This window comes from Neoarius graeffei, chromosome 14, assembly GCF_027579695.1.
Source record: "Neoarius graeffei isolate fNeoGra1 chromosome 14, fNeoGra1.pri, whole genome shotgun sequence".
NCBI classification, from domain to species: Eukaryota; Metazoa; Chordata; class Actinopteri; order Siluriformes; family Ariidae; genus Neoarius; species Neoarius graeffei.
The window spans coordinates 63,717,602-63,861,780 of NC_083582.1; the positions used below are offsets into that span (position 1 = coordinate 63,717,602).

The window sequence follows — 144,179 nt, forward strand, 5'->3', positions numbered from 1 at the left end:
TATACTACAAAGTATAATTTAGTAAACTAAAAAGTGGACTAGAAGTATAAAACAAGTAAGTAAACTCATAGTATATTTCCAGTATACTATGAAGTATGCTTTTGTAAACTAAAGAGTGGACTACAAGTATAGAACTAGTAAACTATTCGTATGTAAGTTTACTTGTGGTATACTTGCAGTACAAAATATAAAATACTAGTTGTATACTCAAAGTTTACTTCTCTTAGACTTAAAGTATACTTTTTATAAACTAAAAGTGGGCCAATTTAGTTCCAAGAAGTATTAGATTAGTTTACTTACAATTATACTGTAAGTCCATTGATATCAGTATGCTTGGTACACAAAAGTATACTTAAGGAAATATACTTTAACTTTACGTCATAAAATGAACTTCAAGTATACTTCTTTTTGATAAGGGTAAGCGCTTAAATCACATGTAGACAACATTACCCAAACATTTTACACTACACAACTTTTACACATTACTGTATATCAGTCTGCAGGTTTCTAAGAAGTTGGCGAATGCTATTGTACGTTCAAGTGTTGGTTACTGCAACTCACTGTTAACTGTATGTAACAACTCTGACTCTGGGAAACAGAGGAACTGGGAGCAGGCTTCAGAGCAGGTGTGTTCTCTATTGTTCACATTTTTCAGTGACTAATAACGAAACATAAACACACTACGCGCATGACAGGGTGTCACTGCTTTCTCTCTCTCTCACACACACACACACACACACACACACACACACACACATTCCTGGCTGTCTGAAAGATACACCGAGACACAGGTTAATAAACAGCCAGTAATTAGACACAAGTGCACCTCATCACATGTTACCTACTGGTTCAACCTGACTCCTCGCCATTCACAGTCGACTCTCGACCACACCCCACTGCCACATTGTATTTCCAAAGAAGCTAAGTAACAACCACAGCTTGGTTTCTAACAGGGACCTTAGAACATTATATGATCTGTACTGTGCTATATTACATTTTAGTTGTACATAGAGATATTATTTGCTAATTACTGTATCTCTAGGTACAATTACTACTTGTGTACATACTGTACAATTACTACTTGTATACGTTTACTAGTACTTACTTAAGCGAAGTTTAATCACGGGGTGGCACGTTGGTGTAAGGGTTAGCACTGTTGCCTCACAGCAAGAAGGTCCTGGGTTCGAGCCCAGCAGCCAGCGAGGGCCTTTCTGTATGGAGTTTGCATGTTCTCCCCATGTCTGTGTGGGTTTCCCCCAAAGACATGCAGGTTAGGCTAATTGGTGGCTCTGAATTGACCGTAGGTGTGAATGTGAGTGTGTATGGTTGTTTGTCTATGTGTCAGCCCTGCAATAACCTGCCGACTTGTCCAGGGTGTACCCCGCCTCTTGCCTATAGTCAGCTGGGATAGGCTCCAGCTTGCCTGCGACCCTGTAGAACAGGATAAAGCGGCTAGAGATAATGGACGGATGGAAGTTTAATCACCATAACTCAATTATTACAGATTTTTAAAATGTTTTAGTATCTAACCAGTAGGCACATATACTAAGAAGAAGAAGCCTTTATTTGTCACATGAACATAAACACAGTGAAATTCCTCCTCTGCATTTAACCCATCTGAAGCAATGAACACACGCGCACACACAGAGCGGTGGGCAGCTACCTTGCTCAAGGACACTTCAGCTACGATACAGAGGGAGGGGAAAGTGTTGATCATTTGCTGAGCTCCCCTCACATTTCTTCCTGCTGATCGCAGGAATCAAACCAGCAACACTTTGGGCCCAAGGTTGCTTTTCTAACCTTCATCGCCCTAACCCTAGCCAGAAGTAAGTCAGATGTTGCTACCTCTTCATGTCTGTGTAGACAAGTCAGGCATTTGGAATGGGACTTATGGGAAAAACCCATGAAAAGATAACATTTGCGTTTTCAAACATTGTAAAAGGCTAGATTTTCACAGGGTACAGAAACCACTGAATACACAGATATCCCTTGTATGGTGTTTGGCCCCTTTTTCATTTTTTAATCAAATGAACAATGATACGATTATTTTTTTCAAACTCAGACTCATTGGCGGCGGCACGGTGGTGTAGTGGTTAGCGCTGTCGCCTCACAGCAAGAAGGTCCAGGTTCGAGCCCCGTGGCCAGCGAGGGCCTTTCTGTGTGGAGTTTGCATGTTCTCCCCGTGTCCGCGTGGGTTTCCTCCGGGTGCTCCGGTTTCCCCCACAGTCCAAAGACATGCAGGTTAGGTTAACTGGTGACTCTAAATTGACCGTAGGTGTGAATGTGAGTGTGAATGGTTGTCTGTGTCTATGTGTCAGCCCTGTGATGACCTGGCGACTTGTCCAGGGTGTACCCCGCCTTTCGCCCGTAGTCAGCTGGGATAGGCTCCAGCTTGCCTGCGACCCTGTAGAACAGGATAAAGCGGCTAGAGATAATGAGATGAGATGAGATGAGATGAGACTCATTGGCCTTGGTTCATTTTCTGTGAAGAACATACCGGTATATCGGAACACATTTTTGATGACCACACACTGTACCCCCCCCCCCCCCCCCCCCCCCCCCACACACACACACACACACACACACATTTATATTACATACAGGATGTTGGGGTCCACTGGACCCGGGGCTAATAAAAGTGTGGACCTTCACTCTGTCCTCCTCCTGTCTGGGCCTGCTGTTAGTGTGTGTGTGTGTGTGTGTGTGTGTGTGTGTGAGAGAGAGTGAGTTTTGTGTTTCTGCGCCTGCTTTTCAAGCACCGACACCTGTCTGCTCTCACATTCCTACACATTTTACCCTCTGTCTTGCGGGAACCACGACAGACGTTCCCATAAATTGGGGGCGGGACACAATAAATATAGCTTTTCCAATGTGGCTCCTTATCACAACTGATCAAGATGGCCAAAAGATTCTCTGCTCAGATGGACTTGCAAGTGATTTTGGGAGAGAGAGAAGCTTTTGATAATGATGTAGAGGAAGACGTTTCAGAACGCGAGGATCACATTTCTGAAAATTCAGAGTCTGACAGTGACTTTGAAGAAGAGGATGAGATGGAGCATCAGCCAGTCCCAAAACGAAGACGAGCATGGGGATGATGTGTTGTACAGACTGACATGGTTACTGTATGTGTTCAGCTTACGTTGTGTAAACTGACCTGAATGGGTTAAATTTCTAATGAAATTCAAAGAAATAAAAATCAGTTGTTATGAAAAACCTTGCGTCATTTGTAAATTTGAAGATAAACATCTTTTTTTCCACTCATATCTTGACTGTAATTGATTTTCTTTTTGTAAAATTACATTTTATTAAAAAACAAACAAAAAACGAGTAGCACTTTTTTAAAATAAATGTAATCTAACAAAGGTAAAGGGCAAATATTAACCATACATGCTGTTTATGTTGCTTGTAATTGGGGTGAAGTAAACATCTGTTAAGTATTTAATGTAAAATTGTTTGATTGTGTCGAATTTAAAGCACCAAAATGCAGCGGCTCCACCAGACCCACCAACACTGGCTGAGTAACAAAAATACGAACACCACACAAGGGATATACAGCCCATCCTTAATTTAGGATCCAAGACATCAGACACCACCTATCATCGAGTTACTGCAAGGAGCCACTGACACATCTGATCTGTCCTCAATAGTTTCTTGTTCACTGATCCCCCTTGTTAGGAAGTGATTATTATAATTAATGTCATTCATGTTTCAAGAACGATACGAGATGTTCATCTGTGAAGTATTCTGTTCATATTCACCAATTTGGACATGTGTCATGTGTTCCAAAGATGTCCAATTCAAAAGAATAGTGCTCTGCTACTGGCACAGGACTAAAAAAAGAAAAGAAAATAGTCCAAGCTAGTCAAATCTTTCTATTCCAATCCTCTTATGTCACATCTGACCCTGAAATCTAAACCACTTAGAGCACATTTATAATGTAGAGCAATGTGGCACAAATCTTAAGAATCTCAAATGGCTCCTGTTCAGAAAGGCACACTGTGATGACTGGAAATGAGCTGAAATATAAAGAAAAAAGACACAGCAGTGATTTTATTGGTAGCTTATTTGAGAATAAAATTTAATGACTTGCTATATTCAGTCCAGAACTTAAATTTACGAGCTATTCTCTCTCTCTCTCTCTCTCTCTCTCTCTCCCCCCCCAGACATGAAATGAAGCATTTAATTCCCATTAGCCTGGCTGCCTACATTGTGTTGTACATGTGTGATCGGCGTTTCACAGGGATGTTAGTGCATTCTGACTGGTGGAAAGTTAACGGTGTACATCTATCTCCTTTTACAAGTAACATTTTTGAATCTGTGTTGGATTCAATAAGCTTCTGCTTGCTCCAGATGAATCTATGGGAAGCTGTCACATGCCTGATTGCCCCAGGACCTTTGAATGCCCTACTTTACTATATAATGACCCTTCTGGGAGAACTAAACCATGCCTTGATTTAAACAAAGAAAAGTTCTTGAAAAAGCCAGAATGGCCCAGTTTATACCCCCCTCTGTGCCCTCTGTCATTGTTCTATACTTTGTATTTGTAATGGCAAGAAAGAGTGCTGCCCAATGAAGCTACAAACATTGCTTTTTTTATCTTGAGAAAAATCAAATGCTCATTTGCAGATCAGTTTTGGTTCATAGAAACCTTTCACTTTCATAAACAAAAAGTAATATATTCACACAGAACTGCAAAACATTTATGCAGGGCCGGCTCTAGGTCTTTGGCTGCCCTAGGCGAGATTGAGTTTTGCCCCCCCCCCCAGCAAAAAAAACCCTCTAATAACATCTAAATAACACTTTTAATCTAATCACTCTTTTCTATTACTATTAAACAATGTACGGTGCATGGACAATAAACAAGAAGTCATTTTTATCTTTTTCATTATTGTTATTATTGTTATCATTATTCACATAAAGTGTCACAAAGTTAAATGACCACACAAATTCAATACATATCTCCATATAATGGGCAAAAACTCTTCCGCACCCTGTTCAAAGTGTAGTGCATGGACAATAAACAAGAAATTATTTTTAGTTTCTTTTTTGCTATTAAAAGTTAAGTCATCTCTGAAGAATTAACAAATTAAATGAATAAAAAATTCTACAATTCTAAATTGGGCAAACTTAAGCACCCTGTTAGGACATCAATGGGCTGTATTTTCAAACAAAAGTGCTATTATGGGTACTTTGTTATTGAAGTAACATTACAATGGGATTCGTCTGGTCTTCTTAATGGCAAATTCCTTGATAATATCATCAAATGATATTTCTCTTGAGATCTCTTGGTTGATGCTCATCAGAGCAAGCCCATTCAGATGTTCTTGACTCATTGTTGACCTTAAGTATGTCTTCAGCAGTTTTAATTTTGAAAAGCTTCTTTCAGCAGAAGCTACTGTCACAGGTAGTGTAACAGCAGAGGTAAGGAGCGCGTATTTCTACATCCCCAGCCGCATCAGAGGTGTTGTAAAAAAGGTTTTCAACCTTTCATGAGCCAGGGCGCACTTTTTTCAATGAAAAAATCTCAAGGCACATCACCAATAGAAAATGTTGACTGAAACTAAAATGCTGTTGCCAATATTTACAATATACAGTCATTCTATAATTTTCCACGGTACACTTGGTGATCTCTCACGGCACACTAGTGTTCCACAGTACTAGAGTTTGGCAGCACAGTGGTTGAAAACACTGTACACCACTGATGCACTTGGTAACATCTCCATTCAATAACTCCATCCCTCCTTTTTGGTGGGGTTTTGGTTGCCCTTGGCACCCCTGGGCACACTTTGCGCTTTAGGCAATTGCCTAGGTCGCCTATAGCAATTGCCGGCGCTGGTAAAGAGAACACATCTGAGTGCTTGTTTCGTTTCCCTGCAGTCTTGACGCACTGAGATTGTTTCTTGTTGTCAACGCATTTATTATATTTTCCTCCAGGAAGCTCTTCGCAACATGGTTGCTTGAATGAGCTGCTAAACTGTCATTTTAATGAGAACACAGATCAACAAAGTAACTTTGTTTTATTGAAAAAAAAAAACGTGCCAGGCACCATTGGAATATCTCGCTGCGAAACGTGTTCGGTGCATAAAAGACCTTTACTTCAGCCCAGACTGCTCAACGACACTGACAGACTGCTCCAAGTGCAGCCATATTCAAAACAAGCAACAGATCTATGTCAGTTATCTACGTTATGCAAAAACACTCTTTAGCCAACAACACTTAGGCTATTACATGGCCAAAACAGAGAATAGCCGCGGATGCGCACTTCCGACACTATAGACAGGGCGAACCACTGTTGAGCGCTTATTGTTTCATGATTAACAACCACCACCCCACCCCGCTTTTTTTGACAAATTGCACCCTGACTACATGCTTTGCTGTACAATTAAATTAGGCTAAGACATTATAATGCTGACTCGTTTTCAGAATAGTGGAAGTCATAATTTTTCTCCCCCCGTTTCTGTGCCCCTGGATGGACACAGCGCCCTTAGCATTTGCCTATATTGCCTATGCCACGGGCCGGCTCTGCATTTATGTATGTGAGGTTGGCATGGCGGTGTAGCAGTTAGCACTGTCCCCACACAGAAAGAAGGTTCTGGGTTCAAACCTTGTGGCCACCTGAGACCTTTCTGTGTGTAGTCTGCATGTTTTTCCTGCCTGTATGGGTTTCCTCCAGGTGCTCTGTTTTCCTCTGACACTCCAAAGACATGTGGATTAGGAGGCTGTCCACACGGCAACGGATTCAGGTGAATCTGATAAAATTGTTTATCATTTCGGCCTGGCGTCCACACGGCACCGGCGTTTTGGGTGCCCCAAAACGAGAACGGGTTCCAGAGTGGAAAAATCTGGCAACGGCGCCGTTGCGAAGTCATCTGGATGAGTAGAACGGATTTGTTTACGATGACGTCACAACCACATGACTAGAACAAGCAGCACTCTCACTGTTTTGTATGAACCACTGCATTGCATTCACTTTTGTATACAGCTTTTCTTTTAAATAAACAAGTAACTGAACCATTTCTTGAATTTCTTTTTTTATTGGATAAGACTGCTTTTCAAAATGTTCACACACAATATAAAAAGTTATATAAATTATATAAAAATGCTTTTCAAAATGTTCACACACAATAAGAAAATTAAGTTATATAAAACTATGCACACTAATAAAACTAATTTGTACACACAGAAGGCACGATTTTCTCGCGTAGTTGCAGCCATTTTCTTCTTGTTGTTGTGTGCTTGTTCCTGTGAGTGCTTCACGCCGGGTAGAAGAAGGGGTTTATGCACATGCGTCCTACTTCTTCTATTGTTCTGGTGTCTCCGATGGGACCGTCTTACAGCGCACGTAGAGGTGTGGCATGTGTATTGCATCGTTTTCAGCAAGCGTTGCGTTGCCATATGTACCTGATATTTTTCCCTCCCTCCCTCCCTTCCTCCCTTCCTTCCTTCCTTGGCCAAAAGGATGGAGGCTTGCGGGGTGTCCAGCACACCTGTAGACTTTTCAACAGCTTGGACAAATTTCTGTGTCTCCATCATTGCAGTTTCTATGGGCATACTTTCCATTAAGAAATATCAACATTTATTGCCCAGCCCACTTAAGGGGTCCTTCTCCACCAAGGCATAGTACCATAATTCCCCCTGTAGTGATGCCCCAGTCTCAAATCATGATTGGGAAAGGGGTAAGGAAGACGTCCTATGTTTTTGGGCAGCCCCTGTAGCACTACTTCTGTGGAAGACCAAACAAGGTAACTTAATGTACAACACATTGCTTGACTCTGACTCATCCTGGTTATAGGAGACACAGCAAAAGCCTGGTTCAGGATACCAGCAGACTACAAGGGATGATGTGACTGATTTGCTGTTTGTGCCAAACTAAATCCAATAGGGGCTTGAATCTATGTAGAAAACACAGGGTACCACTATGCCAACACCTTCAGTGACAGGATAACCAGGTTCTGTGCAGAGTTATGGCTTTGGGAACTATACTGTTTGGGACACCAGAGCCTCTGGAATTTTACTTCTCGTCCTTTGATCCAGTCTTTGTTACTGTCCTAAGCACTCAACCTGAGTGACAGTGATCTTAATGGTAGAGGTCAAGGTCTTTTTATTTGTCATTTCAACCATATCCAGTTGGTACAGTACACAGTTAAAATGAAAGAATGTTTCTCCAGGACTGTGGTGCTACATTAAACATCACAGGACTACAATCTACAATACAACAAAGTGCAAGAATGCAAGAGTGTACCACTGCAGGCAATAAACGACATAATAGACAGACAATAAATGGACAATAAACAACACAAACAACATGAAGTGCAGAGTTGAGTGTGCATATTGAGGTAGTATATGAAAACGGAATAAATAAATGCAAATCTTGTGTGTGCTTCGGTACCTTTTTCCAGACAGCAGGAGGGTGACAAGATTGTGTGAGGGGTGTGTAGGGTCGGCCGTGATGCTGGTGGCTTTCTGGATGCAGCGTGTTATGTAAATGTACGTGATGGAGGGAAGAGAGACTCCGATGATGATCTCAGCTGTCCTCACTATCCGCTATAGGGTCTTGCGATCCAAGATGGTGAGATTCCCAAACCAGACCATGATGCAGCTGCTCAGAATGCTCTTAATAATCCCTCTGTAGAATATTGGGAGGATTGGTGATGGGAGATGGGTTTTCTTCAGCCTCTGTAGGAAGTAGAGATGCTGCTGGGCTTTCTTGACTATGGAGCTGGTGTTGAGGGACCAGGTGAAGTTCTCCGCCAGATGAACACCGAGGAATTCAGTGCTCTTGACGTTCTCCACGGGTGAGCTGTCGGTATACAGTGGAGAGTATGGTCACTCTGTGTTCTTCTGAAGTCAACAACCATCTCTTTTGTTTTGTCTACGTTCAGAGACAGGTTGTTGACTCTGCACCAGTCCGATAGCCGTTGTACCTCCTCTCTGTATACTGGCTCGTCATTTTTACTGATGAGGCCCACCACAGTCATGATCTTGATCGTGATCGAGAGAGCGCGATCTTAGACAGAAGTGAAGAATTGTCAGCATGTCACTCACAGTCAAGTTACTCTCCATGGCTGGACAGCCAAATGTAAAGCCTGTGTATCTTTATAGGTCCCATGAGTCATTCAAACCCCTTTCCCACTTGACACCATCCCCTTACAGCACAGTTCTAAGCTATAGCCTTGGCGTAAAGGAATATAGGACTTTCAGTTCCACTGTATCAGTTAATTATCTCCAACTGAAGCACATTGTGAACCACCATTTGATTCCCCATTCACAGTAGAGGGCTATCGCGTGACGTCACCGTACCGCGAGATTTTGTTAGGGCGCCATATTGGAAGACCTCAAGTACATACATACATACATACATACTCACAATATAAAACAAACTATGAGCGAGAGTGAAGTGACACGATGGCTGATAAGTCTGGTTATGTGAGTACATTACCAGCTGCAGAAAGGGCACGGTATGTGGAGAAACTGGCTGTGATTGATGGGTTTGACCCATATGATAAGACCCGGGGCAAGGGAGAATGGAAACATAAGGAGGACCTGACACCAATTCTGCCATCTGTTTGCTACCCAGACATTGTAAACTATTTGTTGTTTACACCCAGTGCCTACACTGCTGATGACTTGAAGGCCTACAAAGGGCTACAGGCTTACAATTATGTTGTTAGTGGCTTGGTTCATGATATTACAGCTGTTGTTAAGAATAACCTACACATAGTTATGGCCAAGGTAATCTTGTTGATATTTATCTTTTAATAATATATCTTTTCAGTTGAAAAATTAATACTTTTTGTTCCTATTAAGGTATCCATAATTTAGGTTAATTTATCCAAATTATACATATGTATTTATGATATATGCCTACACAACAACTATGCTTTATTTATATAATAGGAGGGAGAGCAAGCCCCAAACCATCCTAAATTATTATTATTATTATTATTATTATTATTATTATTATTATTATTATTAAATTGTAGAAGTCTGGGAGGCTTGCTCCTCATACAGTTATCAACTTGGGGCCAATTTAGCATGTTTTAAATCTGAATTTCTTGCGTTTGCTTACCTCAAAGTGTTTTCAAGTACATGTATTAAATTTGTATTTCACAATATTGCAATATTTACAGTTATTGACATATGAAAGTTTCTCAACATATCGCTTCCTTTCAGCAGGCTTCAGGGTTTTGAAATAATCTGCCATGTCCACAGATCATGCACAGACTTATCCATTATATCCACAGTTTTTTGCCAAGTCTCACACAGGTTTCTTTCAAGTCTACTGTTGGGCCAATAAATCATAAATAAAACAGCTCAGATTTGTTTGTTAAGTCGTTTGCCACTCCACTTTATTCTCGTGGGTTCACATACCGCTGCCGTTATTTCCCCCTAATCACGAGTTTGTTGGTCTTCCAATATGGCGCAGGGTCTGCTTACTTCCGGTTTCGGGTGACGTCAGCAGGGGCGCCGCCAGAAATTTTGGGCCCCATGAAAGATTAGAATTTTGGGCCCCCCAACTTTCAACAAAAGCAGCAATCCTAAAGCATTTATGGGTTGTATTGCTGCTTACCTCCTTCTCCAAAGGGGGGTTCAGTGGTTTGGTAGGGTGGAGGTCCCCCTGAGGCTGAATCTGTGCATATTTAGGGCACCCCATTAGTTATGAAACTGGTTATTAGCACTAGTTATTAGCACCAGCATAACGTAATATTTCATCTTGTTTATTATCACACAAGTCAGTTCAGTTATTAAAATGGAAAAAATGTCACTGTACAAACTGTAAAAGTGTTCTCTTGATAGGCTAATCCAACCACGTTCATACTGTTCATTTACCATTCGCTAATATTTTGAACACACATGTGAGCAATAGCTACCTTTGTTTGGGAAAAACTGAGTGACCAGTTGCCTGCCTCTCCGGTCCCTCTCAGCTTTCAGCTGCCTTTCTTTACGTTTTTGACAGCCACTCTTCATATTTAGCAATCATAGACTGTACGCACTCCACTGCTGGCTGGCTGCTGCTGCACCGCGACACAGCAGCAAGTAGCGTTGCACTGATCAGCACACAGATTTAATGCATCGTGCTTCTACCAGAACTGGACTGTACCATTTCGCAAAAGGGGGAGGGTTAAATGACAATATGTTGAAGAACTCAAGAAATAGACAACCTTGTTCAATTAGCTCATTTTACCAGATGGAATATTGCATTGTTGTTATTTTAAAAGTCTTATTAAAATCATTAAAAGCATATTATTAGCCCCTTAAAGGGCCCCATGGCAGTGCTGGGCCCCTAGAATTGTTCTAACCTTTCCCCCCCTGGCGGCGCCCATGGACGTCAGTAATATCCCTCTGTAGCATGGTCCCCTGATGTTCACTAACATCAGAAGGTAACATTCAACATTGCACTTTTGTGGATGTACAACACTATGCAAGTAACAGTCAAGATTGTATTTTTGTCAGCCAGCCTGATGCCCTTCTCCATTGTGAGTGAATCCAAACCAGAGATCAGTGCAGCTTTAATCATGTACCGAGCTCTGTCCATACAGAAGGACACAAAGACAAACATCTCATCCTTTACTAGTGGAATTATGGAGCAGTAAAATCTTCGCCATACATTTAACAGTTATTCCATGAAATCGAGTCGTACATGAGCTGATGGCCAATGAGGCACATAGGGCCGAGTCAGCTATAAGCCATGTACGATGAGTTTGAGTTGAATAACTGTTTGATTCTATCCACATTCACTGGATTTTGAGAAACAGAGTCTTTTTATTTTTATTTTTTGCAAATTCGATAAATAAAAACTTTATACAAAATGTCCGACAAAATCATTTCCACTTAGAATGTAAATAAACCAGTGAAGTGACAGTAGCAATTTGTGAAAAATGCTATAATAATAATTCTTTAAAAAAAAGATACACTCTTACCATCAAATACTTTCATTCCATATTTTGTTGCATTTTTTGGGGTTTTGTTTTAGAGTAAAGTTTTTATTTCATCCTCGGTTGGTTCAGCAACACACTCCGCCATTTTGTTTTTCTCTACTCATGGCATATGAGCTGATATCCTAGCAGTAGATCAGCCAATCAGAGCATGCGATTGCTCATATCCAGTGAATGTGGATAGAATAATAGTCACTATCAGTTGTTTGGTGGTGGTGGTGGTGGGGGGGGGGGGGGGTGTTGTGTGTAAATTGTGTATAGACTTTCATACATGAGACTTTATGTACTTTGTGTACATAAAGTGTGTGAGTGTGTGATCTCACAGAGAATCCTCATGAGAGGATGGGATCTGCCTCATATCAGGATTACTGTACATATTTTTTATTGAAATATGATTACTATTGTCATTTATGTGTTCCTGTTTACTGTCTGATTAAGTCCAGACTTATGAAAAACTCATCAGACAGCAGTTCAAGCTCTCATAGGATAAGAGATGTTTATGAGACTGACGGCAAAGGGGGAAAGGTTTGCTATATTTAAATATTTGCAGTCCCATAATTATGTTTTCTGCATGGATCAGATATTCTAGTTACAAGATAAGCTATTACAGCTGTCTCAGGACCGTTTGACACACACTTAAACAAACGTCTCCATCACACACTTTTCACAGTTTGGTTCTTTCGGGTTAAACAGTAAACCAACCATGCAGGATGAAGAACATCATTCAGCTTTGTGTGTGATTTTTTAAAGTACATTGTAATGTAAGATGAAATGAATAAAATGTTCATTCCTTGCTGATCTGAGGATTTGTTTTGAACACCAGACATACACAGAGCTGCATAAGCTTTCATAATGTCCATCGGTTTCATTTTGTAAAGTGCCTGGGCTTTTTCTGATCCTTATATCTTATGATTCTCCTTTCTCTGATTGCTTAAAACCTGATTTACTTGCCGCTCATAAAAATATCAGAGTTCCCGATATAAAAAAAAAGACAGTGGTGGTATTATCATCTTAAAACATGGATTCAGAAACAAATTAAAATTTGTCATGTCTAATCTTCTTTAACCAAAATTACCAAGTACAAGTGGTGCATGTTCTTAAATCTGCTTCCTGATCGCAGATGTTTACGGTACTAAGCCGCAAGAGGGATCTGGATGCTCATAAATCCATGTCTCTGATTGTGTCCTAGGATATGATTATAGATATACATACAGTGCCTTGAAAAAGTATTCATGCCCTTTGAACTTTTTCACATTTTTCCACCTTACAACCACGAACTTAGAAGTTTTTTATTGAGATTTTATGTGATAGACCAACACAGAGTAGCACATAATTGTGAAGTGAAATGAAAATGATGAATGGTCTTCAAAATTTTAAACAAATAAAAATCTGAAAAATGTGGTGTGCATTAGTATTCAGCCCCCCTGCGTCAATACTTTGTAGAGCCACCTTTTGCTGCAATTACAGCTGCAAGTCTTTTGTGGTATGTCTCTACCAGCTTTGCACATCTAGACACTGACATTTTTGCCCATTCTTCTTTGCAAAATAGCTCAAGCTCAGCCAGATTGGATGGAGAGCATCTGTGAACAGCAATTTTCAAGTCTTGCCACAGATGCTCAATGGGATTTAGGTCTGGACTTTGACTGGGCCATTCTAACACATGAATATTCTTTGATCTAAACCATTCCATTGTAGCTCTGGCTGTATGATTAGGGTCATTGTCTTGCTGGAAGGTGAATCGCCTTCTCAGTCTCAAGTCTTTTGCAGCCTCCAACAGGTTTTCTTCCAGGATTGCCCTGTATTTAGCTCCATCCATCTTCCCATCAACTCTACTCTGACCAGCTTCCCTGTCCCTGCTGAAGAAAAGCATCCCCATAGCATGATGCAGCCACCACCATGTTTCACAGTGGGGATGGTGTGTGCAGGGTGATGAGCAGTGTTAGTTTTCCGCCACACATAGCGCTTTGCATTTAGGCCAAAAAGTTCAACTTTGGTCTCATCTGACCAAAGCACCTTCTTCCACATGTTTGCTGTGTCCCCTACATGGCTTCTGGCAAACTGCAAACGGGACTTCTTATGCCTGTCTTTCAACAATGGCTTTCTTCTTGCCACTCTTCCAAAAAGGCCAGAGTTGTGGAGTGTATGACTTATAGTTGTCCTGTGCACAGATTCTCCCACCTGAGCTGTGGATTTCTGCAGCTCCTCCAGAGTGATCATGGGCCTCTTGGCTGCTTCTCTGGCCAGCGCTCTCCTTGCTCGCTCTGTCAGTTTAGGTGGACGGCCATGTCTTGGTAGGTTTGCAGTTGTGCCATACTTTTTCCATTTTTGAATGATGGATTGAACAGTGCTTCTTGAGATGTTCAGAGCTTGGGATATTTTTTTATAACCTAACCCTGCTTTAAACTTCTCCAGAACTTTATCCCTGACCTGTCTGGTGAGTTCTTTGGTCTTCATGATGCTGTTTGTTCGTCAGTGTTCTCTAACAAACCACTGAGGCCTTCACAGAACAAGTGTATTTATGCTGAGAGTAAATTACACACAGTAGGACTCTATTAACTAATTAGATGACTTCTGAAGGCAGTTGATTGCACTGGATTGTATTTAGAGGTATCAGAGTACAGGGGGCTGAATACTAATGCACACCACATTTTTCAGATTTTTATTTGTTTAAAATTTTGAAGACCATTTATCGTTTTCATTTCACTTCACAATTATGTGCTACTCTGTGTTGGTCTATCACATAAAATCGCAATAAAAAACTTTTAAGTTCGTGGTTGTAAGGTGGAAAAATGTGAAAAAGTTCAAGGGGTATGAATACTTTTTCAAGGCACTGTATACAGAATACACACATACCTAAATCATTTCAGGGACAATGAATAGATTGATCTGCAAGTAAGAGAAGCCTGAGAGAAAAGAACATTTTCACAGCAGACACTCCAGTTGTTAGGGCTCAGAACGCTCTAGTGATCACATCCTCTTATCTTAGGAATCAAGGCCAACATGGAATTAAGCATGAGAAGAACAGAAATATCTTGCACCAAACTGTAATGGCAAGAAAAAGCAGAGCAGCACAATGGAGCTCAATTATATCCATTCATCAAACTGGCAAGGATGAGGATGAATAAAGAAATAAAAAGGGAGGCAGATTATAACTGGCAACATTTATGTTTTCCTGTTCGTCCTTAAGCAAGCATTCAGCAATGAACACACAGAATAGTATCGTGAGCTTGATGCATAAATACTGATGTATGTATTATTTTATTGCATTTTGGAATGAAAATAATTTTTCATTTTTTAATACAACCCCGATTCCAGAAAAGTTGGGACAAAGTACAAATTGTAAATAAAAACGGAATGCAATAATTTACAAATCTCAAAAACTGATATTGTATTCACAATAGAACATAGACAACATATCAAATGTCGAAAGTGAGACATTTTGAAATTTCATGCCAAATATTGGCTCATTTGAAATTTCATGACAGCAACACATCTCAAAAAAGTTGGGACGGGGCAATAAGAGGCTGGAAAAGTTAAAGGTACAAAAAAGGAACAGCTGGAGGACCAAATTGCAACTCATTAGGTCAATTGGCAATAGGTCATTAACATGACTGGGTATAAAAAGAGCATCTTGGAGTGGCAGCGGCTCTCAGAAGTAAAGATGGAAAGAGGATCACCAATCCCCCTAATTCTGCGCCGACAAATAGTGGAGCAATATCAGAAAGGAGTTCGACAGTGTAAAATTGCAAAGAGTCTGAACATATCATCATCTACAGTGCATAATATCATCAAAAGATTCAGAGAATCTGGAAGAATCTCTGTGCGTAAGGGTCAAGGCTGGAAAACCATACTGGGTGCCCGTGATCTTCGGGCCCTTAGACGGCACTGCATCACATACAGGCATGCTTCTGTATTGGAAATCACAAAATGGGCTCAGGAATATTTCCAGAGAACATTATCTGTGAACACAATTCACCGTGCCATCCGCCGTCGCCAGCTAAAACTCTATAGTTCAAAGAAGAAGCCATATCTAAACACGATCCAGAAGCGCAGACGTCTTCTTTGGGCCAAGGCTCATTTAAAATGGACTGTGGCAAAGTGGAAAACTGTTCTGTGTTCAGACGAATCAAAATGTGAAGTTCTTTATGGAAATCAGGGACGCCGTGTCATTCGGACTAAAGAGGAGAAGGATGACCCAAGTTGTTATCAGCGCTCAGTTCAGAAGCCTGCATCTCTGATGGTATGGGGTTGCATTAGTGCATGTGGCATGGGCAGCTTACACATCTGGAAAGACACCATCAATGCTGAAAGGTATATCCAGGTTCTAGAGGAACATATGCTCCCATCCAGATGACATCTCTTTCAGGGAAGACCTTGCATTTTCCAACATGACAATGCCAAACCACATACTGCATCAATTACAGCATCATGGCTGCGTAGAAGAAGGGTCCGGGTACTGAACTGGCCAGCCTGCAGTCCAGATCTTTCACCCATAGAAAACATTTGGTGCATCATAAAACGGAAGATACGACAAAAAAGACCTAAGACAGTTGAGCAACTAGAATCCTACATTAGACAAGAATGGGTTAACATTCCTATCCCTAAACTTGAGCAACTTGTCTCCTCAGTCCCCAGACGTTTACAGACTGTTGTAAAGAGAAAAGGGGATGTCTCACAGTGGTAAACATGGTCTTGTCCCAACTTTTTTGAGATGTGTTGTTGTCATGAAATTTAAAATCACCTAATTTTTCTCTTTAAATGATACATTTCCTCAGTTTAAACATTTGATATGTCATCTCTGTTCTATTCTGATTAAAATATGGAATTTTGAAACTTCCACATCATTGCATTCTGTTTTTATTTACAATTTGTACTTTGTCCCAACTTTTTTGGAATCGGGGTTGTACTTTTTTGCACCAAATCTTTTGATATGATATGATCATATAAACCAATATCAAAGGTTTTGATTGTTCACACTGTTTGATATATCTATTTATTTAACAGTTATTCCATGAAATCGAGTCGTACACGAGCTGATAGTTGACGAGGCGTGTAATGCTGAGTTGGCTATAAGCCTTGTACAACGAGATTGAGTGGAATCCTGTCCATGAAATATTTACCATCTTATCATCAAATACTTTTATTCCATTTTTACCTCCGCAAAGGAGGTTATGTTTTCAGTAGCGTTGGTTTTTTGTTTGTTTGTTTGTTGGTTGGTTTGTCTGTTAGCAACATTACGGAAAAAGTAATGAACGGATTGCTCTGAGATTTTTCCAGAGGTGTGACTGGGCACAAGTAACAATCCATTAAATTTTGGCGGTGATCCAGATCACCTTCTGGAACCTGGATTTTTTTAAAAAGATTCTTGGTGGAGATCTGCGCTGTCCGAGTGCTTTTCCAGTTTTTGTATGTTTTTGGGGTTTTGTTTTCGAGTAGTTTTTATTTCATCCTCGGTTGGTTCAGCAGCACGGGCCACCATTTTGTGTTTCTCTACTCATGGCATATGACCTGATATCCTAGTAGTAGAGTAGACAATCAGAGTGTATGATTGCTCATATCCAGTGAATGTGGATAGAATAAAACCTCATATCCACATGAAAGAAACTATAAAATGCTGTATAACACTACAGATGCACCATCTCATCTCATTTCATTATCTGTAGCCGCTTTATCCTTCTACAGGGTCGCAGGCAAGCTGGAGCCTATCCCAGCTGACTACGGGCGAAAGGCGGGGTACACCCTGGACAAGTCGCCAGGTCATCACAGGGCTGACACATAGACACAGACAACCATTCACACTCACATTCACACCTACGGTCAATTTAGAGTCACCAGTTAACCTAACCTGCATGTCTTTGGACTGTGGGGGAAACCGGAGCACCCGGAGGAAACCCACGCGGACACGGGGAGAACATGCAAACTCCACACAGAAAGGCCCTCGCCGGCCCCGGGGCTCGAACCCAGGACCTTCTTGCTGTGAGGCGACAGCGCTAACCACTACACCACCGTGCCGCCCGGCGATGCACCATATGTATTTTAATCTATCAGTTATTACATTTAAATATGGAAGCTAGTAGGGTATATTACAACAAATTAAAACAGATAAAACCATGTAAAAAGACAGGTTTGCCTGGCATGTTTGTTCCTTAAATGTAGATGTTCTTTACATGTACTCTGTTTTAAAGATTTGAAAAACAATTTCTGGTCCTTACACTTTATTAAATAAGTAATAAAACACGACGACAATTTTTTTCCCTTTAAACAAGCAGTCCTGTATTTGAATATATTACAGGTTTGGGACTTACAGTAATTACCTCGCCCACGACAGAGTAAGCGGGGAGAGGTATTGTAATCAGTGTAGTTCGTTACTTGCGAAAATCCATGATTTTTGCAAGTATGTTGATCTGTCCGTTTGTCCGTTGATGCTCTAGCATCGTCATTTCTTGACCAATCTTCACCAAAATGCACAGGACAACTCACTAGGGTCACACAAAGACATCTTTAGTTTTTGGTGGATCACGGTCAAAGGTCAAGGTCATCAAGGTCAAATCTTGTAAAAACACCTAATCAGCCATAACTCCAGTTTCTTTGTGATTTTCGCAAGTATCGTGCTCTGCATGACTTTTCATTTGTTTGTTTGTTTGTGTGTCTGTCTGTCTGTTAACAATCTAGCGTCTAGACGGTTGCACCGTCTAGATTGACTTCAAATTTTCAGGTTAGGTGAGCAACAGTCCATAAATTACCTGATTAAATTTTGGGGGTAATCAGGTCAAGGTGAAGGTCAAGGTCACTGGAAAGGTCAACCTTTTGGTCAAAATAACATATTTTCCATTATAACTCAAAAACGGTTGCCGATAGACAAATGTTTATTATTATGAACATACAGGGACTCTCATATGGCCTTTCATTTGGCACCATGTTCTTTGACCTTGAGTGACCTTGAAAGGTCAAACTCAAGGTCATGGATTTTCAGAGGGTTGTAACTTGAAAACGGTTGATGGTAGACAGATATTTATCGTCATCAACTTGTAGGAAGTGCCATATGGGCTTTCATTTGGCACCATGACCTTTGACCTTGAATGACTGAAATGTCAAATTCAAGGTCATGGATTTTCATAGGTCTATAACCTGACAGCTGATGATTGAGAAATGTTACCATTATCAACATATAGGTATAAAATACGTAAGTGCTGCCAAGCGAGGTTTGTTTTGCCTGGCAACACTTGTTTACCAATACCTTTGGCTGAAGAATTAATGAAAGTGTTCTACAACAATGTGTTTCAAGTAAACATTTATTGACTGTTCTCGATGATTATGATTACATTTTCATCATGAGTGAATTTCAAATAAACATGTTTTTTGTTCCGGGGAAAACATCAGAATTCTTATCACTGGTAATTGCTTATACATTATAGACACAATGGCTGGAGATGAGCTGGAAAATTGCTGGAGTATTCCTTTAGCACGTGCCATGGTCCTACTTTATCCAGCCTTCAATGACAGTTGAAGTAATGTGCAAAAATGTTCACTGATTACAACAACAGTTAAAAACACTAATAACAAATATATGCTTTGATTATACATGCATTTTTTTGTCATAATGATTAGTTATTAATATATAATTTGCATATGTTTTGAGTGTTTGTTGTATTTTAATGCCACATTACCACTAGATAAAATACTGTGCTGCATATAAAGGCAAGGTGACAGAAGATGGCCATATAACTTTCTGTAAGGATAATCATCTCATCTCATTATCTCTAGCCGCTTTATCCTGTTCTACAGGGTCACAGGCAAGCTGGAGCCTATCCCAGCTGACTACGGGCGAAAGGCGGGGTACACCCTGGACAAGTCGCCAGGTCATCACAGGGCTGACACATAGACACAGACAACCATTCACACTCACATTCACACCTACGGTCAATTTAGAGTCACCAGTTAACCTAACCTGCATGTCTTTGGACTGTGGGGGAAACCGGAGCACCTGGAGGAAACCCACGCGGACACGGGCAGAACATGCAAACTCCGCACAGAAAGGCCCTCGCCGGCTATGGGGCTCGAACCCGGACCTTCTTGCTGTGAGGCGACAGCGCTAACCACTACACCACCGTGCCGCCCCTAAGGATAATCAAGTGAATGAAAGTACGATGTTTTATCTGGATGAAGTCATTGAATATCATTTATGACAAAAAGTAGCTAAGCAAGACTACATCATCATTATCATCATCATCAAGAAGAACATCTAATCCCAGTGAGCAGAAAGACATATAAAGTTGTCAGAATTATGTCTTTGTCAATATTAACTGGACATTTATATTTCAGCCAGAGGAAAAGTTTTAATATGACTTCTTGAAGACAAGGCTAATAATATGGCTGTACTATATACAAACTGTCAAATATGAATACAAATCATATAAATACCGGACAAAGCAAGGCCAACAGTAGACCAAAGACATGGGTCAAGTTAGGTTTGTCCAATTTGCCTAGCAACAGATGTCTCTGGTCGGTCAGTGCTAATTGGGATTAATCTTTCTGGTATCTGTCTGGTATCTATCTTTCATGTCAGCTAATGAAGGCGTTCTGCTCCGAACTAGATCGGACGGGAAGCTCCTCAACCCAGCACGCCTCCAAGCAAAAACCAAGGTTCGCCAAGTACAACTGCGCGACATGCTCTATGCCGATGATGTTGCCCTCATTGCTCACAGTGAGAAAGATCTTCAGAACCTCCTTGACCGCTTCTCCAAGGCCTGTGATGACTTCAGTCTCACCATCAGTCTGAAGAAGACGAAAACCATGCGACAAGGAGTCGAAGCTTCCCCAGCTGTGACCATCAAAGACTACACATTGGAAGTCGTCTCGCAGTTCACTTACCTAGGCTCCACCACTTCAGATAACATCTCTTTTGATGCTGAGCTTGGTAAAAGAATCGGAAAGGCTGCAACCAATATGGCCAAACTTGCCCCTTGTGTGTGGGAGAACAAGAAGCTCACCACTACCACCAAAGTCACGGTTTATCATGCTTGCATCATGAATACCGTGTTATACAGCAGCGAGTCCTGGGCCACCTATGCTAGTCAGGAGAAACGCTTGCACTCCTTCCACATGAGGTGTCTACGTCACATTCTATCTATCTCGTGAACAGACAAGGTCACCAACAGCAAAGTACTTGAAAGAGTGGGCATCCCCTCAATGTACACCCTCCTTCGACAACGTAGGATGAGATGGCTGGGTCATGTACAGCGAATGGAGGATGGTCGCATCCCCAAGGACCTCCTGTATGGAGAGCTGGCATCTGGCTCAAGACCTGTCGGTAGACCAAAACTACGTTTCCGAGACGTCTGCAAGAGAGACATGCTTGCAATCGGTCTCTCAGTGGACGACTGGGAACGTCTCACAGCAGAATGTAGCATTCAGAAGACAGCTTGCAGAGAGGCACTCATAGCAGGAGAAAGAAAGCGCAGTGATGATGCTGACGCAAAAAGAGCCAGGAGAAAGGCCACTGAAAGACCTCAATTGACAACAGCCCACGTCTGCCCTACATGCCATCGTGTCTGTCTCTCTAGGATCGGGCTAGTAAGCCATCGTAGGAAATGCACGAAAAGTATTTGAACTGTTGCGACCCATGCGCTCATCATGAATTTCGTCTGATGGCTGCTGAGAAATCTCATCTCATCTCATTATCTCTAGCCGCTTTATCCTGTTCTACAGGGTCGCAGGCAAGCTGGAGCCTATCCCAGCTGACTACGGGCGAAAGGCGGGGTACACCCTGGACAAGTCGCCAGGTCATCACAGGGCTCGCTGAGAAATCTGTCATAGACAAAAGAATTCATTACTGTTTTGCATCAAATTATTTCTGATTAATTGTAACCTACTGAATTGTAACTAAAACAGAAAATGAAAAATAATACAACTGAATCAGTAAAAGTGATCTGAATGTTTTGCAGACACTGAATACTGTTCAATCAATTCAGTGTACAGCTTGGGGTAAGAGAGCAAACTGCTCTAAACTACTGGTGACCACTTGATGGTGCTGTCAAGCAGTCAATAACTGTCTACTCAGGGCTCTGACTTTTGCTTAGCAAAGGAGATTTATGTTTAAGCTGTAATTATTCAGGTTCATATCCTCCTAGGTTCACAATAAGACAACGAATCTGAACATTTATACTGCTTCATCAACTGCTAGATTTATAACTATAAATAAATGAGATGCAGATGGCATGGTGCTTGAAGCAAATGTAAATGCCATCGCGTTTACAGACGTAAAGACTAAATTAATCTGTAATTCAAAAGTTTACTATGTGAGTACATGTTTTTGTGTCACTAGATTCCATTATCTATTATAGTGTGCAGTTTATTATTCATTCTTTCATTCATTTTCACTAAACACATTGTCACGCTCAGGGTTGCACTGGATCATGGAGCCTATCCCAGGAGCCTATCCCAGTCACTAGGTGGGAACACATACTGGAATCCACCTATGCTAATTTTAGAAGATGGAAGAAAAAGAAAAACCAGGAAGAAATTTACAAAACCCTGTGAATCTGAACAACAGAACAAATTAACATCTTCTGTAGGCACAGACTGTTGAGGAATAGAGAAAGGTTACCAGTTGGACCGACCCAAGAATCTCGATCAGGGTTTGGTGCAAGCAGCAGGATTCCCAGGAGCCATCCTGACTGTTGTGACATCATGGAGAATTCCTTCAGCATTAGTTTACAGTAGTTTCACATTCACAAGGCACACAGCATCACTGTATACCCTAACCTCTAGTCACCTACCCAGCCTCAAGCCTAGGTAGAAACGACTGTTTACAACAGAGTTGTTATAGCTCTTCTTCTGGCTGCTCCTGTTAGGTGCCGCCACAGCAGATCATCATTTCATCTCATCTCATTATCTCTAGCCGCTTTATCCTGTTCTACAGGGTCACAGGCAAGCTGGAACCTATCCCAGCTGACTATGGGCGAGAGGTGGGGTACACCCTGGACAAGTCGCCAGATCATCGCAGGGCTGACACATAGACACAGACAACCATTCACACTCACATTCATACCTACGGTCAATTTAGAGCCACCAGTTAGCCTAACCTGCATGCCTTTGGACTGTGGAGGAAACCGGAGCACCCGGAGGAAACCCACACAGACACGGGGAGAACATGCAAACTCCACACAGAAAGGTCCCTTGTCTGTCACTGGGCTCGAACCCAGAACCTTCTTGCTGTGAGGCAACAGTGTTAACCACTGCATCACTGTGCTGCCTCTAAAGTTCTTCCATCCATCCATCCATCCATCCATCCATCCATCCATTATCTATAGCCGCTTATCCTGTCCTACAGGGTCACAGGCAAGCTGGACCCTATCCCAGCTGACTATGGGTGAGAGGTGGGGTACACCCTGGACAAGTCGCCAGATCATCGCAGGGCTGACACATAGACACAGAAAACCATTCACACTCGCATTCACACCTACGGTCAATTTAGAGCCACCAATGGAGCACTTGCATGTGACGTCACAGCCGATCCAGATTGTGACAGAACGCCATCGTGTCGGTCAAACGCCATATTCCGCCTTCTACTTCTACTTCTGGTTCTACTTCTGCTTTTACTTCTACCTTTTCTTCTGGAAAACCCTACTATATACAATTCTACTACAATGGCTGCGGCTACAAGATCTCCCTACCTGTGCACGTTTTTTATGTTTTTTGTGTGTATTTTTGCGTGTTGTTCGTCTGTACCGGACTTCAATATCCACTACAACCGTATGGACTTACTGGACATTGGTTTCCAGCAGAAAATGACGGTTTGTGGCGATTTCCATCGCATGCACAACATTCCGGACGAGAAGAAAAAAAAAAAACATTCCGGACGAGATAGCAAGACCAGCGGGGTCTCCGTGGATTGTTATCGGAAGCAAAGCGAAGGAGGCAGTGCCGGGAGCCGAAGCAAAAGCGAGGCTGCAGGCAGAGCCGGCCTGTTGACTAAGCTCAGAAAACAGCCACTCAAATCTCCACTGCCAAGCCTCTACCTCTCCAACGCCAGGTAAACAAGACGGACGATTTGGAATTACCTTATTCTATTCTATAATCGGCTGGTCAGTGCTATACTCAATACTTAAGTGACTTACCCATCCAATGAGTATTCTTGTTTACAAGATGCCACATCTGAGTCGCTGACAAATCCTGAATTTCTGTAAAGATAACTGTCCAGAGATTTATAAGCACGCAGTGCTTCACCACTGAACAGCAAGGGAAAGTTAATGAGGTAATTATACGTCCGGGTATTCCTGGCAGTTCAAAATCCGGTCGTGAAAACTCTGTCCGGTAAGCCATAAGGGTCACAAATCTGTAGATCGTTTATTTTAGACATATATCTAGTTATCTGTTCATTAGAAAAATGAGCCGTGTAGTCCGTCGGTTGAAATTGATCCATTCTGTACACGAGTGCAGCAGTATTCAGCGGTGTTTTTGACCGACAAGATGGCGGTTGTGTACTTTCCGGTCACGTGACTGCAAGATCTCTATTAGCCTAACCTGCATGCCTTTGGACTGTGGAGGAAACCGGAGCACCCAGAGGAAACCCACACAGACATGGGGAGAACATGCAAACTCCACACAGAAAGGTCCCTTGTCTGCCACTGGGCTCGAACCCAGGACCTTCTTGCTGTGAGGCGACAGTGTTAATCACTGTGCTGCCTCTAAAGTTCTTATATAACCTTTATTCACTACTCACTTGAATTAAATATTCTCATCTCTAGCCGCTTTATCCTTCTACAGGGTCGCAGGCGAGCTGGAGCCCATCCCAGCTGACTACGGGCAAAAGGCGGGGTACACCCTGGACAAGTCGCCAGGTCATCACAGGGCTGACACATAGACACAGACAACCATTCACACTCACAGTCAATTTAGAGTCACCAGTTAACCTAACCTGCATGTCTTTGGACTGTGGGGGAAACCGGAGCACCCGGAGGAAACCCACGCGGACAACATGCAAACTCCACACAGAAAGGCCCTCGCCAGCCCCGGGGTTCGAACCCAGGACCTTCTTGCTGTGAGGCGACAGCGCTAACCACTACACCACCGTGCCGCCCTGAATTAAATATTAATACATAAAAAACTTTTAAAACTAGTATGAACCATGTAAACATTAATCAAACTGCAATTTTAATTAAACTAAGAAACTGTGCTATCAAACCTACACTTACCTAAATTTTAGCAGTGTAACTGGTTTTGGTCTTGTGGTTGTAAAGTTCAGTAATAAAAAGCTCACATGGTTTCAATATGATGGTACAGAGCCTAATATTTGAATAATTTGTGTTTATAAATTAAATCTGGCCTATTAAATTTTTTAACACTGATATAAACATGAGTTGTGTGAAGCAGATGAATGACAAGATGTTAGCCAATAACATCACAAGATTTCCCATCATGCGTGCTGTTTGTCAGTAACAACACCCAATCAGAGGGCTCAGTTTGAAGACGTTCAGCCAATCAGAAAGCTCAATCACAAGCTCCCGCCCCTTCACAAGACTCTGACCCGATGAAGAGCTTGGCCCTGTTTATGGAAGAACGATCATTTTTAGTGTCCGTACAGTTCTTTATTTCACATTGGGAATCTTTATTCATGTAAGACTTTCAATAATTTCATGTTTAGGGCGGTGAGTTGTTCAGGGGCTCAAAAAAAGCTGGCCCTAAAATGCCAAAGAATTCACGCTGTGAAATACCGAAAACGGAATTATCGGCTCTCATGTAAAGTCAAATCGGTTTGATTGGGGCTTTAAAAAAAAGAAGAAAAAAAAAGACGCGAATTGGGAAAAAAAATTGGGGATAAAATATCCGGAGGTTCTAAACAGAAGAAGTCGTAACGGAGTCCGTGTGTCGGTGGTATTTTATAAGGTAAGTAACGTCAGCTAGCTGTGTATGACTCATTAGCTCGGTTGTTAGCTTGAATGCTAGCTGGCTCTGTCAGCTTATTTAGCACTGATGCTAAACACGGCCTGGTTTTCAGCATTACCTAAACAGGTTAGCCAGTTAGCTCTGGCGCTAGCTAACACACACTCACTCACTCACTGGTAGTGTATGTGGTCTGTAACAACGTTAGCAAGAGGAGGTGTTGTGTAACAGCGGATATTGATGGGGCAGCTTGTTTATTGGCGTTTCTTTGCGTCTAAAATAATTAACAACTTGTTTCTCTGGCTATCTATAAGTATCTAACCGCATGTGAAATAAGATACATTGCTTAAGGTTTTAAAAATTGCTCTGGTTGTCAAAAGCGCCTGTCAGAAAATAGCCCAACTGATCAAATTCAGTGTTGAGGAATGAATATCTATCTATCTGTCTATCTAGGGCTGTTTACTCAAATTGTGCTTGTTTTCTAAATCTGTTTGATTTGTCTGTTTTTGTTATTTCTATTTAAAAAACAAACAAAACAGTGCCATGGTGCTTGGTTACTAGTTAATACACATTACAGTATTCTCCTGTACAAGATATTTGACTACTTCTGGTGGTGGTTTGCTCAATCAAGTGCATTGTACTGGCAGTTTGTTGTTTTTAGTAACAAGTGTTGAAGTAATAACCCTCTGTGCCGGTGATGGGTCGAGGCCCATGCGGCCTTCACTGTTTTTACATCCAGTACTAGTCTAGTTTTAGTGCACTAGTGTGGAGACCAAGCTTTATTTGTTTGTTTGCCTTTTGGTCTGATTAGATAAGACAAGACACTTGTTCTTCAAGTGCACTGTTTTTTTTCCTTCCACACTCACACCAAGTGTAGTATCGCAGCCCTCCATATCCAAACTGTACAGTTTTCCCCAACCAAAAAAAAAAAGCCCTTATCAGACATTCAGCACACTGTTTTTGTACGTTTTGAGAAGCATGAATACGTTTTCTTCACCTGTATGATTCAGCCCTGAAAACAGAAACACAAGATGAGGATTTTTCTCTTTTTCAAATATTTTAGGACTGTGAAAAGTCATTTATATTTACCGATAGTAACGCCTTTTTTGAAAAGTCAACAGTTAGAGATAACGAGAACACCTACTTATCACGTACACTTCAGCACAGTGAAATTTCCTCCTCGGGTGGTGTAGTGGTTAGCGCTGTCGCCTCACAGCAAGAAGGTCCTGGGTTCAAGCCCAGCGGCCGATAAGGGTCTTTTTCTGTGTGGAGTTTGCATGCTCTCTCCGGGTGCTCTGGTTTCCTCTACAGTCCAAAGACATGCAGGTTAGGTTAATTGGTGGCTCTAAATTGACCGTGAGTGTGTGTGAATGGTTGTTTGTCCCTGTGTCAGCCCTGTGATGACCTGGCGACTTGTCCAGGGTGTACCCTGCCTCTCACCCGTAGTCAGCTGAGATAGGCTCCAGCTTGCCTGCGACTCTGTACAGGATAAGTGGCTACAGATAATGGATGGATGGATGGAAATTTCCTCCTCTGGATTTAACTCATCTGAAATAGTGAACACACACACATATATATGTTAGGACTATTAATGCTATAGTCATGTTGTCTGTTGTTGCCCAAATGAGGATGGGTTCCCTTTTGAGTCTGGTTCCTCTTGAGGTTTCTGACTCATGTCGTCTGAGGGAGTTTTTCCTTGCCACCGTCGCCACAGGTGTGCTTATTGGGGATAGATTAGGGATAAAATTAGCTCATGTTTTAAGTCGTTCAAATTCTGTAAAGCTGCTTTGTGACAATGTTTATTGTTAAAAGCGCAATACAAATAAACTTGACTTGACACACACATACCCAGAGCAGTGGGCAGCTATACTGGAGAGCAGCTGGGGCTTTGCTCAAGGGCACTTCAGCCCAAGGATAAAGAGGAGCTGAAGTCGTTTTTAAACTTGCTTTATTTCTTAATTAACGTGTTATTCAATTACGTTTTCGGTTTTATTAACCTTATATTGTGACTCGTATTGGCATATTATATTACACTTATCAGCCTTTTTGGTTTTTAGCCATGTTGAACGTAGTTCGTTTGGTCAACGAGCAGGCATCGCTTATCTGCGCAATCTTCATGAGACTTGTGCGAGACTTAAAACATGAAGTGTCAGCGCCGCCATTTTGAGAACGGTTTATACAGCAGCCAGATCACTCCAATTATTTAGATTAATTTTGAGGTTTGCCAGCTTCATCAGTGATGGAGATTTATTCCATACGACTTAGAACCAACGTAGAGTAGAGAGGAGTTGAAAAGACGACAGGATAAGGACTCGTCCGTCACACTGGTATTTACGTCATTACTGTCGCACAATTAAAACGTGCCAGATCAGGCGGCTGGTGGGTTTTCAAAATAATAAATACATGCATGTATTTTTGTGATAAATGCATATTATACTGAGCGCATTTCCCACATAATCCTCAAAGGTTTTGGACAGCACTACAAAATGGCGTCCACGCTATATAGTGCCCTATATAGTGAGTAGGGAGCTATTTCGGACACAGGGAAAACTTCCGGCTTGATTACATCAGCATTCGAAAGAGGGCGCGCACGTCTTTTGACAACGTTGGCAGATGTTGGTCACTTTGATTTCCGCTGTATGTTTTACTTCCGTCCTACGATGTCTCGCGCAGGTCTCAACGAATCTCGTTTACGGCCATTGCTTTGACATATGGACTGATCTATTACAGAGCATATTTCAAACACTCATAACTTGCTATAGCAGCGACAAAATAGTTATCAAAAATGCATTCCTGGGGTGTCGTGGCTCAGGTGGCTAAGGCGCCATACCATAAATCCGGGGACCCGGGTTCGATTCCGACCCGAGGTCATTTCCCGATCCCTCCCCGTCTCTCTCTCCCACTCATTTCCTGTCCTGTCTCTACACTGTCCTATCCAATAAAGGTGAAAAAAGCCCCAAAAAAATCTTTTAAAAAAAATGCATTCCTATATTTAATACAATGAGAAATAGAATTTTAATTAAAAAAAATTGCCTTCAGTTCCCCTTTAACCTAACCATGTCTTTGGACTGTGAGGGGGAACCCACGCAGACACAGGGAGAACACGCAGACTCCACACAAAAAGGCCCCCATCGGTCATGGGGCTCGAGCCCAAAACCTTCTTGCTGTGAAGCGACAGTGCTAACCACTAACACCACCGTGAATTTCCTGTACTTGTACAGATAAATACAGGTCGAATGCACCATTTCTTTCTCAGGTGTGGCCCTGTTTTTAGCAGACACCTGTCAATTTAATGAATATAAATATTTCATAATTGTAGATAAATGAGCAATGTTTTACTGTGTTATAGTTCAAGCAGTTGTCTGAATATATGCCTGTTTGTTGAAGTGGATTAAATGAACGAGTTGACTGTGGATTTCGCACAAAATCAAGACTTCTAATGTGTTGCAATTTTTTTTTTGTAGATAGAGTAATGCTCGCCATAATACAGATTTAATTTTGAGCTTTTTCTATAGTATTTGGTATGGTAGTGTGCAGTTTCTTGGACATAATGGTTGCATTTAAATCTTGACTTGACAAGGTCGATCAGTCCAATCCTGACAAGCAAGTCCTTATCTTTTGTGAGTCTTTGTGTATGATGATCTTGCAGAGTCCACATCATGACCAGTGTCTTCAGATGTTTAGCCTGCTGATTTATTGTACAAAATGCACATTGGGTCAATACCTTCCATTATGGGGCAGACTCACCCTTCCCAGAATCTTCCGCACCGAGTAGCAAGTCGGCGTTTTCGATGTTAATGATATTCCAAACACAATCTGCAACAATTCGGCGACATCCTCAGCTATAGATAGTTTGTTAGTATCTATATTTTGAATTTGTTCAACTGGTCCATTCTGTTTTCGTATGGTTATTCTGTTGTAATGAGCCAGGACTGGCCTTGACTGTCTCTTGGGCGGTTGGGAAGGTAAGAAAAGATGAGACTTTTTTTTTTTATTTATTTTTAAAAAAAATTTCCCCCATAGCTTCATGTTTTGATATGTAGATGAAGTTCAAGATGGGTTTTGAATGGGGCAGTAACAGAGTTTGCTAAGGTTTTGGTGCACAAAGAGTGAACAGGATAGCAGTCACATGCTTTCAAAATGCAGTGGCCTGTATGTAAACAAAAGGCCGATTTATACTTCTGTGTAGAATCTACCCTGTAGGTACGCCGTCAACACTTGAAGCCGTTTATACTTGCATGTAAGAGGCTGTCCACACGGCAACGGATTCAGGTGAATCTGATAAAACTGTTTATCGTTTCGGCCTGGCGTCCACACGGCACCGGCGTTTTGGGTGCCCCAAAACGATATTTTTTGAGAACGGGTTCCAGAGTGGAAAAATCTGGCAACGGCGCCGTTGCGAAGTCGTCTGGATGAGTAGAACGGATTTGTTTACGATGACGTCACAACCACATGACTAGAACAAGCAGCACTCTCGCTGTTTTGTATGAACCACTGCATTGCATTCACTTTTGTATACAGCTTTTCTTTTAAATAAACAAGTAACTGAACCATTTCTTGAATTTCTTTTTTTTTTATTGGATAAGACTGCTTTTCAAAATGTTCACACACAATAAGAAAATTAAGTTATATAAAACTATGCACACTAATAAAACTAATTTGTACACACAGAAGGCACGATTTCCTCGCGTAGTCGCAGCCATCTTCTTGTTGTTGTGTGTTTGTTCCTGTGAGTGCTTCACGCCGGGTAGAGGAAGGGGTTTATGCGCATGCGTCGTACTTCTATTGTTCTGGTGTCTCCGATGGGACCGTCTTACAGCGCACGTAGTGGTGTGGCATGTGTATTGCATCGTTTTCAGCAAGCATTGCGTTGCCATATGTACCTGATATTTTACTAATCCGTTGCCCATGTGGACGCGATATTTTTTTAATAAAATCTCGTTGCCGTTGTCGTGTGGATGTAGCCTAAGATGCACGTCTCCTTTAGGTGGTGCTGTCGCATGAAACACCAGAATTTACTGCTTTTACAGATAATGCAAACTTTGCGTTTCACTGTAGGAATGATGGGGTTTTTTTTCATTATTTTCCGTTTAAAACGAATTTACTGGGTGGGTGGGAAGAAACCACGTGTGATTTATTTTTAAACCAAGTGGATTCCGAAATGCTTCGTCAGTGTTTTAACTCGTTTGTATTCATTAGCATGAGCAGCTTGAATCGAAAGTCCTGCTGCGCTCTCAGGAATGAGGCACAAAAATAATGCCATAGTGTTAAATCCACAGGATTACATGCAGTATTCAACTGGCTGTCATAATGATCTCCAGCAGCTATAGAGCCTCACACTTTATATAGTCACAGTATCATTATGAAAGATTTCTATGGAGAAGAAGGAGCATTCAAAAATGTGATGCTACCAACAGCATTCTTCCGGGTTCTGAAAAGTATTCTCCACTTTTTTCCTTGAAAAATAACGTCAAAAGTATTCACTTTTTTTTTTTTTCCACTGAGTCTGTATTTTTTTAGTTACCTACTAAGAAAACTACTAACCTTTTGTTTAAAGGAGAACTGAAGCCATTTTTAAACTTGCTTTATTTCTTAATTAACGTGTTATTCAGTTACGTTTTCTGTTTTAGTAACCTTATATCGTGACTCGTATTGGCAACTAATTGCAATTAAATATTATACTTCTCGGCCTATTCGGTTTTTAGCCATGTTGAATTTAGTTCGTTTGGTCCACGGCAGGCGTCGCTTATCCACGGGATCTTCACGAGACTTGCGTGAGACTTTGAAACATGAAGTGTCAGCCAGGTGTCAGTGCTGCCATTTTGAAAACTGTTTTCCAAACAAAATATTGCACAAAAATGAGTTTAAATGATGATTACTGCCTACTTTTTTTTCCAAACTTTCCTGATTGCTATCAAAACAAAAAAAACTTCCAGCTTGATTACGTCAGCATTCGAAAGAGGGCGCGCACGTCTTTTGACAACATTGGCAGATGTTGGTCACTTTGATTTCCGCTGTACGTTTTACTTCCGTCCTACAATGTCTCACACAGGTCTCAACGAATCTCGTTTACGGCCATTGCTCTGACATATGGACTGATATATTACGGAGCATATTTCAAACACTCATAACTTGCTATAGCAGTGACAAAACAGCGATCAAAAATCTCATCTCATTATCTCTAGCCGCTTTATCCTGTTCTACAGGGTCGCAGGCAAGCTGGAGCCTATCCCAGCTGACTACTGGCGAAAGGCGGGGTACACCCTGGACCTATGTTTAATAAAATGAGAAATAGAATTTTGATAACAAAAAAATGTGCCTTCAGTTCTCTTTTAATTACCTACTAACTAAACTGGCACAACTCAAATATTTGTACAGATGCAGGCCGCTCCATTACATATAAAATTTGGGCTCCACTCCGGCCTCGAAAAAGAAATACTTGATTTTGGGCACCGTGCGCACCATCAAGCTAAAATAAACCGCTTTAGTTTGAGCTTACTTAAGGTTATTTCAGCATGGAATCATTCAAAAGTGGTATTTGGACACTTCTTACCTTTAACTTCAACACAAAACTTGATTTACAATTGAACAGAATTGAGATGAGTCTTGGAACAACCAACATTGAAGGAATTCGATTTCCCTGTCGATTTACAAACCGAACACAGAATGACAGTGGTTTTCATCATACGTTCACCATGGGAACTCAACACGCCATGCTGCCTGAAATGTAGCTCCCTTCAGTCGCTTGCTGGCTGACAGCACTTTCACTTTGGCGCTTTTTCTTTGTTTTTTTTTTTTCTTCTTCCTTCCTAAAACCGATCCCCTGTAATACTGACACTATCCGATGTGCTGGGGACAGTCGGAGCTCTTGAGTGCGCCTCCCCCGTGGCTGTTTTGGCCTTTAAATCCTCTTCAGTGCTTGAAGAAGCCCGCCCAAAAAACCTTCATCAGTTTAGACTGCGCCATTGTTTGGTTCACGCAGAGATAATTACATCACCAGACCAGGCCGATTGAGATGCACTGTGACTGGTCAAAGCTTGGTGCTCATTTGGTCATTATGTGTAGTCAGTTTTTATTGCTTACAAGCACGTGCTCAATTTTTTTTTAACACACTGGCTTTTCTAGAAAGGGACTTCTTGAAAAGATGACTTATGATAAATACATTTGTCACTCTGACAGCTGCTAGTAATTTTCTCTTCGTCACTGATTGATTATGTTCATCAATGACGAGTGCCATCGGGAATCCTGCTACCAAGCAGACTAATTGGTTGTTGCCACATCATTGCGATGTGTAGTTACGTTTCTGGAGAAGTGCATATCCGGCTATGGCGTCGGGTACGCAGCTGCGTCCTACCCTGCCATGTAGATTTAATGCAGAAGAATAAATTGGCCAAAAGAAAAAGAATTGGATTCTGGGAAGGGTGAGCTGGCCCCTTTAACACCTCAAACAGAACATCTTTACTTTGACTCATTGCCTGAGCTCTTCAAAACATTTGATTACATGTTTGCAAGCCTGATGAGCACAAACAGTGGAAGGAGGGAGAAAGACTATACTCTGTCCAGTTTGAAGAAGGGAAGTAGTCTATGCAAATTGCAACCATAACAACTCCTAAACAAATAACCAATAAATCAGCTTGTGAGCTGGCGTGTTTTGTTAGCAGCTAGTAACCTTTATCCAGTTTTCCTTCCAATCAACTGATAAGAAATACAAAATATGGATTTAAAAAAAAAAAAGTGAGTTGGAGTGACTAGCCAATCATAGGCATCTGTGTACACCATAGGTCGCGTTAACCGACAATTGTCCGTCATTGACGGATTTTTTTTTAGCTATGACGGAAAAATCTGAAGGCCGTCGGTCATTTTGACGGATGTTTACCATTACCAATAACAATAATAGCCTAATAATAACAATAATAAAACATAATGAAACACACAATTGAAATGATTGGCAAGTTGCGGCAGAGTTTTCTTACATACAGTATACATAGTCTTCACTGCCGTCACTTTCAATCTGAGCCAACGTTGCGGCAGTCTTGATGTTCAGTGCATAGGCTGCTCATGTATACATTATAGCCACTGCGCAAGGCTGTTCCGCCCCCCCATCGCGCTCCTGACCGCGCTCTGACTTTTCTAACCACTAGCACAGTGAGATGTATTAATGTTTCCCTTCTCTGCAGAAGACATGTCATTTTTGCTATTAAAAAAAGAGATGCATTGGGTTGTTTGTGTCGTTTCCCTGCCTGTACGTCTTAATGCAATAGCGCTCATTTAGGCTAGTTGTTTTCTTGTTTTTAAAATGAAACAAATGTCGATTTATTGTATTCTTCCCCAGCAAGCTTAGGAAGCTTAGGAACATCACTGCTCGAATATCTGCTAAACTATCATTTTAATGAGAGCACGGGTAGACAAACTAACATTTAAACATAACTTCGTTTTATTTAAGACCTTCCGTGTCAGCCCACTACGGGTCACCGCGGGGTGCAGCTGCACCACTGGTGCAGAAAGACCGCATGCTGCAGGATTTCCTCCCTATGAAGAGAGTACTAGCAGGGTCGGGAAATACAACTTTTAGAGGCTCTTACCGGCTTCTGATCACTTCCCTGGGAGAAATGTTTCCCGACTTCAGAACTTTGGCTGAAGTGGCGCTGGTTATTCCAGTCTCCAGTGTCGCAGCAGAGCGCGGGTTCAGCCTTCAGAATAAAATTAAAACGTCAATGAGAAGTCGTCTGTCCGAGGCAAAGACGCAAAATTTAATGACAATTGCCTCGGCAGCAGTCTCCATTGACGACTTTGATTATGCACAAGCGAGCTCCCAATTTAAATCCATGCGGGCCAGAAGGGAGGTTTGAGCTCACGCAAACAGGTCAGATTAGATTGTCACTTAAATCGTTGTAGTGGACTGTTCATATTTTAACTGCAATTGTCTTGCTACGTTGTAAAATAACATTGTTCATATGCCCGTTAAGGCACAACAGCCGCAATGTTTTTACCGGAGGGAAAATGGGTTCACAAGTGACCGAACGTCAGAATCTCTGTTCATCTTTTTGCATCATAAATACATAAATAAATGATTAAATAATACAAGCTTGTTCTGTGAATTAATTTTTAAATGAAAATGAGTCCATGAAAACACAAGTTATTAAATATATAGCATTTATAGCCTATAGGCTTGGCACGGTTATGGGAAAAAAACCGAACCGTACGATACGCCTGTTGCGGTGCAATACGTGTATAAACCGCGGTACCCCTATTTAAGACGTTCGCCAAAAAAAAAAAGCCGAATGCCCGTATGAAACCACGTGGTTCTCTTTCGCGCTAACAGGGGTGATAGCGTTCCGGCGCGGCGCCGGAAAAAAAAAAATCTAGTTCGCCCATTATCCTGTGTCATTCTGAGATGCGCAGATAGACAGTAAAGGGAATTCGGAATTCCCTTTACTGTCTATCTGCGCATCTCAGAATGACACAGGATAATGGGCGAACTAGATTTATTTTATTTTTTTTCCGGCGCCGTGGTATGCCGGAAATCCGGCGCGGCGCCGGAACGCTATCACCCCTGCGCGAAAGAATTGAAGTGACAGCGGAGTGTGGATGGCAAGTGCAAAAATGGCAAGTGGGAGTGGAGAAGGCAGGTTGTCGTACATAGAGGATGCCCCCGCGGCATTCAAATCAGGTGTGTGGGAACATTTTGGTTTTCCCATTACATGCGATGACGCCAGCAAAAAATCAATTGACAAAGACGTCACAATATGCAAGCTTTGTAAAGTACGAATGCCGTACACTCGTGGGAATACTTTAACACACACATCTGTTCAAAAGTAAGCTTTAAGAACTCATTTTTATTTCTTCCAATTATGAAAACTCTGTATGTGACAAAAGACACCTGGTTCCTCTAGATGCCACAGCATGGCAGCAAACACTCCTGACACTTTGTATAAATACTGTAGTAAATAAAAAAGCTGTTGAAATCATCCATGTCTTCCCTCTTGCTGTTTCAAAATACTACCTGGCTTTTCATCAGAGATTGTTCATAAAATGTGCTTATGTCAACTCAAACTCAGTTTGTGCATGATTATTTCATTATAACTATAATTTTAACCTCTCTTAAATGCTGTATCCTAAACTATGTTTACTTAAGGTAAATAGTAGGCTATATGCCCAAATACAGAGTACTTAAGATTTTAAAAAAAAACACCCGCAATACGTACCGAACCACAGACCTCAAACCGCAATACGTACCGAACCGCGACTTTTGTGAACCGTGCCACCCCTATAGCCTATATACATTGTCATTTAAAAGTTAAAATAAAATGACAGATAATAATGGACAATGACGGAATTTTTACGACCCTGTCAAAATGACGGACAATGAAAAAGTCTAAGGTAACCACTGGTGTACACTCTCCAGCTACTTCAATAGGAGCTTGTTGTTGATTCTAAGATCCCTGTTCTTGACTTACAGGAGTGGAACCCAATGTAGTGTTCTGCTGTTGCATGCTGAGATGCTTTTCTGCTCACCATAGCTGTAAAGGGTGATTATATGAGTTACTGTATCCTTCCTGGCAGCTCGAGCCAATCTAGCCATTTTCCTCTGACCTCTCTTATCAACAAGGCGTTTCCATCCACAGAACTGTCGCTCACTCAGTGTTTTTTGCACCATTCTGTGTAAACTCTCGAGACTGTTGTGTGTGAAAACCCCAAGAGATCAGCAGTTTCTGAAATACTCAAACCAGTCCATCTGGCTCAAACCAACACCCATGCCACAGTGAAAGAAAGTCATGATTTGAGATCACATTTTCCCAAGTGAACATTTAACTGCTTTAACTGGCGGCACGGTGGTGTAGTGGTTGGCGCTATCGCCTCACAGCAAGAAGGTCCGGGTTCAAGCCCCGTGGCTGGCGAGGGCCTTTCTGTGCGGAGTTTGCATGTTCTCCCCGTGTCCGCGTGGGTTTCCTCCGGGTGCTCCGGTTTCCCCCACAGTCCAAAGACATGCAGGTTAGGTTAACTGGTGACTCTAAATTGACCGTAGGTGTGAATGGTTGTCTGTGTCTATGTGTCAGCCCTGTGATGACCTGGCGACTTGTCCAGGGTGTACCCCGCCTTTCGCCCGTAGTCAGCTGGGATAGGCTCCAGCTTGCCTGCGACCCTGTAGAACAGGATAAAGCGGCTAGAGATAATGAGATGAGATGAACGTTTAACTGAAGCTCTTGATTTGTATCTGCATGATTTGATGTATTGTGCTGCTGTCAAAGGATCGGCTGATTAGAGACCTGCATCAAACAGCAGGTGTATGGGTGTTCCTAATAAAGTGACAAGTGGGTGTATGTGGAAGAGGGTAAATAGTGGTTTCTTCTGAAGATATTGCGCCGCTCTGTGTCTGGGTTGGCCATGTTGGGGGGGTTTTCCCCCCTCTTGTCTCTCCTTTACTCCAGGAGCATGATCACTGAGATGTGTTTAAAAAAAAATTAGTACGTGAGTGGTATAGTTTAAAGTGCATATCACGGGTAAATTCAGGAGCAAGATCAATGTAATTCTCCTATTTAATATTAAACTTTGGTCAAATATCTGTCACATTTTGCATTTTGTGCAATTTTTTTACCTTGCGCAATACCAGAAAAATTCAGTTGAAATCTAGCCATTTGATGCGAATTGGTCCGCCTCTGAAAAAACTTGGCATTTGAATTTCCTGGCAAACGTTGATTTTCGTGACGTCGCGTGCGGGACGCCTCCTTCTGAATCCTACGTCAGCGCTGGTTTGTTTATGAGAAAACGACCTGGTGGTTTTCTGCAAATTTCTTCAACGTTATCGCGTAATTTATTAAAATGGTTAACAGATGTATCGTAGGAGGGTGTAGCAACACCAATCTTGATGGGAATAGTACTCATCGTTTTCCAAAAGACCGGACAATGAGAGAGAAATGAGAGCGCTTGGTCTACACAGGCTGTGCACTGAAACCGTGCAAAGCTCACACAGCCTGCTGGCGCTTCCGCAGGTGACGTCACAAATCTGGCTCCAGACTCCCTTGGGATTTTTCCAGACGCGTTTTGTTGTTTTTATTTTTTTCTGCTGTAGACAGATGGCCTTGTGCAAAATTACCCTTCTGGGTGAGTGTGTAAAGGGACATACTTTCATATAAAAAAAACTACAAAATTGGTCCAGAATATGCACTTTTAAGTTTAGTTACTGAGCTCTTGATTTTAAAATGTAGCAATGCGAGCACCTTGGTGAAAGAAAATGTGATTAAACATAAATACAATTTTCAGAATGTTTTTATTTTACTTTGGATTTTTTTTCACTTTCGATGTAAACAAAATCCATTTTAGACTAGAATTTTGTATAAAATGTGATTCTCCTTCAGCTTTTAAATTATTTGCACGTGTAGGAGTGGTTATAGTGGACATTAGCATAGTTTTCCCCAAAGCATTTTAACGTATCGGGCCTGATACGCTTGCTCTGCCTGCTGATATGCTTAGTCGCTTTAGTTAAAATCTGATACGCTTAGATTTATATCAGTACGTTACATTTCCTACCCACAAGTAACTAAATACATAGGAGAGCAAATAACAGATCCATTTACATATTGATTGGTATTTGTGTTAAACAAGCGGTCTTTTTTTCCAATGTTTGTGCTGATTCTGTCAAAGTAATATGTCCGCGTGGTATGATGTAAACAAACTGTAATCTGTTAGCTATGTCAAGATCACGTGTTCAAACCATCCAATAAAAATATCGAAAGAAAACGTCAGACATCCCGGAGTTTTCCGATTCGTTATAAGTAATCTCATTGGCTGCCGATGTTGTCCCCCCCCCCACCAGACGGACAAAGCCGACTGATTTTAATCACAAAAGTTTGACCTGGTCTATTATCATTATGGCTTTGATCAAAGATCGGTTGACTAAACGTCAACAAACCCACGTGAGTGATGGTGCACAAAACTAGACAACGAAAGCGTCGTCAATTTTGATCACAGCGACTGGCTCAAAAAGCACTCGCTGGACAATTTGATCCACGTTAGCATGGATGGCAGCAAGATGGACTATGAGAGGGTTGCCCAACATTGGGCCAAGCAAAAGCCAAGGAAAATTAATCTGCTTTAAAGGAGTAGAAAACTTAATCTTTCTGCAAACCCAAACTAATGAATTATGTGCTTATAAACACTCTCACGAAGTGAAGTTGTCCAAATGTGTCAAATATAGCATGATTTCAAATAATAATCCTAAGCATTTTTGGCAGTGTGACGTCCCTGGGATCCATTTAACAAAAGAAGGCTCCGGATTATTCTTTCGTTAAAGGGTCACAGTGACCTCACACTTCCAAATATGCTTATCATTATTATTTGAAATTATACTACATTTGACACTTATTAACACATTCATGAAGAGAATTGGTTAATAAGTACATAATCTTTCTGCAAACTTAAGTGTATGAATTAAGTTTTCTTTTCCTTTAAATATGTTTTAATCTTAATCTAGTCCATTGAATAAGGTGCCAAAATTTAAACTTTATAATATACAGTTGTTTTACTTTTCTTTTCAGTGTACCTTAGTTATACATATATTATGGTAATTGCATCAGAAACATTCTCAATCATTACAGTTATAGTAATACATATTTACCAGCTGGGAGGTCTGTATTGTGAAATACTGTGACCGAGATCTTGAAAGGACTGACCGAGGCCGAGGTCACGGTATTTCACCATACGGACCGACCTTAAGCTGGTAAATAATGATATTAATTTTTTTCTTTACCAAATTCTAACAGAAAACGAGTGCGCCCGAAAGGGAAAACCGAGCTGAGACGCCATTTTGAATCCTCATTCACGGCTGTAATGCAAATGGCTTCCTCCTCGGTATACAAGTGCACTTCCATGGCAGGAAAAAAAAACTACATTTTGCCGCCTATGTAGTCCCCTATTTATACAAATGGGAGTCATTCAGGATTCAGCCATGTTTTTGCTCGGCGTTAGCAAGTTACAGGTTTTTGGCTTTCTCCTGAAATGTTTTCTTTTATTTCTTCTTCCTCAGGGTAGTAAAACTCGTTTTCGCTGTGAACACTCTCGTTATCGCTATCCATGCTGTAAAATTAATGCTATTCTCCTGAGGAATGCTGGCAAAAAATTTGAGATTTTTGATCGTCTTATAAATAAATCTTATAAAAAAGATAAATGTTGACAAAAAATGCTATGTTTGTTGTTGTGAACAAGTGAGTCGCCAGAGGTCTGTAACCGGGCGCTCGCCAGCCAATCAGAGTGCAGGATTTGATGGAAACTGCACCGCGAAAAAAATAAAGCAACTTATTTTAAGGTGGCAGTTCTTAGGTTCAGATCCCTTTGTGATCAACAGGAGGTCATGATCGATTCTCTTCATTGGATTGCATAAGATGGAGCAAACCACTGTTCATATTTTCATGCACATTTTTGTTACAACACTACTTGATCAGAGATAATTAAGGGATCCCCGTAGATTTTCAATCTATCATATACCTAATGGTCCTTTTCCACTACCCTTTTTCAGCTCGCTTCAGCTCACTTCAGCCCGACATGGCTCGCGTTTCGACTACCTCAGAGCGGCGCGACTCAGTTCGCTTCAGCCCTACTCAGCACCCAAAACTCGCACGGTTTTGGAGTGGGGCTGAAGCGAGCCAAACCGAGCCGAGTGGGGCTAGGGGCGTGAGCAGACACTCCCCTGTGCACTGATTGGTGAGGAGGAGTGTCCCCACATGCCCACACACGCCCCGCGAGCACGCTGGGATCTGTAAACACTGTAAACCTGGAAGAAGAAGAATTACGAATTACGAGAATTTCTGAAGCCTTATGCGCCTCGCCTCATCTCTACGCTCTTGCCAGTATCTGTTGGTGTTGTCGGTGACAACAAGCCACAGCACCAAGACCAGCAACACTAACGACTCCATGTCCTCCATGTTTATTGTTTACTATCCGGGTCGTGAGACTACCGCTTAAAAGGTCACTGATGTCACTGTTTGCGCCGCCTAACGACATCATGTGACGTCCACCCAATGTGTCCACCCATTTCCAGCCAGCACGGTTCAGCGCGGTTGTAGTCGAAATGCAACTCCAACAGCCCCGCTCAGCCCGACTCAGCACCGCACGGCTCAGCCCAACTCAGCCGCGTTGGTAGCGGAAAAGCGGCATTTGTAATCTATAACAAAACAGTTTAACTTGCATGTTGAACTTTAAGGTGAAATTTCAAATGTGTATACATTAATACTATTTAGGTCAGAAATCACTGAAACACTGGTAAAATCTATCCTATAATCATGTATCTAAAACTTCTCAGAGACCCTGAAAATGCACCTCAGAGCATCTATTTTCAAAAATTTTTCCGGGGGGCATGCCCCCGGACCTCCCTAGTTTCACTTCATGCCTTCGGCGCTCGCTTTCGTGACGTCGGTGCTCAATTGTCTGTGTATTATCATGCCAGAATTTAGGGCTTTAATTTTTTTCTGGGGAAAACACTGATTAGCTTTTAATCATACTCAATTTAAAGTGTAAAGACAGGGATGTGCTTTTACTGCCACATTCAGCGTTGTTTTCGTTGCGCGTTTCTTTCTGGGGCTAAATTTCACACTTTTGAGATTCATGCACTAAACACTGCACTGTTTAGGCCATAAAATATTAGTGTTATACACTAGTTGGAATGCGCAAGTAGTGAACAGGAAGACTAAGGCTAGCCCCACGCTGGAGGATATTTGGGCTTGTGTTGGTCTGATTTGCTCATTCCGATTCAAGGCTGGTCAGAACCGATTATGGGCCCAAATAATCCTGTAGTGTGAGGAGTTTAGACATCATCTTAAGGTCATTGACTCGATCAGATCCTCCTTGATTTCAAATCATAACTATTAAACGTTTGATATTTACGATTTGATATCCTGTATTGTGAAAAGAACAGTGATGGAATATTGATCAGAAACCCGTAATAACCAGTGAGGGCGAGCTGATCAGGAAGCGGATGCTGCGTACTTGTGTAGAACGGCTTCTCTGTGACAGTGAAAGGTTGGAGAATGTAGATAAATGACTATGATCACAGGTGGAGGGAAGAGTAAAACCTCCCCAACAAATCGCAGTGCTTGGAGCAGGAGCCTGCACAAGCTCACTTGCAGCTCACACTGCAAACTGTATAAGCCATGCTGATTCTTCTCTACGGATCCCTGGAAGGGACATGGTTAGAAAATACAAATCTGTTTTGCAGAATCTTGTGGGATTTCACAAAGTTTCTGCAAAACTATTTATTTAATTTTTTTTTTTTCCCTGCACTTTTTTTAAACTCCTATTTTGTTTTTTGGTGCAAAACCGTGCAAAATATAGTGCGCACGAGTGCACCCAGCCCAGTTCCAAGTTTGTTTTGCTCCGAGGTCCCGTATGATCACATGAGTTTCTGAGAGATCACCACTCATAAACCGTTTTGGTAGAATCACCAAGTGTGTGGTCCTGTGTCTTGACTGAATCATCTGGTGTGTACGTTCTTGCAGTTCTTCTTTTGGCTGCTCCTATTAGGGGTCGCCACAGTGGATCATCATGATCCGTATATTTGATTTGGCATAGCTTTTTATGCCGGATGCCCTTCCTGACTATCCGGGCTTATAAATAAGTAAGATTGGCAGTAAGAACTGTGGGGGAAACCAGAGTACCCGGAGGAAACCCACACAGACACGTGGAGAACATGCAGTCTCCACAGAGAGAGGCCCCTGTTGGTTGTGAGGCTTGAACCCAGAACCTTCTAACCACTGCATCACCGTGCTGCCCTTGTACTGTCACTGTTGTGCTGCATTGTGGTTCTGGAAAAACATTTCCTTCCAATGGATACAAGCGATTGTATGGGCTGTTTCACAATCTTGGTTGTCTTTTTGAGTAACACCAGCTAGGTCCAGTGTAGAGCCCTGCACTCCCGTGGGAGTCCCGCAGGACCCGATGCAAAGCAGTGCGGCGCGGGACAAATTTTGAAAGCTCATTGCGGGTGGGAGGGGGAGTGCACAATGCGGGAGTGGGCGGGAGAGGTGATAAGCTGCAGTCCCGCTAACTAAAAACATGTTTAAAATAAAATTTATAAATTATTAATTTATGTCTATCATATATAATTTGTTCTGGATATTTTATTTGGCATTAATAAAAACATTTTAAGATGCCTAAATTTGCAGATGTGGTCTAATCTCGCGTACATTTCCGATTCCTTTCCGCTCTTCTGTGTTTGAGATCTCCAATTATGGCAGAAGAGCAGAGCTCCTCTAGTGAAGCTCACTCAGCTGCGCATGCCGCCTGGCAACGCGCACCCTCGCTACGTGCGCTAGGTGAAGGATCGGTCAGTGGAGAGCTCAGCTAAGCTCAGCATGTTTAATTCCCCAAGCCAATGACAAGAACTTTCGTGAGAAATAACGCGAACGTCTGCATCATGCGGGATTTGCGGGCGGGAGCGGGACAAAATATGGCAGGCGGGAGCGGGATTGAAAATCATAATTCTTTGCGGGAGCGGGACTGCACAATGCGGGAGCGGGCGGGAGCGGGACTGAAAATTCTGTCCCGCGCAGACCTCTAGTCCAGTGTCCAGTATACTTTATTTTACAGGGACGCACCAGCCCTACCTACAACAGTAATGTCTCTTATAAATGTTTGTAAGAGTCAAATGTGGGCTCAGTTTTGACCTTGTGATCATGTCATTTAATTCTACTTTAATAATTACACTTGGATTTTACTGGTTAAATTCAGAATTGCATTTTTTTTGCACTAACGTTTTATTTTGGGATGGATACTTTCATTCACAATAGAAAGATATTTAAGTGGAAGTTACATTTTTATGCCTCCGCCACCTTAAGCAGGGATGAGAGTTTTCCGCTTTTCGGCGGATTTCCGCTTTTTCTGAGCAAAAGTCGATATTATGCCAAATCCGTTGAGATTTTTTTTCATTGGGGGGGGTTGGGGTATGTTCCTTCGTGATACTCAAGCGTACGACGATGTTACATGTTTACATTTTCGCCATCTTTAGTCTCGCTAAGTCTCGCGGTAGAATACGTGTTATCTACAATGTAATTGGCCAAAACATCGCTGGCGAGAGCATGATAGCCAATCATAACAGTTCTTACAAGAGTGTGAGAGAGAACAAAAGCCAATCATAACAGTTCTTACAAAAGTACCCGCATCTGTTCTATTTTATCGAAACTTGCACATGTTCATCGTCGCTGCACTTCAAAAATACGTTTCTCTTTCGTATCGGCTTTTTTACTCAAAATGCCGAATACAATTGACAAGCGAGACGAAGCAAAGGTACGTGAAATCGATGCTGGTATAAAAAACAGAGAGAGGACTGACAAGCTCTTGTCTTTGGCCAAAAAGCTGAAGAAGTCGAAATGATTAAATGAAAATGAGAAGTGACTGTGAACTATAAATAATTGTATAAAGTGTACATAGACATTATCCCATAAACTTAGCATTCGTTTGATTTAATACATTGAACATGTATATGATGGTCAGTAAATCCGAATTAATGCTGACAGTTTTGAAAACTTAAATATTTCAAAAGACTTTGAAATCATATGCAACTAATGAGGACATAGGGTGACTGACCTTTTCTCCCTAAGAAATTTTATTTAATATATAAACATTTGGATAATTAATAAAACTTACGTTTAATGTGAATTTAGTTTGTCATTTTTGTTGATCATAAATTATAACCATAGCCTTGAATGTAGAATGTGATTTTATTTTGAATTCAGACAATACTCCTATTGATTGGAAACATATTTTCATGTAAATATATAAAAAAGACAAGATTTTTTATCTACTACAGCTCAGATTGCAGGAAAAGTGGTTTGTAAGGCCTTATTTTTCAAAATTTTCCTGGGGGGGTATCCCTCCCAGACCCCCGGCTTCAGGCGCCATCTTGTTTTCTGCTTTTTTGGTGACCACCCACTCTCATCCCTGCTTAAGGTGCAGGAGGCATTATGTTTTCGGGTTGTCCGTGCGTCCTTCCCGTCCGTGCGTGCGTCCCGAAACCTTGTGAACACGATATCTCAAAGGCTTATGAAAGGAATTTCACCAAACTTTTCACCATTTGTGCACTTTGGACAAACATGAAATGATTAGATTTTGAGATCAAAAGGTCTAAGGTCAAGGTCACTGTGAGGTCAAATGTCTGTCCGAAAACCTTGTGAACACAGTATCTCCAAGGCTAATACAAGTCATTTCACCAGGTCAAGATTACTGTGAGGTCAAATGTCCATCCCCAAATCACAACTTAAGGCATGTAGTCTACCGGGCAGAGGCATCCCCATCGACGCCGTTGGCGTTGAGTTCTGTCTAGTGGTTTTTTTTTTTTTTTTTGGTAAACTAATGCCATGTACACACGTAGCCGGGTATTTTTAAAACCGAACATTTTCCCCCCCTCCGTTTATAAAAATGTTTTATCCACACCACCTCGTCTTCGAAAAAAATCCCTTCCACACATAACCGAACATCTGCGTTTTCAATCACATTCATAAGCATTCCAAACCTGTAGATGGTTATTTCCCCAAATCCTACCCCCTAATCACATCGCCTGTGCTCTTGGAGCAGTAGTTGGGCTTCTAAAATTAAACATGTAAATAGCACCTGCACAATAATTAACACTTTCAAGGCACTACTCCGATCCATTACTCTTTAGCTAGCCGCACACTACGCCGATTTTCAGCGTACCGAGCCAACTGAAGTCGCGAGTCAGGCGTAAAGACTAGTTTTCGATTGGTACCGACTCATCTCACAGCCGATTTGAAAAACTAATCGGGAGCCAGACTGATCGGCGAGAGTCGCTAGCAATAGCCAATCATATCTTTCGCATATAATACGTGACATCATTAAACACAATTTCTAGCGTGAGGAATACGTGTTGGTAGCACCTAATGCAGGTATATACTGTAATTCCATAGACTGAAGCTTTATCCATAGACACAGTGGGCTGGAAAGCCACTCTGCTCAAGTTGTGTGGCTGAATTCCAAATCGCTTTAACTCCCCTATATAAGTGCACTATTTAAGGTTGGAAATAATAGCTCATGCAGCCTAGATAGTGCGCTACATATTCCATGTTGTGTCATTTGTAATTCAGCCTGTAGCATCTTCAAGTGTTGGATTTAACAGTAACTACATCCAATAGCCAATCACAAAGCTATTAAGTTGTCACGTGTCGCTTCAATCGCGACTGCACTCGTCAACAGTCGGGGGATATGTGCGTGCCCTGTCGGGAGTCGGCTCTGAAATGGGTCGGTTCGGTACCGCGTGGATCGCCGTGGTGTGCGGCTAGCTTAAGTCCATGCTTAATCTGGCTTCTGCAGTAAACAAAGGTTGCACGTTTGACGTCAGGGCAGATTTGTTGTCATTTTTTTGGCGCAGATTGTGACGTTCTAAAACGCAAACCTCCGGTTATCTCTGTCTACACGAAAAGGCATACACGGAGTTTTCAAAAATCTTCACTTTGCCCGGAGTTTTTTTTAAATATTCGTTTTTGATGAGTTTTCATGTGGATGACAGGCCAAAACGTAGAAAAATATCTTCGATTTAGCAGATACCCGGCTACGTGTGGACGGGGTCTAAGTGCCTCTGACAGTATTCTTTATCTGTCAGAAAGGTCCTCTCTGGAAAACACTCACCATATGATGAGGCTGTATGTGGTGGTTTTTTTTTTTTTTTTTTTTTTTTTTTTTAATGCCTCCGCCACCGTAAGGTGCAGGAGGCATTATGTTTTCGGGTTGTCCGTCTGTGCGTGCGTGCATGCGTCCGTCCCGAAACCTTGTGAACGCGATATCTCAAAAGCTAATGAAAGGAATTTCACCAAACTTTTCACCATTTGTGTGCTTTGGGACAAACATGAGCTGATGAGATTTTGAGATCAAAAGGTCTAAGGCCAAGGTCACTGTGAGGTCAAATGTCTGTCTGGAAACCTTGTGAATACAATATCTCCAAGGCAGATGAAAGGAATTTCACCAGACTTTCACCATTCGTGTGCTTTGGGACAAACGTGAACTGATTTAGATTTTGAGATCAAAAGGTCTAAGGTCACTGTGAGGTCAAATGTCTGTTCGAAAAACTTGTGAACACAATATCTCCAAGGCAAATACAAGTAATTTCACCAGGTCAAGATTACTGTGAGGTCAAATGTCCATCCACAAATCACAACTTAATAAGGCGTGTAGTCTACCGGGCGGAGGCATCCCCATCGACGCCGTTGGCGCCGAGTTCTATCTAGTTTTTTAAGAAAATGTCTCTTTTGAAGCAGAACACTGTTGTTGCGCAGTAAAAAACGACTTCAAACAAATTAGACACATCTGCAGCAGAGCTTCACATGTGGTTGAAATGTGACTCCGTCAAAGTGTCCATACAGAAAATCACAAGGGTCATCACCACCTCAGTTGTTATTACAGTTACCACTACTGCACAGTACTTGAAAATTTGTACTTAACCACATGCATTTCAACAATTTTTCACTTTGTATACCTTATTCTTGTGGACTATAAGGAAGTGGATCAATTTAAAAACGCGCATCTCCCATAACCCGGTACGGTACGGAACAGAACGGGATGGAACAGTACCGCCACGTATTTTAATGTGGTGCCACATATTTTCTTATATTTGCCTTCCGGGTTTTTATATGCTGTTTTGTCCCATGTATAGCAAGTGTTCCATCCGGCAATACCATTTTTGTGACCTTTATTTCCATAATGTATAATCTTACCTTTTTGTTCCAGTTTTGCAGAGACATCCGTCACGGCCACAATTTTATTAATCGGTACTTACATTAGTCATCCCGCCTTTATAGACGAACCTGTCCCGTCACATATGATAAAGTTAGAAGAAAAGCAAAATGTATTTAGTTTTATTGTCAAAACGTATAACTTAACTACTATGTATTCATCTATTTTACAATTTCTTGCCTCTACCTCTACCTTTTTGTTTCTTCAGCTGACATTGTATACATTTCAAGTTCTTTTTTTTTTTTTTTTAATCTGTGCTTCTGTTTTATGACCGTTTTCACAATCAGTGTGAAAACACATTTTACTTGAGATGGCGCTTGTTCCGCCACACGGGATTTCTTTGTGACATCACACTGAGGTACAGTGCCTTGAAAAAGTATTCATACCCCTTGAACTTTTTCATATTTTTCCACCTTACAACCACGAACTTAGAAGTTTTTTATTGAGATTTTATGTGATAGACCAACACAGAGTAGCACATAATTGTGAAGTGAAACGAAAATGATAAATGGTCTTCAAAATTTTAAACAAATAAAAATCTGAAAAATGTGGTGTGCATTAGTATTCAGCCCCCCTGCGTCAATACTTTGTAGAGCCACCTTTTGCTGCAATTACAGCTGCAAGTCTTTTGTGGTATGTCTCTACCAGCTTTGCACATCTAGACACTGAAATTTTTGCCCATTCTTCTTTGCAAAATAGCTCAAGCTCAGCCAGATTGGATGGAGAGCGTCTGTGAACAGCAATTTTCAAGTCTTGCCACAGATGCTCAATGGGATTTAGGTCTGGACTTTGACTGGGCCATTCTAACACATGAATATTCTTTGATCTAAACCATTCCATTGTAGCTCTGGCTGTATGTTTAGGGTCATTGTCTTGCTGGAAGGTGAATCTTCTTCCCAGTCTCAAGTCTTTTGCAGCCTCCAACAGGTTTTCTTCCAGGATTGCCCTGTATTTAGCTCCATCCATCTTCCCATCAACTCTGACCAGCTTCCCTGTCCCTGCTGAAGAAAAACATCCCCATAGCATGATGCTGCCACCACCATGTTTCACAGTGGGGATGGTGTGTGCAGGGTGATGAGCAGTGTTAGTTTTCCGCCACACATAGCGCTTTGCATTTAGGCCAAAAAGTTCAACTTTGGTCTCATCTGACCAAAGCACCTTCTTCCACATGTTTGCTGTGTCCCCTACATGACTTCTTATGCCTGTCTTTCAACAATGGCTTTCTTCTTGCCACTCTTCCAAAAAGGCCAGATTTGTGGAGTGTACGACTTATAGTTGTCCTGTGCACAGATTCTCCCACCTGAGCTGTGGATTTCTGCAGCTCCACCAGAGTGATCATGGGCCTCTTGGCTGCTTCTCTGACCAGTGCTCTCCTTGCTCGCTCTGTCAGTTTAGGTGGACGGCCATGTCTTGGTAGGTTTGCAGTTGTGCCATACTTTTTCCATTTTTGAATGATGGATTGAACAGTGCTTCTTGAGATGTTCAGAGCTTGGGATATTTTTTTTATAACCTAACCCTGCTTTAAACTTCTCCAGAACTTTATCCCTGACCTGTCTGGTGAGTTCTTTGGTCTTCATGATGCTGTTTGTTCTTCAGTGTTCTCTAACAAACCACTGAGGCCTTCACAGAACAAGTGTATTTATGCTGAGAGTAAATTACACACAGTAGGACTCTATTAACTAATTAGATGACTTCTGAAGGCAATTGATTGCACTGGATTGTATTTAGAGGTATCAGAGTACAGGGAGGTGAATACTAATGCACATCACATTTTTCAGATTATTTGTTTAAAATTTTGAAGACCATTTTTATCAATTTCACTTCACAATTATGTGCTACTCTGTGTTGGTCTATCACATAAAATCTCAATAAAAAACTTTTAAGTTCGTGGTTGTAAGGTGGAAAAATATGACAAAGTTCAAGGGGTATGAATACTTTTTCAAGGCACTGTATATTCTGTAATTGGAGTTCCGGGCTTTTAGATCAATTTTGAGTGAATATAATGTTAATACAATGTGATGGGATATCATGATACTGGATAATCAAAGAATGCATGACAGTGATGCATGTGAGTACAAGATGTTAAGTATGAAACCCCTGAATATTTAGAAAACATAATGTTATTGTAATGTACCGTCCCGTTCCGGTTCGTACTTTCCAGACCGGGTGATGGGAGACACCTTAAAAACGCACTATATGCTGCTTCTCACCACAAGTAACACGCCCAGTATCTGACCTGTAGCTCTGAAATTCTGTGCAGTTAATTTCCATCTCAAAAGGTCATTTTTGGCAGCAGAGAAACGCACAAATCTGAGGTTTGATTTTTGGACTATTGTGGACCTGAAAAGTATACCCTGATTGTGAAACAGCCCATATAGGAATGGCAATAAAAGCCCACTTGCCTTTTATATTATTATATAAACGTTTATTTTTTTCGCGGTCCGCTTTCCATCAAATCCTGCGCTCTGATTGGCTGGTGAGTGGGTCTGTATCCTATGGTACAGACCCTGGTTATGGACCTCTAGCGACTCGCTCGTTCACAACAAATGTAGCAATTTTTGTCAACATTTATTTTCGCATTTCTCAGGAGAATAGCATTAATTTTACAGCATGGATAGCGATAACGACAGTGTTCACAGCGAAAGCGAGTTTTACTACCCTGAGGAAGAAGAAATAAAATAAAACATTTCAGAAGAAAGCTAAAAACCTGTAACTGTTGCTAACGCTGAGCAAAAACATGGCTGAATCCTGAATGACTCAATTTTGTATAAATAGGGGACTACTAGGTGGCAAAATGTAGGTGGTTTTTTTTTTTTTTTTTCTGCCATGGAAGTGCACTTGTATACCGAGGAGGAAGCCATTTGCATTACAGCCGTGAATGAGGATTCAAAATGGCGGCTCGCCTCGGCTCGGTTTTCCCTTTCGGGCGCTCTCGTTTTCTGTTAGAATTTGGTAAAGAAAAAATAAATATATTATTTACCAGCTTAAGGTCGGTCCGTATGGTGAAATACCGTGACCTCGGCCTTGAATACTGACCTCGACCCAGAGGGCCTCAGTCAGTACTTTCAAGACCTCAGTCACCGTGTTTCATAATACAGACCTCCCAGCTGGTAACTAACACATTTAATTTATTGCATCTCATCATTGCAATGTCCAACCTTTTCGAATATCTTATTTTAGTTAATATCTTAAAGCACTAGTGGATGTCTAAAGTTGTTTAAGTTGACTCCATTTTAGACGTGTGTATGGGAAAGTTCTTCACGCGTTCCATTTACTACAAGAACAAATGGATGCATTTGTTGAAACCCCTTTCTCTTATTTGATTGATTTTGTTTGTGTTCATCATTTTGAAGAAATTAAATTCCCATTTCTTTTGTAGGCTATGCAAACAAATTGCCCAGGGCAGTGTAGGTGCAATTGGTAATTAAGTGATCAATCTCATTAAATCAGTCTCATTGAATCAGTCTCATTAATTAATACCATTAATTTTGGTGCTTAATAATAAATTACCAAACAGCCAAATTATGGTATATTCCAAATTATTATGATCACTTACCATATTACACAACTCATGCACCTTGGAATTCTTTTGAGATTGGATGGCTTCAAAAATATCGGTACAACAAATAAACACACAGTTTCAATAATAATTGAATTTATTATAACAATGATGTACATTCAATAAAGTCAGCAGATACATATAAGCAAGAATAAACGGGGTGTGTGTGTGTGAGAGAGTGATGTGTGAGAGTGATTGGAATCTTAGGCCAAAAAAAAAAAAAAAAGTGTGTTTCCGGTAACATGAAATACTAAAATAAGGTCGGTAGGTAGGAAAGGTTTTTGTTTTTTTTCTTAATTTTTTTTAATTTTGTTCGAAAAAATTAACACAAGTAAACATCTTACAAAATAGTATTTTGGCACAGAATCCTTTATACCACACATCATAATAAAATAAGTGTTTTAAATCTTTAAACGAATAAAAAAAATATCGCGAGAGTTCGAGTTATGATCTACGGAAGCGATATTTCATCATATTTTCATGTAATAACGTGAAAACACCTTATCAAGAAATAATGTGAAAATAACGTCCTAGGCTAGGCTACTTCCATTAAAAGCAGACGGCCTAGCCTACTGTAGAACTTGGGTTGAGCAAAAACATAGCTGAATCCTGAATGACTCCTATTTGTATAAATAGGGGACTACATAGGCGGCAAAATGTAGTGTTGGGCAATTCCAGCGTTATGGACGTGACACTTGAACTCAAAATGGCAACAAATGACCCAGTGCATGTTTTATTGTCTCCCAGTATTTAAATAGGTGTTGCATATTTTAAGGCTGTACCATACTGGAGAAGTGATAGAACAAGAACAATTCCCATAGTACATCTAGGGCATGCCAGAAAATGCCAATAAAAGATGCGTTATGGATGTGACAGAAAAAGTATCACTTTTCTTGGGTGACTGTACATTTTTATCAAACTCTGTGAAATCGTAAACCTAATGTCGAAATGGAGATATCCATTTGATAGAGGGGTCCAAGGTGAATATTAAAAAATCTTTGTTTAAAATATTTTGTATTTCATGCAGAGTTTCGGAAGGAAAAGTCAGCGTTATGGATGTGACGAAATTCCGTTATGGATGTGACGCGTCTGAAATAGACATGGCATATGTTTAGAAAATCAGCAATTTAACCACCATAACCCTTTGAAAAACTCTCTAAATATCAGCTAAAACTATCAAAGTTCTTAAATAATATTTAGGATGGCTATTGTTTTGCTGTTTTGTGGATTTTAGCATACATTTCTGTGGCTTGTGGCAATAATATAGAATTGTACATGATCAAAGTTGGTTTTAGCTTGGGTTTTACATTATAAGAAAGAAAGACTGACTGTGACATATTAGGTTGGTTACAAATTGGTTCAACTTATTCACATCTGTAAAATACAGGCCTAGGTGATATCTCTGGGAGTGGTTTTGATGTATTACATGTTGCTTTATTTTTGCATGGTGAGGTTGACATTTACATGGAATTGCCCTGTTTTCCCTGCCATGGAAGTGCACTTGTATACTGAAAAGGAGGCAATTTGCATTACAGCCTTGAATGAGGATTCAAAATGGCAGCTCGGCTCAGTCTATGCAGGAGGGCTGATGGAAGTGGCGAAACATTTTACTTTTTATCGTTTCTTTCACAACTTGAATGCGTTGAAACAAAAAATTATGACAAACTAACGCCGCTTACACTAAAATATCGAGGGAAATTTGTAATAAAAACTTTACGGTCGGCAATTTCGATGCAGAAATTCTCGATCGGTCGGGTTACCGGAAACACACTATTTTTTTTTTTTTATTTGGCCTTATCTGAGGTATTTGTGTGTGTGTGTGTGTGTTATCTGAGATGTGGGGGTCGTGACCACGTGTTTAAGTAGAACAAAAGAGTTAGCTTTGGTTGCTAGCTAAGATGTGTTTGTGTCCACGTGGCGGAGACAAAGATTAGCCTTGTGTTGCTAGCTAAGGCCAAAGAGTTCTACCTCGTGGGGTTAAGAACAAAAGGGGTGTGTGGCCTAAACAAAGACTAGCCTGGATAGCTAACCCCACTAGCTTATGTACTACTAAATCCACTGAAATCTTGATGAGGTCAGAGTATGTGTAATGATGGAATTAAAGTGTTAGAAAGGAAAAGAGAGCATGCAAAACCTATTTTAATAAACAATTGAGAGATCAAAACAAAATAGAACAATCATCAATTCAACACCCTAAGTGTTTACAGTGTACACAATTAAACCATTCCGGAGTTTAAATTCACACTGCTTCATAAAGCTGATTCCTAAGACTAGTTTTATGCCCAAAAATGCCAGTCTTACTTCAGTATCTCGCTTATAGTGCAAGATTATGGAGATATGTTCCGAGACTTTTGGAGTTTCACAGTTGTGGAGGCCTCCGTGAAGCGCAGAGAATTTCTTGGTCTGATGCGTGGTCGTTCGTGATGAAAAGTCTCTGATCAAACAATGTGCACAGCGCTTTAATTAGAAGGAATCCGGTTGCTCCTAACTTTTAATTAAACTGCTTGGGCAGCAGTCTTGTAACGTTACTGATAATAGACAAACAAACTGGCTGTAGCTCAACCGAGAGAGAGCACGATTTAAGTAGTTCTACCGTGGCCTGGGGTAAACAAAAACCGTGCTGAATCGTTTTTCTTGGGAGAAAAGACGTCTTTATCTTGGGTGCTCGGGGCGAGCAGTCCTCCTTGTGTCCGTGTACTGAGTTCATGCAGAGCCAAAAGAGGAAGTATGGCGGATTTCCGGGTCACTTATGGGCTCAGGGAGGAAGTGACGTAGGTGATCCCGTCCAGCCGTGACGTAGGTCACCGCGGAAGTTAGTTGATGGGAGTTGTAGTTCTTAGACGGACTGTGTTACCTGCAGCAGATATTACCAGGATATACACGGTCTATAACATAAAATGTATTCATTCATCTTCAGTGATTTTCTCCTGATCGTTGTTGAGGTGGATCTCAAGAACGGTGAGGGGTGAGGTGGGGATAGACACTGGATGGGACATCAGTCCATTGCAGTGCGCCACGCGTTCAAACACTTTTATAAAGTCTTTGGAGCGATTTAGCATAGCCAGTTCATCTTCTGGCATGTTTTTGGGAGATTAGAACAAACCTCAGAACACACATGAAACTCCAGACAGACAATAACTCAAGTTCAGGATCAAACTGGGATGTGGCACTGGTACCTGTGATACTGAAAATAACAGGTCTGGTAGTATTTGTTAAATTCTAGCAAACACTTGATAGATTAGGGCATGAAACATACCTTGTTCTTAAACTGAGGTGATGTACTTCCAGTGATGAAATCCAAAACCATGTTGGAGCATTTTAATTAGAGTTAGAAAACTGGATGGAAATGACAGAGCTCACCAAAGCGGCCTTTATTTATTTATTTATTTTTTCAATAAAATGCTGGGTTTTTTGTTGGGGAGTTTTTATTTAAATAAAGGAAGCTGTAACTCGTGGTCCAAATGCCATCAGTAGAACACCGGTTTTAAACTGAATTTAAACATACTAAAATTGTGCAGTATAAGTAATCCCTGCCCACTTTCTACTGAAGCTGCTGAATTATGGGAAATGCAGTTAAACACACAGATTCACGATGACCAAACAGTGCACGATGATAAACATGATGCTGTTTGTTCAAGTCATACTGTGAGGCTTAAGTAATACTGTGCGACATTGACCAGTCTGTGAAACTTTTGACCTCTAAAGCAGGAGGTGGTGCTTTGCCAACTGCTGACTGGTGCTGCATGCTAATGCATGGGGGTTGCTGAAGTGTCAGTATTCTGAACCAGCGACTTATCTTCGATCAGTACTGAAGAAGAGCACGTACAAGGCTTGAGCATTAGGAAGATCAGTGGTTGCCAGATAGGTTAAAGATAAAGCTTCTGGTGTAGGAAAATCACTAATGGTTCTCACTCTTGATGTTGGTGAGCCTCTGAACACCAAGATTATTAAAGAAATTCGCAGGACACCTGCAACAGAGGCTCGTTTTGGCACACATGAATGTCAGAAGGAGAATGAATCAATGGCTGAAAGGTTTCCAGCTTGCTGAATGAATAGCAGACAGAGCTCAGAGTTTGTGGGTAGGAACCTAACTGTCTCAAAGCATGCTGATTTAATAGTCCAAAAAGTTAAGCTGATCAGAAGGAAGTGTTATGACAGTAGGGATGAAATGGTTACCGGTTTCACAGTAAAATTCCTGATGGTTAGGCCTAGAAAAAAAAATGTTTCCTGTCAACCCTTCAAAAAAACTTAGGGTAGGACGGTCGGATTTTTTTTTTTTTTTTTAATTTTCTATGTTGACTATGCGGCTTCACACTAGTGATAAAATACTTACCGATGGAGCAGATCTAGGGATGTTAACCGATGACCGTTTGACCGGTGGTTGACCGAATCAACGTCAACCGGTTAATTTTTTTTTGGTTGTCGGTTAAAAAAAAAAATCAATCGTTTTGAAGCTGCTGATTTTGGAGCGGAGGACTTGGAATTCCATGTTGTAAACGCTTGGGGCATGCCATGCGGTGTAAGGACGACAGCTGACAAATCAGAAACACCCATTCAGTCATGTCCCGCCCCAGTTAAAGACAGCTGACAAATCAGAAACACCTGTTCAGTCATGTCCCGCCCTCCCACTGCCACTCTGCGAAAGTGTAGACAGAGGCTTTTTAGCTTACAAATTACTATTCTGTTTTTTTTTTTTTTTTTTTTAAATAATATTAGAAGGCACATCGAGTTTAGTCCTGCCTTGGCCAGTGCATTCTGAAAGTATGTTTCGGTCTGTAGCCAACAATTCATGTTATTGCAGATCATATCTCTCCACACAAACTAAAGGCGCAGATGCCGACTTTTTTTTTTTTGGAAACGCGCAGATCCGTTTTTTTTTTTTTTGGGAGGGGGCCGTTGGAGTGTCTGAATGTAATTTCAAGGTGGATTCTGTATTAAAATTACTAAATAGGCGGATGCCGTTGCAGTCCATGAGGCGTGGGGGGTGTGGGAGGAAGGCAGTGGATCGGGGGGCTGCGCACATTAAATTTTGCGCGGCTTCGGCGCGGGCATGCGCGGCTTTCTGATTTGCTGTTTTCTTCTCGTGCTTGTACTTCCTGTGTTTCGTGGACTGTGGCGGCATTTGCTTATATGCAGAATTTGCTTTGATGAAGTTGTGGTCGGACGCTCCAACGCCCCCCCTTGGGAAAGGAAGGTCGGATCTGCGCGATTCAGCCGTGGAGAGGGCGGCATCCGCCAAAAGGCGCGCCGTTTACATCCCTGTAATAATTCCAATTCTAGAATTTTAAACTCGTAGGTTAACCGACTTTAACCGGCTAATGAGGCTCGGTGGTCGGTCAAGATTTTTTTTTAGTTTTCGCCATCCCTAAGCAGATCGCCCAGATTTATATCCTCGGCTATTTCTATTCCATGTGGGGCCGTTGTTGACAGTCGTGTGTGACCTATGTCTTCTGATACAGTGGATGTTTTAAGGTTGTGTGCTATATCTTGTGTTGGGCGGTGTAAATTATAAATTTGAATTAAATTGAGATTTGATTTAAAGGATGAAATTATTGAAAAATTACAACATAAGTTAATTTTAAAAATCATGGTGCCACTGGTGGTCGCCATGTTCTCGTTCTTGTCTCAACAAACTCCCGTAAGTGATAATGTGATCACGATAACACGTGGTCATGTGACCGATCAACATGGCAGTGCCCGGAACGGATTTTTTTGTGTATCGTCTTAAGTAAATGAGTCCACACAGACTGCATGTCGCGTTGTTGATCATTTTCTCTATATATTTTGTTTAGAAAGTGAGTTCTTTATTGAATGAACTAGTTAAAATATGTACAGGGTTGGCGAGGTTTTAGCAGGGTCAGGCGGACGACCGGAGAGAAACAATTTTTTTTTTTTTTCTAAGCCTTATCATTAAAATTGTTGTTTGTTTTACTTTGGTTTGAAAAGCTCACATTAAAGTCAGAGTAAAGCAAATTCGGAGAACATGCATGTTAGAAAATAGTTGCTGAAAATGCGTGTCGTGTCCATTTGTTCTATAATTCCAAAAGCCGTGAAAAATGTTAAAGCCTGGATGGATTAGAACACACACTCCTTGATTACAGTTGCAAAAATGATTTATCTGGTCAATTTGCAGCAACAAAAGACGAATTAAAGGTTGTTGTAATTGGCAAAAGAATTTTATGTTTAATGAAAAGCTAGAAACAGAAGCTTGTTAAAGGCCTAGAGAAATGCATTTTTTTTTTCTTTTTGTGGTAAAACAGAACAGCAGTTAAATTTGGCGAGCTTTCTTAAGTCCCTGGACAGAGGCGATTATTCTCTAAACCACACGGTTGCAGATCTATTCGCAGATAAAAGCTGAGTAAATTCAGCCCTTTTAGAACCGAGGTGCTCGCTGATGCCGATATTTATTAGTTTGGTCCTGTGTTTCCTTTCCTTCGCAACAGAACGTCTTTTCTTCTTGCTGTCCATTACTGCCAGTTTTTACAGTTTAATTCGCACACTCGCGTTCTCCATTGTTCTCTCCTGTTTCAAATTTGTATCCCACAATGCCTTGCGCGAACGGATAAAAGCCCACCACATGATGCATGACGTAGTATCTTGAACTGGGTCATGGTGAAGCGCAAAAAAAAAAAAGCAGAGAATTTACGGCCACGTGACCCTAAATTATTGTCTCTTTTTTAATTTAAATAATAAAATTGGAAGTCTGTGATTTTGAATTCAATAGCTTTCGGTCTACTGAACAAAAATAATTGGGTGTCAGGAAAATTTCTTTTTATGACCTAAACTTGAAAAATCTGAAAGGCGGTCTACCTTTAACAGTCCCATGATAATACTAATCACCGTGATCATTTTGGTCACAATAACTGGTATTAAGTTTACGTACCATTTCATCTCTACCTGACTCACGTGTCGAGCACGAATCCGGGACAAACCCAGCCTGCAGCGTTACTTCCTTTTGGCCTGTGTGCACTCAGAAAAATAATATTAAAATGACTAATACACTATTGCTCAACATTTTCATTCTGTCCAGTGTAGCCATCTTGGTTACATTCCATAAAACACTGCGTATGCGTACATATGTTTCTATCACAGCTGGTGTGACAGCGGTCTGAAATTACATTACAGGCATTTTAGCAGACACTCCTTATCCAGAGCGATGTACAACAAGGGGGTACACGACACGGTGATCCTGGAGCAGAGAGGGTTAAGGATCTTGCCCAAAGGCCCAGTAGTGGCAGCTTGTCAGTGCTGGGGCTTGAACCCATAATCTTTTTAGATAAGTAACCCAGAGCCTAGATTGCAGAAATGCAGATTAAAATCGATGCCTGTGGACTACAGTTGATGCGCATCTAAAAGTGATTGAGAAACACAGAGTTGTGTTGTAGAGGGTCACAGTGACCTGAGGCATAACCAGAACTTAATTTCAGAGGGATGAGGGAATATACATAATAAAATCATGATGGCTTTTCTCATTTGTACAGTTAAATTGGGAAGTGTGATGTGCTCGTGTGCATGTGCATTTCAGGAGGATGTCAGACAGCAGTAGGAATGGTAATGGCACACATTGTGGGGTGTTTTTATATATATTTAACTTGATTGCTGAAGGCACAGTTGACCATCAGATGATCTTTCCATATGAATAACATTGCCATGAAATACATATTCAACACTGAAAAAGATTAAAAATAACATTTTAATAATTGGGGAAAATTACACCTTATGACGCCTCATGATCTATTTTTCTAACAATGCAGTATATTGATATTGCAGTGGTTTGATTTTGTCGTCGTTGCAATAAACATATATTTACCAGCTGGGAGGTCCGCATCGTGAAATACCGTGACCGAGGTCTTGAAAAGGGGCCTCGGTCAGTATTTTCAAGGCCGAGGTCACGGTATTTCACGATACAGACCGACCTTAAAGGGCATATTCTGGACCAATATCGTTTTGTTTTTTTTTTATATGAAAGTATGTCCCTTTACACACTCATCCAGAAGGGTAATTTTGCACAAGGCCATCTGTCTACAGCAGAAAAAAATAAAATAACAAAACACGTCTGGAAAAATCCCAACAGGGTCTGGAGCCAGAATTGTGACGTTATCTGCAGAAGCGCCAGCAGGCTGCGCGAGCTTTGCACGGTTTCAGTGCACAGCCTGTGTAGACCAAGCGCTCCCATTTCTCTCTCATTGTCCGGTCTTTTGGAAAACGATGAGTACTAATCCCATCAAGATTGGTGTTGCTAAACCCTCCTACGATACATCTGTTAACCGTTTTAATAATTGCACGATAACGTTGAAGAAATTTGCAGAAAACCACCAGGTCGTTTTCTCATAAACAGACCAGCGCTGACGTAGGATTCAGAGGGAGGCGTCCCGCACGCGACGTCACGAAAATCACTGTTTGCCGGGAAATCCAAATGCCAAGTTTTTTCAGAGGCGGACCAATTCGCATCAAATGGCTTGATTTCAACTGAATTTTTCTGGTATTGTGCAAGGTAAAAAAAATTGCACAAAATGCAAAATGTGACAGATACCGTATTGGCTCGAATATAAGATGGTGTTTTTGTTGTAAAAAATGGCTCTTAAAAAGGGGGGTCGTCTTAAATTCGCGGACTAGACAAAATGCTGCCAAAAACGAAAGTGAAAGTGAGGACAGTGAGAGTGAGCAAAGTGAGGCTGAGGATCTCTGTGCTGAGTAGCTGTAATTTAGCAAACTACCCTTTCCATTGTTTCAGTTGTTTATTATTGTAAACCTTAATGTATTGTTTAATGCATTGTTTAAAGCATTTGCACTGTTCTGCAAATTTATTCCATATACCCGTAGGCTATGGGAAGTTAATGCATTGGCATTCTGAAGTTTATGAACTTTCAATCTAAACCTGACAAATTTGTTGAATTAATGCAATTTAAATGTTTTAATTTGGCTTGTCTAGTAGCCTGCAGCTTAGCCTCTTTTTTTACTTCTATGAAAAGTGTTCACGGAAATGAGACTGAAATGACCTCTATTTAAATGTGAAAAACAAAAGCCTCTAATTTTAAACAGAATTTTGAAATAAATACGCTTTATATGAATGAACATTTGGTCTTCAAAAAACTTTTTCCCCAAAGATAAACTTGGAAAAGGGGGGGTCGTCTTGCATTCAGGGTCGTCTTATATTCGGGCCAATACGGTATTTGACCAAAGTTTAATATAAAATAGAATTACATTGATCTTGCTCTTGAATTTACCCGTGATATGCACTTTAAGCTGGTAAATAGTATCTTTTACCAAATTCTAACAGAAAACGAGAGCTCCCGAAAGGGAAACCATATTTAGAACAAACCTGCTACAAGCTTGTTTTCAGCTTTCTCCTGAAATGTTTTCTTTTATTTCGTCTTCCTCAGGGTAGTAAAACTCGCTTTCGCTGTGAACACTGTCGTTCTCACTATCCATGCTGTAAAATTAATGCTATTATACTGAGAAATGCGAAAATAAATGTTGACAAAAAATTGCTACTATGTTGTGAACGAGCGAGTCGCCAACGGTCTGTAACCGGGGTCCGGATCGTAGGTTTCCAGATCGCTCGCGAGCCAATCAGAGTGCACGATTTGATGGAAACTGGACAGTGAAAAAAATAAAATTGAATATTTTGAATACATTTCTGTGGTCTCATTTCCATATCATCTTGTGAAGCTTGTATTGGGATGCATCTCGTCATGGGTTTCGTGTATTTTCTCATGCCGAGTAGTTACAGTATTTAATATGTTTTGGCACCCCGTTACCCTCTACCTGAAAACAACCTGGGTCTCTTTGTTTCTTGGATCACTCAAGTTTACTTCAGCAACAGGAAACGCGCTCCCAACTGTTTGTAATAAAGCTATAATGGACTATTACTAATGGACAGCTTAAGCTTTTATTGAAATGTCATTATTAATTTAGCAGAAATGAAAAATTCAGTGTCGTCTGAAAAGGTTTGCTGGCTAATGGACAGAAGTTCTTCATTTTGCAGAATTATCTTCAGTCTAAATGAGTTGAAGGTATGGAGCTGGTAGACACTGGGGATGGGCATGTATTCTCTCATTTATTTATTTATTTATTTACTCTGAAACTTAATTTTGTATTTTACAACATCCTAACCAACACAAAGCACCGAGTTAACTTGTGACATGTTGAACTGGCTTCCTTTTGCTGATGAGTAACAATCCCTTTGTACTGCATAAACCACCATTTTTACTATCGAGAGACTTGGAATGGTCTGGTTTGGGTTTTCACGCCTCACGTGCAATTAAAGTTTAATCAAATGCAAATGTGTCTTCATTTACTGGTTAGCTTTCATAGCTGAGCTGCTGAGAGAGATCGGTGAAAGTCCATTTATAAATACAGACATGGGGGGGGGGGGAGTAGCTCTTTATTTCACAGTACTGAGTCATTTGCAGATTTACTGTGACACTGAGCTAAAAATATTGCGCAGTGACTTGTTGGTGATGAGACACACAGCCATGATATGCTGATAAAGGCTTGGGACGATTGACGATGGTTTCGCAAATCACCAGTAGATTCCAAACATTGGCAGGTAAATGTTGTATCTGCAGCTTTAAGATCAACAGAAATGAAGCGTTTTGTATCTCATATTTACTTTTAGTCTATTTTACACCCTGTACGAACCTTAATAACCTGCTTTCGGGCTTCAAAGCAGAGCAACAAAACCTCATTCTTTAATGCGTCGTCTTCCTTTATTCGTGCTGCCGAACAGATAAAGCCGTGAATGTGTGCCACTCTCAAAACAAAAGCAGAGATTAAAATTAAGAAAATGAAACCATGTGTGGTTTACCAGGGAGGCTTCATATATACAAGAGTTCAGCTAGTATCTGTCCTGCTGTTTCCCACAGAGCACATGCAGTTTTTAATAATTTTATTTAATTTTTATAATGATTAGTTAAAGCTAGGTATGTAATCATTCACTCAATTAATAATTTGATTCTATTCATGATGTTGGGTTCACGATTCGATTTTCCCACAATGTTTTTGAAAAAAAAATTATTACCAAAAAAGTGACATTTTCCTAATCTTTATTGACTTAAATATTCCTTTTGTTAAATTTAAAAAAGCAACTTTTTAAAAAATTTTCTTAATAACCAACAGTAATTTACCCGTATTTGTAAAGGTTGGAGTAAAATAGCCTATTAACTAATATTTAAAAATGAAAAGTTCATAACAGCCTTTTCATAATAAAATTTACGAGCATTACCTCCATTTTCTTTTTATTTAGATTTCAGTAGTGTTTTTAAAAAAAAAAAAAAAGCACTCCAGTTTCTTGTACAGTCAAGAATGCAGCAGCTTTTTCCCATTTTAATATTGTGTGTTTTCGCAGCATTAGAGCTGTGTGACTTCTGTCTACAGTGAACTCACTTGCATTCTCCTGGTTTTATGTTGTCTTCTGCTGTCTAAACACAGTTACAGCTAGGGAAAACTAAGATTACACAAGCTGATATTAATCACCTTTTTTTTAAATTATTTTTTTAATGATGCAAATACTCCTAAATTTGTATCTCGAGTTATCGTTGCACAATACGTTATTACGTGCCAAGTTACAGCTAATTACTTGCTTATTTACAGTCCTGGCTTCAGTTTTGCAACATTCTTGATCTTGTTAACAGGTAATTGATTCAACGTAAGTTCACAATCTTTCCCCTGTCTCTTTGCCTTAAATTGAGCTACGTTTTACAGGTGCGTCTCAAAAAATTAGAAGATTAATTTCTTTTGGTAATTTAATTCTAAAAGGTAAACATTCATATATCCTATATTAATTACATGTAAAGTGAAATATTTCAAGCCTTTTTTGTTTTCATTTTGATGATTATGGCTTATAGCGCTTGAAAATCATAAATCCAGTATCTTAAATTATTAGAATATTTCCTAAGATCAATCAAAAAAGGATTTACAATACAGAAATGTCCAACTTCTGAAAAGTATGTTCATTTATACAGTCAGTACTTGGTTGGGGATCCTTTACCATGAATTACTGCATCAATGCAGCGTGGCATGGAGGCGATCAGCCTGTGACACTGTTGACGTGTTTATTGAAGTCCAGGTTGCTTTGATAGCAGCCTTCAGCTCATCTGTATTTTTGGGTCGGGTGTTTCTCATCTTCCTCTTGACAATATCTCATAGTTTCTCTTTGGGGTTCAGGTCAGGTGGGTTGGCTGGCCAATCAAGAACAGTAATATCATGGTCAGCAAACCATGTGGTCATAGTTTTGGCACTGTGGGCAGGTGCTAAGTCCTGCTGGAAAAGGAAATCAGCATCTCCATAAAGCTGGTCAGCAGATGGAAGCATCAAATGCTAAAATCTCCTGGTAGATGGCTGTGTTGACTTTGGACTTGATAAAACACAGTGGACCAACACCGGCAGATGACATGGCACTCCAAATCATCACAGACTGTGGAAACTTCACACTGGACTTCAAACACCTTGGATTCTGTGTCTCTCCACTCTTCCTCCAGACTCTCGGACCTTGATTTCCAATTGAAATGCAAAATTTACTTTCATCTGAAAAGAGGACTTTAGACCACTGAGCAACAGTCCAGTTCTTTCTCTCCTTAGCCCAGATAAGACGCTTCTGATGATGTCTCTGGTTCAGGAGTGGCTTGATATTAGGAATGCGACAGTTGTAGCCCCTTTCCTGAAGACGTGTGTGGTGGGGGGGCTCTTGATGCACTGATACCAGCCTCAGTCCACTCCTTGTGAAGCTCTCCCAAGTTCTTGACTTTTTTTCTTGACAATCCTCTCAAGGCTGCGTTCATCCCTGTTGTTTTGTGTACCTTTTCCAGCCAGTCTTTTCAGCAGTGACCTTCTGTGACTTAACCTCCTTGCGGAGGGTGTCGATGATCGTCTTCTTGACAACTGTCAAGTCAGCAGTCTTCCGCATGATTGTACAGTAGTTGTGTGTACTGAACTAGACCGAAAGATACACAGTACTTATACTGTTTGAATGGTAATTTACTCAAGCTCGAAATTAAATATTCTAATATTTTGAGATCTTTAAGTGTTTTTTTTGAGCTGTCGCCCATAATTATCAAAATTTAAAAGAGAATGTTTGAAACATTTTAGTTTGCATGTAATGAGTCTCTAGAATATATTAAATTTTCACTTATTGGAAATTTTTGAATTTTTTTTTCACGATATAATTATTTGAGATGCACCTGTGTTTTTTTTTTTTTATGAATGTTGAAGCATTTAAACTTGTAGCAAATTAGTTTTTCTCACACTATCTTGTGAACACCCCAACCATACAGCTCTTGCGAATTTAAATAATACTCAGAAATGTGTAATTTATTATTTAATATTTGAATAAAGTATATTAAATAGTATGACCTTATCCCTAATTTGGAGTGCTGAACTGTTACAGAACACTGCTGATTAGCTCGCTCTTGTATTTCAGGCTTTTGTCTAAACGGGGGAACAGGGGCGCTGCGCCCTCTTACTCTCGGCGTGCGCCCTCTTACCGACTCCGTGAAAACATCCCAGCAACACTACGTGACAATGTGTCTGATCATCAAATACGTTATAATTGCTCCAAAAATATTCCAATCATAGTAGATACACCGCCAGACGGTGCAAAAACAATCCGAATTGGCGTTTTCCAGACTGAGGTGCCATGTTGTTTAGCTGTTTACTTGTCGCGGCTGCTCTCGCGAGATTTGACATGGGTTACATACAAGGTCAGCTGACTTGTAGAGCGAGATTTCTCGAGACCGAATGACCTTTCACCCACCGGTGCGGGAGCTTTTGACAGAAGTAGTTCGCGAGTTGTTTTTGTTGACACTTGAGCATTTAAAGATGTCATCCCGCGGCACGAAGCGGAAGAAAGCCAAAGACTGTCCGGGGCAGAAGAAGATTACTACTTTCTTTTTCAATGTTGACAGACAATTTGTTACAATTTCCCTATCAGATAGCCTCAGAATGTCCCATTGGAGCATTTTTCAAAGGCTTTGCACGGCGCGGGGGGGGGGACAACCGGCACCCCACCCCGGCTTCGCTCCCTCGCCATGGTGAGCACCCTCATACTAAATTTTTCTAGAAAAAACCCTGTATTTTATTTTATTTTTCACTGTCCAAATGAGCATTTCCATTTTAAGTGTTGCAACATATGGCTAATCTTAGCTGCTAGCAGAGGGCTAGAGGTTAGCATCAGAAAGTAATTAGCGGCTGTTTCTAGAAGAGAGCACGGGGCCTTGTGTGGTGAGGTGGTTCTTCCACCGCCCGAAATAAAGAAAGCAAAAGAAAGGTGTACCTGCTGAGTCCTGCTAGCTGATGTGTTTCTCTGGTTGCAGCCTGTGCTTGGACTTGTATAAGCTTGAGACGATTTACAGAAGCTAATAATTAAGTCTGGCTCTTTTGGACACACGTTCTGTCTTAGAGCAAGGCTTTGCTTATTCTCATGTAATTTGAATGACCTGAATTAGAATACTGATCTTAATAAGCTTTATATATAAATGACAACAGTTGTAAGTGATGTGAACGTCTTCATCTGAAGTCTGTCGAAACTCATAGCCACAGTGTTTTGTAAGTAAAACTTCCAGTTCCCCTTTTCACTGATACTGTGTTTCTTGGCAGCATGTTTGCACATGAGACCTACATTTCTGGTTTCGCTCTGCGGTTTGTGCTGAATGACTGGTCAGTGACAACAGTTTCAGGGGCAGAAGGTCAAGGATTTCATGGTTTCGGGCATGATGGATGGCTGGGCTGTGTGTGTAGTAGCCTTGTGCGTTCATGAGGATGGACTTGAAATTCTCAGGCAAGGTGTAGTAAAAGGGATTGAGTGTAAAATCTGAGCTGTGTCTAAAAGCTGTGTTTACTCAGCTGATTGGTGCTGTACATGTATAGCTTTGCCTTAAAGGGCTGTGGGTTTTTTTCTTTTCTTTTTTCTGTTGTTCTCTTTGGATGCCTCAGTATTCAACACCACATGTGCTACTTGGAGGTGTCACCTGGAGTGAGAACCTCAGTAACAGTTGTCTCTCACTGCATTCAACATGTGTGAGGATGTGTATCCAGTCGAGCTGCTGAAATCCGTTTCTTTAAAAAAAAAAAAAATTACCTTTCAAAACCGACCTGTAACCTTATGAGAGAATTGAAGTATTAGAATGATGTAATGCTCTTTGCATGTTGTATCTCGTTTAGTGTACTGTGTATGGTGCTCCCTTTTTTTTTGTGTGTGTATATATATATATATATATATATATATATATATATATATATATATATATATATATATATATATTTTTTTTTTTTTTTTTTTTAAACTGCAAGTTGTTTCACTCCCAGGCAGTTATTTTCGCTCATACAAGACCATACTCTTGTCTATTTGCATGGAACGAGACCCAAAAATTCAAAATTGATTGGAAAAGCATCAGGTAAGCAAATTGGCGTATGAATCTAAAATGATTGACAGTCACACAGTTGTTTTAAACCCTCTCCACCCCTTCCCCGTGTCTCTAGTGCTCTTGGCTGTACCTTTTGGGAGTCCTTGGTTTATGTTGTTCATTCATAAAACTTTAAGTTCATTTAATAAATCTGTGTTCAACTTTATTTGACATTTTAGATAAGTATCTAGTTAACCTTATTTAAATGTATTTGTTCGGGATGTCACCGAAGTGGTTAGCACTGTCGCCTCACAGCAAGAAGGTTCTGGGTTTGGGTCCAACGGCCAACGAAGGGGGCCTTTCTGTGTGGAGTTTGCATGTTCTCCCCGTGTCTGTGTGGGTTTCCTCTGGGTGCTCCAGTTTCCCCCGCAGTTCAAAGACATGCAGTTAAGGCCTCTGCATGCTCTTGCGACAAGGCTTTCGCAGATAGCTTTTCGCAGACAGTTGTAATTTATCGTTGAGCGGGGAGTAATAGGCGTGCGCAATGTTATTCACCGCCAGAACGCAAGGGGGCGTGAAGTCGCAAAATCGCTAGGAGTAATTGGTGGGTGTGGTTAGTGGAGTGTTTATCCTCCGGTTACTTATTATGACTAGAACTTCTTTTTTTTTTTTTTTTTATAATGACTAGAACTGGAGTCGTATAGATGTACGTACTTCCTCACTTCCTCAATCAACCGTTCTTCATGCTGCTCCATCTCCGTGCGTGTTTTTTAAAATGGCGGTCGTGAAAACAAACCAAACCGGGAAAGTAGGGAAGCGGAAGTGCGTGTACAGCGGATGTAGAGTGGACCAATCAGAGCCCTCTTGTCTGCGACGCTGTCTGCGAGGCTTCTGCGGTGGTCACAATTTTTGGGAGGTGCGCGCAGAGCGTCTGCGAAGGTGGGGGGGCTACGCAGACACTATCTGCGGCGCCGTCTGCGAGGACTGGGTTGTCAGCATAAATTGGCCTTTAGGTTAACATGGGGGTGGCCTTGAGCAAGGCACTTAAAGTGCATATCCTGGACCAATTTGGTTTTTTTTTTGTTTCTTTTTTAAATATATTTGAAAGTTTGTCCCTTTGCACACTCATCCAGAAGGGTAATTTTGCACAATTTTTTTCCATCTGTCTACAGCAGAAAAAAATAAAATAAAAAGCATCTGGAAAAATCCCAAGGGAGTCTGGAGCCAGATTCGTGACGTCGCCTGCGGAAGCGCCAGCAGGCTGCAAGAGCTTTGCACGGTTTCAGTGCACAGCCTGTGTAGACCAAGTTTAGCAGCTAGCGATTTTGCATTGAAATATGGAATTGTCACCTGAGCGCAATGTTACTTCACCTTTGGATGAAGAATATAATGAGATGTCAGAATTATTTCTTACCCTGGCAACAGTCAACTTGTGAATTGCTGATTTTTCTTGGCGTTTTTCTCGGCTCTGCTTGGTCCTCGGCTTTGAGGGACTCCGTGGATGCAGCACTTCGCCTTCTGTTGGGAGATGAACACGGCTGGCTCCTTCGGTGACACTGACACAGATGGAGACGGTGTTGCTTTGGGCATTCTGACAGATGGAACTGCGTCTTTTTTCAGATCAAGTTGCCTCGTGAAGCCCATTTCCCGCTGCAAATAGTTCTCAAAGTCGTCGGGCCTTGTGAAGTGAGCACCGCAAATAATGCTGTAGTCTGTAGCATGTAGCCAATTTTTCCGCGTGCCTCGCACGAAGCGCTCCCATTTCTCTCTCATTGTCTGGTCTTTTGGAAAATGGAGTACTAATCCCATCAAGATTGGTGTTGCTACACCCTCCTACGATACATCTGTTAACCATTTTAATAATTACGCGATAACGTTGAAGAAATGTGCAGAAAACCACCAGGTCGTTTTCTCATAAACCAGCGCTGACGTAGGATTCAGAAGGAGGCGTCCTGCACGCGACGTCACGAAAATCAATGTTTGCCGGGAAATCCAAATGCCAAGTTTTTTCAGAGGCGGACCAATTCGCCTCAAATGGCTTAATTTCAACTGAATTTTTCTGGTATTGCGCAAGGCAGGGCTCTACAGTGCGCACATTTCACTCGTATTTGCAAGCGAATTTTTCGGCATGCGATCGACGAAAAAAAAACGCGCATTTGTGCGAGGGCTTCTTGCGGCCGACAATTTAGGAAAGCACTGAGCACAGACGCGACGAGTTTAACATTCTAAAATGTATCAGACGTTAAACTGCAAAGTATGTAAATCCAGCACTGGATAGCCTACCTAATATAGTGTAACGAGTAACGGCCTGTATTGTTGCAAGTGTGTGTGTGTGTTCTGCCTGCGCCTTGCTCCCTGTCTGTAGTTGCGTGCATTGCCTCTGTCTTGCACTGCAGTGGTTCCCATGGTAGCCGGGGGGAGTGAAAAAGTTACTTTTTTTTGCCGTTCTACCACATCTTTCTGTGATTGCCCCTCTTTCCCACGGTTGTATGTTGTGGGTGTGGCATTAGGTGGGAAAAGTGCTTTTTAGGGATTCATCAGATCATTCAACTGAGAGCTGGTTCGGACCGAGCTGAGAAATATACTCGCTATGCAGAGAATAACGGCCTTTTTTAAAAGCAATGATGGTGGAAACGAGTAAAAGAACGGATGAGGAAGAAAGTGTAGTGAAGAAAGCTAGAACGACGGGAGAAGGTGTGGGAAAATTATATAATGAGATGGAAAGCACACACCCCAGTGCAAACATTTAGATGGGAACATACAACACAGCAGAAAAACAAATAATATACAGTATATACAAATGGTGCATGTCACAACACAGCAGAAAAACAAAGAATATATATATACACACAACTGGGCGTGTTGAGTTGCAGATGTTAATTGCACATTAGTTATAGGAACTCAGTTCAGCTACAAAACTCAGGATATTGCACTGTATTTGGTATTGCATTGTATTGGGTATGGATGTAAAAGTGTAGAAATATAAAATATACAAAAGCTATAAAAGTAAAAAGTTGCACTGTAATAAGTATTGCACTGTATCAGGTAAGTGTGAGAGTATTGTCCTTTTAGGTCCTTGTTGGTGCATTGTTGCACCTGCCAGAAGTGCATGTAATTAGCCTTTTTCACATTACGTCACTTGCAGAAGAACCTCAGATCCGTTTTCAGCCTTTTGAATGGAAGAAGAGGCGGCATGCTAATCTGCTGGCTAACAAGTAGCAATCATAGAAAGTCAGTAAACTTCCTTTCCAAAACAAGGCAGACAGGTGACTGGAATGGTCGCTAACAATACGTAATGATAAACAACAATGCGCAATATTATTATCAATCTTATCTGTGAATGATACAGTTTTGTTAACATGTGTTGCTGCCGTATACCTCATCTTCCATTCAAAAGGCTGAAAACGGGTATGAGTTCCCCTGCAAGTGATGTAATGTGAAAAAGGCTAATTATTCGAGGTGGTTATGGCCTGTGGGGAAAAAACTGTTTTTGAGTCTGTTGGTCCTTGCTTTGATGCAGCTGTAACGCCTGCCTGAGGGCAGCAAGTCAAAGAACTCAGAGCCAGGGTGGGAGCTGTCCTTGATGATGTTGTTGGCTCTGCTGAGCTCTGCTCTCTGTTTAGCTACTATTTGTTCATTCATTCAGTTGTTCATTATTCATTTGTTTGTTTGTTCATTCATTCATTCTCAATTGAATTTTGCATTTTATGTGTTGGTGTGTCTAAGGTTTGCGCTGCAATAAACCTTTAAAATGAAAACCTACTTGTGCTTGTGCCCCCATTTTTTTCCCTGTGCTCCTAAAATTTTTAACTTAGGAGCACGTGTGCTCCTGAAAAAAAAAAGTTAGTGTAGAGCCCTGGTGCAAGGTAAAAAAAAATTGCGCAAAATGTGACAGATATTTGACCTAGAGGTCTGCGCGGGTTGGATTTTTCAGTCCCGCTCCCGCCCGCGCCCACATTGTGCAGTCGCGCCCGCAAAGAATTATGATTTTCAGTCCCGCCCGCGCCTGCCATGTTTTGTCCTGCTCCCGCCCGCAAATCCCGCATGATGCAGACGTTCGCGTTATTTCTCAGGAAAGTTCTTGTCTTGACACAGCGTGATGGTGCCCCGCTCCCTACTTTGAGTGGATTTGAGCATAAATATCTACAGCTCACGTTTGTTATTGTTTACCTTATTTCTGAATTCAGCATGTAATATCTCTAATAATAATAATTAGTGCTGTCAAACGATTAAAATATTTAATCGCAAATCACACATTTTTATCACATGAGAAACCATTGTAATTCTCTGATCAGCATAAAAAAGTGAATGGGCTTGCTTTGTACCAATGTTTTTTTGTTTGTTTGTTTGTTTGTTTGTTTTTTAATAGCAAAGCTAGTAAAAGAAATGAATTGATTTCCTGCTTGCGTTAGTCTACAACTTTAACCAGAGAGACAGGTTACACAGTGACGGTAGGCTTGACTCAATGCTATCCCAGAAATCCTTCCTGTAATATGCAAATTTGGCCGCCTCTGATTGGACAGCCAAATTTGCATATTACAGGAAGGATTTCTGGGATAGCATTTGAGTCAAGCCTACCGTCACTGTGTAACCTGTCTCTCTGGTTAAAGTTGTAGACTAACGCAACAAGTAAATCAATTCATTCATGGTTCTCTTGCTAACTGGGTGTGAACTGCGAGTCATTAGAGTGATCAATGGCAAGTTTAAGATGCTGTTTCTCACTCAATCTGACTCTCTCTGCAAATTTAGGCATCTTAAAATGTTTTTATTAATGCCAAATAAAATATCCAGCACAAATTATATATGATAGACATAAATTAATAATTTATAAATTTTATTTCAAGCACGTTTTTAGTTAGCGGGACTGCAGCTTATCACCGCTCCCACCCGCGCCACATATGTGCACTCCCGCTCCCGCCCGCGCGCGCATATGTGCACTTCCGGTCCCGCCCGCACCCGCAATGAGCTTTCAAAATTTGTCCCGCGCCGCACTGCTTTGCGGCAGGTCCCGCGGGACTCCCGCGGGAGTGCAGGGCTCTAATTTGACCAAAGTTTAATATAAAATAGGAGAATTACATTGATCTTGTGCCTGAATTTACCCGTGATATGTACTTTAACCCCCAACTGCTCTCTGGGTGCTGTAGCATAGCTGCCCACTGCTCGGGGGGGGTGCATGCATATGTGTGTTCACTGTTTCAGATGGGTTAAATGCAGAGACATTTCGCTGTGTGCTTAAGTCTGTGCTTGAGCGTACGTGTGACAAATAACATGCTGCTTCTTATGCTGTGTTCACACTTATACCGGTACGAAAGTGGTGTAACTGTATCGATACAAAGTATACCGGTACAGTTTAGTGCATCTGTCCACACTCGCGAGAAATGTGTGCGGTTTTCTTTCGCGGAAGTTGAACTGCGCGTGCGCGAAATGTTTCCGTGGTTACCGAGTAACTTCCTTCCGAGAATATGGCGGATGAAACAACGTGTGCGCGCTTTTTGTTGTCAATGTACAGTCTGTATTTCTGGTGGTCATTTATTCAGTCGAATCGTATAAAATGCGCGAGGCAGTTGAGAAAGAAACAAAGAAAACGAGTCTCACTTTCTCCCTCTTCCCTTCTCTTCCCCTCCCTTTTCCCCTCTTCCTCCTTTCTTCCTCCCTCTTTCCCCCTCCCTTTCTCCCCCTCTCCCTTTCTCCCCCCTTTCTTTGCTCCATGTAGCTCCACAGTCGTTTTGAGCCATTTTGACGTTTTATTTACAGCTGGAAAGCACGGGTGTATTGTATGAATAACCCGGAAGAAGTAGGAATGGTTCATTGCGCATTATATTTGTATCGATACAGAGCCGCTTCATCTGTCCACATTACAGCGAAGCGCTACAGTACCGATACTGTACCGGTACGAAACCCATACATTTGTGGGTTTCGTACCGATACAGTTATACTGCTACAGTACCGGTATAGTTGCTAGTGTGGACAGGTGTTGCGGTATGAAAGTAGTTTCGTATCGGTACAAAATCCCTAGTGTGGACAGGGTATTAGAAGATGGTCAAACTCAGACATAAAATGGTGGAAATGCTCATTTTGTCTTGTTTGTTTTCTGTGTTTTGGCCAATTTTTAGTTCATGAAATGGAAACATTCACAATGTACTGTGGCAGAAAGTCGGGGTGTCCACACACATTCAAAGGGGAACTGAAGTCATCTTTAAACTTGCTTTATTTCATAATTAACATGTTATTCAATTACGTTTTTGGTTTTACTAATCTTATCATGACTCATCAACTAATTGCAATTAAATGTTATCGGCCTATTCGGTTTTTAGCCGTGTTAAATTTAGTTTGTTTGGTCCACAGCAGGCGTCGCTTATCCACATGATCATGAGACTTGTGCGAGACTTTGAAACGTGACGTGTCATCCAGGTGTCAGTGCCGCCGTTTTGAAAATTTTCCCAAACGAAATATTGCACAAAAACGAGTTTAAATGACGATTACTGCCTACTTTTTTTTCCAAACTTTCCTGATTGCCATCAAAAAAAAAAACTTCCAGCTTGATTACGTCAGCATTCGAAAGAGGGCGCGCGCGTCTTTTGCCGACATTGGTAGATGTCGGTCACTTTGATTTCCGCTGTACGTTTTACTTCCGTCCTACGATGTCTCGCACAGGTTTCAACGAATCTGATTTACGCCCATTGCTTTGACATATGGACTGATGTATTACATAGCATATTTCAAACACTCATAACTTGCTATAGCAGTGACAAAATAGCGATCAAAAATGCATTCCTATATTTAATAAAATGAGAGAAATAGAATTTTGATGATAAATTTGCCTTTGGTTCTCCTTTAATATCCAGTGTCTGGGTGGTGTCTGTTAATATCTGAGAGTACTGCATAAATTATTCTACATGTGGATAAATTATTCCTATGTCATGTGGATCGTCTCCCATTTTAATGGGGGTGAAGCAGCTTTGGGACCAAAAGATTGCTGGTTCGATTCCCTGGACCAGCAAGAATGGCTGAAGTGCCCTTGAGGAAGGCACCTAACCCCCAACTGCTCCCCAGGCTGCTCTGGGTATGTTGTATGTCGCTCTGGATAAGAACGTCTGCTAACGTTATGGGTAGAAAAGGTTGGTCTGTGAGAGTACTTAAATTGTGTGGCTCCCTATGCAAAATGTATTTATTTAATTAATACATAACTAACATACATTACATACATACATAACATACATAATTCTAGATATGGGGACATTCCAAATTGGGCTTCTAAACCCTGGAATACATACGTGCAAAAATTGGCCCAACATGAAAACAAGGCTAAACGAATTTTCTTTTGTTTTCAAGGTATTTTTATAAAGATAGCTTACAAAAAACAAAACAAACATTGAATGTCTACCTTAGAAATAGAGAATTTCTTGTTTTCAAAGATATCACGATTAGTCACATGACGAGTCACATGACACAGGGATACAGTATTAAGTAAATAAAAAGGTTGCCAGAACATCTTCAGTTCAAAGATTTAGCTGTTAATATAGATTCATATGATTATGTAATATCAAGATATTGAAAAAATACTTCTGATTACAATCCCACCACAGAAGCATAACACGCTGTACACCGAAGATTAGCCTTCATGCATTTACATCGACCTGAACACCCTTTCTTGCAACCACAATGAATCAAATGCCCCCATATCTAGAATTATTATATACATCAACTTGAGCTCGTGTGCCAAATTTCATGCTTCCATCACAAAACGAACAATTCCTTTTTTTTTTTGTTTGTTTTTTTTGCTTAACATCCGGACCAAAATAGACTGAAATACAATTTTAAATTGAAACTTCGCTTTCTGATGTTTAGATAATGATCTTGCCTTTTTACAGCAAGGTCCTTCATATATGAATTGATTACACAAGTTAAACGTTCAATTCAAACATTGGTGCTTTGAGAATAAGGGCACTTGCTTATGTATTACTCGTTAGTAACAAATTAACATGAAATTAAAAACCCGGATTAAGCCCGATGTATTTAGAAACCTCCGTGGCAAAAGCGCTTAATGCTCCATTTCACTGGCACATAAAAATAAATATCAGCATTACTAAACAAAAACACACGATACTCAAGAACCCCAATCCAAAGCTGCAATTAATTCATTAAATCAGTGATTTTTTTTTTTTTTTTTTTTTGCTCATGAGTTTGATCCACCACCTCAATTTAGCATTAAAGATTAGAGCAGCTTTAAGCTCCTTTGAGCAAACATAACCCCTAAGTCCATTACATGCTTCCACAAATAGCTACTGAAATGTATTACGAAGCCATTACACAAATGGGCCTGAGACGTGATCATGAGATATGCAATCACTGCTCTAGGTAATGACACGGCAGCCAAAAAAAGTTTTATCATGCCTTTTCTATGGCGTTCATGGAATAGGTCTTTTTGGCACCGAGCCACCCACAATCCGGCTCTCTGGATGCTTTACTGCACAAGCCAGTGGTGCGGATTGTTCCAGCAAGAAAATGAAAGTTGTCAGCAGGATCGAGCTTCAGTGTAAACTCCAGTATACAGGAGATCCAAGTTATTAGTCAACATCTACAATCGGTGCCTGTCGTCCCCAAGGGCAAGCCCAGAACGGGACAGGAGGAGGAGGAGGGGTAGGGGTGTCTGGCCAGCTGCTGTTAACACCTTGGCTCTCTACGAAAGAAACACCAGCCATGGTATTCATGCACCCAAAAAAGGTTAAGTGCAGCAGTACATGATCGAGGCCGGTTCTCTAGAGGACGTACTGATTGTTGTGCATCGTCATGGCTCGGACTGCTAAGGCTGTCTGCTTGGCCACACCACCTGTTCAGAGGACCGGACTATTTATAACCCCTACAAATGCAGCTTGGGTTACAAACTGCAGCAGTCAGATGGGGGAAAGATGATGCACTTGGGATGGGCAATACCTAAAAATAATTATATTTTATAAATAAACAAAATACAGCAAGTAGAACTCCATGCCAAGAATGTCAATGGGGATGCCTCTGCCACAAACGAGTCGAGCCCTTCTTGTAACGAATTTGTATGCCTGAAATATGGTTAAAAAGTACTTTAAAAACAGAAAAAGAGGCTACTAAAGGCAGACATTTGACCTTGCTGTGACCTCATTTTGATCAGTTCCAAAATCTAATCAGTTCATCTACTGGTTACACTGATGACGCTGTATAAAATCCAACAAGCATGCAACCACTCCTTCTTGAGATACCGTTCCGACAAGAATCTCAGACTGACACACGGATGCATGCTCAACCAGGAAACATAATGCCACCACATAGCTGTAAAGGCATAATAAATAAATAATTACATCACCTGTAAACTGCTCCACACCCATCCCTGTGTGCAAGCATGTTTACAGCTGGGTTTTCCTGGTAACTCGTCTCTCGTTGATCATTCGGCTTGGCCATTTTACCCCCTTATTCTTGTCCCCTACATATTTTAAAATCCACACCCGTATAAATCACCTATGGTTCATCTCATCCACACCACAGCCTCTTAAAGCGAGTAATATTATCTTCAGTCAAGGCATCAATTACACGTTAGCGTACATCTCAGAAATGCACAATATGGCCGAATGTTTGTGGACACCTAGTCATCACGCCCATGTGTGCCTGTTGAAAATCTCACTCCAGATTTAGTCCCCCTTTGCTGTTATAAGAACCTCACCCTTCTGAGAAGGTTTTCCACTTGATCTTGGAGCATGACTGTGAGGATTTGTATTCCTTCAGTTGCAAGAGCATTCGTGAGGTCAGACACTGAGGTCTGGTGAAGAGGCCTTGTATGTAGTCAGCATTCCAATTTAATCCCAAAGATGTTCAGTAGGGTCAAGGTCAGGGCTCTGTGCAGGACACTAGAGTCCTTCCACTCCAACCTTGGCAAACCTGGTCTTCATGGACCTCGTTTTGTGCACAGGGGAAGGGTCATGCTGGGAAATGATTGGGCCTCTGAGAAATTGCAGTGTTATCACATACAAAAACAGTTGGTTGTGCGTTTCCAAAGTTGTGGCAACAGTTTGGGGAAGAACCATATATGGGTGTGATGGTCAGGGCCATATGGGCTGTTTCGAATAACACCAACTAGGTCCAGTCTATATGATAGAGATTTTTATACATTATTTTACAGGGGCACACCAGCCCAACCTACAGTCGTAATGTCTCTTATAAATCTTTGTAAGAGTCAAATGCGAGCTCAGTTTTGACCTTGTGGTCATTTCATTTAATCCTACCATAAAAGTGCATATCATGGGTAAATTCAGGAGCAAGATCAATGTAATTCTCCTATTTAATATTAAACTTGTCAAATATCTGTCACATTTTGCATTTTGTGCAAGTTTTTTACCTTGCGCAATACCAGAAAAATTCAGTTGAAATCAAGCCATTTGAGGCGAATTGGTCCGCCTCTGAAAAAACTTGGCATTTGGATTTCCTGGCAAACATTGATTTTTGTGACGTCGCGTGCGGGACGCCTCCTTCTGAATCCTACGTCAGCGCTGGTTTGTTTATGAGAAAATGACCTGGTGGCTTTCTGCAAATTTCTCAACGTTATCGCGTAATTATTAAAATGGTTAACAGATGTATCGTAGGAAGGTGTAGCAACACCTTGCTTGATGGGATTAGTACTCATCGTTTCCCAAAAGACCGGACAATGAGAGAGAAATGGGAGCGCTTGGTCTACACAGGCTGTGCACTGAAACCGTGCAAAGCTCTCGCAGCCTGCTGGCACTTCTGCAGAGACCGTCACGATTCTGGCTCCAGGCTCCCTTGGGATTTTTCCAGACGCGCTTTATTTTATTTTTTTCTGCTGTAGACAGATGGCCTTGTGCAAAATTACCCTTCTGGATGAGTGTGTAAAGGGACATACTTTATTTATTTATTTATAAATAAAAAAAAAAAAGAAAGAAATTGGTCCAGGATATGCACTTTAATTATTACACTTAGATTTTACTGGTTAAATTCAGAATTGCATTTTTTGTGTGTTTTTACACTAACTAGGTTTTACTTTGGGATGTATACTTTCATTCACGACAGAAAGATATTTAAGTGAAAGCTAGATTTTTTTTTTCTTTTCGTAAACTGAGTGCCTCTGACAATATCCTTTGTCTGTGGAAAAAAAAAGCCCTCTCTGGAAAACGCTCACCGTGTGACGAGGTTGTAAAATGAAGAAAACGCGTCTCTTTTGAAACAGAATACTCTGTTGTTGCTCAGTAAAAACAGGACTTGAAACAGATGTGAGACACATTTGCAGCAGAGCTTCACATGTGGTTGAAATGCAAGTGTCCAAAAGCACCCTCTCTGGAAAACCACAACCACTTCAGTTATTACAGTTACCACCATGAACAAACAAACAAACCATACATCACTGCACAGTACTTGAAAATTTGTACTTAAAAAAAAAAACCACATTAACAGTTTTTCCATTTTGTATACCTTACTCTTGTGGACTATAAAAAACTGGGTCAATTTTGGAAAAGCGCTATAAGCCGTCTTCTCACCACAAGTAACACACCCAGTATATGACCTCTGAATTTTATATTTACTAAAAGATTTGTAATGGTGCTCTCATACCCTGGAAACCTACAACAAATTTAAAAATGTATTCAAGAAAACTTGCCAAACTATTATGTTCGTATTTCATCTGCAAGCAATACAATTAGCATTCATCTCTATAAAAAGGCAACACAGATTAAAAAAAAAAGTCTTCATCTGATCTTTTTTTCGTGCTTTATGGGGGACTGGGATACATCGAATAATCAACTGTGCCTGGAAACAGTCAAAGTAACATTATCACGTCTATCAGCTCCACAGCTGACCTTTAGAACCCTGGTCACTGGGTTTTATCGTATTAACCCGAGTGTTGATATGATGCTGGCACAATGAACCTGGTGCCACTGTGCCAACACACTGATTTAATAGCACGGGTCAAGTGGACAGAAAGACTGAATATAAGGTTACCGTCAAAGAATTTGAAAGGCAAGATAAATGATCACCTCCTGAAAGAACAGTTAGCAGATTGTGACCTAGGCTTGTGGAATATAACCATTTTATCTTTCCCATACGATATCATACAGTCATGATATCCAGTGACATTTACTCAGATTATAGTATATTCCCAGAACTGCAAACCTATGCATTTTGCATAGGGAGCCCCACAATTTAACATGGAAGTACTCTCACAGACCAACCTTTTCTACCCATAACGTTAGCAGACGTTCTTATCCAGAGCGACATACAACATACCCAGAGCAGCCTGGGGAGCAGTTGGGGGTTAGGTACCTTCCTCAAGGGCACTTCAGCCATTCTTGCTGGTCCAGGGAATCGATCCAGCAATCTTTTGGTCCCAAAGCTGCTTCACCCCCCATTAAAATGGGAGACGATCCACTGTGTATCCCTGTGTCATGTGACTAATCGTGATATCTTTGAGAACAAGAAATTCTCTATTTGTACGGTAGACATTCAATGTTTTTTTTGTAAGCTATCTTTATAAAAATACCTTGAAAATAAAAGAAAATTCGTTTAGCCTTGTTTTCATGTTGGGCCAATTTTTGCACGTATGTATTCCAGGGTTTAGAAGCCCAATTTGGAATGTCCCCATATCTAGAATTATGTATGTTATGTATGTATATTAGTTATCTCATCTCATCTCATTATTTCTAGCCGCTTTATCCTTCTACAGGGTCACAGGCAAGCTGGAGCCTATCCCAGCTGACTACGGGCGAAAGGCGGGGTACACCCTGGACAAGTCTCCAGGTCATCACAGGGCTGACACATAGACACAGACAACCATTCACACTCACATTAACACCTACGGTCAATTTAGAGTCACCAGTTAACCTAACCTGCATGTCTTTGGACTGTGGGGGAAACCGGAGCACCCGGAGGAAACCCACGCAGACACGGGGAGAACATGCAAACTCCACACAGAGAGGCCCTCGCCGGCCCCGGGGCTCGAACCCAGGATCTTCTTGCTGTGAGGCGACAGCGCTAACCACTACACCACCGTGCCGCCCTATATTAGTTATGTATTAATTAATTAATTAAATATATCTCAACTTGAGCTAGTGTGCCAAATTTAATGCTTCGATCACAAAATAAACAATTTCTCACATTAACAGCCCGACTATTTTAGCATGGTTCATTCATGTCATGGGCATTCTTGTGCATTTCTTTTACAGAGCAGAGTGTTTTTTGGAGTCATGTTGAGCAACAAGTGGCCTAAATAACTTATTACGGGGTCCACCAGGGGGCGAGGTATTGTTTTCGGTCAGGTTTCTTTGTTTTTTTTTGCAAATTATATAACGGGAAAACGGCTTGATCAATCTTGATGAAACTTTCAGGATAGATGGGCGTTGGTCTCAAATAGAACCTCTAACACAGGGGTCACCAAACTTTTTTCTCTGGGGGCCACATTGTCGTTCCTGACTGTGATGGGGGGCCGGGGTCAGGTCAGCTATATAACATAGAATTGTATGACCCAGACAAATATTACCACCAGCAGGCCTCATTGTGTAGTAGAGATTACTAGCCTGCCACAGCCATCCCCACTACTATATCCCCACTACTATATCCCCACTACTATATCCCCACTACTATATCCCCACTACTATATCCCCCACTACTATATCCACACTACTATATCCCCCACTACTATATCCCCACTACTATATCAACACTACTATATCCCCCACTACTATATCCCCCACTACTATATCCCCCACTACTATATCCCCCACTACTATATCCCCACTACTATATCCCCACTACTATATCCCCACTACTATATCCCCACTACTATATCCCCCACTACTATATCCACACTACTATATCCCCACTACTATATCCCCACTACTATATCCCCACTACTATATCCCCACTACTATATCAACACTACTATATCCCCCACTACTATATCCCCACTACTATATCAACACTACTATATCCCCCACTACTATATCCACACTACTATATCCCCACTACTATATCCCCCACTACTATATCCCCCACTACTATATCCCCACTACTATATCCCCACTACTATATCCCCACTACTATATCAACACTACTATATCCCCCACTACTATATCCCCCACTACTATATCCCCACTACTATATCCCCACTACTATATCCCCCACTACTATATCCCCACTACTATATCCCCACTACTATATCCCCACTACTATATCCCCCACTACTATATCCCCACTACTATATCAACACTACTATATCCCCCACTACTATATCCACACTACTATATCCCCACTACTATATCCCCACTACTATATCCCCCACTACTATATCCCCCACTACTATATCCCCACTACTATATCAACACTACTATATCCCCCACTACTATATCCCCCACTACTATATCCCCCACTACTATATCCCCCACTACTATATCCCCACTACTATATCCCCACTACTATATCCCCCACTACTATATCCCCCACTACTATATCCCCACTACTATATCAACACTACTATATCCCCCACTACTATATCCCCACTACTATATCCCCACTACTATATCCCCCACTACTATATCCCCCACTACTATATCCCCCACTACTATATCCACACTACTATATCCACACTACTATATCCCCCACTACTATATCCCCCACTACTATATCCCCCACTACTATATCCCCACTACTATATCCCCCACTACTATATCCCCCACTACTATATCCACACTACTATATCCCCCACTACTATATCCACACTACTATATCCACACTTGATTCCTGGCACATATTTGTTTATCTTTACTAGTGGTTTGCAAAAGTAGTAATCGAGTCTTCACACTTTGTTTTAATTTGAAATACCACAGATATTCCATTTATTTATTTTCTAATAAAAATAACATCAAAGCTGTCAAGGTAAGAAACATCTGCCTAGTTGAGGTGACTGACACTGGCAAATGTGAGTGAAAAATTATAAATTGTAGGTAGCCCTGTTGATATTATTAATAATAATTGTGTGCAGCACTTAATAAAGGTCAAATAAATAGGCCTATAAAATAAATACATTTAAAAAAACAGTGAAATTATAATAATATGAGCAATAGATCAATAGATCACAGCAGTTGTGCTGTGCCCTGCATGTCATTGCTCTCATCCATGGCCAAAGCAAAAAACTCGAATTTTGACGCTTTCTCATTCAGCTGGTCAGACACGTTGTCCCCCAAATCTTCAGTTCGCCTGGTCATAGTAGGTGCGGAGAGACTCACCGCATTGAGCGCATCCTTCTTGTCGGGACACACCTCCTCGGCCACAGCAAGCATGCATACTTTAACAAAGTCCCCATCAGTAAACGGCTTTCCATGGGTAGCTAGTAGGTGAGCTGCCTTATAGCTAGCTCAGACAGCAGCCTGGTTGATCTGGGTTTGGTGAAGGAATGCATTCTGTTGTGCAGCCGGTCTGCATTTCATCCTCCGAATCCTGCCTTCTCTTGTTTGCCCTCGCAAACTAGCATACTCTTTGTGGCGGATTTCGTAGTGACGACGCAGATTATATTCTTTGAAAACCGACACACTTTCTTTACATACAAGACAAACTGCACGGTCCTTACACTGAACGAAAAAATAATCGGTGGTCCACTGTTCTTTAAAAACTCTGCACACTCTGTCAGCTTTTTGCTGACCGCTAGCCATTTTGCTGTCCTGAACACTGACAGTTCTCTGCGTGTGCGCTGCCTGTCACTGCTTGATCGCGAGCATATGACGAAAATTCGGAAAATATGAATAGTTAATTTTATAACTAAATATAAATTTTAATTGATAAAATCAACAAAATACAAGATGCAGACATGTTATTTGCCAAAAAGCAATTTAAAAAAATAGGCCATGACCACTTTTGGGGATTGCCTCATAGGGCCGGTTCAAGTAGTGGGGGGGCAGAGGGGCTGGGGGGCCGGTCAAAGGGGGGTGGCGGGCCGGAGTCGGCCCGCGGGCCGGAGTTTGATGACCCCTGCTCTAACATTTTGAGGGTCACCAAAAAGGTCAAAATCATTTTTGCTGTGTTTACTGCCTCATAGAGGCGCTAGCCACTATGTCATCGTGCTGTAAGAATGTAAGTGTAACGATCGCGCACTGCGCATCAGCGCTCGAAACTAACGGTGTCCCGATGTCCCGGGGACCATAAAAAATGTCATCGGGACACAAAATTATCATATCTGGGACAATCCCGGGACAATGGAAAAAAAAATAGATCTAGAAAAAAAGTTCTACATTAATATTATTTACAAAGCCGTAACACATACGTAGACATTCACCTAATTTGTCAATTTTAATTTTAAAACGTTAACAGCGAAAAATACATAGTAGCTGCACTTTCGATGCACCTGCATCCGTAGGCTACAGAGCAGCGCATTCTGTTCTAGAATCTTCGGCCGGTGTCCGCATTATATGGACTTGGAATGGAATTGCTACCGCACACGCTGCGCCGACTCTTGCCAGAACAAAAATGCTGAAGTGGTTGAAGCGGACCGACCGCGGGGAAGAAACTGAAAGCCCAGACATAACGTCTCCGGGACCTTCAGGATCCAAAGTGTCATCGCCTGGTCTGCAGGCAACGCTAGCAACTGAATGAACTTAATCAACACTGTTAGACACGTTATAGAATACAACAGAAATGATGTGGATGATATTGACGGAAGATAGCGTTCAACAGAATAAGTGAGTTTTCTTGGTGTCTTTCTAGTTCAGAAAGTTTAGTCAGTCAGCAGCACAACTAGGCTCGGACCTGCTGGCACTATGCTGATGTTGCTAACATTTGCACCCGGCAGCGAAAGTTCATAAAAATGGATAACGGAAAGTTCATAAAAATGGATAACGGAAAGTTCATAAAAAATGGATAACGGTAATGGTGAAATTATAAGTTGGCCTTATAAGTGCCAACAGATATTCAAGGTATAAGTAGATGAAATGAACATACAGTAAAAGGGGTCTTATTTTCAACTAAAGTGTACTGCAGATGTAGGGAGTTGAAACATTTTCTGAATGAGCTAGTTGGCCCCTTTAAATAAACGGGTATCTATTCATACAGTGAGATCGCCAAAGTTTAATAAACTGAAAATGCAATAACTGTAATTTTGAAGTAGATGATGTATAGGACATGTGTCGCTTGTGTCTTGTGACCAGGGCCGGAGTGGGCCCTGTTTTCAGTCCGGGAGTTTAATTCACATTCAGGCCACTTTGAAATGGAGGAGGAATTTGAGTACATTAAAAAAGATAAAACAAATAACTGTTCTTTCACAATGCTTTTTATTTGGTTTAAATTCAGGTAGTGACAATGTATGTTGTTTGTCGTTCTCTGCATTACTTTAGGGTTAATAAAACTTCCATTACGCGGTAGTTTAATGACCACAAACGTAATGCAGAGACCGACGAACGATTTCATCTAGTATGAGACGGGGCTCCACTTAAAATTGGATGGTGTGTGGCCGCGTGTCTAATCCGCATATACATTTATCTGTGTCACCAACATGTCCCAAAGTTCCTTGGTGAAAATATTTGAAAACACATCCAAAGGACATGCATCTTCAGAAATCGGCATCTTCGGCCCGGGTGTGGGAATGAACTTTTACGTCGGGGGCGAAATCCAGCTGACTGCCACTCCAAATAGCAAAGCAGCGAGTATGGCTGATTGTTTCGCGTTATTTAAGATGAATTACACAACACATTTTTAGTCACATAGTCTTAAAATAACGAAAGCACCCATCTCGCGTGCATTTGAACCAATGCTTGTGCATTACATGCCGCATACGCCTCGAAAATAATGGCAAATCAACAATGCTGGGTACTCAGCAACCGGCAGATAAAGCGTGAGGGCGCATTAGGCAACTCAAAAATGGTTAAATGAAATGTAGGCTAAAGCAAGTGTTCGATTCTGATTAGAATATTGGCATACGCATACACCTCTTCTAAGTTATATATTTAACAACAATTATTTAACATCAAATATGACTTCTAGGCCTATGTGTTCATAACCACAATGTGCGCACGCCTGTGGAAATGCACGGTGTGACAGCGAGATGAAATAACGCGCAACAGCACATTTGGGACCTGTTCATCTAAAATTGTTAATAACTGGGATGTAAAGCAATGTCCGGTTCTTCTTAGAATTAAGACATACACCACATCTATACCGTGTAAATTGCGAGATTTCACATGACAGCAAAAAGCTGAATTGACATTGCAAACTATCGACACATTATAGGCCTAGCATAGACTGATAAAATCGACAAACAGGGTTATCATACTCCATATCTTTCGCAACCTACCAGCTGGTCTTGAGAACATATCTGTCAATTTGGCACATTTTGCTGCCACCTCCTTCCTTTTTTTAAGCTTCGCCCTTTCGGTTCCACCTGGCCTCTTTCTGCCCTCCATCACTGACGCGCGCTGTTTCGCGCCAATGTTGTTTAAGTTCCCCGCAATACAGAGGAGGAGTCTTGGACCAAACCAACTGCAATAGAGGGGAGGGGAGAATTTCCTTATTTGGTAGCGCCTATTTAATCTGCTGCGATGCTGTCGGCGTCTGGGCTGCCATGTGAAAATGCAGAGTGGAGTTGAATTGATGATTAATGCAAGAATAAGATCAGTGACCAAAATTAGTGAAAATTATTTTCCCCATGCTCCAAGCAGGCCACCATTGATGGTTTGGGCCAGGGATGGTCCCGGCTAAATATAGGGCCACCCCGGCATTGCTTGTGACTTATTGTAAAAATGATTTAAAGGGTTCAAAATCACATAGTTACAAATATAATAGTAACTTCATATGATAATATTAACCACTGGTTATTTCAGAGAGGAAAAAAATGGGGACACTATTGCTTCCATTCGGGACAATACAACACAGAATTCGGGACCACTGGGGGACACAAAGAAAAAAAGTTAATTTCGAGCCCTGCTGCGCATGCACATACACGTGTTCCGATTAAAATGGCCAGTGAGTGTATACAATTTGGTTCACCATTTGAAATAAATGGATTAGACAAAAGAAATCACTTTCAGACACGTTTATGCTTATTACAGAGGGAAAGTGCGTTCCACTGAGCTCTAGCGCCGGGTTATTTCCGGGAAATAAGAGTTTGGGTCATGGTGACGGCGTGTGTATGTCAGCCTCGGTTCGGAGGTTTCAGTTTAGAAAACTGTAAGATGTAAGAGTAGAATAATATAAAGTACAGACACTTGGTGTATTATTATTATTTTATTATTTTTTTTTAAATTGTTCATTTGTGGATTAAGCTTCAGTTTTATGGACATGGGATCAGAAAACAATTTTATTTATAAGCAGTAGCCACATGGACCCATAGGGTACTTCTGGTTTTGTTTTTTTGTTTGGTTTTTTTTCCGATATCTTCCTTCATATTAATCATAAGTGCTACCGGACGAGGGTTGTTTTGCCTGGCAACACTTAAGTTTGTTATTGAGCTGGATTCGAGATTACATTATTTTTTGAATAGTGGTTTGGGTTTTTTTTGTTTGTTTGTTTTTTGTTTGGTTTTTTTTTATTCTGCAAATCTGCTGCTACCGTTTTTGTTGAGCAAGTTATTGCGATGTTGTAGCTATGCCTTGCTTCACCTCAAATAGTATGAAGCTGTATTTGGGAATAACACACAACTAGGTTATTCAAATGGGGTTTATAAATATCTGTAATTAAAATTATATGAGTAGTATGTGTTTAGGGAGAAGTATGCAAACATGACCTGGCCCCACCGTTTCAAAATGGTTTTGGCCGGTAGCTTTAACGAACTACTTCTGTTAGACATTTCGAGTGATGAGAAGTTCTTCTGAGGTAATGGGTTTTGCTCAGCACTGCAGATTTGTCTTTTTCAGTTAGCTCTTTAGACCTGTCTGTCTTGTAAATGTTCACCTGGATTAGCCTTCTTTTTTTTTTTAAACTGCTGTCTAAGAGGTTTAATAACTAATTCATGCACATTGATCCTGTTAATAACAACGTTCCATCCAAATGCTCCCGAGTTTGGAATCGATTTGCTTTGCTTAAGAGGAAGTTGAATAGAAACATCACTGCTATTTTGCTAAACTATGTCTTCATCCATCATGTCCGTAAGGCCTGTGTAATGCCTAATGCTCATTGATGCACAGCAATATCACCCTTGATGTGTTCAGTTCAGTGGTTTAAGAAACTGGAAACGAGTCATATTGAAGTAACAAAAATATTAAGAGCATATTGGGAACATGCAGAATATTTTTGGGATAAATCTAAATCAGATGTAAATTATTTGACGTCTTGAGTTGCCATTTAATACAGTTTCTTTTGAATAAAATCTAATTTTCTTTTCACTTTGCAGATTGCGTCCTAAGCCATGGGGGCATTTTTGGACAAGCCGAAAACGGAGAAGCACAATGCCCACGGCGCAGGTAACGGCCTGCGTTTTGGTCTGAGCAGCATGCAGGGCTGGCGGGTGGAGATGGAGGACGCTCACACGGCAGTGGTGGGCCTCCCTCATGGCCTGGATGACTGGTCCTTCTTTGCCGTTTATGACGGGCATGCTGGTTCACGTGTGGCCAACTACTGCTCAAAACACCTACTGGAGCACATTATCAGCAGCAGCGAGGACTTCCGGCCTGGTCGTGACTCGGTGGAGGGTGTGAAGAGTGGAATTCGCTCGGGCTTTCTGAAGATAGATGAGTACATGCGCAACTTTTCCGAGCTGCGCAATGGTATGGACCGTAGTGGCTCAACGGCTGTGGGCGTACTGCTCTCGCCTGAGCACCTCTATTTCATCAACTGCGGCGACTCTCGTGCTTTGTTGTGCCGTGCTGGCCAGGTGCGCTTCTCCACTCAGGACCACAAGCCCTGCAACCCCCGTGAGAAGGAGCGCATCCAGAACGCAGGCGGCTCCGTTATGATCCAGCGCGTCAACGGTTCCCTCGCAGTGTCGCGCGCCCTTGGTGACTACGACTACAAGTGTGTGGATGGAAAAGGACCCACAGAGCAGCTGGTGTCACCTGAACCAGAGGTGTTTGAGATTCCTCGTGTTCCAGATGAGGATGAGTTTGTGGTGCTGGCTTGCGATGGCATCTGGGACGTCATGAGCAATGAGGAGCTGTGTGAATTTGTGCGCTCCCGTCTGGAGGTGTGCGATGACCTAGAGAAAGTCTGCAACTCTGTGGTGGATACGTGTCTACACAAAGTAAGACTGGAAGGGGTTTGTGGGTGTTTTTTTTTTTTTTTTTTTAATTATAAATATATTGAACTGACATTGTTACTGTTATCTATATTTTGCACACCAAGCTATTACATGAATTTTGCTTTAGTAATTTTGTTTTATGTCGCCCCCAGAGCATTTGCAGCGCATAAATGCCTTAGTTTATCTAATTTTTCCCCCCATATGGTTTTAAGTAACTGTTCCTCTTTCCTCTATCGTTTTCTAAAAATACTAGCCATTTTTCCCTCTGTTATGTCTGTCTCTCCATGGTGAAGGCTTTTTTTTTCTTTTTTCCCCTCCCATGCACTTGTTTGGGGGGGGGGGAGGGGTCTTTTTTTAATTTATTCATTTTTTATAATCTGGTTAGTGTCTCTGTATAAATAGATGTCAGTAAATACTGTCAAATAGAGGCAACAGGGATTTACAGGAGTTTACACTATTAGTTTAGTTTTCACTTTTTTTTTTTTCCTTTTCTCCCCCCCACCCACCCCCTATCCAGGGTAGTCGTGACAACATGAGTGTTGTGCTGGTGTGTTTGCCCAATGCACCCAAGATATCGGAGGAGGCAGTGAAGAGAGAGGCAGAGCTGGACAAGTTTCTGGAGTCTCATGTTGAGGGTAAGAGAAACTCCTCACTCTTTTAGCATCAACATGTTCATACAGGTGAAGGTTTTCACAGACTCTCTGTAAATAACCTTAAGGTGAAACGAATCTTCATGCTCTCAACTCTACATGTGATTTTGAAATGAGATGGTCACTCAGTGGCACGTAAACTATCCTTTGCAGCAAAATTGGAAGGGTGTGTCTGACAAAAGCAGTTTTTGACTGGTACATTGCAGGCTTGTAGTACTCAAGTTCAGGACTTGGCCTAATTTTAAGGACTCGTGACTCAACTTGGACTTGAGCACTGATGACTCGGACTCGTGCATTAACTGCATTCAGACTCGTAAATTGGAGACGAGGACTTGGATTTTTTTCTTTAGGCCATTATTAAAAAATGTTCTGTTTCCGGTCCACCGGCCGGGTGAGTGCCGTTTGTGCGGGTGAAAATTTTTTTTTTTAACGCCGGTTTTTCGACATTTTTTTCGGGTTCGTAAATCTAAAATCGAACTTGACATTTCCGCATTCCCAGGGCTTTCCACTAAAGGCCAATTTATGCTGACAACCCAGTCCTCGCAGACGGTGTCGCAGATAGCGTCTGCGTAGCCCCCCCACCTTTGCAGACGCTCTGCGCGCACCTCCCAAAAATTGTGACCACCGCAGAAGCCTCGCAGACAAGAGGGCTCTGATTGGTCCACTCTACATCCGCTGTACACGCACTTCCGCTTCCCTACTTTCCCGGTTTGGTTTGTTTTCACGACCGCCATTTTTAAAAACACGAGCGAAGATGGAGCAGCACGAAGAGCGGTTGATTGAGGAAGTGAGGAAGTACGTATCTATACGACTCCAGTTCTAGTCATTATAAGTAACCGGAGGATAAACGCTCCACTAACCACACCCACCAACTACTCCTAGCGATTTCGCGACTTTGCGCCCCCTTGCGTTGTAGCGGTGAATAACATCGCGCACGCCTATTACTCCCCGCTCAACGATAAATTACAACTGTCTGCGAAAAGCTATCTGCGAAAGCCTTGTCGCAAGAGCATGCAGAGGCCTTAAGGCTCATACTAGCCAGCCATGACAAATAAGTAGCCAGCCGGGGGGGAGTGAACACAAAATAAACTCCTGTGCCAGCAGTTCCCAGGATTAAATGTATTTTCCACAGACCATTTATTTATTCACTTTACTCAAGTACAAAGTAAAATGGCAGTAAATCTTCTTTCTTTTCTTGCGTATTGCATCATGAGGCGTTCCTGGCTTGTAAATCTCTTATTTTCGGTGCATGACACATTCACGCAGCTGAGTGTGCGCGCACACCGCATGTCAGAGCGCGGATGAGTTACTCTCCCTTGATCAACGGTTCAGTTTGACATTATTGTCAGTCCGTTAGATAAACATTTAATTTTATTAAAATCGAAAATTTAATATTTAGAGCCTGTGGGCTACAAAAATAGTCATTAAAGTAGCCGGCTGGACTTAATTGTGTGGCCGGCAGCCGGCGCTTGTGGAAAGCCCTGTCGAATCAGCTCTGCGCATGCGCCGTGCGGCACAAAAAAATGGCAGCCACCATGAAGGAAGGAGATCCGGAGTTTTCAAACATTTGCTGAAGTGTGAAATCACAAAATGGTATTCTAGCGAACAACAAAATAGTAAAGATTCAGAAAAACAAATCATTCAGTGATCATTTTAATAGTGTAATTTCATCTGAACTCGGCCTAACGGTCGATTTAGAACTACAAAAAGTCCGTGTGTCGGACATTTTAAGTACCTTTGTAAAAGTTTTGCAAATGTTGCAGTCAGCATTTAAAATACTAACTTAGTTTTTGTACAAGTTTCAGTTGATTAAACTGTCATTTTATTAAATGTGTCTGCTTTTGTAATAAAAAAAAAAGTACTGAAAGAAAAAGCAAACACAGCATTGTGATTTCTTATCCATCCATATATAATAATAAATAAATCCCTCCCTCCCGACTGAAATTTTTTTTGCCCACCCGGCGGACAGGAAACGGATTTTTTTTTTAAGGATGGCCTTATTTTTTGTAACACGCCATAATAAATTGGCATAAGATATATTTGTCGACGTTATTTATTTATTTTTTTTGTACTAATTTCATGCGAGTGTCACACCTGTGCGCCTTGGCACATGCATGAGGGAGACTCTCGGGCGCGCTCCGGACAGCGCATGCACCAAGCGGACACTCACGCGCACCTTAAACGACTCGCACCTGCACAGGATTAAGGCACAATCGGCGCGCCTATATAAAAACTGTGAAAACACACTTACTTTGCAAAGTATTGAGTTGCTTTGGTGACACGTTACCGAGCCTTATTTCCTTGTTTGGTTTCCCGAGTCCCTGATTTCCTGTTTCTCGTCTTTGATTCTGCCGAGTCTATGATAACCTGTTTGTGCCTCACTCGACCTGTTGCCTGTTTCACTGTTTTCTGATTTCGCCTGCTGTTCTGGGGTAGGTTTCCCAATAATGTTGCCCCTTAGGGCTAAAGAGAGAGTTGAGAGACTCTCTTCAGCAACAAACGTTGTCTCTGTACTTGGTTTTCCCGAACTCGCTCATCAAAAGGAGTCTTAATAGCAACATTATGAAGAGTTTCTTTGCAATGCGCGTCCCCGATATAGAATTTAGTAGTTGCTAAATCCAGTCGAGGAGGTTACGAGGTGTTCATGGGCTTTTTTTTTTTTTTAAACAAAAAACCAATGAAATGTAAAATGTTGAAAATATGTTAATATTGTTTTGTCATTAAGCATTACGTATATATCGTGGTAATTAATAATTGAAACAATTTTACCTTTTTGGGAGATGTATTAAAAAAACACTATTATTGTGTGCGCACGTGTGTGTGTATGTATTAAAAAAAAATGACATTTTTATTCCAAGCCTTTTTTAATTAATTAATTTATTTGTTTGTTAATTTAATGATAAATGTTCACACGAAAGATTGAGCAAATATTAAACTAAATAACGAAGTAAATGTGTTCCCCATGCCTGTTCATTTCACTGTTACTCAAACATGCGGTCAGGATTATTTCAACTGTTATCCACAATGTCAAGTGGGCAGTGTTCTCCCTAATGTGCGCGTGCGGAGAGAGAGGTTTTAATCTGTGTGTACCAAAGGAGGTTGGATTGACTATGTTATTTATTCAAGTGTGTGTGTGTAATTTTATAGATATGTGAACCCTTTAGAATTTTCTATATTTCTGCATAAATATGACCTAAAACATCATCAGATTTTCACACAAGTCCTAAAAGTAGATAAAGAGAACCCAGTTAAACAAATGAGACAAAAATATTATACTTGGTCATTTATTTATTGAGGAAAATGATCCTGTATTACATATCTGTGAGTGGCAAAAGTATGTGAACCTTTGCTTTCAGTATCTGGTGTGACCCCTTTGTGCAGCAATAACTGCAACTAAACATTTCCGGTAACTGTTGATCAGTCCTGCACACCGGCTTGGAGGAATTTTAGCCCATTCCTCCGTACAGAACAGCTTCAACTCTGGGATGTTGGTGGGTTTCCTCACATGAACTGCTCACTTCAGGTCCTTCCACAACATTTCGATTGGATTAAGGTCAGGACTTTGACTTGGCCATTCCAAAACATGAACTTTATTCTTCTTTAACCATTCTTTGGTAGAACGACTTGTGTGCTTTGGGTCGTTGTCTTGGTGCATGACCCACCTTCTCTTGAGATTTAGGGCGGCATGGTCGCGTAGTGGTTAGCACGGTCGCCTCACAGCAAGAAGGCTCCGGGTTCAAACCCAGCGGCCGGCGAGGGCCTTTCTGTGTGGAGTTTGCATGTTCTCCCCGTGGCTGCATGGGTTTCCTCCGGGTGCTCCGGTTTCCCCCACAATCCAAAGATATGCAGTTAGGTTGATGTGGGGCGGCCTTGGGCTGAGGTGCCCTTGAGCAAGTTACCTACAAACTGCAGATGAGCAGCAATGTTCTTTTTGGAGAGCAGTGGCTTTCTCATTGCAACCCTGCCATGCACACCATTGTTGTTCAGTATTCTCCTGATGGTGGACTCATGAACATTAACATTAGCCAATGTGAGAGAGGCCTTCAGTTGCTTAGAAGTTACCCTGAAGTCCTTTGTGACCTCGCCGACTATTACACGCCTTGCTCTTGGAGTGATTTTTGTTGGTCGACCACTCCTGGAGAGGGTAACAATGGTCTTGAATTTCCTCCATTTGTACACAATCTGTCTGACTGTGGATTGGTGGAGTCCAAACTCTTTAGAGATGGTTTTGTAACCTTTTCCAGCCTGATGAGCATCAACAATGCTTTTTCTGAGGTCCTCAGAAATCTCCTTTGTTCGTGCCATGATACACTTCCACAAACGTGTTATGAAGATCAGACTTTTATAGATCCCTGTTCTTGAAATAAAACAGGGTGCCCACTCACACCTGATTTTCAATCAATAGGATGGCAAACACCTGACTGTAATTTCACCTTCAAATTAACTGCTAATCTTAGAGGTTCACAAAATTTTTCCACTCACAGATATGCAATATTGGATCATTTTCCTCAATAAATAAATACAACCCCAGTTCCAAAAAAGTTGGGACACTGTGTAAAACATAAATAAATACAGAATATGACGATTTACAAATCATGGAAACCCTGTATTTTATTGAAAATAGTACAAAGACAACATACAAATGTTGAAACTGAGAAATTTCATTGCTTTTTGAAACACATATGCTCATTTTGATATTGATGTCAGCAACACATTTCAAAAAAGTTGGGACGGGGCAACAAAAGACTGAAAAAGTTGTCATGATAGAAAATAATAATAATTTGGTTAATTGGCAACAGGTCAGTAACATGATTGGGGAAGAACTAGGGATGGCGAAAACTAAAAAAAATCTTGACCGACCACCGAGCCTCATTAGCCGGTTAAAGTCGGTTAACCTATGAGTTTAAAATTCTAGAATTGGAATTATTAGAATCTATTCTAAATCTAACCGCGAGCATCCGCACATTCAGTCCCAGTCGCTGCCCTCCACTCACATTACCTTTTCTACAGCGCGAAACATTTAGTCAAACACGGCACTGATGTCGAGGGGTTTGTATTGGAGCGTCAGCAAGGGGCACGCACTTTTGTTAAGTTGCAACTTGGCATTAAAAATATCAGTGTGAACATGTTCTCAATAAATTGCCGTTATTTTCTAAGCGGCACGCTTTAGCTCGGTCAGTACCGGTGCTTGCATTGAGTAGCCTATTGAAAACAATCCTATCATACACTTGTCCCATCTTAACTTTTTATTGAAGATAGGACGTTTTAGCGATACGGCCCCTGGTGTTTACAGTTAACTGCAGTAGGCTGTGTGTTGATATTGCATACTGCTACGGACTAGGCACTTTTCTTCGAAGTGAGACACAGAGACCTCGTACTGCAATTGTTTTCCAGCTACTGATATTACGGTTACATGGCTGCTAATTGTGCGCAGCCATTGGGAATGGGATAGCTGGAGCTGAGCTGATTAGCCGCTAAGCTAATATAGCAACTGTCTGATGCTAATAACATCAGTGAGTAACCAGGTTTTAGTTCAGATCTTGTGTATTATTATTACGTTGACATTAATATTCACCAGACTAATCAACCATTGACTTCATTCATGCGCCGTGATCTTGTTTCTTTGATAGTCAAGAATTTCCTTGATGTTATGTACCTGGTTAACATCGTAGTAAAATATAATCCAACACTGAGACTTTTCTTTCGCCGAGTGGCAGCTGTCTTTAACTGGGGCGGGAGGGCGGGACATGACTGAATGGGTGTTTCTGATTTGTCAGCTGTCGTCCTTACACCGCATGGCATGCCCCAAGCGTTTACAACACAGAATTCCAGGTTCTCCGCTCCAAAATCGGCAGCTTCAAAACGATTTTTTTTTTTTTTTAACCTACAACCAAAAAAAAATTAACCAGTTGACGTTGATTCGGTCAACCATCGGTCAAACGGTCATCGGTTAACATCCCTAGGAAGAACATCCCAGAGAGGCTGAATCTCTCAGAAGTAAAGATGGGGAGGGGTTCACCACTCCGTGAAAAACTGCATGGGCAAACAGTGCAACAATTTAAGAATAATGTTACTCAATGTAAAATTGCAAAGAATTTGGGGATCACATCATCAATGGTACATAATATCATGAAAAGATTCAGAGAATCTGGAGAAATCTCTGTATGCAAGAGACAAGGCTGAAAACTGACATTGGATGCCTGTGATCTTCAGGCGCTCAGGAGACACTGCATTAAAAGCAGACATGTGTCTGCATTGGAAATCACTGCATGGGGTCAGGAATGCTTAAGGAAACCATCGCCTGTGAAAACAGTTTATTACTGCATCCACAAATGCAAGTTAAAACCAGATATAAACAATATCCAGAAATACTGCCACCTTCTCTTGACCTGAGCTCTTTTATGATGGACTGAGGCGAAGTGGAAAATTGTCCCGAGGTCTGATGAATCAAAAGTAGAAATTCTATTTAGAAATCATGGACACCACGTCCTCCAGGCTAAAGAGGAGAGGGACCATCCGGCTCATCAGTGTACAGTTCAAAAGCCAGCATCTGTGATGGTATGAGGGTGTATGCCATGGGTAGCTTGTACATCTGGGAAGGCATCATTAATGCTGAATGATATACGCACGTTTCAGAATAATATGCTGCCATCCGTACAAAATGTTTTTCAGGGAAAGCCTTCCTTCTTTCAGCAAGACAATGCCAAACTGCTTTCTGCACATATTAAAACCTCATGGCTCCATAGTAAAAGAGTCAGGGTGCTAAAATGGCCTGCTTGCAATCCAGACCTGTCTCCCATTTAAAACATTTGGCACATTATAAAGTGCAAAATACAACAAAGGAGACCCCGAACTGTTGAGCAACTGAAATTATGTATCAGGCAAGAATGGGACAACATTTCTTTTTCAAAACTACAGCAATTGGTCTCCTCAGTTCCCAAACGTTTACAGTGTTGTTAAAAGTAGTGATGAAACACAGTGGTAAATATGCCCCTGCCCTAACTTTTTTTTTTAAAGCGTGTTGCTGACATCAAATTCAAAATGAGCATATATTTTTCAAAAAACAATAATTTCTCAGCTTCAACATTTGCTATGTTATCTTTTTACTATTTTCAATGAAATATAGGGTTTCCATGACTTGCAAATTATTGCATTCTGTTTTTCTTTACAGTTTACACAGCATGCCAACTTTTTTGGATTTGGGGTTGTAAATGACCAAGTATTGTAATTTTGTCTCATTTGTTTAACTGGGTTCTCTTTAGCTACTTTTAGGACTTGTGTGAAAATCCGATGATGTTTTAGGTCATATTTATGCAGAAATGTAGGAAATTCTAAAGGGTTCACAAACTTTCAAGCACCACTGTATATCAGGACTTGGCAACATCTCAGGAGTGGGTAGTTTTCACGATCATGCAGATGGTCTGATAATGAAGCTTGTGGGACAAAAGAGAGTGAGTCCTTATGGCCTTTATGCATCAAACACGACACGTGGAAAAATGTGTGTGCAAAAGTTTCGTGGACTGGTCTAGAATTGTAAACAATCTTTCTCTGGTGCGCTGCGTAATTTTTATGGTTGGTTTGCACTCATTTTTCATGAGACCCTTGTCTCCTCCCAGCTGCCTTTTCTCAACTTAAGTTTCTGGCGAGTTTAAGAAATTTTGAATTACCCCAGGAATCCTAGAAAAGCTCCTGGATGTGGAGGTTTATGATCCTGTCGTCAGTGCCTCACCAGTTGACAGATATTGCCCAGACACTGGAGACATTAGTGGAGGAGCAGTGATGCAGTACATTTGTCACTCTGTTCTGCTCGGAGCAGTATTCTGTCATCCTCACCTCTGTTAACACAACACTGGAAACATGTTAATGTCAAGTGCTGTGTCTGCAGGAATGGTGAGAGTGGTTCAAGTGTGCGTCCTGGTGTTTCTCCATTCCGAGTGCATGAAATGATCTGTTCTTGTGGGTCAGTGGCAGTGCCTGCCTGTGTAACATTCTTACTGCCTGTCTTCACCTTCAGAGATCATGGAGAAGTCAGGAGAAGAAGCAGCCCTGGACCTGGCTTGTGTCATGCGCAGTCTCTCTGCTGAGAACATCCCAAATTTACCACCAGGAGGTGGTCTTGCGAGCAAGTAGGAGAACTTCAGCTAAATATTAGTGTTGCTCAGTATTATGCCTCATGTCAGATTGCAGAGGTGATCTTTGAATGTTCTTGTATTAACTTTTGGAAAGTGATCAGTTGAACGTTTTTCAACTTTGTAAGGCCCCCTTATCATTTGCAATGCACTTTTTTTTTCTCCTCCACTTCCTAGACGCAGTGTAATTGAGGCCGTGTACAACAGGCTTAACCCACATAGAGATGATGATGGGGTGAGTAGCTTTTTTTTTTTTTAAGTCTTAATCTTAAAATGCTTCTTTGTACAGACTTGTTTAGGCACTTTAAACTTTCAGTCTGTCAGTGCAGATATTTATTACATCATCTGTCAGGTTCTGTAATCAGAGCACATGCATATGAGGATTTTCACATTGAGGGTTTGATGATGGGATGTTTTCAAAATGGGAGTATCTGGTCTACGAGGAAAGTTGAGTGTCTATCCTCTAAGGCAGGCCAGTTTAAAATTAGCTTGAATTCATAATGTCCTCCCTGACAATCCTTGCCATTTTCTTGTCTCTTGCATTATTTCAGTATTCTCGTGTTGCTTGTAAATGTTTTGTTTGTGCATTTCATCTTTGTCAGATACTTGGTTTAAAATCAGAATGCCAGGAAATTTGCATTGCCTGAGTTTCTTTTTTTTTTTTTGTGATTGATCAGAGGCTTGCACATGTGTTCAATACATATCCTCGCACTCCTAAACTCGCACATGTACTACAGCTATCAGCTTTCTCAGAATTGAGTCTGCCCCAGCTTTGTTGCTGAACCCTATTCTGAGTCGTTTAATATGAGCCAAGGTGAGGGCAGTGTAAGATCTCGGGCAGGTGGCCTGTGCTAATCAGGTCCAATTCTCTTAACCTGCTCTGTCCACTGACACTGGCGTCTTGCACCAGGACGACCAGGGAGGTGCGGCTGGCGAGGATGAAAAGAGCAGCGCTGCTGCCCATCTCCTGGAGGTGCTCCGGCAGTTCCGCCTCAGCCACCGGGGCGAGTATCGCCACGTGCTGGAGCAAGCCCTCTCCACCTACCGGCTGTCCAGCACTCAGGAGGAGCGTCCCTCACACCCACCATCCACTGCCAGCGAGTCTCTAAACACTGAGGACAGCGCAGAAGAGGCAGCCATGTCAGCAGCACTTGACGAGCTTTCCGATCCTCCTGTCGCATGACCCTATATCAGTTTAGCCATTGTCAGACCCGAAATTTCCTCCTTTCTCCCTGGCTCAGAGCACTAGTCAGCTTCCTGAACGCCCCATGGCACGTCTCCTTTCCAGTACAGTTCCAGTGCAGGTTTTTGGTTAATTATTTGCTTGTAGGTATTTAAATATTAATGAGGAGAGAGAATTTGGTGGCCTGTAATCAGGGTCAGTCATTCCTCAGCAGGAATGCCAGTAATGGGGAAAGGTTGGATCACTATTCTTGTAACTGAAAACCTGCCCAGTAACTGTGAAATGATATCCTTGGCATATTCCAGCCCTGTCTACAAGTCAGCACTTTTCTGATGTGCAGTACTGAGAATTGCTCCAATATTGACCTTGTAGAATCTCTATATTTAGTCATAAGTGAGAATTTCAGTGGTGCCATGGAATCGACCCTTTGTAATATATCTATAGAAACCCTCACAACTTTTTGGCTGTATTATTCCTGTCTTTACACTATTGGACAAGATTAAAAATGGAAACTGGAGCTTGCCAAGGTCGCTTCTTGCTCTCGTGCACAACAGCACATGCAGCTTTCCATGCACTGCATGTGTATGTTGCATTTTGGTTGTAGGAAGTGTGTGTTAGAAATCATATGTTTTGCATCATCATGATGCTGGATATGAGGTTTATTATATTTCTGTAGCAAAAGACGAAAGCAAAACAAATATGGACATCATTGGGTATGACTTTGAACAGTATATCAGTGACTTTTAAGTACTGAGTTGAGTACATGTGTCTGTTTCATTGCTTACATGTGTGTATGATCAGAGTCTGATGTTTGTGTCACTGTTTTGAGTTTTTGGGGAAGAAGAAGGAGGACTCGCCATGGAGTTGCCACTAAAGGCATATAAATGTAAATACAGTTAGACTAAATGGCAAAATAATGGAACAACCTTATTTCAATTTTAAGTCAAATACATTGTCGTGTTCATATAAAAACACTGACGGGACCTTTCGGGTAAGATGAGCTTCATCACGTCACAATCCTCAGGTTAACTGACAGACCATTACTATGACAAAAATACCTGTCTTTTGCATAGTTTGCACATAAATGCTTATCTGTCAGCATATGAACTGGATATTTTGTAATCCTGTCCACAAAGGTTAAGTGTCGTGACCAAAGATACGATTGCTTCTGCCTTCTCTTATTATTCTCTCCTGATGTAAAAGGGATATGGAAATGATTTGCAAACAATGTTGATGTTTGAGTTAATCACATATTAAATTAAATACATAATCCATGCTTGCTGTAGTACTCCTAAAAGTGAATGTAACTACAAGTGTAATTCCCCCCCCCCCCCCCCCCCCTTTTCTCCTCTCTCCCCTTTTAAGCTTTTGACTCCTCATCCCTCAGTAGGTATTTTCATGGTTCGGGTTTGTGCTATAGGAAGGCCGTGTGTTGGGTCTGCAGTTATTTTCTAAATAAATTACGTTGAACAATTTATCTGTATGCTTTTCTCTGGTTTGTTTGGTTTCTTGGTGAAAACACAATAACACTGTATATGGTAAGTGGTTTTGAAACTTCTGCTATATTAGGGTTTTTGTTTTTTTGATGTGTTCATGAGCAGGTAGGTACCGTATGTTAACAGCTAAATATATTAGTGGAACATTTGAGCGTCTGACAAATCACAAACAATGTATTGAACTTTTGTACTGCATTTTGAACCAGCAGTACTTTTTATTTTCAGATAATTTGCTAATCACAGCTGTGCTCCACACAGGGCTTTGAACCAGAATTTTTTCCTATTGGTTCGTTCCGAACAGAAACGGAATTTTAACGTTTCCGGTTTTGGGTTCTACCATTAAATAGACGTTCCCGAACCGGTTAGAACAAAAAAATTTCGTTCCCGGAACGGTTAATTACGTTCCCTGTTAGCTGTTTAACAAATGGCTATAAAATTGTGTCTCTGTCTCATCCAGCTTAAGCCAAATTCTATTACAACCTTCATTAAATAAGACAAGAAATAATTCAAAACAATTATTATTTCAAATCTTGACGATTTGGATTCTCAGTATGTCTTCCCATCTACACAAACAGAAAAAGTGCCAAAAATGAGAGATAATTCGTTTAGTGTGTTACCAAAGGCTAGTCAGGCCCTATGCATTGATAGGCTAACAGAGGTTAACGTCATTTAATGTTCGCGAGCCTCTCATTAACGTGGACAAATATATTGATATCGTGTTTGAAATTGACATTTTTGAATAACGATAGACTGCAATATTTAAATCAAATCAAGTTTATTTGTATAGCGCTTTTAACAATAAACATTGTCGCAAAGCAGCTTTACAGAATTTGAACGACTTAAAACATGAGCTAATTTTATCCCTAATCTATCCCCAATGAGCAAGCCTGTGGCGACGGTGGCAAGGAAAAACTCCCTCAGACGACATGAGGAAGAAACCTCGAGAGGAACCAGACTCAAAAGGGAACCCATCCTCATTTGGGCAACAACAGACAGCCTGACTATAATATTAACAGTTTTAACAGGTATAACCCTCAACTGTCCTCATGGGGCCGTCCTTCACAGGAGCGGTGCGATAAAACTCTGACCAGACACAGGGCACCAGGATGGATCAAGCAGGTCCGAGGGGCAGAAGAGGCCAGTATCTCAATCCCAGGATCAACATGTAACTCAGTAACCATGTAACAATTTACCTCTTATTTAAGATGTGGAGACGTGATAGTAGTCCACCCTCCCGCTCTCTCCATTCAGTCAGCGAACGTCACACAGGAAGTGAACCCCAGCGGGTCATAGAAACTTGTGCAGGAGAAGAATGACTTTTTTATTTGTAGGCTACGGAAACTTTGAGGAACGAAATAAAAATCGGTATTAACCGGTTACCATTATTTTTAATAAGCGTTTCTGTTCCGGAACATAAAAAATAATAAAGTTTCTGGTTTCGTTTCTGTTCCATGTGAAATAGAAAAAGTTCCTGGTTTTTGTTTTCGTTCCTTGAACCGGTTCAAAGCCCTGGCTCCACATACATTTTACATTTATCGGGATAATTTTTGTTTTTGTTCACACTGTTATGGTATAATCAAGTCTGTTTCTCTTTCCACCTTGTTTCCACTGAAGCAGGTTCCGTCACATTTCCTGTGAGGTACCTGGTTGTATTGAAACAGCATTGTGAGGGTGTGTGTGTGTTTTTTTTTTTTTCCCCCCTTCCCCCTTTTTAAACCATGTTCCTCAATATTCTGTCTTCTTGATATGATAGTCTTCCGATTGGGTGCTTCTCTGAGGAGGCTTTATAAATCATCTCGTGCCAGAATGATCAGAGTGCTTTGAAATATACCCCTTGCTTAACTTGCGTTTTGTAAAAAATATAACAATTTCTTGATTTTTTTTTTCTTTTCCTTTTCACTCTATCCACATGCTTTGCCCTGAGTGCTGTTTCCTTGCGTCTTCCTAGGCAGCTCTTTCTCCATAATATTTTCAGTTCTCTTATTTCTTCTCCTTTCTTGTTTTCTCCCCGTCACAGAGTGGAGGTGACCTGGATGATCCGTGGTAGCCAGAGACGCCTACGACTGCAGTCTTCACACAAGAATGTCCTCAGTTCACGCAAAAAGAAAATCTTTACTCTCACTTTTTGGTTTTGATTCTGAGAGATTCATAGGGAATATTCAAAGCCTGGAACGAAAACACAAATGCATCAAAAGTTCTTTCGACAATGAGGAATCTACAGAAATGGCAAGATTTTTGTTTTTTAAATTTTAGAACTGTACCATTGTATGGTAGAGAGAAATAATTTCACTTTTTGTTCTGTGATTATTTTATATATATATTTTTTGGTCCCCTTTCCGCTGTAAGTTAACAGAGTGATGACGAGACTGAGGATTTGTGGCTTTATGAGCTGTAGGAGAGGCTCTGGACATGATGGCTGGTGGACAGACTGCAGCACCAGCGAGAGCTCTGAGAGGGAGAGGCAAGGTGTTTGGACCTCTCGGTGATGCAGGGTGCTCTAGCATGATGAGCTTCACCTGTCTCATACACGACTCTCCTCTTCACTCTACGCATGCACAGCTTTCCAGGGACATGACCAATAGGCATTACTTATTTCAGAGTGTTCACCATGTTCAGCCACCACCTCGACTTAAACCCTGCATTTACACTCTTCTCTGATTTTTTTTTTCCTCTCGTTTGTCATCCTGCTGCTTGAATATCCTTATATATCTTTTTTGCATTTTGTTAGCAGTTATATTTTTGTCAGATGCTAGTTTTGGTGCTTACCATAAAACAACAGAGTAGTAGCTCTCATTAGAACAAGTGTTAACTAGGACATGTGCACTCAGCAGCTTGAGGGGAAAAAGAACTACTGTAGGGAGCGTAAATATGGTGAAGTTTTGGGTGGTCTTGCGCGCTGACCTTCCACTTCCTGTGGCACTCGTGATGAAACGGCGCTTCACAATCCAGTTCTAAAAGGCCCTCAGCTGAATTCAGAATTTTTATGACCTTCTGCAGTCTTTGATTTAAATCTGTTTTAATAAGTGAAATCTATTTTTGTGCAGTAGATTTAGAAAAAGTTGGGGATCCAGAAGAACTGGCTTCAAAACCTCTCCTTTAAAACCTTCAGATCTTTTCTCTTTGCTCGTCCTCTCATTTCTCTACTTGTGGTCCTGACTTGTGGCTTGCCTTCTGAATTTTTCTCTAAAAACAGTGTACTATGTAGAACCATTTAACACAATACATTTTAACTTAATTTTTAAACAATTCTGCATTTTAAAGCTTTTTATTAAAGCTTTTTTTTTTTTTTTCAGTATGATCTATGGTATAATTGGTATTATTTGCAGTTAGATTTGGTTATAGGGGAATAGCATGACTTTAACTCAAGTAATTGAGACGGTTGAGGTTGGTGAAGTATTTCTAAAGCAAAACCGCTTAACTGCATGCATGCATATGATATTGTGATGTTTGCCAGGACAACAGCGCGCAAACACTACTCCAGTAGGTACTGGAATTTTTCATGGGTGAATCTTTTTCCCTTCTCCTCCACCCCTTTCTTATTTCTTGCCCCCTCTCCCCTCCATTTTGTGTCCAGCAGTGGGTTGACAGTTATTTAACTTAACAGTATTTTTAGTTTCCCATGTTAATCTGTGCCTGTGAGAATGACTGGAAGATCCTTGGCATTAAGGGTTTACTTAGAGGACATTTGGCTATGGATGAATGTACCACTTGTTTACACAAACATGCATGTATAGTTTTGAACAACTTCCTTGTTGCTCATGCCTTTCATGCATATGTACAAGTACCAAGGTATCCTGATTTTAAAAATATTCATCCCTGGACACGGGTGACATTAAAGGAAAAATCAGTGGGTCTGTTGTACTGCGGAGGGCATTTTGCTGGTATGAAAGATGAAACGTTTCTGTCCTGATGGGTGTGGTTAATTCAGGAGTGACTCCGACCCATCCACAGGGCACGAGTGTGAAAAAGATGGAAATCTCATGCTCTGGCCTTCACAGTAAGCAGATCACTGTGAAAAAGCACTGATCGAGGTCATATCTTTCTGTAAGAATGTTGTTCATCTCTCCAGTACAGTTTCAGAGAGACGGAGAATCTGTGCCAAGGCGTATTGAAGCTGTTTTGGCAGATTGAGGTGGCCCAGCACTTAGTTTTTCCCTTTAGTTTCTCACCCGTCTGGGTAATAATCAGGCTATCTTGATACACATTTGTCATATATGCTCATTTGAGCTAAATGTTTTTCCACCCAACAGAAACTATGGTCTATATTCAAGGCCTTTCTAAAAAATGTTTTCTTTCCCCTCCCTACTGATTTTTCCACTGACCTCACCTGACCTGGTGTGCAGCTTTAAAATGTGTGTTGTTCGATCGGAGAATATTGTTAATGTGTATGTGTGTCTCATATATATATATATATATATATATATATATATATATATATATATATATATAAAATATAATTTAATTTGCAGTTTTATTTCCCACTGGTACAAATAAATTGTAGCCATATGCTGGAAAGCTTAATTTTATGATGGTTAAAGCAAGGAAATAAATTTACTAATTGAAATAGTAAAAGATATATATATTTTGTGCTGTGGGTGCTCATGGACAGGCACCCTATGTTTTTGTATATCTACAATGATGACTAGATTGATTTGTTGCGACAGATTTTATTTATTCAGAAGATGTGGTTTTATGAGATGTGCTTTGTGAGAGGAGTCGGGAAGGGGGAGATTGCTGGCCCAATCTGTTTTTGAGATTGTGATAGAAGGCTGTCTCACTACTTTTTTTTTTCTCTCAGTCTATTAATCTCTTGCACTCTTTCTCATGCCCACATTCTCTCTTCCTCCCTCAGTCCATCTCTCTGACCCTCTCGATCCACCTGCTAACATCCGTGTAATTATAGTCCCCAGTACAATGTTGTGTTTCATTAGGATACAGTGAACATGATCTGTTATCAATAAAGGATTGTTAAAGGTTTGTTAATACCATGACTGCATTTTTTCCCCCCTTTCAGAAATGGACTTTTATATTAGGGCTGTATGATTTTTATAAAAAGTTTGCTTTTGGTGGTAATTTCATTTTGACTGTTTTTGTTTTTTTTTCTCTTCTTAAGCAATTTACTTCCAGACACATTCTGGAGTGCAAGACGAACTTGAGGTATCTTGGGTCTTGATGTTCCAGTGTGTTGTTTCAATTCTGAGACACAAGAGGGTACTGTAACTGCACGGAGATTTGTTGAAGCTTTAATTGCTCGTCGGAAGGCGTGTGGCTGAGGAATCCAACTGTTCGGTGTCGTCACTGTGTGGGGTGTGTGTATGGGGTTTTTTTGTTTTTTCCTCCTTCCTTCTCTAACTGATTGATTGATTGTCTGGAAGGAAGGAATCCTGTCTGGTTTTTGTTGCAGGAAATGAATTCCAGTTGCTCAAATGCTCTTAAGTTCTGGTTCTACTGACGCTAGATATACTTGTATCTGTAAAGTTTTGAAAGTTGACCTGTCAGTGCATCACCTCCTGTTCAGTCAGTATGTCTGATCTGCTAAAAGTTGATTAATATGAGAAATTTGGACAACAGGTGAAGCTACAATTTGTCACCTTGGTGAGGCAGTACATAAACTGCTAAAGACAGATCTGGGCTTTTTACTTCCAGCCACAATTCCAGAAAATCCTTTTTGACCTCGAGCAAATTAAATACAATACAAAGACGAGATATTTTTATGTTCAAACTGACCAACTTTGTTTGTTTTTTGTAAATGCACTCATTCTAAATTTGATACCTTCAGCACATTCCAAAAGGTTGGCACAGGGGCATTTTTACCACCGTTACATCACCTTTTTAACAACACAAAGTTCGGCCTTATGTACAGAGATGTCTCCAGATTAGCAGATTTATTTATTTTAATATTATGGGCTGTAGATGGTGAAATCTCTAAATTTCTTGCAATTGTCTATTGAGAATCATTGTTTTAACTGTTGGACTATCCTTGCTTGTGAACAACTTAGCCTTTCCAATTACCAGTTTACCTGTTGAATGTTCCAAATAAGCAGGGGGGTGGGTTTTTGTTTTTTTTTTATAAAAGCATGCCACAACTTTCTTCAACCAGTCTTTTGTTGCCTCTGTCCCACCTTTTTTTGGAATGTGTTGCAGGATGAGTGTAACCCCAATTTAAAAAAAAAAATTGGGACACTGTAAAATGTAAATCAAAACAATGATTTTTCAAGTCATTGAAACCCAATATTTCTTTGAAAATGGTACAAACAACATATCGAATGTTGAAACTGAGACATTTTGTGTTTCAGCAAAAATATATGCTCACTTTTTACTTCAGCATCAGCAACACAATTAAAAAAAGTTAGGACAGGGGCATGTTTACCACTTTGTTGCATCACCTCTACTTTTAACAACACTCCTATAAATGTTTGGGAACTGAGGAGACCAATTGCTGTAGTTTTGAGAGAGAAATGTTCTCACATGCGTGTCTGATATCTACAGTTTCAGTTGCTCAACAGTTTGGGGTTTCCTTTGTCATATTTTGTGCTTCATAAGGCACCAAATGTTTTCAGTCGGAGACAGATCTGGCCTGCAGGCAGGCCAGTTTAGCACCCGGACTCTCTTACTGTGGAGCCATGCAGTTGTAATACATGCAGAATATGGTTTGGTTTGGTATTGTCTGTCTTGCTGTAATAAACAAGGTTTTTCCTGAACAAGACATCATCTGGATGGCAGCATATTGCTCCAAAACACGTGTGTGTGTGAGATATATATATATATATATATAATATATACACACACGTGTGTGTATGTATGTATGTGTGTATGTATATATATATATATATATATACTACCGTTCAAAAGTTTGGGGTCACTTTGAAATGTCCTTATTTTTGAAAGAAAAGCACTGTTCTTTTCAATGAAGATCACTTTAAACTAATCAGAAATCCACTCTATACATTGCTAATGTGGTAAATGACTATTCTAGCTGCAAATGTCTGGTTTTTGGTGCAATATCTCCATAGGTGTATAGAGGCCCATTTCCAGCAACTCTCACTCCAGTGTTCTAATGGTACAATGTGTTTGCTCATTGCCTCAGAAGGCTAATGGATGATTAGAAAACCCTTGTACAATCATGTTAGCACAGCTGAAAACAGTTGAGCTCTTTAGAGAAGCTATAAAACTGACCTTCCTTTGAGCAGATTGAGTTTCTGGAGCATCGCATTTGTGGGGTCGATTAAATGCTCAAAATGGCCAGAAAAATGTCTTGACTATATTTTCTATTCATTTTATAACTTATGGTGGTAAATAAAAGTGTGACTTTTCATGGAAAACACAAAATTGTCTGCGTGACCCCAAACTTTTGAATGGTTTTATATATATTTCAGCATTAATAAAAAAATGCAGCATTAATAGGGCCTTCCCAGGTGTGCAAGCTACCATGTGCACTAATGCACCCTCATACCATCACAGATGCTGACTCTTGAACTGTGCACTGATGAGCCAGATGGTCCCTCTCTTCTTTCAGATTCAAATGTCAATTTGTCAGACCACAGGACAGTTTTCCGCTTCGCTCCAGTCACCTGTCAGTGAGCTGGGGCCCAGAGGAGGTGGTGGTGTTTCTGGATATTTTTATCATTTTTAATTTGCATTTGTGGATGCAGTGATGAACTGCATTCACAGACTATTTTCAAGTGTGTTCTTGAGCCTCTGCAGTGATTTCAAATACAGAATTGTGTGTTTTTTAATGCAGTGTCACCTCAAGATCATGGACATCCAATGTTGGTTTTTGGCCTTGTCCCTTACATACAGAGATTTCTCCAGATTCTCTAAATCTTTTAATGATATGATGTACCATAGATTGTTAACTCCTCCCCATCTTTACTTCTGCGAGACTCGGCCTCTCTGGGACCCTGTTCATATCCACTCGTTACTGGCCTGTTGCCAATTAACCTAATTAGTGGTGGTTGTGTTTTTGTTTTTTTTACATTTATGCAACTTTTCCAGTGTTTTATTGCCGTATCCCAACTTTTTTGAAACGTGGTGGTGTTAATTTCAAAATGAGCGCATATTTAAAAAAAAAAAAAGATTTGCGTTTCAGCATTTGACATGTCTTTATATTTCATTAAAAATTGGACAGGGTTTCCATGATTTGCAAATTGTCACATTCTGTTTTTATTTGTCTTACATAACATCCCAACTTTTTTGGAACTGTGGTTGTACAGTAAACAATGAAGCTTATCAGTTAGAACATTAAATATCTTATAACCCTAAATCAGAAATGTTGGGACAATATGTTGAAATTAAAACTGAAAACAATGATTTACAAATGATCTTTGACCTCTGTTGCACTCAATACAACAGCACATTTGATGGTTTACCTCCATGAATTTTATTTTTTATTTATTTTTTCAAAATGCACATTTCAGTTTTGATTTTGCTTAAACATGTTGCATGAAAGTTGGGATATTAAAGCATTTACCACTTTGTTTCCATACCTTTTCATAACGCACAAAATATGTTTTCGGGACTGAAGACACCAAGTGCTGAGGCGTGTCATGTTACTTTGTCCCATTCTTCCTGCAAACAGGTTTTAAGGTGTGCAATAATTTTTCATTTTAAAATTCCCCACATATTCTCTATTGGGGGACAGAGGGGACAGGCACCCTCTTTTCCCACAGCCATGCTTTTAAGGTTTGTACTTTTGCTCCCCATTACAGATCTTCCACTCCAGCAGAGGTCAAATTCTGCTAATGGTCAAGCCAGGCTCTCCTTTAAAAAAAAAAAAACCTTGCCTCTCCTGGCAGTTCTGTCTTGTTTTCCTTGTATCAGGATGGCAAATGTGTGGATTAAAGTAATCCATCCTCACTTTCTGGCTGGAAAAGTGGGGGGCAGGGGGAGGAATTTACTAGATTGCACACATCAAGTTTGTGTACTGGGAGGATAAACTATTGAACACTACTTGTGCATCTCAAAAAATTTGAATATCTTTTTTTTTTGGGTAATTTAATTAAAGGTAAACTTTCATACATTGTTTTCATTACATGTAAAGTGAAATATTTCAAGCCTTTTTTTTGTTTTTGATTTGTTTATAGTTCATGAAAATCAGAAATCCAGTATCTCAAATTATTAGAATATTTCTGAAGATAAAAAAAAAAGATTTACAATACAGAAATGTCCAGCTTCTGAAAAGTATGTTCAGTTATACACTCAGTACTTAGTTTACCGCAAATTACTGCATCAATGCGTCGTGGCATGCAGACGATCAGCCTGCGGCACTGCTGAGGTGTTACTGAAGCCCAGGTTGCTTTGGTGGCAGCCTTCAGCTCGTCTGTATTTTTGGGTCGGGTGTTTGTCTTCCTCTTGACAATACCTCATAGATTCTCTTTGGGATTCAGGTCAGATGAGTTTGGCTGGCCAATCAAGCACAGTAATATCATGGTCTGCAAACCATTTGGTAGTAGTTTTGGCACTGTGGGCAGGTGCTAAGTCTTGCAGGAAAAGGAAATCTGCATTTCCATAAAGCTTGTCAGCAGACAGAAGCATGAAGTGCTCTAAATCCTCCTGGTAGATGGCGGTGTTGACTTTGGACTTGATAAAACGCAGTGGACAAACACCAGCAGATGACATGGCATCCCAAATCATCACAGACTGTGGAAACTTCACACTGGACTTCAAACACCTTGGATTCTGTGCCTCTCCACTCTTCCTCCAGACTCTCGGACCTTGATTTTCAAATGAAATGCAGAATTTACTTTCATCTGAAAAGAGGACTTTGGACCACTGAGCAACAGTACAATTCTTTCTCTCTGTAGCCCAGATAAGACGCTTCTGATGTTGTCTCTGGTTCAGGTGTGGCTTGATATTAGGAATGCGACAGTTGTAGCCCCTTTCCTGAAGACGTGTGTGGGGGGGGCTCTTGATGCACTGATACCAGCCTCAGTCCACTCCTTGTGAACCTTTCCCAAGTTCTCAAATTGACTTTTCTTGACAATCCTCTCAAGGCTGCGGTCATCCCTGTTGCTTGTGCACCTTTTCCAGCCAGCCTTTTCAGCAATGACCACCTTCTGTGGCTTAACCTCCTTGTGGAGGGTGTCTGATCTTTTTCTGGACAACTGTCAAGTCAGCAGTTTTCCCCATGATTGTTTTTATCTTGGATTACGTTGCCCACAACTAGTTTGTCTGCTCTTTGACTTCAAACAACAAGATGTCCATCCATCAGAGCGGCAACAAACAGTTTCATTCAACAGAAACACTCGATCTCCTTTTTACTAGCCATCTCTTAAGGGCTGTTGACGAGAAAAAGGTGACTGGCGTTTTGATGCTAGACCTGAGTAAGGTGTATGACAGCATTCAACATGACACCCTGTTGACCAAGCTCAATGCCCTTGATGTTTCTGCGGAGGTCCTGTCTTGGTTTGGAAGCTACCTCACAGACAGCAGTTTGTATGCATAAATAGTTCCAGGTCTAGCCTACTAACTGTGAGTCATGGTGTACCCCAGGGTTCAATATTGGGACCCCTTTTATTCAATCTGTATATCAACGATTTGCCTTCTGTTTGTAACACCTGTAATGTAGAATCCTACGTGGATGACTCCAAACTGTCTCTCCCCTTTCCGGGTAAAGACACCGCAGATGGAGTTGCGGACCTCAAGTCAGATCTTTTGCAGGTTGCTTCCTGGTGCTGCACAAATGGGTTACTTATGAACCCCAGTAAAACAAAGTTCTGCATCTTTGGTTCTGGAAGGATGTTTGCTCAGCCTCCGATCCCTACTCTAACGTTTCTAGAGAAAGATCTCACAGTTGAAGATTCTGTAAAGGATCTAGGTGTCCTATTGGACAAGGGTCTGACCTTCGGCCAACATACTGACTCATTAGCATTTGACCTAATGGCTAAACTTTTGTAGGATAAGGCACCTTTTTGACAAATCAACTTTATTTATTATCAACTCTCTCTAGTTTTCAGCAAAATGTTTTACTGTTCTACGGTATGGTCAGGGACAAGCAAACGTTACGTTGAAAAATTACAACTAGTGCAAAACTTTGCTGGCCGTCTTTTATCTGGCAAAAGGAAGTTTGACCATATCACTCCAATTATGAAACCGCTTAAGCTACTTCCTGTACTGTATCTGACCTTCTTTACATCAGGGAGGCTACAATGATGTTTAAAATCGGAAATAATTTAGCACCTCAGTACTTAACTGAAGTTTATCATATGAGATCCGAGGTTCACAGGTATAACACCAGGAACAGAGACAGCTTAAGTCTGCCCAAATGCCACACGCCACTTGCACAACAGTCCTTTATATATCATGGCGCCAGAATGTGGAACACCGTTCCCCCAAACATCAAGTCAAGCTCTAGTGCACATGCCTTTTAAGGGCAATTTAAAGAAATTTATTATTGTCTAGATTTTTAAGTAACTAGTTTATTTTTATTATTGTACAAATGTAAATTTAAATTTTTTTTATTACCTTGTAAATTAATCTGGAAGATCCCCTATGGGGAGGATTAATAAAGATTTTTTTTATTTGGTTGCGTGTACTGAACTAGACCGAGGGATACACAATATTTACTGTTTTACTCAAACTTAAAATGAAGTATTCTTAGATTTTGAGGTGCTGGATTTCGGATTTTCATAAGCTATAAGCCATAATCAACATTTTTTTTTTAAACAAAGCTTGAAATATTTCACTTTGTATGTCATGAATATAGAATATGTGAAAGTTTACCTTTTTGAATTAAATTACAAAAAGTGAACTTTTCTAATGTTTTGAGATGCACTAGTACATCATGCTTTGTAAAGTAGGAGGGTGAATTAAGAGGGGTGAAAATGCTTGCTTAAAATTGCCTCATAGCAATGCATGACTCCATTCCTCATGTTCAATTTGAGAGGACGCTCTGTTGCAAATTACATGACCAAGAATGATCTGCATTTATTTATTTTCCCAAGATTTGTTTGAATTGTGACTTAGAGCTTTAACTGAGAATCCCAGCTCTTGTGACAGTTTACGTATTCTGTCCATCAGCTCTCATTTGAACAAGCCCTTAATAGAAAAGCAAACATTTCACCAGTGTGCTGCAGATGTTCAGTGAAACAAGCTGCTTACTTAAAACAAATAAGAGATCATCTTAGTGTGCGGGTAAACAGGATTTATTTCTTTGTTTCAAAAAAAAAAAAAAGCTTGGCATTATATAAAACTTTAGTGAGTCATGAGTGAGGTGTACGGGTTTTTTTTGGGCGCCATTTTATGGAAGGTTTTGGGGGTTTTTTTTTCTTTTCTTTTTATACAGTTTTCAAAATCTGTCCTTTTGTGTGTAGAAGTGGCAGTGCTGGTTTGATTAGCAGGTATATGGAGCAGGGGGTAGGGATTTACTCCCCTTTCCAAAACCTTGGTTACATTGCAGAATTAAATGAGCTGCTGAAAGAATGCACATGGGTGGCATGGCTGTGCGTCCTGGGGGCTGGAGCTTAAGCACAGCCGGAGTGGCAGGATTACGAAGGAAATGAGACAGCAGAGCAGGGGACCTAAAGTCAGGTAATTCATCTCTAATTAAACACATCAACTGACCTGCATGTTTTCCTCCCCACCTTTTCTCTCATTTGCTCATCATGTTATTCCATGCGTTTTTGAATGTCAGTGTTTGGTTTGTAACAGATTTGTGATTGTATGCTTTTTTTTTTTTTAATCAGAAGGAGACTTAAGCTTGAACAGGCTCAAGTGATGGCACGTCTGTTGTCCCAGTCCCATTACAGAGCTCTAAATTAACACTTCATTTTAATTATGCAAGTGGATACAAGTCACATTTCTGTGTGAGACGTCATCTGTGAACAACTCCTCCCTCTCAGCCACTGGCCCACCAGCCGGCGCTGTCATGACATGACGGCTCTTTGTGTTTGTGCAGCCAGGCCGAAAGGCCTGGCCACAGGAAGGAATTAAAAAAGGAGGGGAGAAGTAATTATGTTTAGTCACTGAATTCTGGAGATCCTTGTGTTAAATATGCGATTCACTACAAAACACTGTCAAGTCGAGTGAAAAGAGCAGGAATGTCTGTGTGAATGGCTAAGAACATGACACCTCTGAGCCCCCAGGAGGCGATGGCAGGGCTTTGGGGTTCAGGACATCAGGTTAAGCCCTACATGTATAGCAGGCTTCAATTACAAGCCTGCCTATTAACATGCAGCTTTGTACCTCAGCATGTCTCACTTTTCTGACTTGTCAGCAAATTTGTTGTAATTATAAGTTCTTTTGTTAGCCTTTGGAGAACAAATGAAGTGCTATGCATGCAAAAAGTACGATTATATAAAAAAAAATAGATGTAAACTATTTCCATGTAAAGGACATGTTTATATAGTTCCCAAAGCCCCCAGCAATTTTAGTTTTGTAGTGTTAAATATGGGATCAAGATGGCAAAACTTGTTCTCTGGTTCACGTTCCCTTCGACATACTGTAAGTGCATTGCCCGTAGGGGAGAGACTCGTGCTATCCTAATATCTGTCTCCAGATTATGGCTCCTCTTTTGTAAGCAAGGAAAGCGAGCGGGCTTGGATCAGGTGCACGATCCTGAGACCGTAGGCGACATGGCAGAGTGGAGTAAAGTGCAGGAGAGGAAAGGAAGAACTCATTTACGGCCTGAGCATGTTTCATGCCTCAGAAACCTTGTTGAATTAAGTGGAGTAATCACAGCTTGGGGCCACCTCTCCCTGCTTCACTCTGTTTCTGCTGAGTGGAGCAGATTACTGCTGGATCAATGTGGACTAGGACAACATACCTCCACAAACGTGCTTCCTGAAGAATTTTGGCTGAAATGCTTCATCTCCAAAAATGGATCTCTGGGATTAGTTTTTGGTGTGATGTCTTGATTCATGTTTATCAAACATGCTGTGAGTTATCCCTCAGTCATTTTGGTTGCACCCAGCTGAAGAGAGGAGAAACACAAGCTCGGAGATGTATTTGAATCGGATCAAGTGAAGCATTTAATTCTGGAGCTCCCCTCAGGCCTTTTCTGTGAATACTCTTAATCCACTGTTGTAATGCACATTGCCCAATTGTGTATGTGCATTATCTGGACTCAATGTGTGCTCCTTTGGGCCGTTGTTCTGAAACACAATACAGTCTATCTTCTGTGAGCTGTATGATATTTAGATGCTGACAGTTGAGCGTCCGAGACAAGGCCATTTATCTTATGGGGGGGGGGGGGGGGGGGGGTAGAAAGAGATGGCGGCAGCACCATGGGTGTCATTGAGAGTGTGTAAGATTATCTAAGAGAGAGTGGCATAGGATCTTCAAGATGGGATGTCCTTTGTGCTGCTGCAGTTACTTGTTGAGGATGTTTAGAGACAGAACTCCATGCACCTAGTGCAACATTATACAGCGGTGCTTGAAAGTTTGTGAACCCTTTAGAATTTTCTATATTTCTGCATAAATATGACCTAAAACATCATCAGATTTTCACACAAGTCCTAAAAGTAGATAAAGAGAACCCAGTTAAACAAATGAGAGAAAAATATTATACTTGCTCATTTATTTATTGAGGAAAATGATCCAATATTACATATCTGTGAGTGGCAAAAGTATGCGAACCTTTTGCTTTCAGTATCTGGTGTGACCCCCTTGTGCAGCAATAACTGCAACTAAACGTTTGCAGTAACTGTTGATCAGTCCTGCACACCGGCTTGGAGGAATTTTAGCCCATTCCTCCGTACAGAACAGCTTCAACATTGGGATGTTGGTGGGTTTCCTCACATGAACTGCTCGCTTCAGGTCCTTCCACAACATTTCTATTGGATTTAACCCTTTGGTGACTGACCCCTTGAAAATGGTTCCTCCAGGAACGATGACGTTTCAGTTGTCAAGACAATGGAAAAACTAAAATACAAGAGCATTTTGTTTTGTGCACAAGAGCATTGTGACGCATCCTTCTGTTTTTGTATTTTAGTTTTTCCGTTGTCTTGACAACTGAAAAGTCATCGTTCCTGGAGGAACCATTTTCAAGGGGTCAGTCACCAAAGGGTTTTAAGGTCAGGACTTTGACTTGGCCATTCCAAAACATTCACTTTATTCTACCAATCTTCGGTAGAACGACTTGTGTGCTTCAGGTTGTCGTCTTACTGCATGACCCACCTTCTCTTGAGATTCAGTTCATGGATAGATGTCCTAACAGTTTCCTTTAGAATTTGCTGGTATAATTCAGAATTCATTGTTCCATCAATGATGGCAAGCCGTCCTGGCCCAGATGCAGCAAAACAGGCCCAAACCATGATATTACCACCACCATGTTTCACAGATGGGATAAGGTTCTTATGCTGGAATGCAGTATTTTCCTTTCTCCAAGCATAACGATTCTCATTGAAACCAAAAAGTTCTATTTTGGTCTCATCCATCCACAAAACATTTTTCCAATAGCCTTCTGGCTTGTCCACGTGATCTTTAGCAAACTGCAGATGAGCAGCAATGTTCTTTTTGGAGAGCAGTGGCTTTCTCCTTGCAACCCTGCCATGCATACCATTTGTTGTTCAGTGTTCTCCTGATGGTGGACTCATGAACATTTAACATTAGCTAATGTGAGCGAGGCCTTCAGTTGCTTAGAAGTTTACCCTGGGGTCCTTTGTGACCTCACCGACTATTACACGCCTTGCTCTTGAAGTGATCTTTGTTGGTCGACCATTCCTGGGGAGGGTAACAATGGTCTTGAATTTCCTCCATTTGTACACAATTTGTATGACTGTGGATTGGTGGAGTCCAAACTCTTTAGAGATGGTTTTGTAACCTTTTCCAGCCTGATGAGCATCAACAACGCTTTTTCTGAAGTCCTCAGAAATCTCCTTTGTTTGTGCCATGATACACTTCCACACACGTGTTGTGAAGATCAGACTTTGATAGAGCTCTGTTCTTTAAATAAAACGGGGTGCCCACTCACACCTGATTTGTCATCCCATTGACTGAAAACATCTGACTCTAATTTCACCTTCAAATTAACTGCTAATCCTAGAGCTTCACATACTTTTGCCACTCACAGATATGTAATGGATCATTTTCCTCAATAAATAAATGACCAAGTATAATTTTGTCTCATTTGTTTAACTGGGTTCTCTTTTATCTACTTTTAGAACTTGTGTGAATATCTGATGTTTTAGGTCATGTTGTTTTTGCCAATGATGCTGCTCTTGTTGCCCACACAGAGCCATCCATGCAGTGTATCATGACTTGCTTCGCTGAGGCTGCCCAGCTCTTTGGCCTGGAAATCAGCCTAAAGAAGACCTAAGTTCATCAGCCCGCACCAAACCAGCCTTTCCATCTGCCCCACATCACCATCAACCAGTCTGAACTCAAATCCGTGCAGCAGTTTACCTATCTAGGCTGCACCATCACCGATGACGCCAGGATCGTCAAAGAGATTGACAACAGGCTAGCAAAAGCCAACAGCGTCTTCCGCAGACTTAACAAGAGGGTGTGGAGCTGGAAAATCTTGACATATCGTACCAAGGTCCTAGTGTACAGAGCTGTTGTGCTGTCCGTGCTGTTGTATGGATCTGAATCATGGGTCACCTACAAGCGACACCTGCAACTGCTTGAGCGTTTCCACCAGCGCTGCCTCCATTCCATCCTCAAGATCCACTGGAGTGACTTCGTGATCAACATTGGGGTCCCCCAGCAGGTGAAGCTCCCCAGCATCGAAGCCATGTTATTCAAATCACATCTTAGCTGGGCAGGACACGTCTCCAGGATGGAAGACTACCATCTACCTAAGGTAATTCTGTACGGCGAGCTGTCCTCTGGCCAACGCAACAGAGGGGCCCCTAAAAAGCGGTACAAAGACCTACTGAAGTCCTCCTTAAACGCCTGCAACATCAGCCCCTCCCACTGGTCAGCCCTGGCCTCTGACAGGAACAGCTGGTATAGGTCTATCAACTCAGCAGTCAAGTCTTTTGAAGACACCCGTAGGGCTGACTTGGAAGAAAAAAGGAGCAGACGAAAAAAACCATCATCCACTGCTCCTGATCCTACCCAGACCCTCAACTGCAGCCACTGTGGCAGAGTCTGTCTATCCCTTATAGGCCTCGTCAGCCATCAGCACGCCTGCAGCCAATGTGGACGTCCCTCTTCATAAATTTTTTTTGAAGCTAAGCCATCCAGGTCATATTTATGCAGAAATATAGAAAATTCTAAAGGGTTCACAAACTTTCAAGCACCACTGTCGATAAATTTAATGGTGTGTGTGTGGTACCATTCAAAAGTTTGGACACCCCTTCGAATTCAATATTTTTTCCTTCATTTTTATTAATTAAGACACCATCGTTAACGATGGAAGTCATTTCTCTTTACTTCGTTGAGCGGTTCTTGACATAATATGGATTACTACAGTCGTGTAATAGGGCTATTTACTGTAGATTTACTATTTTATCTCAAACAAATTAAGAAGGCAAAAAATTTCACAAATTAACTTTTGACGAGGCACACCTGTTAATTTGAAAAGTGTTCCAGGTGACTACCTCGTGAAGTTGGTTAAGATAATGCCAATAGCATGCAAAGCGTCATCAAGGTAAATGCTGGTTACTTTGAAGAATCTAAAATATAAAACTTTGTTTACTACATAATTCCATTTACACCCACCGGCCACTTTAATAGGAACTTGTTCTTGATTCTAAGATTCCTGTTCTTGGCAGGCAGGAGTAGAACCCAATGTATTGTTCTGCTGTTGCATGATGAGATGCTTTTCTGCTCACCGCGGGTGTAAAGAGTGATTTATGAGTTACTATATCCTTCCTGGCAGCTTGAACCAATCTGACCATTTTCCTCTGACCTCTCTTATCAATAAGATGTTTCCATCCATATAACTGTCACCCACTCACTCGATGTTTTTTGGGTTTTGCACCATTCTATGTAAACTCCAGAGACTCTTTTTTTTTTTTGTGTGTGTGTGTGTGTGTGTGTGTGTGTGTGTGTGTGTGTGTGTGTGTGTGTGTGTGTGTGTGTGAACCTCAGGAGATCAGCAGTTTCTGAAATACTTAAACCAGTCCATCTGGCTCAAACCAACACCCATGCCACAGTGAAAGTCAGAGATCACAATTTTTCCCATTCTGATGTTTGAAGTGAACATTAATTGAAGCTCTTCATTTGTATCTGTGTGATTTTTATGCATTGTGCTGCTGTCAAGGGATTGGCTGATTACATAAAACAGCAAGTGTATGGGTGTTCCTAATAAAGATAAGAGCATGTTTCATAGTTTTGATATCTTCAGTGTTGATCTACAATGTAGGAAATGATCAAAATACCGAAAAACCTATGAAGGACTAGGTGTGTTCAAACTTGACTGGTACTGTATATAAACTTTTAACCTAATTTCAGTAGCTTTAGAGTAAATCAAGTGCCAGAGCCAGGTTCATTCCAAGGTCATAGAGCATTCCTTTATACGTGCATTTGCGTTAACATCGATAGGCTCTTATGCAGAATGACTAGGAGTGCTTTATCTGTTTGGAGAAATAGCACGGCATTATGTTGGTGCAAATAGACCAGAGTTTAATGATGCCAAGTAGTTGTGGGTGATATCGTGATGATAAATTTTGGCCATATGAAAAACAAGAATATTTAGGTTTGCTAATAAAGTGCAAGAAAAGATGAGGCATGATTTAAAAAAATATGTGTCATCAGAATTATGATTGATTCTGAATATATGAATATGATTCAGAATATACGGTGTAGAATATGAATATGATTTTTTAATATGTAATCAGAATCAGGATTATGATATGGGAAGCCATGGCCTAATAGAGAAGCAGCTTTGGAACCAAAAGGTTGCCGGTTCCATTTCCTGGACCAGCAGGAGTGGCTGAAGTGCAACTGAGCAAGGCACCTAACCCCCTATTGCTCCCCAGGCTGCTCTGGGTATGTTGTATGTCGCTCTGGATAAAAGTGTCTGCTCAAAATGTAATGTAATTATCAACAATAGTTTGTGGTACTGTCAGAAAAGTCTATATTGTGCTTTATCACAATCTTGTTTCTTTTCGTAGTTTTACCATGTAGCCTATCTATTGCACATCATAACTGTTAGGTTGTTAATGTGCTAGATTGTGGGTGTTTTTTTTTTTTTTTAATGCAACTTTTATATGTTCACATTCATGAATATTTCAGGACTTTCCAATATGCTTGTACCTCAGTTCTGTATATTTCTAGTGCACTCCATCCCTTTGGTCTTTTTACTTTCCCTTACTAATCTGGTTTCCACCAAGGTTTCGCCTTTTATTCCATCTCGGGGAGTTTTTCCTGCCGTCTCTAGCTTGTTCATCATGGATCTAGATATTTGTTGACTGCCAGTTGTTCCAAACATTAATCAAATTGAATAGAATACTTTGGAATTAAAACTGAAAAACCATTGACCTTGATCTTGACTGAATAGTCATGCAACATAGTTTTGACTGTAAAACATTGTTTTCTACAGCTGAAAGAGAAGGCATTGAGCCACTCTACATTAGAGTGGTAGTGAAGGAAAGCGGGTAGGAACGTAAACAGAACTTGGAGGAGTGTGGTCTACCAGTGGGTGGCAGCAATCTCCACATTTTTCATGTGGCATCCTTCTGAATGTTCTTTGCCACCAAGGAGCTGAAAGTTCATCTGTGTAACTATGCCATACTCTAATTTCACCAACACACGACGGCTCCTGACGCCTCCTGTAGCTTTGAAGCCAGAGCAATCAGTTTAACAAAGAAAAGCAAAAACAGTTGCTTTAGAAGCACTTGAGTCTCTGAACGCAAAAGCCATAGGTGAAAGGTGAGTGTGCTGGAAGCAGTGGATGTGATTTTAATGTAATTTGTGTGTATACGAGTGCAGTAGTTCTGATGCATGTCTGACAGTAATAACTATAATGATGACGGTAATGAGTGTAGCACAGAAGATAGGAACTCGTGCACAAGTGAATAACACTCATACAATGATTAGTTTTGATACACTTTATTTATAGTGCTGCTTTGCAGATAATAGAAATAAAAGAAGGGGTCTGTTCCCGCTTGTGTTTTCTCCATCACCTTTTCATAACTCAGAAAACCCCTCTGATTCAAATCTTTTGCAATCCACCTCTGTGTACAATCATAGGCCTGACTATGTTGGTATGGTTTTTATAGGATTATCCCTGATTTTCTCGTGATCTGATCTAGCTCTTAATTGAAGTGGAAGGTGTGTCGAGGCCTAGCTGGAGATTTTTGGGTCAGATCATGGCGGTAGATCAATGATACAGTATGAATAAAAGTCAGGATATGTTGGTCATTCTTTAATAACATGTAATTGTTCGTAGAAACTCAGTGGAGTAGACTGATTAGGCAAATGATGTCTCTTTTCAGCCAACTTCTGAGCTGTTTCCATAAGCCGACTGCCAGCCTGTCAATCATAACGCAATCATGACTGAAAGGTGTTCTCAATCAGTATTGTGGATTTAGAGATTATGCTATTATTGTTGTTGCTTCCCATTATTTTCAGTGTAATTTGGTGATGAAGGACTGGTCCATTTCCGTAGGTCACCCTGGGTAGATCTGCAGCAGGTGTGGCCTCTCTAATGGCAAAAAGACCATATTGATATAATTGTGTCCTTTTTTTTGGGATTAATTTCATATTATAATGGGGCAGGATTAAGCAAAGCTCCTTCAACCGACATCACCGGCAGGGAGAACTACCGTATGTGTTCAGTTAATACAAGGCATCCCATAAAATGAGGACATGGAATATATCATTGGAATATTTCCTGCTACCGTAATGACTTGGATTACTAAAGGAGAGTCAGATCTCATCTCTACGTGCTCTGTAACACATGTATGATGCACCTGGCTCGTGCGTTTAGAGACTTGGGATAATTTTAAAGTAGGACTTGTCTCTGAACAGATTGCTTTTGCCCTGGGGCACCCAAAGCCATCTAGACACTCACTAAAAGCTTGGATTAGAGCCTCTGAATAGTACATGTGAGTAATGGGGTTTTAATTTGGAGAGGACCAATATTGTTCATTATTCACCATACTGTTTAGTGCTTCTGATTGAGCTTATGCACTTTCTGGGCACTCAAACTTTCTAAAGGGGGGGGGAGGAATGTGAGATTGCATTGAAATCTTGACCTCTTATGAACAAAATGTTCCAGGTTCATTCCATTCCACTTTCTGTAATGGCCCTTGACAGAACCTTATGTCATTTCTTGTTTGTAATTTGTATGCCAGGTTTTCTCCTGCTATTCGCCATTCGTGGCGGTCTCTATGGCGGGTCTAGATGGAGAAATGGCCCTAGTAACTGACCCCTTCATTCATCCTAAAGCTCTTTGCTATGCCTAGTATTACTCTATCACCCTCCATCTTTCCTGGCTTTCACTGCCTCGACTGGTCCATTTTCCTGGGTGGAATTGAACTCTATTCCTGGGGGGTCAGCACACGGGTCTGACAGCTGACCCCGGTTTTGTTCATGCTCCAATCAAGAAGACACCTTTTATCTTCACATGATATAACCTCCTGATGACCCAGCACTGACATCATTGTGACAGTCGGTACATGCGTACATTGTAAAGCCCAGCTCTCCAAGCCCCCCCCCCCCCCAAAAAAAAAAAAAAACACACAGATCAATCTTTGTCCTGGATTTGAGGAAAGACTTTCAATTTCAACTTGGAAAATCGATCCACTGTGTTTTTAAAGCATTGATGATGTGCTAGGTTTAAAACATATGACCATCATTATAGATGTTGTGTTTTAAGGCATCTTCTAAATCCGTCATTCAGAAATCATTCCTGGTGGCTGCAATGTGGACAATAAAGTGGCATCCAATTAGAAAATGAAGCTGTCATGCAAAAAAGTTCCCCACATTGTTAAAATGATGTGCCAGTTGAAGCTCATCAAAAAGATGAAGCCTAAAGGCATTACTTGGTTATTTCTCTTAAGTGCCTCGTATGTTTTAAGAGCTGTGCTGTCCATCAATCTGCTATTATGTCTCCTGCTTAGTTGCTCATCTCGTAGGTTTTACAGCAATTTCATAGCCAAGCACTTTAATACACTGCAAGGTTTCAATCCACGGACTTCTCCAGCTGTAACAATTGAAGTATATACAAACATGCACAGGTGTATTGAAGCAGGAGAACAGGGTTTTCAGGTGGAGATGGAAGACCAGCAGAGGTAGAGATGAAAGACCTCTCTCTCTCTCTCGCTGTCTCGGTCTGTCTGATAGTAGAGAGTGGAGGATGAGCAGGTCTCGGCGGAGGGAATAAATACGTAAATGCAGGTTGTTCTCTAATCCACAGAGGTGCGAAAGCAGCGAGCCGTTAAATAAGCAGAGTGCTGAGCTGCTTTCCTCACCGTCTGAATATTGACCAGAGACTTAAGATGATTAATGCACCACTTTAGTGCCAGAGAGTGGTGGGTGTGTGTGGGGGGTGTTTTAATGTTTAAGAGGTTAATTGTTTTGTTTTACTGATAAGTCTGAGATTATATAGTAGATATGACCATTAACGTACAACGGAGTGCAAGAACACAAAGGCTGTTGGAAAATTCACCGGTCATCGGTGCATACATGAGCCACAATCTGAACCATTTCCTTGATCGCGAGAGATGATGACTGTTTGAGCTAGTAGTCCCTACATTGTTCAAGCAACGCTCTTAAATTTGGTAAATCCAGGGGACTGTCGTTTACTGAAGCAATGAGAGAGTTTTATAATTAAGTGCTGACAGGTGGGGTTAAGGGTCAGATGTAATCGGGACACAAGTAATTTACTGCTGGAAGTGATTTGAGTGTTTGTTTGTTTTTCATATTTACCACTGCAGGAGCAATTGCTTTTGAACTGGGAGGGAACACAAAGCTGCTGGATGTTGATTGCTGTGTCTCTCTGTTGGTGTGTGCCTGTGTCTTGCTCTCTGTCTGTCTGTCTGATTCTGTGTGTGTGTGTGTTGCGCTCTCTCTCTCTCTCTCTCTGTCCCCCTCTTGTGTATGAGAGAGAGAGAGACTGCGTGTCTCTCTCTGTGTCTGTGCATATGTCTCTTTGTGTCCCTCTTTTGTCTCTCTCTCTCTGTGTCCCTCTTTTGTGTCTCTCTCTCTCTCTCCTCTCTGTGTCCCGTGTGTGAGAGAGAGAGACTCTTTGTATCTCTCTCTCTGTGTCTGTCTTTGTCAGTCTGTGCATGTATGTCTCTTTGTCGGTGTCCCTCTTGTGTGTGAGAGAGACTGTCTTTCTCTCTGTGTATGTCTCTGTCTGTGTCCCTCTTTTGTCTCTCTCTCTGTCCCGTGTGAGAGAGAGACTCTGTCTCTCTCTGTGTCTGTCTTTGTCAGTCTGTGCATGTATGTCTCTTTGTCGGTGTCCCTCTTGTGTGTGTGTGAGAGAGACCGTCTCTCTCTCTGTGTATGTCTTTCTCTCTGTGTCCCTCTTTTGTGTGTCTCTCTGTGTATGTCTCGGTCTGTGTCCCTCTTTTGTCTCTCTCTCTGTCCCATGTGAGAGAGAGACTCTGTCTCTCTCTGTGTCTGTCTTTGTCAGTCTGTGCATGTATGTCTCTTTGTCGGTGTCCCTCTTGTGTGTGTGTGTGTGTGTGTGTGTGTGTGTGAGAGAGACTGTCTCTCTCTCTGTGTATGTCTTTCTCTCTGTGTCCCTCTTTTGTGTGTCTCTCTGTGTATGTCTCTGTCCCTCTTTTGTCTCTGTCTCTGTGTCCCGTGTGTGTGAGAGTGTCTCTATCTATCTATCTATCTATCTATCTATCTATCTATCTATCTATCTATCTATCTATCTATCTATCTATCTATCTATCTATCTGTGTGAGACAGATGACATGCGCGTGGTCATTCACCAGCTTAAGGCATTCTTTTCTTCCTCACACAAAGAGAGTTATGTGTTTGTGGACTGAGAGCTAACCCACATAGCAGCTACAGAATTAAAGGAAACCTGTTAGCAATGTGCCTCTTTTTTAACCAGAGCTTTTTGAAAATCAGATGCATTCAGCACCGAAGGCAAAAGAAGAGCACTGTAGTGCGTTTGATAGAGCGCTTCAGCCTTTCATTCTCACAGCATAAAATGCATATAGATAAAGAGGCAGCAATTTAAGGCAGCTAAAAGTGACAGAAGGCCAAAAGGAGAAGGCTACTGAGTACATGGAGCTCTGGTGTGGTTAAAAACCCACACTGCATAGGCAGCCGACTTCATGAACAGTTGGCATTAAAAGGGGTGAATAAATGCAACTCCATTAACCTGGTGTGAGGTGTTGAAGTGCTGTCACTTTCACCATGGATCCAAAAGCTAATAATAGTGAATCTTAGACTGAGGAACAATTTAAATTTGATGTGTTCCTCTAGGGCTATTAAACATGGCCCAAGTGTGTGACACGATGACTGGTTTCAGAGATGCTTTTTGCAGTTTAGAGTAGACTTTTTTTTTCTTTACGATGGCTTCGTGAGTCAGACGTCTGAATACATTTTACATTCTGTAGCTATGGAAGGAACAAGCTGACCTGCTCTCTGTAGTCATGATCTGACCAGTTTCTGAAACTCAGCCAATCTGAAACTAAAAGCTTCAAAATAAAGCAGATCTCTGTGTTAAAACTGCTGTTGGGAGTTTAACTCTCTTTGGTACTGGATAATGAATCGATGAATAAACGGATTTCAATAAGAAATGAAGTACAATGGGCTGTGGCGTTAGAACAACTGTTACCGGCCTGTAATTATTTTTCTGTAGCAGCACATATTGAGCTGGGTTTTTTTTTTTTAATTTTTTTTATTCCACTTAGACCACAAATTTCTTGTCGATTTTTTTTTTCATTAATTAAAGAAGGAATCATTTTAATTGTGTTAATTTTCAGGACATTTGTAGTTGTGTAACGTTTGTTACAGAAGAAGCTGCTAATAATAACAAACACAAGGTTCTCTGTCCAGACAACTTTCCTGTGCTGAGAAAAATTTACTGACCATCACTGGAGACTCCTTCCATAAATGTTTCCTTCAATAAAAGTCTTCACCATATCAACATACACATTTTTCCTTGTTAAACAGTACATCTTAACAAGTATTATTATTATTTAAATTTTTTATTTTTATTTTTGGTAAGTCTACCAGTTCAGTTCCTGTGTATTAGCTGTTACTATAGAAATAAAAATATTTCAGTTAACAAATTATGAACTCTTTGTTGTAAGTCATGTTAAGAAATTAATCAGCACCTTCTGATGATGGGACTTGAGGATTCACCAGTACTGTGGTATAAATTGGTTTATGAGACTATGTTTGGTTCTTAAAAGCAATATTTAACAATTATTCGTAGAAGGCTCAGTGAATATCGGTGAATAATAATAGGGACGAAGTCGAGGTTATTATTCGCTGAGGCAGATAATTGTGTATAAATACACAGGATTTTATTTTTTACAAAATCATATATAAAAAATAATTTATTTCAAACTTCAAAAGCAGCATGCGAATGTAATAACGGCGCTGCACTGACTTGTCACTTATCTATGCCGACTCACATAAAATACTTTTGTTTTGAAATAGATAAAATAAATCACAACTCCACTTTACCTGTGAGTAGTTTTAGACCAAATTGTGTAGCATCTTTAGTGATCGAATTAATTTAAAGGAGAACTGAAGGCAATTTTTTTATCAATTCTATTTATCTCATTTTATTAAATATAAAAATGAATTTTTGATCGCTATTTTGTCGCTGCTATAGCAAGTTATGAGTGAGTGAAATATGCTCTGTAATATATCAGTCCGTATATCAAAGCAATGGCCGTAAACGAGATTCATTGAGACCTGTGCGAGACATCGTAGGACGGAAGTAAAACGTACAGCAGAAATCAAAGTGACCGACATCTGCCAACATTGTCAAAAGACGCGCGCGCCCTCTTTCGAATGCTGACGTAATCAAGCCGGAAGTTTTGTTTGTTTTGATAGCAATCAGGAAAGTTTGAAAAAAGGTAGGCAGTAATCGTCATTTAAACTCGTTTTTGTGCAATATTTCATTTGGAAAACGGTTTATTTGGTGGAATAAATGTATGTAAACAATTTTCAAAATGGCGGCACTGACACCTGGCAGACACTTCATGTTTCGAAGTCTCGCACAAGTCTCATGAAGATCGTGCAGATAAGCTACACCTGCCGTGGACCAAATGAACTAAATTCGGATAAAAACCGAATAGGCCGATAAGTATAATATTTAATTGCAATTAGTTGCCAATATGAGTCATGATATAAGGTTACTAAAACCGAAAATGTAATTGAATAACGTTAATTAAGAAATAAAGCAAGTTTAAAAATGACTTCAGTTCTCCTTTAACAAGAGAAATCTTGCACTTGAGAGTGCGATGACTTTGACAGTGACAATGAGAAGGTCTGTAACACCCTAACAATTTTTTTTAATGACAAGGTCAGTACATCACATTAGCTTCATTTATACAGCTCCAATCATTTTGTTTGCCCTGTATTGAGAAGAGTTGCAAACCTGATTCCTGGAAATTGACTTTTAATGGAAGTCTGTTTTAATAGGACAGCTGTTGAATTTCATCGATAAACATTTATAAAATATACAACTAATTCCGTGCGGCATGGTGGTGTAGTGGTTAGCGCTGTCGCCTCACAGCAAGAAGGTCCGGGTTCGAGCCCCGTGGCCGGCGAGGACCTTTCTGTGCAGAGTTTGCATGTTCTCCCCGTGTCCGTGTGGGTTTCCTCCGGGTGCTCCGGTTTCCCCCACAATCCAAAGACATGCAGGTTAGGTTAACTGGTGACTCGAAATTGACCGTAGGTGTGAATGTGAGTGTGAATGATTGTCTGTGTCTATGTCTCAGCCCTGTGATGACCTGGCGACTTGTCCAGGGTGTACCCCGCCTTTCGCCCGTAGTCAGCTGGGATAGGCTCCAGCTTGCCTGCGACCCTGTAGAACAGGATAAAGCAGCTAGAGATAATGAGATGAGATGAGAACTAATTCCTAACTTCTACTTCTTCTTCTTCTACTACTACTACTACTACTAATAATAATAATAATAAATTGTACACAATCACTACAAATTCTTCCCTCTTAAAAAGTAGACCCATGCTTCAAAAGTTCATTGACTGGTGCATTTGTGAAAATTAACTATTATTGACCGTATTCAAGATCTACTCTTAGAAGTGAGTTTGGAGTAAGTAGGTTTTTTTTTTTTCTCAGTACAGAGAAACGTTCAAATGCTTGCCTGGGAAGCCATGGCCTAATAGTTAGAGAAACAGCTTTGGGACCAGAAGGTTGCTGGTTTGATTCCCTGGACCAGCAGGAATGGCTGAAGTGCCTTTGAGGAAGTCAGCTAACATCCAACTGCTCCCCAGGCTGCTCTGGGTATGTTGTACATCGCTCTGGATAAGAGCGTCTGCTAAATGCCTGTAATGTAATGAGTAATCTCACACACCGTGCACTGTGCCAAAGATGCGAGAGAGAGAAATTTTGTTGAGAAAAAAATAGCTGGACTTTTCCTTTAAGCATTGAGGAAGAGAGAGATCGTGCTGTGGTCCGGGGGCGGAGTGTTTAAAGCCAAGCTGAGAGAAACAGAAGAATTAAAGTAGCTAAAGAAGTGTGTACAGAGATGACAACTTTAATCTGTGGGGAAAACCCCACAAAAAGGGCCCCAAGTGTTTACTCTGACATTTTAAAAACGCTACAGAGAATATATGGATTGTGATTTTTTTTTTAAACATATATAAAATTTGGCAATACAGTATTTAGAAATACTGCAGGTGGAAGATTCAGATAGTTGGACCTGTCAAACCGAAGTGGCAGGAGTCTGTGGGGAATAGCAGCAATGATAAGGTAAAGTGCTTCAGGGTCCCTGGGAGCCATTTTGAGTACTTTCACAAATAATTTAAGTATAAGAAATGTTGGAGAAAAAAATCACAACCCATATATTCTCTGTAGTGCTTTTAAAATGTCAGAGTAAACACTTGGGGCCCTTTTTGTGGGGGTTTTCCCCACAGATTCAGGTTATATTGTCATCTCTTCTTTAGCTACTTTCATTTTTCTGTTTTTCTCAGCTTGGCTTTAAACTTTTTTTTTTCCTTTCCTCTCCTTACCACAGCGCTCTCTCTCTCTCGCCAATGCTTCTGCTTTGAGCTTTGATTTATTATAAAACCGCACATAGATATCAAGGTGTAATTGCAGTAATGAACATGAGGGTTTAAATGGACGTTGTATTACATACTGCCTGGAAGTCAATACAAAAAACGTTAATCTTGCAAAATGTATAGGTATATAAACCCTACTTTTTATATTTTATTATACATTTTGTGAAAGAACTACTGTGTACTGAACAATACAATGAGCCATATAACAAAGTGGATTACTATAATTTTTTTTTTTTTTTTTAAACCATGGAAATGTAATTCTGGCACTGAATGTTCAGCTGTAAATTAGTTTATAATGCTGCTTTTATTAACTATTTTAACAAGAAATTAAACTGCTGAGTGTATGAGCTGTATGTCGATGTCTGTCAGGCAAAAGTGAAGAATAAATGTAAAAGATGTGCTTGTCCAATCATCCGAAACTGTTGTTAAAAGGTAATTGGGGACAGTAATTACAGTAAGTGGAGGGTTAACAAGAAATTAATCTGAATGGAAAGGAAGAGAATAGAGAAGACAGGACATGACTGGTTTTATGATTAGAATGTATCCCATTTGAATACGGTGATCTTTGCCCCTCTCTCATCAAACATTCAGAATATCAGGACACGGTCTGACCGAAGAGGTCCAGGAAAATGTGTTGGGTGTGTTGTCCCCCCACCCCACCCCACCCCACCCTTTTTTATAAAATGTTTCACCATTTAACCTTTTAAGAAGATTAGCACTGTTAAAATGACTGGACAAAGCGGTTGTGAGAAATTGGAACCTGTAGGGTTGGGGAACTTGGTGTAAACGAGTGCGTTGTTTGAAGATGGCGAGAGTGGAGTCTTGTGAAGACGGGGGGGGGCAGCTGGGCATATGGTGGCCGTCAGCTCTGGTACACCAAGGGACGTGTATGTGTTTAGCACAGAGAGCTCGGGGCCTCACACACTCACACATCGCTGCTTTAATGCAAGCTGATGTGAACAATCCCTTTTGGCTTCTCTCAGATGTGGTGTGTGTGTGGCTTATCAAAACTGAAATGATTTCAGCCTGCCTGTGTTTGAGGATGTGCTTTGCCAAGCAGACTAGATGAACTTTTACAAAGTCTAAGCTTTTTTTTTTTTTAACCAGGCTAAATAAATAAATAAATAAATAAATTTACATTTTAATGCTACTTATAGTTTATAAAGCTGACCACCCACTCTTTTTGTTGACCTTGATTTGAATGTTGTGTGTGGCGGATACTTTTTATAGCTCTGCCTTGACACCATCTATAATCCAAATCAGTCCAGACCTCTCGACGCTTTGTAAGTGTCTGAGGTAGGCGGCAAGCGCCGTAATCGCGTATATGCAGTAAAGTTGTCTTCACCCATTTCCTCCCTCTATTATCAGAGACTCATCCGCCAGTCACCTGTGCCATGTTAGAGGGCCTTTAATGTATCTGCTGGAGGTTATTGTGCCGTCGGCTTTAACACACACCGAGTCCAGTGGAGTGTGGAGCAATCATCAGCTTCTGTGGAGGAAGGATAGGGCCAGAGTGCTGAAAAGCCTGCAGTTTTTCTCGGGTGTTACAGTAGCTTGTGCATGCACATTTCCCAAGTGGCAATCTTCCCGTCCTTTTTCCGCTCTGAATAAAGGTGATGAAATCCCTCTCGCTGCAGCTAATCTTGAGCTGACAGAGAGGGCTGCTATACAAGTCAGTCTCTATCTGTTGTGAGAAGCAGTGGACGCCTCCTTGTAAGCCGCTTATGATATTGACTGCTTGCCTCCTCTCCTTTTCAGCGTGGCTCAGCTGCTGATGGGTGTGCGCGCACACACACACGGGCGCGCACACATCCTTAAAACCTTCCTCATGAGGCAATCTGTCCCCCACCCCTTCAACAGAGTGCTTCTAGAAGTTAAGAGGGCTGACAGAGCTTGCTCTGTTTTCTTATGCCATCAAGTGAACTGCATTGACTATTGATTAATGCTATCAGCTGGCAGTCAGCTGAGCACTCGAGTAATTCAGCTCGTGTCGGTGGTGTGATTCTACTGTATTGATGATATCCTTACCGTTAAATCGAGTTGATACCTGTAACCTTAACCGGGAGCCTGATCCATATTAACAGTGATGTCTTCTTTACAACTGCTGCTGTTGCGACTGAATTGTTCCAACTGTATGCAAAGAAAAAGGAAGGAGTCAAAGGAGTAAGGAACGTTGATGACAGTGGAAGAGGGGGGCAGCCAAATTGTCAGCGGGGGAGAGATGGAAAGAAAGGCTGAGGATGGGCAAAGGGAGGGTGCTGACAGGACAAGAATAGGTTTATAAAACACAATCAATCCACTCTGGCTTGGGCTCAATTATCCCAATCAAGGTTAATTCTTTTGAACCCTGGCCCAGTTAAAGGGCACGAATACAAAATAGAAATGTAGGCTATCGAAAGGATTCTCAAACGGGAAAGATGCACACAGGTGGAAGTCCGGAAATCAATTACTTCTCTTCCTAAGCCTTAGAATTGGCTTTTCACTTGCAGTTGTGGCTACATGTTGTTCTCCTCCCAGGGACGGAGAAGAACGAGGAAACCAGTTTACATAATGCCACGGAGTTTTGATTGAAGCCAGGCATTTAAAGCAATGTGTGTCTGCTAGATGACAATGTACAGTCCATTTACCCCAGGACTTCATCATATTAAAACATTTTGGACACTTATTTAGTCGCGTTCATGTCACATAAGCAATGCAGCTTGATTCAGACGTGAGCTGTACTGAGGAGTTTAAGGTTCACAGCTCTTCAATCATTGAGGGTTGTAAACAGGCAGATTTCAGTTGAATAGGAAAGACTGGATGCTTTTTGACATTGTGAAGAAATTGTACTGTCAGAAGGACATTTAATATGATTTGACGGAGATGTCTGCAGAGTTCATCCTTTCAAACTTCTCAAACATGAGAGAGAGAGAGCGAAATTGAAGTCAGCAACAGGGACTGAATCGCTGAACAGTTTTGTACTCAAGTTTCCATCAATGAACAGTTTTTTTTTTATAACTTCAACAAAACAGACTTCATGCTAAAACTATAATGATTTTCCTGGTTTCACAGTTATACTTTGATTATATAGGTCACAATTATAGAAGCGAGTTATTTATAATCACGCCATCTGTTCTCACCCAGATGAAGATGAATCACCCTTTTGAGTCTGGTTCCTCTCGAGGTTTCTTCCTCGTCTCATCTGAGGGAGTTTTTCCTTGCCACCGTCACCACAGGCTTGCTCATTGGGGATAAATTAGGGATAAAATTAGCTCATGTTTAAAGTCTTTCATTTTCTGTAAAGCTGTTTTGCGACAATGTCTGGTGTTAAAAACGCTATACGAATAAACTTGAATCGGATCAAATTGAAAGTTCATACGGTACTTTTGGCAAATGTATTTGGGAAGTACTCTATCGGGGAGGATAAACAAGGTTTACGATATTGCTGGAGTTGCCTTTTCATAATCTGTGATCATGGAGATTAACACTGATGTGTATATATTGGACCGACTAGTGGTAGCGTGTCCGCCTCCCGATCGGAAGATCGTGAGTTCTATTCACGGTCGGGTCATACCAAAGACCATCATAAAAATGGTACCTACCGCCATCTGGCAAGGCACGCTGCAATACAGATGTGCATGGGGAGTTAAACTCTCGTGGTTACCAGAGGACTCGCCCCCCCACTGTAACCCCAGCTATGTAATAGGCGAGAGGCCGAGGGCTATGGAAACTGAGATCGGCGCCGCCCGATGCGCCACATACAGGTTGGGCCTGGTTAGTACTTGAGTGGGAGACTGCCTAGGAATACCAGGTACTGTAAGGCGTGGGAAGGACTTTGACTTTTTTTTTTTTTTTGTATATATTGGAGGCCAAAATAGAAAATGCCATAGCACAAAGTTACGTGAAGGACATGAGGTAGGCAGGACATGCGAGCCCATGGCAGAGTGACAGAGCTGCGTGATGGCTCTGACTGATAAACACTAACCTGCAAATGAAAGGCTCTTCAGGCCCCATCATCCCCTGTCACAATGCAATTACTCTACAGGACGATAGCAAGATAGAGGCTCCCAGGCAACCAGATAATAAAGCTATTGACTGATGTGAATTAATGATTGGAATGAAGAAAAACAACAAAAGGGCAGAAGTATAGGAAGAATATGGGTGGGAGGGATATATGACACTTTTTTTTTTTAATACGTCCTTTTCATGTTTTATATTTTTGCATTTGCTCAAAATGCTTATTAACGATACATTTTTAATCCAAGGTCCAGGTATGTCTTTGGAATGCTCTGAAGATTAGTGTACCCATTAGTGTCCTTTTGAGTGCTTTTGACATTGGACTGTTGGAACACCCCTCGTCCTTCCTGTGGTGCCTCCTTGTGGTGTATTTACACTCAGACGAGATTGCAGACATAAACGTGTTATTTAGTCTCCATTGTTTTCTTTGTAGATTAGGAGCACCTTCCCAGCGTGTAGTTGGAAGGGGTTGGGCTCTGCTGCATGATTGGCTGTAGGGGGTGAGTGGAAGGGAGAGGCTGGATTGGGCACCCTGCCGGGGGAACAAATACTGTTTCCCCCTCAGGCGTAATTTTAGTGTAGTGGGTGTGAATAATGAGTGATTATTAATCAGAGCCTGCCAGTGTGAGTACAGCCTCTTCACTCGCAGATCAGGGATTTCTTACTCGACTATATAACTCCCTGCACATAAAGTATTAAGGGAGGATAGAACTTGATTAAGGATCGTGTTTAGGGAAAAGAAACTCGTGTGTGTATCTGAATTCAAACACGCATTGTGCAACACTATTAAGTGAAGTAAAGCAGATGTTTGGGAAGAAGAGTAATGTGCAGGTCTGTCAGTTTGGGAGAGCTCAGCGCTCTCTCAGTTGACCGAGATGGTGAGTGGCTGGTGCTAAAGGCCAGGACTGAAGTGCCTTCTCCGGCCAGCTGTGCTCTCTGCCACCTCTTTTGCTCCGGCTCCCTGAGGAAAGATGCAGATCAGATGGTTCCTGCCATGCAGGATCTTGTATCATGTTACTTTGGCCTGATGCACAGTGTTCAGTAACATCTTTATAAGCATCGCTATTCAGCAGGAGTTAAAAAAAAAAAAAAATGCATGGTGAGATGAAGGCAAAATAATTACACTGGAAATAGAGATTTGGTAAAAAAGAAATATTAGGATGTGGTGATTTATTTATTTTTTTGTTTCTTGATGTGTGTGTTTCAAGGACTGTGTGGCATGTCAGCAGCAGCATCCATGCTTTTTGATCTCAATTCAACACACACACACACACGCCTACCTTACCATAAGACATTAATCCCACCTACAAAGGGAAACTGGAAAATCATAGGTTTGTTTCTTGCATTTTGCTATAAAATATTTGCAAAATGTTTTCCGGAAAGCTGTTTAAAAATCTCATATTAAATATTCAATTCCCAATAGCATGAAATATTAAAATGTGACCTATACATACAGCAGTGATTCAGTCTCATTATCCATTAGACTGAATTATCATATGAATATGAGGCCTGTATTCAATGTGCAGTTGATACTGTAGAAAATATACTCTTGTGGTAAATGGGTCCTCTCCAGAATGAATTTCGGCTGTCTCAGCTGTGACCTGATCTCACACGTACCCTGGATAGTGGGATCAGTATCCTTAGTTTCTCGTACCCTAAAATATAAGTTAACACACTGTGTTCAATATACATGGTAAAAACAAATGTTTTGGCTTAAAAAAAAAAGCAATGGTTATTAGATTTTATGAGTTATGATAACATCGATTGAAATTATGTTCCAAAAACAAGCTATACTGAATTAGGAGGATTAACTTTTCTTCGACAAGCAAACGTATTTTAAGTAGCACTTGCTTCATAAATGGTAGGAAGGACGCCAGTTTTTAAGTTGACTACTCATAAAAATAAAGTTGATCCAGAAGATTTTTCACATTATTTAAAAGGAATTTAAGTGTTTGGTATTTAATTACCATAAATATGAGCAATTTTTTTTATATATTTAAAAAAAATAATAAATTGCTCCACTTAGATTTTCTTTAGTGCTTTTTTTTTAAAGCTTTGTCATGTTTTTGTTCATGTAGTAGCTTTTTAAGAAATTAATTTATTCAATAACAAATTTCTTAGGCAATTGTCTTTTTTGAACTGCAGTTGTATATTTGAACACACATTTAAATTGTCCCACAAATTCAAAATAAATTGGCCATATTGTCTTGGGAAATTAACTAGTAAGAATATTCAATTCTGCAATCACTGCAAAGCTATAGGCTTTTACAGTACCAGTCAGAAGTTTGGACACGCCTACTCATTCATAGATTTTTCTGTATTTTGACTATTTTCTACGTTGTAGAACAATCCTGAAGACATCAAAACTATGAAATAACATCTGGAACACGTTGAATTATGTGGTAAACAAAAAAGTTTTTACAAAAGCAAAACGCGTTTCATATTTTAGATTCTTCAAAGTAGCCATCGTTTACCTTGCTGACGCTTTGCACACTATTGGCATTACCTCATGAAGCTGGTTAAGATGGTCACCTGGAATGCTTTTCAATTAACAGGTACCTCGTCAAAAATCAATTAGTGCAATTTCTTGCCTTCTTAATGCATTTCAGATCGAACGGTAAATAACAAAAACAGTCTTTTGGCTGTTCCAGTTAGGGGTAACCACAGCGGATAATGTCCGTCCATCTCCTCCTGTCCTCTGTATCTTTTTCTGTAGCACCAACCATCCTCATGTCCTCCTTCACCACATCCATAAATCTCATCTTGGCTCTTCCTCTTTTCCTTCTACCAGACAACTCCATCTCCAGCATTCTTTTCCCAATATACCCTGGCTCTCTCCTCTGTATGTATCCAAACCATCTCAATCTCACCTTTCTTACTTTGTCTCCAAGCCATCCTACATGTGCTGTCGTTCTAATATTCTCATTTCTAATCCTGTCCAACTTTGTCACTCCCACTGAGAATCTCAACATCATCTTCAACTCTGCTACCTCCAGTTCAGCCTCCTGTCTTTGTCAGTGTCATTGTCTCCAAACCATACCTCATCGCTGGTCTTACTACTGTCCTGTACACTTTCCCTTTCACTCTTGCTGGCATAATGATGATAAAAATCAAGTAAATAGCCCTGTTCCACAGCTGTAGTGGTCCATATTACAGTGGGGCAAAAAAGTATTTAGTCAGTCACCAATTGTGCAAGTTCTCCCACTTAAAAAGCTGAGAAAGGCCTGTAATTTTCATCATAGGTATACCTCAACTATGAGAGACAAAATGAGAAAAAAAATCCAGAAAATCACATTATCTGATTTTTAATGAATTAATTTGCAAATTATGGTGGAAAATAAGTATTTGGTCAATAACAAAAGTTCATCTCAATACTTTCTTATATAACCTTTGTTGGCAATGACAGAGGTCAAACGTTTTCTGTAAGTCTTCACAAGGTTTTCACACACTGTTGCTGGTATTTTGGCCCATTCCTCCATGCAGATCTCCTCTAGAGCAGTGATGTTTTGGGGCTGTCGCTGGGTAACACGGACTTTCAACTCCCTCCAAAGATTTTCTATGGGGTTGAGATCTGGAGACTGGCTAGGCCACTCCAGGACGTTGAAATGCTTCTTACAAAGCCACTCCTTCGTTGCCCGGGCGGTGTGTTTGGGATCATTGTCATGATGAAAGACCCAGCCATGTTTCATCTTCAATGCCCTTGCTGATGGAAGGAGGTTTTCACTCAAAATCTCACGATACATGGCCCCATTCATTCTTTCCTTTACACGGATCAGTCGTCCTGGTCCCTTTGCAGAAAAACAGCCCCAAAGCATGATGTTTCCACCCCCATGCTTCACAGTAGGTATGGTGTTCTTTGGATGCAACTCAGCATTCTTTCTCTTCCAAACACGACAAGTTGAGTTTTTAGCAAAAAGTTCTATTTTGGTTTCATCTGACCATATGACATTCTCCCAATCCTCTTCTGGATCATCCAAATACTCTCTAGCAAACTTCAGATGGGCCTGGACATGTACTGGCTTAAGCAGGGGGACACGTCTGGCACTGCAGGATTTGAGTCCTTGGCAGCGTAGCGTGTTACTGATGGTAGCCTTTGTTACTTTGGTCCCAGCTCTCTGCAGGTCATTCACTAGGTCCCCCCATGTGGTTCTGGGATTTTTGCTCACCATTCTTGTGATCATTTTGACCCCACGGGGTGAGATCTTGCATGGAGCCCCAGATCGAGGGAGATTATCAGTGGTCTTGTATGTCTTCCATTTTCTAATAATTGCTCCCACAGTTGATTTCTTCACACCAAGCTGCTTACCTATTGCAGATTCAGTCTTCCCAACCTGGTGCAGGTCTACAAGTTTGTTTCTGGTGTCCTTTGACAGCTCTTTGGTCTTGGCCATAGTGGAGTTTGGAGTGTGACTGTTTGAGGTTGTGGACAGGTGTCTTTTATACTGATAATGAGTTCAAACAGGTGCCATTAATACAGGTAACGAGTGGAGAACAGAGGAGCCTCTTAAAGTTGTTACAGGTCTGTGAGAGCCAGAAATCTTGCTTGTTTGTAGGTGACCAAATACTTATTTTACCGAGGAATTTACCAATTAATTCATTAAAAATCCTACAATGTGATTTCCTGGATTCTTTCCCCCCATTCTGTCTCTCATAGTTGAAGTGTACCTATGATGAAAATTACAGGCCTCTCTCATCTTTTTAAGTGAGAGAACTTGCACAGTTGGTGGCTGACTAAATACTTTTTTGCCCCACTGTATGTCAAGAACTGCTCAAAGTAAAAAGAAACGACATCTAATATTACTTAGACATGAAGTGTTTTTGAATTAATAAAAATAAGGAAAAAACATTGAATTAGAAGGTGTGTCCAAACTTTTGAGTGGTACTGTACATATTTAAAACCACAGTAACAAACAAACATGTAAATTCTGTAAAAGGTTAACTCCAGTTTTAAACTCCTTTGGTCAAACTACAGTAACAAAGTTCCAAGCAAGTGTTCGTTAAAGTAATATCACACTCAAGGTTGTGATGTTCGACTTGAATCTCAGCACAGCTATGATTGGGTCGTGGATAATCGACTGTAGCGAATCACAGCCATGCTGATGTGAGGTACAATAGCACAACCTCAAGTGTGAGCTAACTTTTATATAACAGTTCTATAAACAAGAAATTAATATCGAGTAAGTGACATTTTGGACACAGGATGACCAAATGTTCAGTTTATTTTTGCTCTGCAAGCAGACACATCTCCCAAAGAAGCCGTTTTCACTTTATAGCATGTCAGCTAATTGACTAGCTAACTCATATTGATTTGTACATTCATGTTAAAGACGCTTCTGGTAAAACCATTGTCCATTCTTCCTTTTCATCAGACAAGATTTTTTTTTTTTTATTCTATCCACAGTCACTGGATATGACCAATCGGGCACACTGATTGATTGATTGATTGATTGGCTATTCAACTACTAGGATATCAGCTCATACACGGTGAGTAAAGAAACAAAATGATGACTTTATCAAGTATTTAAAAGAAACAGAAATGACTAAAACAATACACCCCCCCCCCCCCCCCCCCAAAAAAAAAAATCTCCTGTTCCACACTCCAGCCCAGTCACTGGTGGTAATGCACCTTTCAGTTGGTTTACCAACTGCCAAAAAACCCTAAAGAAGAAAATGAAGAACAACAAGGAACGTGTTCTTGAACCAACCAAGGACGAAATAAAAAACTCAACCCGAAAACAAAACCCTCAAAAATACAAAAACAAAAGCAACAAAATATGGAGTAGAAGTATTTGATGATAAGAATGTCCCCCCAAGAATTCTCATCTCGTTATCTCTAGCCGCTTTATGGGATAGGCAAGCTGGAGCCTATCCCAGCTGACTACGGGCGAAAGGCGGGGTACACCCTGGACAAGTCGCCAGGTCATCACAGGGCTGACACATAGACACAGACAACCATTCACACTCACATTCACACCTACGGTCAATTTAGAGTCACCAGTTAACCTAACCTGCATGTCTTTGGACTGTGGGGGAAACCAGAGCACCCGGAGGAAACCCACGCGGACACGGGGAGAACATGCAAACTCCACACAGAAAGGCTCTCGCCGGCCACGGGGCTCGAACCCGGACCTTCTTGCTGTGAGGCGACAGCTCTAACCACTACACCACCGTGCCGCCCCCGTATAAAGCTTTGATTTATTGAATTTGCAAAAAATAAAAATGCTCTGTTTCTTAAAATCCAGTGAATGTGGATGGAAAAAAACAGTTATTCCACTCAATCTCGTCGTACATGGCTTATATCCGACTCGGTGCTATGTGCCTCGTCAGCTATCAGCTCGTGTACGACTCGATTTCGTGGGATAACTTAAATATTTTAAGTCAAAAGTTCCATCCATCCATCATCTGTAGCCGCTTATCCTTTTCTACAGGGTCACAGGCAAGCTGGAGCCTATCCCAGCTGACTACGGGCGAGAGGCAGGGTACACCCTGGACAAGTCGCCAGGTCATCACAGGGCTGACACATAGACACAGACAACCATTCACACTCACATTCACACCTACGGTCAATTTAGAGTCACCAGTTAACCTAACCTGCATGTCTTTGGACTGTGGGGGAAACCAGAGCACCCGGAGGAAACCCACGCGGACATGGGGAGAACATGCAAACTCCACACAGAAAGGCTCTCGCCGGCCACGGGGCTCGAACCCGGACCTTCTTGCTGTGAGGCGACAGCTCTAACCACTACACCACCGTGCCGCCCCCGTATAAAGCTTTGATTTATTGAATTTGCAAAAAATAAAAATGCTCTGTTTCTTAAAATCCAGTGAATGTGGATGGAAAAAAACAGTTATTCCACTCAATCTCGTCGTACATGGCTTATATCCGACTCGGTGCTATGTGCCTCGTCAGCTATCAGCTCGTGTACGACTCGATTTCGTGGGATAACTTAAATATTTTAAGTCAAAAGTTCCATCCATGGGCGGCACGGTGGTGTAGTGGTTAGCGCTGTCGCCTCACAGCAAGAAGGTCCTGGGTTCGAACCCCGGGTCCGGCGAGGGCCTTTCTGTGTGGAGTTTGCATGTTCTCCCCGTGTCCGCGTGGGTTTCCTCCGGGTGCTCCGGTTTCCCCCACAGTCCAAAGACATGCAGGTTAGGTTAACTGGTGACTCTAAATTGACCGTAGGTGTGAATGTGAGTGTGAATGGTTGTCTGTGTCTATGTGTCAGCCCTGTGATGACCTGGCGACTTGTCCAGGGTGTACCCCGCCTTTCGCCCGTAGTCAGCTGGGATAGGCTCCAGCTTGCCTGCGACCCTGTAGAAGGATAAAGCGGCTAGAGATAATGAGATGAGATGAGTTCCATCCATCCATCATCTGTAGCCGCTTATCCTTTTCTACAGGGTCACAGGCAAGCTGGAGCCTATCCCAGCTGACTACGGGCGAGAGGCAGGGTACACCCTGGACAAGTCGCCAGGTCATCGCAGCGCTGACACACGGAAACAGACAACCATTCACACTCACATTCACACCTACGGTCAATTTAGAGTCACCAATTAGTCTAACCTGCATGTCTTTGGACTGTGGAGGAAACCGGAGCACCCGGAGGAAACCCACGCGGACACGGGGAGAACATGCAAACTCCACACAGAAAGGCCCTCGCCGGCTGCTGGGCTCGAACCCAGGACCTTCTTGCTGTGAGGCAACAGCACTAACCACTACTTACAATATATTCCAGAAAAGTATCATTTTCCATGTGTGCTGATGATTTCACTAACCCTACTGTAGTAACTGGTTAGAACTAGGAAGTGGAGATTTACATGACAAGCAGAGGGATGCACAGTGAAACATCTCAGTGCTGTTATCATGAAATATCAGCCCTCTTTGAACACTACTCGACCAATCAATTTAGTGGACTGGAGATAATCGTTATAAAATAACTGTATAGTAAATATTAATTTTCAATGGCCACCAATCTTCTCCAGGTCCTCCTGCTTTTTTTTTTAAAAAACATAATATAGTAAAGACTTTTGAGATCAATTTTACAGAAACCTTAATGAAAGTGTTTTTGCGAGCAAACAGTCAGTATTTGAAAGAGTCAAAAAAAAACTTTAACAAAGAATGTTTGCTCGTTCATCAGTACACCTCTTTGAGGATAAATACTGACATGGTGTCAAAGACAAAGCCGGTTCTAAGGGAAGTACAACAGATTTTGGAACACATCTGAAACATCTGTGACTCCTTCAAAACCTGATTCTCCATGGAGATAACAGCCAAAGCCAAGTAACGTGGGATGGAAAGAAATGAGATTATACAATGTAGTTGATGGTGACATGGATGAGCAAAAATGTAGTCGTGCTTTTCCACCCCATGACACACATGAAAAGCCTTCTTTAGCTGAGCAGATTTGTCAAATTAAACTTTATCATTCATATCCACTGCTGTGCTAAAACTAAAGGGTAGGATGGCAAAATTACACTGATGAATATGACTAGCATTAGCTACATGTACATGTTCCATCAACTGCATTGGCAGGTGTAGCCTAACCTCAATATATAAGTCCACTGTTGGTCATATCACAGTTGAGAATATGCTTAAAGTCATTGCTTTTGTGGAGTTTATTTGTAAATGAAATAATACTCACCTTGAAATGTCTAAAGCCAGTATCTCACTGGGCTGCGACAAATTGCAAACGTCATTCACGAGACAGTTTCAAAAGTGTCTTGAAACATTCGCGGGGCTTCTCAGTTTCCTTGCATGAGTCGCAAAGCGTCGCTCCTTTGTCGCTGAAATTTTGAACATGTTCAAAAAATGTGTGCGTTAAAATTTCTCTCAAAATAGCTGCAAATGTGTCGCAAAGCCGTCACGAACCCTTTTCAAGTCAGTTTCCGTGAGACAGGAAGTGCGAGTGTATCTCAGGGTAGTATCTCACTGGGCTGCGACAGCCTGAGACTAGTTGGAGACACAATTGCAATAAAATATGCGAATTAGCGACAATTTTCACTTGGAATCACACTGAATTGATATTTGCATATTTTATTGCAATTGTTGTGTCCTCAACTAGTCGCAGGCTGTCGCAGCCCAGTGAGATACACTCGCACTTCCTGTCTCACGGAAACCGACTTGAGAAGGGTTCGCGACGGCTTTGCGACACCAGCGACGCGTTTGCAGCTATTTTGAGAGAAATTTTGTCGCACAAATTTTTTTGAACATGTTCAAAATTTCAGCGACGAAGGAGCGACACTTTGCGACTCATGCGAGGAAATTGAGAAGCCCCGCGAATGTTTCAAGACACTTTTGAAACTCTCTCGCAAATGACGTTCACAATTTGTTCAAGCTGTCGCAGCACAGTGAGATACTGGCTTCACTGGGCTGCGACAGCCTGCGACTAGTTGGAGACACAACAATTGCGATAAAATATTTAGCGTGATTCCAAGTGAAAAATTGTCGCTAATTTGCATATTTTATCACAACTGTTGTGTCTCCAACTAGTTGCAGGCTGTTGCAGCCCGGTGAGATACTACCTTAAATGTCCTATAACACACAATCTGAATTTGTCCAGGTGTGTTAAACAGGTCGGGGAGGGGACTTGAAATTTTTATCTCAAGGTGGAAAAAAAATTATCAAGCCAATTTTATTAAGTTACTACAATATGAATTTTGTTTTTAAATCAATTAATACGGAGTTTAAATTGCACACAATATGAAGTTGATGTAATTAGCAACATTGTCAGCACAATTCATCTCATCTCATTATCTCTAGCCGCTTTATCCTTCTACAAGGTCGCAGGCAAGCTGGAGCCTATCCCAGCTGACTACGGGCGAAAGGCGGGGTACACCCTGGACAAGTCGCCAGGTCATCACAGGGCTGACACATAGACACAGACAACCATTCACACTCACATTCACACCTACGGTCAATTTAGAGTCACCAGTTAACCTAACCTGCATGTCTTTGGACTGTGGGGGAAACCGGAGCACCTGGAGGAAACCCACGCGGACACGGGGAGAACATGCAAACTCCACACAGAAAGGCCCTCGCTGGCTCCGGGGCTCGAACCCAGGACCTTCTTGCTGTGAGGCGACAGTGCTAACCACTACACCACCGTGCCGCCCGCACAATTCATCAAAATAATATTTCCAACTTAAAAAGTTGATGTAAATCAATAAAAAAAATTATGTTGCAACCATGCATTTAATTAAATGGTAGTAATAGGTCCCCTGAACTACTTTTTAGACTGTAATAAATAAACAAAATAGGTACTCGGATCCCCTCTAACCCAATCACTTCTGCATGGGCAGACACACACACACCACTAAATGTTTAATCACCAAGTGATGAGTGATTAAAATAAGCATCTCTACGCGACGCCATATGATTTTAGCTGAGTAATTTAGGAAATGTGCCGCTCTCCCATTTTTGCCGACGATCACTCGGGTTTCATTGTCCTGATGAGGTGAACATGGGAGAGATTAGAGCAGATTATAGCGAGACATGAGGACAATGTGGTAGACAGAAGTGACATGGCAGCTCTATCTGTCTTCCACTGTCAAGACTGTCTCAGGGGTAATATCTTAAACTTGGGGGGGGGCTATGAATTTTATCTTCAAGTAGTGAATGTATGTCACAAGTGAGTGAAGCAAATGAGTGAAAATATTTTCAATATGTGAAGATAAGATAAACTTCATATCTTCACCACTGTGTAATGTTCTTTATATTCTATGGACACATCCACAAGAAAAAAATATGCAAGTTAATCAAAAGAATTTTAATTTTGAAATGGTTTGCCATTTTAACAACGCACGTCTTATCAACAGGAAAACACTGGGAGTGACCTCATCGGACTGAAATATCACAAAATACGTCACTCAGACCCGCAATGTAGTTTGTATGAAAAAATACAAGATAAACTTCATATCTTCAAGCCAATGTGTGATGTTCTTTTTATCATATAGACACATTCACAAACAAGTGCCCAAATTTATCAAAACAACTCGTCAATTTCCTCACAAGTAACATTTAGAGATTTGTCACTGTTTTGGGTCTCCATGTCCTGGATGTACCACGTATGAAAAATATGAGTGGTGTATTTCCCAGTAAAACACTTGTTACTCCATCCATCCATCATCTCTAGCTGCTTATCCTGTCCTACAGGGGTCGCAGGCAAGCTGGAGCCTATCCCAGCTGACTACGGGCGAAAGGCGGGGTACACCCTGGACAAGTCGCCAGATCATCGCAGGGCTGACACATAGACACAGACAACCATTCACGCTCACATTCACACCTACGGTCAATTTAGAGCCACCAATTAGCCTAACCTGCATGTCTTTGGACTGTGGGGGAAACCGGAGCACCCGGAGGAAACCCACTTGGACACGGGGAGAACATGCAAACTCCACACAGAAAGGCCCTCGCCGGCCACGGGGCTCGAACCCAGGACCTTCTTGCTGTGAGGCGACAATGCTAACCACTACACCACCATGCTGCCCCTTGTGTTACTCAATTCCAAGTAAAACAACGTGTCACTCATTGACAACTCACATCTTCAGTCACATGTTGGCTGAAAGATATGAAGTTTATCTTCTCGAATTGAAAAACTCACATTTTTCATACAAAATACATCATGGATCTGAGTGACATTTTCCAATATTTCACTCCATTGACCTCTCTCCCAGTGTTTTCCTACGGACTGGATGCATTGTCAAAACGGTGAACCAGTTCAAAATTAAGAACAACAAGAACTACTTTGTCACACACACACTTAAGTACAATGAAATTTCCTCTCTGCATGTAACCCATTTGAAGCAGTGAACATGCACATGAGCAATGAGCACACACACATACGCAGAGCAGTAGGCAGCTGTGCTACAGTGCCCAGGGAGCAGCTGGGGGTTAGGTGCCTTGCTCAAGGGCATTTTGGCTCAAGGCCACCCAATGTTAACATAACTGTATGTCTTTCGACTGTAGGGGAAACCCACACAGACATGGGGAGAACATGCAAACTCCACACAGAAAGGCCTCCGTCAGCCACTGGACTCGAACCCAGAACCTTCTTTCTGTGAGGCGACAGTGCTAACCACTACACTACTGTACTGCCCAAAATCAAATTCTTTTGATTCACGTGTGTGGGTGTTGATTGATTGATTGTGGATGTCTCCATACAATATAAAGAACATTACACGGTGGCACAAAGATATGAAGTTTATCTTCTTGTGCTGAAAAATATTTAATTTGTTCGCTTCACTCGCTCATGAAATATACATTGACTACTCAAAGATAAACTTCTATCTTCACACCACCATGCAATATCCTCTCTCTCATATATATATATATATATATATATATATATATATATATATATATATAGTACACACAGTGCTCAGCGTAAATGAGTACACCCCCTTTGAAAAGTAACATTTTAAACAATATCTCAATGAACACAATTTCCAAAATGTTGACAAGTTTAATATAACATCTGTTTAACTTATAACGTGAAAGTAAGGTTAATAATATAACTTAGATTGCACATTTTTTCAGTTATACTCAAATTAGGGTGGTGCAAAAATGAGCACACCCCACAACAAAAACTACTACATCTAGCACTTTGTATGGCCTCCATGATTTTTAATGACAGCACCAAGTCTTCTAGGCATGGAATGAACAAGTTGGCGACATTTTGCAACATCAATCTTTTTCCATTCTTTAACAATGACCTCTTTTAGTGGCTGGATGCTGGATGGAGAGTGATGCTCAACTTGTCTCTTCAGAATTCCCCAAAGAAAATAATTTCTTTACACCACAAATGTGAAGGCTACAAGAAGATCAGCAAAGCTTTACTTATCAGTCAGAATACTGTCGCAAAAGTGGTACAAACATTTAAGAAAGCTGGAACTGCAACCATCTCACAGAGACGTCCAGGTCGTCGACGGAAGTGAACACCTCGACAGGAGCGTCTTTTGATGAGAAGGGTTGAAGAAAATCGGCATGCAAATTCACTGCGGTTATCTAAAGAAGTAGAACGCCAAACTGGGGTGACTA

General features: G+C 41.1%; 1 protein-coding gene across 4 annotated transcripts; it reads left to right on the forward strand.

Moving 5' to 3' along the window:
• Nucleotides 1-25,448: 25,448 nt before the first annotated feature.
• ppm1bb (protein phosphatase, Mg2+/Mn2+ dependent, 1Bb) lies at nt 25,449-104,068 on the forward strand. Of its 4 annotated transcripts, XM_060940220.1 has the most exons (7): nt 25,449-25,823; nt 86,791-87,636; nt 88,151-88,268; nt 96,298-96,409; nt 96,590-96,647; nt 100,709-100,762; nt 101,109-104,068. In XM_060940220.1, exons 2-6 carry the CDS (start codon nt 86,806-86,808, stop codon nt 100,727-100,729), a joined length of 1,140 nt encoding a protein of 379 aa, XP_060796203.1. In that variant the 5' UTR covers nt 25,449-25,823; nt 86,791-86,805; the 3' UTR covers nt 100,730-100,762; nt 101,109-104,068. The 4 variants fall into 4 exon arrangements, with proteins under 4 accessions (XP_060796203.1, XP_060796202.1, XP_060796200.1 ...); XM_060940219.1 differs by lacking the exon at nt 100,709-100,762; XM_060940217.1 differs by lacking the exons at nt 100,709-100,762; nt 101,109-104,068 and adding an exon at nt 97,323-99,072.
• The last annotated feature ends 40,111 nt before the right edge of the window (nt 104,069-144,179 follow it).

What these genes read in the sequence shown, in the direction of transcription:
- ppm1bb (XM_060940217.1), top strand. Translation starts at nt 86,806, where the DNA reads ATGGGGGCATTTTTGGACAAGCCGAAAACGGAGAAGCACAATGCCCAC. An exon ending in TGGATACGTGTCTACACAAA is followed by an intron (nt 87,637 to 88,150) that starts GTAAGACTGGAA and finishes CCCCCTATCCAG; the next exon opens with GGTAGTCGTGACAACATGAG. An exon ending in TCTGGAGTCTCATGTTGAGG is followed by an intron (nt 88,269 to 96,297) that starts GTAAGAGAAACT and finishes CTTCACCTTCAG; the next exon opens with AGATCATGGAGAAGTCAGGA.